The 144,179-nt window shown below is 37.0% G+C and overlaps 3 protein-coding genes across 10 annotated transcripts; 1 reads left to right on the top strand and 2 right to left on the bottom strand.

Moving 5' to 3' along the window:
* Positions 1–5,083: 5,083 nt before the first annotated feature.
* On the bottom strand, positions 5,084–62,636 carry MTTP (microsomal triglyceride transfer protein). 4 transcript variants are annotated; one of them, XM_055296187.2, is made up of 18 exons: positions 62,528–62,636; positions 47,411–47,598; positions 45,989–46,132; positions 40,153–40,260; positions 38,030–38,146; positions 37,590–37,729; positions 34,496–34,646; positions 32,146–32,303; positions 28,635–28,803; positions 27,663–27,770; positions 22,427–22,639; positions 20,412–20,623; positions 18,142–18,239; positions 17,929–18,050; positions 16,240–16,467; positions 10,290–10,414; positions 7,840–8,010; positions 5,084–6,410 (listed from the first exon to the last, which is right to left on the bottom strand). In XM_055296187.2, exons 1-18 carry the CDS (start codon positions 62,592–62,594, stop codon positions 6,239–6,241), a joined length of 2,691 nt encoding a protein of 896 aa, XP_055152162.2. In that variant the 5' UTR covers positions 62,595–62,636; the 3' UTR covers positions 5,084–6,238. The 4 variants fall into 4 exon arrangements, with proteins under 4 accessions (XP_055152162.2, XP_055152163.2, XP_055152164.2 ...); XM_055296188.2 differs by lacking the exon at positions 62,528–62,636 and adding an exon at positions 51,777–51,938; XM_055296189.2 differs by lacking the exon at positions 62,528–62,636 and adding an exon at positions 50,051–50,129.
* A 51-nt stretch (positions 62,637–62,687) lies between these two features.
* Positions 62,688–80,076, top strand: TRMT10A (tRNA methyltransferase 10A). 5 transcript variants are annotated; one of them, XM_055296925.2, is made up of 8 exons: positions 62,688–62,852; positions 67,400–67,607; positions 68,549–68,711; positions 69,347–69,418; positions 70,545–70,619; positions 72,826–72,975; positions 75,766–75,871; positions 77,426–80,076. In XM_055296925.2, exons 2-8 carry the CDS (start codon positions 67,423–67,425, stop codon positions 77,692–77,694), a joined length of 1,020 nt encoding a protein of 339 aa, XP_055152900.2. In that variant the 5' UTR covers positions 62,688–62,852; positions 67,400–67,422; the 3' UTR covers positions 77,695–80,076. The 5 variants fall into 5 exon arrangements, with proteins under 5 accessions (XP_055152900.2, XP_063466271.1, XP_055152902.2 ...); XM_063610201.1 differs by having other exon boundaries at positions 62,712–62,852; positions 72,826–72,954; XM_055296927.2 differs by having other exon boundaries at positions 62,712–62,852; positions 67,411–67,607.
* A 1,406-nt stretch (positions 80,077–81,482) lies between these two features.
* On the bottom strand, positions 81,483–117,364 carry C10H4orf17 (chromosome 10 C4orf17 homolog). The gene is made up of 9 exons (XM_055296923.2): positions 117,113–117,364; positions 115,175–115,394; positions 105,738–105,947; positions 103,861–103,925; positions 98,532–98,675; positions 86,003–86,084; positions 84,389–84,596; positions 83,305–83,348; positions 81,483–81,859 (listed from the first exon to the last, which is right to left on the bottom strand). Exons 2-9 carry the CDS (start codon positions 115,299–115,301, stop codon positions 81,660–81,662), a joined length of 1,080 nt encoding a protein of 359 aa, XP_055152898.2. The 5' UTR covers positions 115,302–115,394; positions 117,113–117,364; the 3' UTR covers positions 81,483–81,659.
* Between the last annotated feature and the right edge of the window lie 26,815 nt (positions 117,365–144,179).

A 144,179-nucleotide genomic window follows, 5' to 3' on the forward strand; every position in this document is an offset into this window, starting at 1 on the left:
CATTAACCAAATGCTACCAAGTATGTGCTGGGCGGTATGCTTTACATGCATTATCTCCATGAATCCTTAAAACAACATCGTGAAATAAAGATTATAATACCCATTTTGGAAATGGCAGATAGGTTGAGTCCCATGCCCAAGATCCAGCAGGTAGTGGAACTGGATTTCTAAGCCAGGCCTCCCTGTCCTATTGGCTTTCTCTCCCCCCTTCCTTCTGGGGGAGGAAATTGACTAAGTTGACAAGAAACACTGAAGCTTCAACCAATCTGAATCTCAAACATATTCTTAGTGCTGGTACAGGCACCTCAAGTTGTGTATCCCTTCTCTGTGCAGTCGGACATCTAGACTATCTTGAAAGTGTTTTAAACATTCAAATAAGCTTTTATTAATTTTCAAGCACAGCAGAACTTATAATACTTCATATTCATGAGTTCTCCATCTACGGATAGATTCAACTAACTGAGAATCAAAAATATACGGGAAAAAAATTTCATGAAGTTTCAAAAAGCAAAACTTGAATTTGCCCCACATTGACTACTAAGTTGAAGCCATGTGAATGAAGTGACGTTTAGACATTGTATTAGGTATTATAAGTAATCTAGAGATGCTTTAAAGTATACTCAAGCATGCGTGTAGGTTATATGCAAATACTATGCCATTTTATATAAGGGATTGAGCATCCACAGATTTTAGTATCCACAGGGGTCCTGGAACCAATCCCCCACAGATACCAAGGAACAAGTGTATATTACTTAATGAAAATAGAACTAGAGCTACTGCCAAACGATTTGGGCCTTCCTTTCACATCCCGTGGTTATTCGTGTCTGTCACTGCTGTCACCACCACCACATTTTTCACCAGCATTATCATCTTTGCTATGTCCACTCTCACCACTTCTATTCAAGATTGTGCTGGAGGTTCTTGCCAGGGCAATTAGTCAAGAAAATAAAAAAATAAAAACATTCAGATGGTAAAGAAAGAAGTAAAACTATGTTTATTCAAAAATGACATCATTTTTTACATAGAAAATTCTAAAGAATCTATTACCAAAAGATACAGAATGAATAAATGAGGTCAGCACTGTTGCAACATAATTTATTTTTTGCATGAGCAATATATTATACAAAAATAAACTATATTTTTATATACTTGCAATGAACAATCAAAAAATGAAACAAATGTGTTCAGCATAGCATCAAAAAGAATAAAACATTTGAAATCAATTTAACAAAAAAAGTGCAAAGCTTATACTCTGAAAATTACAAAACACTGTTGAAAGAAATTCATGATGTGCATAAATGAAAAGATGTTTCATGTTCATGGACCTGGAGACAATGTAATTAATTTTTGATGCACAGATTCAACACAATCTCCATTTGAATCCAAGCTGGCTTTGTGGAAATTGACAGGCTAATCCTAAAATTCATATGAAAACTTAAGGGACTCAGAATTGGCAAAACAATCTTTAAAAAGAACAAAATATGCAATTCACACTTCACAAGTATAAAACTTACTGCAGAGCAACAGTAATCAAGGCAGTGTGGTACTAGCATAAAGATGGACATAGAGATTAATGGAATAAAACTAACAGTCCAGAAATGAGCCTTCATGTTTGTGGATGCCAAAATAATTCAATGGGGACAGAGTTGTTTTTTCAACAGTCAATGATGGCACAAGTGGAAATCCATACATAAAGGAATAAATTTTGATCCTCTACTTCTTACTATATAAAAAATTAACCATGATGGACTAATTTAAGAGCTAAAATATGAAGTTCTTGAAAGAAAACATAGAGTTAAATCTTTGTGACTTTGGATTTGGCAACGGTTTCTTAGATATGACGCCAAAAGAACAAACAAACAAAAAAGAAAAAGTATAGATAAATTGTATCTCACCAAAATTACAAACTCTTGTACTTCAAAGGCCATTATCAAGAAAGTGAAGACACCAACAGAACGAGAGAAGACTTTTGCAAATTATGTATGTGATAAGGGACTTATACTGAAAATATATAAATAATTCTTACAATTCAAAAATAAAAGGAAAAATATTCAATTTTAAAAAGTGCAAGGACTTGAATCATTTTTTTTCTTTTTTGAGATAGGGTCTTGCTCTGTCATTCAGGCTAGAGTGCATTAGCACCATCATGCCTCACTGCAGCCTCAACATCCTGGGCTTGAGCAATCCCCCAACCTCAGCCTCCGAGTAGCTGGGACTACAGGCATGTGCCACCAAGCCCAGCTAATTTTTTTATTTTTATTTTTTTGTAGAGATGAGGGTCTTCCTATGTTAGTCAGGCTGGTCTCAAACTCCTGGCCTCAAGCAATCATCCCACTTTGGCCTCCCAAAGTCCTGGGATTACAGGTGTGGGCCGCCATACCCAGCCAAATACATTTTTTTATTTATTCAAAATATAGTGATAACTTCACACCCAGTAGGATGACTATAATCAAAAAGGATATTAATAAGTGTTGCTGAGAACGTGGAAATATCAGAACCCTTATACACTGCTGGTGGGAATGTAAAATGGTTCAGTCACATTGGAGAAAATTCTAGCAGTTCTCAAAAAGTTAAATATACTGTTAACATTTGAGTCACCAATTCTACTGCTAAGTATAAAGAAATGTAAACATATGCCCACCAAAAAGTTTGTACACAAATGTTCATAGTGGAATTATTCATAATATCCAGAAGGTGGAAACAAACCAAATGTCCGTTAGCTAATAAATGGATAAACACATGGCATAACTGTATAGTGCAATATTATTCGACCATAAAAAAGAATACAGTGCTCATACATGCTACGACGTGTACGAAACTTGAAAACACAATGCTAAGTGAAAGAAGCCAGTCACAAAAGACTACATAGTATATACGATTGCATTTATATGAATTGTCCAGAATGAATCTATAGGCAGGGAAAGTAGGCTAGTGATTTCCTAGGGCTGGGAGATGGGTACATTGGAAGTGATAGCTAAAGGGTACAGGTTTCTTTCTGGAATGATGGATACGTTCTACAATTGATTATGGTGGGCTTCTGATTCCATCAGAGGAGGAGACCTGAACAACCACAGAGAAAGGGCAACTACTCCGCCGGGCGCGGTGGCTTACACCTGTAATCCCAGCACTTTGGAAGGCTGAGGCGGGCGGATCACGAGGTCAGGAGATCGAGAACATCCTAGCTAACACGGTGAGACCCTGTCTCTACTAAAAATACAAAAAATTAGCCAGGCATGATGGCGGGCGCCTGTAGTCCCAGCTACTTGGGAGGCTGAGGCGGGAGAATGGCGTGAACCTGGGAGGAAGAGGTTGCGGTGAGCAGAGATTGCGCCACTGCACTCCAGCCTGGGTGACCGAGCAAGACTCTGTCGCAAAAAAAAAAAAAAAGAAAGGGCAACAACTCTTAGCTTTATTGCTGCTGTCACATGTTTCTCATTTTCATAACCTACTGTCTGTATTCGTTTAGCAGCAAATCTTTAAAACCAAAACCATGTGGGAAACATCCTATAATGGGTTCAGAGAGCAGGTTCTGAGGTGAAACTACTTATATTTGAGTCCTGGTTCTTTCACTTTCTAAGTGAGAAAGTGTCTTCTGTGGGGCAAATTAGATGTCTTGTGTGCCCAATATTGTACTATTCAATACAGCAGCTTCTAGCCACATGCATCTACTGAACGCTTGAAATATGTCTCATCCAATCTGAAATGTGCTTTATATACAAGATATATACCACATTTTGAAGACCTAATCTTCTCCACAAAAGTAAAGCTTCCCATTATTAATTTTTATATTACTTACATATTGATACGATAATACTTTGGATATTTTGGGTTAAATAAAATATATTATTACAGTTTACTTTGCCTGTTTTGGTTTACATTTTTAATGTGGCTACTAGAAATTCCAAATTACTTATGTGACTCATATTATATTTCTCTTAGTGCTGATCTATCATATGGAAATAATGCTACCTGTTAAATATAGTTTTTATGAAGATTAAATTAATGTATGGAAAATGCTTTAAAATACCTCGCATATAATAGGCACTCAGTAAGTATTAGCTTTAACACTTACTTGAGGGTGGTCAGTTTAGAGAAGCAGGGAGCAACTTGTCACAGGCAGGACTGCAACATGAGCCAGGGAATGACAATAACACTTCACAGAAGAAAAGAAGCCAGGCTAATCTTAAGGCTTGCAGGAAACATCTGACTGGACAGAGGCCTGGAGATTCACATTAGGGGGCTATACAATTCCCAAACAGATGTCTTTTCAGAAGACAAATGTGTCTGTATGCTGACTTTTGTAATGGAGAAGTAGTCAGAACTAGAGGACTGCAAATGAGGTTTGAAGTTATTTTTCTGGCTCCAATATCTTATTTCCAAATGTGGACTATCACTCTACCCCTCTTTATTTTCTATCTTGTTTATCTAAAAAAGGAGTTACTGTTTGTCCTATGCTGCTGCTTTCTTGTTTCTTTGGAGCATGTTAGAGTTGCTCAGGATCATCCATTCTCCACTGAGTGGGCAGATACTTGGCTCAGCAGCCCAGTAAACAGTTGGAAAATGGCAAAACACTAACATTCAGGTCACCACAGTCGTCACTGTTAAGTAAATGATTACATTTTGCAGAGGTGGCTGTGATTTTTTAAACCTCACAGGGCTGAAGTGCCTGAGTCCACAACATCTTCAGCTTAGTGCACCAGACCAACTCACTTTCCCTGCGACGTCAGCATCTTTACAGAGTGGTTTCCCCAAGGCTGGTGCTATCGTATACCATGTTCCACCCACCACCTTAGTTTCTGATTCCTTTCTTCCTTTTTAGTAACATGACAGTAAAGGGGCCGGTCCAGAGCTTTATGAAAACTGGGGTTATGGCATGTTTTCAAGCTCACAGGTCCTTAAGAGGTTCTGACTGCTGATATTTTCAGTGGCCCATTTTTCAAATGGGTCTGGTCTCCCATCTGGAGAACCTGGCCTGACCTATATTGCTGCAGAGGCTTAGCTGTGTATGCGTCTAGGCTCAGAAAGTGGCAGGAATGAGAAATATGGTGTTGGAAGTAATGAAAGACAAAAGGAATTCAATATGATTTCTACATATTTATTTTATCACACTTCGTTTTCAATTTACAACAAATAGTGGGCTAGCTAAACTTTCATTTCATGTGTCTGTGTTTAGTGGAAAATAAGCACCTGTCATTTGTTTTGGGTTTATCACCACATCTGTTTATTAATAAATATTTGCAAATATTCAACATGGATCTTTTAATTCATACAAATAAAGACATTTTTTCCTTATTTCATATTTCGGAAATCCAAATCCACCAGTTTCTTGAAACAATGTTCTCTTAGTCATCCTAGCTATTGTGCAGATTACAGTTAAATGAACTAGAGCTCTTACCCCCAAAAAGGTGAGATAAAATGATTAATATATGAGGATGTCCCTTAGAGGACAGTGTACCACATTACAGTCTCAAAAATACACAGCAAAAGAAAAATCAAATGGAGTTTCTGAAATTAATTTTCCTGATTCCTCTGTGCTAAGCCCAATATTTTTGCAGGGCTGGAGGTAGAGACCTGAATGTCTTTGGAACAACCTCACTAAAATGGTCAGTAGAAAGATGAGATGTTATTTCTATGTGCCTTCTACCTTAAGTCTTAAAACTAACAATAACAGAGACATAAATATTAATTCTTGAAGTTGGCTAACAAAAGTCTTTTAAAAGTCTTGTCCCTTCTCCCCCGGCCCCCAATTCCAAGAAAAGAGAAAAAAAAATGGTTTGTTTGTGTCTTACTTACTTTCTTTTTTTCGGATTAGGGAACATGTTTGGTTTTCCTGCCATGCTTAAGGAAGTCCTATCAAGGGCTTCATATACATTGATCAAAAATTGTTGAAACAAAATTGGGTTCTCCTTGTGTGGTTTTGGTTTTGTTTTTGTTTTTAACAAACACTAGCTTCCTCTTAGAGAATAACTATTCTGACTGTACCAAATGGGATTTGAGAGAGGTGTAAGTAAACTAAGAACGTTGTTGAAAGTGTCACATGATGATTCAAAATGACACTGTGGGTAGCATACTGCATATACCCAAATTTGATCAAACTGCAGTTTTTTGTAGCTTTTTACAAAAATCTTAAATACAGGTAAATATGTAAACGCTGTGCTCTCAGAGAGCAAGTACTTAGTCATGCCACACTGTGTCCCTTTCGGGGAGACAAATTCAAGTAAAATATCACAGGTCAGTTTCAAAACCATCCGCTGGAAGTACTGTCCGGCTGAGGGGCAAACACCACTCTGCACATCTCCGAGTTCTCTTGATGGAGCGGGAATTCACATCCTGCTAATACGGTTTCTTTTCTTTTCTGAGAGACATAACCTCTGCCTGTGGACAGCCTTTCGTACTTTTTCTCAAATTGCCTGTACAACAACAGCAACAATAACAGAATTACACACACAGTTAAGTCACCCTATACCTCTCCAGCCAAGTTACTGAATGTATACTTGAAGTCTCTGTTCCTAAGCAATTTGAGAAAGGATATGAGTGTCAAAGGCTACTCCATGAATGGGTGATTTTCTTCGCATTTCTTTTTATATCAACAGAAACACTTCAAATGCCTGGGATATGGGAGTCCTGCCATACGTTTTTCTAGAATGAAAGACTAAATTCATTTTAGCTTTTTGGTGATGCTGTTAAGCTTTGCAGGCCGTGCTGTGTCTCGCCCTTCATTCCAGAAGCCCCATCTTGGGAGCACTCTCCTTTTGAGTAACAGGCAAGCCCAGCTGGATTTAAGCAGAGAATGTGGACAGAGAAACATTCTAAGAGTTCTGGCCCAAGGCAAATGTGGAACCAAACCAATTAATCATGTGGATGGGTTGGTGGTCACTGCATTTCAACCATTAGAAGGTTGGGGTTTTTAAAATGCATTTGTGAGGTTTATTCTAGATATAAGTCAATGTAAGTTAGTGAAGCTTAATAGTTTAACTATAATGCACAATCTTTTATTCTGTGAGAATACAACCTACTCATGTTTACTTTTATATAATTGATGCATTTTTTAATATGAATCATGAAATGTCAGTAAAATAATGACCTACTTAAAAAAGGAGATGATGTAAGATGTGGCTTGCTGTTTTAACTGTACAAATGACCCTTATGGTTACCATAGGTCAACTATTATGAAAAGGTCTGTGCTACCTAGACCCAAGGCATTCTAGCTGTATGTGATAGTATTGTTACAAATAATGGTTACAAAATTCAAATGACACAGCATAAATGTTACATGGAAATTAGATCTTTGTATTTTAAAACACTAACAATTTTACCAAAAGCATTATTTAAAAAAATTCAGAATCCCAAACTCTGAAACTTGAGCCAAAACTTAAACAGGGTCAAGTTGCTGCTATATGGAATACTTAATAATTGCGAATTCATTTTGGCTCTTAAAGATGGTAAATGGATTGCCAGGTGTTTTATTTGAAATCTTTTGTCCAGCAGTTTATTGTGAAGATACCAGATGGTAAATGTGTATCTGATATTTTTTTATGAAACTATGTGGCAACTCCTATGGTAAATCATAGGCCTTTCTTTCCTTGATAAATTGTTTCTGGATTAGAGTATGATACTATCTCCAGAATCAAATGAACTAGTCATTAGATTTTTTTGGTATCCCAGAAACTGACTTTTTTTGGCCTTATCAATTATTCTTCTACTCATTTAAAGAAAATTCATCTTTCCCTGGGTTTCTACTGTTTCCTTTTAATTCTGAAACTGAATGTTCTAAACTGAATGCAAGTTCCTGGTGCACTGGGGATGGTCCTGGAACATGACCTGAAGGCTGCATCTTACCTGAATGGAGCTTCATCCTTGTCCATCTGCATGCAAACTAAGAACGGGTACTGAGAAAACTGCACTGTGGAGATAAACTCCAGGCCTGCTTCTGTTTCTGTACTGGTTTCCAGGCCAGCTTTCACAAAAGAGGAGTCCACTGTGATGTCAGTGGTTATTACCACCGTCACCCTAAACATTTGAGAAAAAAAGAAAAAACCTGTTCATATTATATTTAATGGAATTGGACTAACAGCTATAACTTTACAGGGTCTGAACGTATGATGCCAGTGACTGGAAGGAAACACTTAAGGGATTCAGAGGTGACCTGGATGTGCTTAGAGTTCTGCTGGTAACCAGGGCCTGGTGAGTCTCAGATATTGGGCAGGGAAGGTTTGCCCTTCCCCTGAGCTCTCCCCTGCCTTCAGTTGCAGATGTGGTGAGTGTCTGTAAGATACTACATTGTTTTGTATGGGCATAAAACAAAGACCAAAATGAAAACATTCCTGGAACCCAGTCCTCTCAGCAGGTCAGAAATACCCAAGTTATATTAAAATGGATTCTAAACTCACCAAGAAGACAAAATCAATGCTTATAGTTTTTTGTTAACTATCTCTCTGTTGGCTTCTAGGCAGCTATTTTAATTCCATTTCATTACCTTCTCCAAAGAGTCTCTAGAGGTGTGAGCCCTTGATTGCCAAGATATTTGAAAAAATATTGTGTTACAAAAAATCATTCTTACAGTGGGGCATGTACAGTAGGTCCCAGGATGAAAAATATGGCGGTTCTTTAATGATGCTCTAGATAACTGGATAAACAGATTGCATTGGCTGGGGAATGTGCCCTGGATAATAATGAAGAGGATAAATAATTTCAATAGAAGACTTACTTCTACTGTAATTGAATTGTGGACTTTAAATCAAACTGTGAGAAACCACTTTCACAATTAAATCAGAGTTCTATGCCCATATGTTTTGACAGGGATATTAATTTTTGCTGTGCAAATTAAAACCCCTGCTGCTGTTATGATCAGTGTAAAAATAGGTCAGAGGTCGTTTTAATCCCTGAATCACTTATTCTGATGTCCTATATTCAGCAAAGGTTTGAAAGATATTTTTTCAAATGAACAAGTGGAAATGGAAGACAGATTGGTTACAAAATAGATAATGGTAGATTCTTAAGGATACTGTGTACGTTTTTAAAAAATCCAAATTACTTTTTTTGTTGTTGCTGTTGTTGATTTCTCTTTGCAAAGAATTCAATTCCATTTCATTTGGAAAAACTTCTGTCTAGAAAGTACTTTGGAAAGAGGTGAAAGATGACTGATTATGTGGGAAGCCCTAAGTTATATTGTGAACCCTTTGATGACCAGTGTCATTTTTCATTCTGTGGCTCCTTTTAGTAACAATGTGGGTTACACTTCACATTAAACGTGCTACTGTTTGATTGCTCTCAGTTCCTTCAACCATAGTTCAAGATGAATCAAAAATTTGATTTTATCACATATGTCACTTTTGCCTGAATGTGTTTTTAAATATCAAAAAATTAAAATTAGTTGCATTTCTATTTCTTTTTTAAAAATTCTGTAACAAACGGAAGACTAATAATTTTCATCTTCACACTAGTTGAAAGGCATTGTTTTATGTTCAAAGTAAAACACTTTCATTAAATCTCACAGGTAGATTAGAAAAATTAAAGGAGCTTAGAGTATTTTATTTAGAAAAAGGAATGCTGATGAAAAGACTTAAGGACTCCTAACATTTAATAGTTAGTTTCTGCACAGATGAAATTATCTATTTTATTTTTCCCCACTGAAGACAACAAAAGAGGAAAGTTTACCTTAAAGTGAAATTTCTTCTCTTGGTGGAATACCAAAAGAAGATGAACCATCTGATTCACAGGGCATCCTGTCTATGTATGTCTTTAAAAGCAGGAAAATTCGGCCGGGCGCGGTGGCTCAAGCCTGTAATCCCAGCACTTTGGGAGGCCGAGGCGGGCGGATCACGAAGTCAGGAGATCGAGACCATCCTGGCTAACACGGTGAAACCCCGTCTCTACTAAAAATACAAAAAATCAGCCGGGCGCGGTGGCGGGCGCCTGTAGTCCCAGCTACTCGGAGAGGCTGAGGCAGGAGAATGGCGTGAACCTGGGAGGCAGAGCTTGCAGTGAGCCGAGATCGCGCCACTGCACTCCAGCCTGGGTGACAGAGCGAGACTCCGTCTCAAAAAAAAAAAAAAAAAAAAAAAAAAAAGCAGGAAAATTCTTGGCTGAGTCATATTAGGTACTGACCTGCTCATAAGAAGCTATGGACAGAATAATTTCCTATGATCACTTCCAACTCTATCATTTTATGATTACAGATAGAAAGCATAGATTTTGAAAAGTCAGGTTAATTCCCAAAACATATTTCTGAAGTTCTCTGCATATAGTCTTATATGTAATTCATAAATGTATAATGCATAAACACTTACCTATTTTTTACTCGGGTTTTAGACTCACGATACCACAAGCTAAACTCCATTGCACCTGAAATATCAATAGCTAGACCACCCTGGACCTCTATATTGGCTTTTAGTCCAGATTGTAACTGAAGTTCCTAGAAGAAAAAAGCATAATAATACTTATAAAAATAATAAGTACAATTTAGTTAACCCCCTTTCCAATGGCACATTTGACCTCCTGCTGTAGATAATTCCATTTGAGTTGTGTTGATGTTGGAGTCTTTCTCTAGGCTTGGAAACATGCTGTCCTAATTTTAATCACCAGAAGTAGACTCTGTTGATTTGCTAAATTAATTAGTCAATTAAAATGCCAGAGTGATGAAGTGCCAATTAAGAAGGATGTTTTCCTTCAATCATTGCTACACTTTGAAAGGAACAATAGTTCTCAAAGTGTGTTTCTGTGAACAACAGCATCAGCATTGCCTGGGAACTGCTTTGAAGTACAGATTATCAGCTCCCCTTCACATCTACTAAATTAGAAACTCTGAGGATGGGGTCTAGCAATCTATGTTTTAACAAGCCCTTGTATGATTCTGATCCACCTAAATTTGGAAACTTTTGAACTAAGGAAAATGAAGGCATCTCCATCAGAAATCTAGCTGTGGCTTTTTGTCCAGGGAAGTCAGGGGAGGAGGTTTGGATCAGGTGATCTCTCGAGGTCCTTCAGCACTTCTCTAGTTATGTGCTGTGTCAAATACAGTCAACAGCATCCTGCTAGAAAATAACAGACAATATTTAAAACTCCCGGTGGAGTGTGTTTGTCTGTTAGTATCCAAGGGGAACTGGTTATAGGACCACCTTTGCCCAGCCCTGAGTATAACAAAATCCAAGGGTGCTGAAGTCCCTTATATAAAAAGGCATAGTATTTGCATGTAACCTACACCCATCCTCCCATACACTTTAAATCATCTCTAGATTACTTATAATATCTAATACAATGTAAATGCTATGTTGCTGTTATGCTGTATTTTAAAAATTGTATGAATATATACTGTCGTTTTGCTATATTTTATTGTTTGGTGTTTTTTTTCCAAATATTTTTGATCTGAGGTTGGTTGAATTTGATGAGGAACCAGCGGTTACAGAGAGGCCAGCTGTGTACAAGTTCCAGGAATTGCTTACATCCAACTAGAAAAAGAAGGCAAAGCAATTTAACTAAGCCTAATACCCTGCTGTTTGACATTTGAAATGACACTGAGTTAACAGTCAAGTTCAACATGAACTCAATAGCATTTTTCAGAGGAACAGTAATTATTTACAAACATGGCCCATCCTGAGCAATTTTGTGATTGTCTGAAACCCATTGTTTTGTGCTGTTTGCCTGCATTTAGCTTTTAAGTCTTGCATTTTTTTCGTGTACATTAGCTGAGGTGATGTTGGCACAAAACTTTTTAGCTGGATTGGAATCAGATTGCCTGGGGACAGTGTTGGAAGTGATAATGATTTTGAGAAAAAGACGCAGTATCCTTAATTTTGATATTCCTCCAAAGATCTTAAATTCTTGGCAACCGGCAGGATGACTAACTTCTTTATGTAACTGCCCTACTCAGACAAAACAAGCCATGCATTTGCCAGCTATAACTGCCATGATTTCACTTTCTAGCAAGGATTGTGTTGATCTCCCTGAGTTCTCTTCACTTTCCAAAAAAAGGTCACAGGAAACGCCAGGGAAAGGACTTGGTTTACAACCAGGTGTACTAAAAAAGTACGGTTGTGGCATGCAGCTACTTTCAGTCTGAAGGACACTCTTTGATGGAAGCATGACAGTCTCAGTGCCATGCTCAGGACACATTAGGAGACAGCCCTAAGGATACTTAAAGAGACATTTGATATAGAACAAAATATGGCTGCATGGGATGAAGGTGTTTTCTCAGGCATTATAACTAATGTGATGGACACAAACTATCCTGAAGAAACACAATAGTCATGCCCACATTTTCACCTATGCCTGTGAACTATGGGACCAAAATATGAGAGTTCTGTATGTGTACTCCAAACATGATTGTTTCCACATGAAAGCTATGGTGTGCCTCACCTCAGAAGTATTCCTTTCTTTGCATCCTTTTCTCTCTTACTAATTTGAAAATTATAATCTTGTTCATCCACCCAGTCCAGCAGAGGCCTGTGATGTGGATCTTGGCCTTCCCACCAACCATATATTAAATGGAAGGCAAAATACACCAAGTGCCATGGAAAAGGCCATTTCATGGCTGTTAGACAACGCACCTTTTGTGGGGAGAGAGCATTTCCATTGCAAGGTGGGTTATGAGGAGTGCCTTGGATATCTGGGAAAATTCTACTTCTTTACACAAAGGGACAATAGAAGAATGCATGTGCAAAGAGGAATTTTCTTGGACCCCCTTATAAAGATAAACCACTGACCCCTGTAGAAAAACAAAGCACTCTTTCCTTTTTGAAAGGGACTAAGCCACATGATGCTAATTTTTAAGCAGTATAAAGTAAGTGGAACTAACAGGTTTTGAGCACCTACTGTGTGCCCAAAGCTCTACAAAGCTTTGGTGTCTCATTTAATCGTCATACCAATCTTCCATGGTAGGCATCATATCTTAAGACTGAAAGGAAAAATCAGGCTCAGTGGCTACACATGAAGCCAGAAAAAACACTCCAATTGTCTCTAGGGTGAAGACATTTCTTTTCTTTCTTTCTTTGAGATGGGGTCTTGCTCTGTCACCCGGGCTGGAGTGCAGTGGTGTGATCATGGGTCACAGCAGCCTCAACCTGCTGGGCTCAAGCAATCCTCTCACCCCCACCTCAGCCTCCAGAGTAGCTGGGACTACAGGCATACCCCGCTATACCCAGCTAATTTTTTTATTTTTTGTAGATCTGGGGTTTCACCATGTTGCCCAGCCTGGTCTCAAACTTCTGAGCTCAAGGGATCCACCTGCCTTGGCCACCCAAAGTGCTGGGATTACAGGCATGAGCCACTGCACCTGGCCTGGGTGAAGACTTTTCTACTAATATTCATGGCTATCACAAACTCATACCTCTCTTTTGTCTCCTGGTGTACAAGAAAGCCTGTTCTAAGAAATATTGCAAAAAAGAAAACAAAAGAGAGAGAGAGCATAGGTTTATGTCCTTGTTTGTCCCCGAGTGCATATTTATTTAGATTCTTTCCTATGAACTAGAGGAAAAAGATATTAGAACTTTGTAGCTAATGTGACCGCTTTGATCCTCTTGGTCCCATAAGTGTTTCTTATAGCTCAGATGCTGACATTTTGACAACTCATCCTGTTGCTTCCATTTAGGGAAATATGTTCTTTACTGGCTAAAGAGGATCCCCTTATTAAACTGACTTTATCAGACATCTTTCTCTGAAGAGTAATCCAATTAGCTGAAGAGAGAAAGTGTGAGCAAGCACAGAGTAATTCCATCTGCCCTGGTGGCTGTGATGGGCTACCCACTGCCAATACTTCCTTCAGTGTCAGCACTTGACCTAGAGTGGTATGTGCCGCTGAAGCTAGGATGGCATTACTAGAGTGCTCTGCAGAGCCAGGGGGCCTCAGACAGCTTAATTTGTATAATAACCTCAGATCTGCCAAATACTCCAACCTGACACACAGACATTGGGCTATGTTTAATAGCTAGGGGACAATCTTTCTCATAGAATACGCCTTGCCTTAGCTGCCCTAGCTTAGTGAATAGAAAAACTGTACAAGATAATGTAGATCAGGGATTGGCAAACTATGGCCAGCAGACAAGTCTGGCCCACTGGCTATTTTTGTACATAAAATTTTATTGGAACACAGACATACACATTTGTTAATGTATTGCTGATGGCTGTCTTCACTCTACAGTAACAGAATTGAGTGGCTGCAACAGAGACCATGTGGCCTGCAAAGCGTAAAATATTTACTTTCTACCCTTTACAGAACAAGTTTGCTGACCCAGGTCTAGATTACTCCTCATGGTTTTACACCCCGATTCAAATCCTCAGGCATTGTTTATGGGTAGCTAAGCACACACAGGTGGTGTTGAGCTGTCCTCTGTGTCTTAAAACGTGGACTACTTTTTCAGTACTTACGCTGCCTTTAGACGATTCTTTCATTAAAACTGGAATTGTGCAATGTAAAATTCTGATATAATTTGAGAACTGTTTTTTTCATGTGTGACTTGAGGATTAAGAGATACAAGACACACTGCTCTTTGTCCTTTCTACATTTGTATTGACGGAAACAATTTTGTTCAGACACCCATTGAAAAACCATGTTCAAAAGCTTCCCTCTCAGCTACAGATAGCCATGTAACACCGTTTTGGTCCAAAACCTAGATAGGGATTCCAAACAATTCTTGAAAAAGAGTCAGACTCTGTGACCTCTTATCCTTCCCTTCTTCCATCTTGGAATGAGGAAGTGGTGCTGGAAGTGGAGCAGCCATCTGATAATCACAAGGTGACAAGCATGAGGTCAAAAGTCACAAGTAAGAATGGCTGAGCTGAAGGAAGGCAGCTTGGATTCTGATGATATCTTAAGGTTTCCTATTAACCCTGGACCACCTACTTCCAAATGTTTGTTACACTATAAAAGTGAAACTATTTAGTTAAGCCACTCTAAACTGCTTTTTGTTTTTGTTATATACAGCTATCCTGAGCTGATATGAGGAACAAGAAAGATAGAAAATTAACACTGTTTAATCCCAAATAATGAGGTTTTGGAGGAGTTTTAATACAGTCTAATATCTAAGATATCTCCCAGCCCTTAAAATCTATGATTTCATAATCAGAACCTAACAAATCAGAATCCTCAAATTATCTGGCAAACAAAAAAGCTGATAAAATCTTCAGACCACCTGTTCCAGGTGCCTCACTTTACTAGTATGAAATTGTGGCTTAAGGCTATTAAGTAACTGCCCAAGAGCACATAGCAAGAAGGTAACGGAGGCAAAATTCAGACGCAGGCTATTATCCATTAATGTATTAAAACAATGAAGTAAACTTTACAAGTCAATTCAATCATCTGTAAATTTTTATTTCAATCTCCTTATATATTCTCAAGATAATAAGCATGAATTACACAGTGATCACTTTGATTCCTTATAAGATTTTATTTAGCAAATATATCATTTTTTATGTTGCTATGCTTAGTGAAGCAGAAAATAAATCAAACTATTAAAGAAAAATTTTAAGCACCAAACATTCAAACTCAAAGGTTATTCAGATTAACCCTCTTCTGTTTTTCAGAAAATCTAATTAGGCAGACCATCTCCATCCCACAGTATCTTGGCTACTTAAATCTTACTGCACCAAAGATAGTATTGTCATTTTTTGGTACAGCATCATAAGATTTTGGGCCACAAAAAGTTGAAAACCATTTTTAAGAATGTGGCTCTAGAGAATGAAAGTACTCCTATACTCTAAGAATGAAAACATCTTTCTAAGATTTTATATACATGAGAATTTTGGGCAAAGAGTCTTCGTGATTTCTTGCATGTGGCTCATGGCCGTGGTTGCTTGTGCCTCTACTAATTTGGCAGGGTCAAAATGACGCACTGTAGGCATCTTCATCATCGCTGTCATTACAAATGTCATCAGTGACTTATAAGGCCACATAGTTCAGCTCCTGCCTTCAGGATAAATATCACCTAAGCCCTCGTGCCTGAGAAAGCCAAGTGAGGAGACAGTGGTAGCTCTATTCTGTTGTGTCCTAACCTTTCTTGTTTCTGTTAGCATCAACATTTTCTCTTTGCCTCAAATTAGAGGCACTTATTAATCATCTAATAAATGAAATTATAACACATCTATAGTAAAGGAGAAAGGGGAACAATACCAAGAGGGCCAAGTGCTTGGAATATGAGCTCCAAGATGGGCACAATTTTGTCTTGTATCCTCCAAGAACTAAGCATATTTAAAACGTGCCTGGATATTTTAGGGACTCAATAAATACTCACAGACTGAATGAATTACCTGAGAATGATCTATTAGCAGAATAAGTCCTTTCACCACACTGATAGGGTCGCCAGATGCTGACAGCATTTTGGACATCAAATCACTGTATCCATTGAAAAAGGTGACAGGTCTGAGCTGAACATCAAAGAGGATGGCTGACATACCAGCATAGGAGTCAAGGTTCTCCTCCCCCTCATCAGGGGTGGCTGCGATTAAAGCTTCCAGTCCTTGGGCTTCAATAACCACCTGGATAAAATCAATATAATGTTCATGACACAAGCTCCCTGCTTGCTCTGTAAATAATGGTGAAGCTTCTGAGCTGCAGCTAGAACTTCTCAAGGGGCCAAAAACTTAAATATTTGCAACAGCTAGAAACAAAAACGAAAACAGACAAAAACCTCTATGCCTGAATATAAGGTGGGTTAGTTTTTCATTTAATCCTCACAACCACTCTTTGAAGTACATATGATATTACCCATTTTGTAGATGAGGCAAAAAAAGTCTCAAGTTTACTCAGCTAATAAATGTCAGAGGCAGGACCCATACCCCTTCTGTCTGACTATGAAGACCATGAGCTTTCTATTTTATGATGTCATCCTAGAGACTCTTAGTCTTTCCAGGACTGTGGTATACAATGCATCAGCTATCTTGCAGAGCATCTAAAATTAGATGGAAAAGTGTTGGCAGAGTCATTCTAAGGCTGCTGCTATGTGAGGACATGGTATTCTCTAAGCCATGACTCACCCCATTCCATGTGAAACTTTTCTCCCTAGCCAAAAAAACAAACAAAAAAAAACTCGATAAACACCACGAGGGGGCTAACACACTTATTTCCACAACAAATAGGAATCCTACATATTTTCTGTCCTCCATACCCAGCCCTTTAACCCCTGGGTGTTTTGCATTTCAAAGTACATATCAGAAAACAGATTGTGTTTCCTCAGGACAGAAAGGCATAGTATTCTGACTAGTAGTACCAAAAGGTATAGTAATATAAGATTGATAAAAACTCAAGTTTTTATAGCATTGGATCATTTTAAAAACTTAAATGGCTGTATTTACAAGGTTATAACTTGATGTGCATAAAAACTAAAAAGAAAGTACATGTCATTATTAGGAAGTCTTTATAGACCATCACCTCAATTTGGATAACACTACAGGGATGGAAATCAGCCAGATGTTGAATGCCTACATTTTATTCTTTTCTCTCTTAGCAGTGTTGGAGAAATATAGATTGACTCTTTAGAGCATCATATTCTATTATGAAAGGTTTTATTATGGGGAATCAATCTCTTCATAGAAACGCCCAGAAAAGGAAAATATATTCTAGAATTAAATACTTGGGGGTGAGAGGAGGCTAAGAAATATATCTGTGAATAAAAATAAAATATTATTTTTAAACGTTTATGTGAGAAATATTGGCACAATTTCAGTTTTGTGAATATGTGCACCTTTGAAAAGACAAATGGACATTTGTCAAGTTCAATGGATCAAATTACTTAGGTTTCAAGTTCAAATTTGAAACTTTCTCTGAGTGACTATAAACCATACAGCCTCTTACAGCTAAGGGAATCCTGGGCAAAATATGACAGAAGCCACCATTAACTTATACATTCTATAGCATTACCCACAGTATATGTGTTTTATTTTACCTCAGCCTAATTTCTTGCATACTTTATTAAGCAAAATCCATGAGAAGTGAGTTACCTGGCTACCGTGAAGACCAGCCTTCCCAATGTACTGAAAGATGTTCAGGTTACTTCTCCTTAGAATGCCAGAACCCGAGTAAAGAATGTCTAGGCTGTAAGTGGATGCCGAAAGGGGACTACCTGTTGACACACAATAACTGTAATTTAATAGCAGTTCCAGCAATGCTAAGTTGTGGGGTACGGAAGGAGAACCTATTTTTGGTGTACATACGTTCTATGTAGCCAGTATAGGCAGAAGAAGATCCACTCTTGGAGAAACGGTCATAATTGTGAGCGACCATGTCCTTCAGAACTCGACGGACAATTTTGCTGCAACATATGAGGAAAAAAAAAAGCTGCACATTCATTGTAGTGACTGTTTCCCAAGTCAAATTTGGAAAAAAAAAATCCTCAGTGGAAAAAAGAGGAAGCCAAATTTTCCTCATGCCTTTCCAAGAGCCAGGGCAGTGCCAGCTGGCGTGGTAGCATCAGGATTAGGGCTAGCCCCTTCATTACTCAGATATTTGAAATTTAGTTTGGTATCAAAATGACAGCAAGGCAAGGGTGTCCAGCTTTGAGGTGGCTTAAGTTGACTAGTAGACACATTTCAGGCATGGCAAAATTCTTTGATTCGTCATGGTTTTATTGTTAAATGGTGCATACACTTAAAGGAAAGTTGTGCCAAACTGGGGAGATTGCACAATATTTCTTTAAATGTTTTTCTGCATTCCCTAACAGTCTCTCTCACTAATGACATATGACAGTACATTTCCAGTATTTCTTCTATATCTGTGAAGTTTCCAATTACAGAAACAGCTCAGTAAAACCCATATAGAAATCATTGTCTCCTCTGGAGTAAGTCTTAATGCTTACCCCATTGCGTCCATCTTGTCTAAGTAATTAGTGTTAAGATGTTCATTTCTGATTACATAAAATTAATCATATCAGTAATAGCAACATTATGACAACACAGCAAAACATCAAAATAATCAACTATAGAAATCTATTCCTAGGTCTAAGGTAGAAAATAATTGAGGGGAGGCAATGGCATCCTGAGAAGTTTCCCCTCCAATATCACTAGGTTATAAGATTTTAGCCTAGAGAAGCAAAGATGAGGAGGGTCATGATAGCTATCCTCAGATATTCAAAGGGTCTTCTTGTGGATGAATGACTAGACGTACTTTGCTTTGCTCCTGAGATAAAACCAGAGCCAATAGGAAGATTTCAGGTTATACAAAGACATAATGATGAGAGTCTCTGAACAACACTGGCACAAGTTCCCTCAAAGATGGTGAGCTTCCTGTCATTGGGAGAGGGAAGCAAAGTTTGAATACCACCTGCTGGGAGACTATAGCCCTACAAGGGACAGATACCAAGCAAGGGTGCCTCTAGTGTTCCTCCCCACTCTAATGTTTTTGGTTCTGAGACTCTGACCCATAATGTTGGTGATATTTTCCTCACAATTTCTAGTCTGTTCTCTACCCCACTGTCTCCTCTTTCCGGGTCCCAGAAATGCTACAGCCATAAGACAAAGGCAGCAAGTATGCTCAGGATCTCCTTCACAGGGTCTCATAAAAGCAAACAAAGAAATGGAGAAGCTAAATGCGTTCAACTGGAAATACATGGCTGCAGAGAGACTTGGCTTCTTTTCTCACTCGCTCACCTGCTCCATTGCTCTTTCCTGAATGTCCTGCTCTTATCTCTGTCCTACTCACACCCCTGTTTCTTATGTCTTCCTTCCATCTTAGTCCTTGTTTCTCTTTCTTTCAACCTTTTAATGCTGTCTTTTTTCATTTTCTTTCTCTTTATTTTCCACCCTTCCAATCTCTGTGGTGAATGCTTAAATCTGATCTTTCCTGGGGGTAGTGTTCTGCATGTAACTCAGGAAAAATGAAACTTCCTTCTCTGACCCTCTAATTCCAGGGAGGAGGCACCTTGGGGGAGCCACTTTGCATTTGGGAGGACAGACTTGGGAACTGGAAGGAAGTTAATTCAGCAAGAATTATAGAGTGATGAACTCTACTGATTGCACTCTTTAAATTTTGAATCAGCTTAAAATGTGGGCCGTGCCTAAGATTTTTAACTTAAATGGGAAATTTATTTGATCTGTGATAAATGAGGCTTCAAAAATTCCTAACACTTGAAATGCTACAATGAAAATCATTTGGTAAGAATTTACATTGTTTTGTTGTACTTATTTTTAAAATCCTGTTGAAAATGCAGTTAGCTTTTAAAACATTTGGCAATATACACTTGCCAGACTGAACAAGACATCCCTAGTAAAAATTATACCCAGAGTTCCCATTCATGGACTCATAGTGCCAAAGTGAAGTTGTTTCATCTTGCCCCCTAAATAGCCCTATTATGGGAAATCTGGCACTCTCTGGTTTTATGCAATGTAACCCTGCATAATGACCACATCATTATTCTTAGCTACATGGGTACCCCATGAACACAAAAATAAGCTTGAATACACAGAGAGACATGTGCAATGTATTATACCTTGCAGGCATTTCAAAACGTAGGATGTCTTGAACAATGGCGAGCATGTATTTATTCATTTCTTGGGGAAGCTCCCCAATAGACAGCAGGATGTTCTTGACGTCCATGTAGGATGGATTGTTATTTAAAATTATAGCAGCTGCAGTAGTGCGCACAGTCTTTTCGTGAACTTTACGGTTTTGGTGGTATATTCTATTCAAGGTCTTCTTCACCTGTTCATAAGATGTTCAAACTTAGTGCACATCTAGATTTTTAAAATGGACATTTGAGCAGGAATAGCAGGAATAGTGAGTGTTCATAAAAATATACATGTGTTACTACATTTCCCAGATTCCTTTTTGATTTGGTGGGGGCCACGTGACTAGTTCTGGCTAATGGGCCATGGACAGAATCTATGAGGATCACTTCTAGGCTGAGGCCATTAAGAGCTGGTGGCTTTCTCCATCTCTTTCTTCCATGACTGTAGTGAACTTCAGACCACATACTTCCTTATGCACATTAGGCATAGCATGAAAAATAAACACTTTTTTTTTGAGGCGGAGTTTCGCTTTGTTGCCCAGACTGGAGTGCAGTGGCACAATCTCGGCTCACCACAACCTCCGCCTCCCAGGTTCAAGTGATTCTCCTGCCTCAGCCTCCCAAGTAGCTGTGACTAGAGGCGTGTGCCACCATGCCCAGCTGATTTTTGTATTTTTAATAGAGATGGGGTTTCACTATGTTGGCCAGTCTGGTCTTGAATTCCTGACCTCGTGATCCACCCACCTCGGCCTTCCAAAGTGTTGGGATTACAGGCATGAGCCACCACGCCTGGCTGAGAAATAAACTTTAAACAAATTGCTGAGATTTTGAGGGACATTTGTTATTGCAGCATAACCTGGTGTTACCTAACTAATATAGAATTTTAAGGATACTACATGGCAATGGGGCTCTGAGGAGAGGTAGTTATATGAAGTAATGTTTTCTTACAATGAAGTACCTCAGAATCTTCCCATCTCTCTTCTTTTTAATTAATAGACTTTTTAAAGAGCAGTTTAGGTTCACAGCAAAATTGAGTGGAAAGTACAGAGAATTCCCACACACCTTTTAACCCTACACACGCACAATCACCCCTTGTATCAACAACCTGCACCTCAGTGGTACATCTCTTACATTCAATAAACCTACCTGGCACTTCATTATTACCCAAAGTCTGTAAGTTACGTTAGGATCCTTTTGTTTTCTAAACAAAACATTAGCATCGAAGAAAACGTGCCAAAATAATTGCATTCCATAGCAACAAGTAACTTCATTGATTATTAGAACTGCCTAATGATATTCAATGTGTAAGGATCTATACTAAGCATTTATAAATATTTCTTTAATTTCATTTCCCTTTACCTTTTACTAACTCCCTCAAATCTTGGCTTTGCTCTCAAATATGTAGATGTTAAATAAGTCACCCAAGAACAAACAACCAGGGAGGGACAGAGCCAGAGTTTACATGTAAGTCTGTCTTTCTCAAAAGCCTGTGCCCCTAACCATCATGATTTTCAGCCACCAACTTCAACACAAAACTGGTGGGAAGGTGCTTAGCTACAAACTGGAAACACCATTCTCGGCAGATGGTTTATCTTGAGATTTATAGACATTCTCTGCCCTAACAAAGGTTTAATTTAGATGGCTTCCTGAAAAATGTAGTTGTAGTAACAAACAAAGTTATACTTAAGCCAGGATATTTCAGTATTGAAAAATGTAACAGCATCTTAAAACTTTATAAAAGTAAATATATTTCAAAAAAGAATTTGTTTCTTAAAATAAGACAATATGCTTCAATATTTATGCTTCAGGATATAGGACGTTACCCTGTAAGGATATTTAGAATAGCCTCAAATGCAATTTAAGAGTTATTTTTAAGCAGGAGAGAAGACTATTTGGGGAAAATATAAAGTGACTTGAGCGGAATTTGCATTTGACTCATGTTCAGCATGCTTTTTTTTTTCTTCTGTAAATGTTGCAAATATTCTTGGAGATTTTACCTCATCAGTTATGAAAGGGAGATCATATCTCTGGAGAGCAGTGGTAGCGAGGTGGCTGATGGGCCCTTCTCCTGCTTCTGCATACTTCAGAAGACTTGGGATGCCTTCTGGAAGCAGGGCATTCTTCAAAGCCAGCAGATACATCCTGGTGTCCTCTTTTTTCTCTGCTTTTTCAAGTCCTCCCAGGATTAACTTCTTAGCTTCCACTACTGCCTGAAAAATCATATACCTTAGATATATACATGACCATACATTGAAGAAGACTTGAGCAAGACTGGCTTTATTCTTGGGTTCAAGAAAGCAACCTACAGTTTTACAAAGTTTTGCATTGGTTGCTTGACTGAGGCACACAGTGGAATAAAAGCAAACAAATAAAGCCTGATAAAAGTGTTGTGCTTTTTTTAAAAAAAAAATACATATGCTAATACATTTTTCAGAAGCAACAAGTATTATCAATAATGGGCATATTTCATTTTGAACACATTTTGAATATATAAGGCCACTTTTTAATTTCATTGTGATTGGTTATTCAAAAAACTGCTCATTCACTGAATTGCTAAAGCAACAATTAGATGGAGCCTTAGTGTCACCATACACCCTTCCTTAATAAGAACTTGGGTGAGACCTCTTAGAGCTCAACTGTAAGGTCTGGCTCTAAATGTTTTAAAAGTGCTTGTTTTCACTTAATTCCAAATTTAATTAGTGCTGCAATATAGTTCAAAAATATTTCTTAAGTACCTCCTATGTGGTAGGTACTTTACTAGGTACTTTTCAAATATGTTCTATAATCAGAAAAGTCCTTTTGTCCTAGTCTGAGAAAAAGGGGTATTGAGTGTAAGTTAATAGTTTAATGGGAAAGCAAATTAGAAATAGGGACATCTGGGTTCTGGTCTTATATTTGCCACTACATATGTTTTAGAGGCTTCAGTTTCATGTTTAAAATAAAGAGTCTTTGGATGACAGAGTCTAGGCTGAAAAAAGTTTTTTAAAAAAAAGGGTTTTAAGATCTAATTCATCCACAGGATTCATAACCTCTGAAATTAGGCTACAAGCACACACAAACACACACACACATACACACACACACATACACGGGGTTGGGGAGAATGGATGATATGGGGAAGAGTGGAGAAGTATTAACAAAAGGCTCCCAATAGAAGGAAAGATGCTAAACATCACACTTAATCAGAGAAGTGACATTGCTCAACTGTCAAATTGGTGAAAAATTCAAAAGTTTGCTAACATATTTTGTAGGTGAGACTATGGGGAAATAGGCCTTTTCATAAATTGCTGATGAAAGCCAAAATGGTACAATTCCTGTGGAAGATAATGTGAGAAAAACAAACAGAACTGCTTTTTGACCAGCAACTCTATCCCTGAAGCTACATCTCAACAATAGCAAAAATCTGTGCCTGAGATTATTCACTTCAGTATTATTTGTAATAGCAAAATAGAGGAAGCCACTTACATGACCATTCATAGGAGATGTTAAATAAAACATAGTCCATAGACACGATGGAGTACTAGGCAGTTGTCAAAAGGAATGAAAAAGATCTCTATGTAGGGAATATTTTCATGATATATTGTTAAGTGAAAAATGTAAGATACAAAAAGAGTATGTATAGAATGATATATTTTGTGCAAAAAAGTATGTAAATGTGTGAACATCTGTTTAATGTTGCAAAAAGAAACATAGAAAGAAATTTTTTTTTTAATCAGTGATTTTGTTTACCTAGTGGAAGTAGGTGAGATTGAGGGAAAAGCATCGAGAAGCGATGAGACCTCTCTCTGATAGTATTTTTAAAACACAGTTTTGCCTTTTGAACCACATTACTATTTCACATGTTCAAGAAATAAAAGTAAATCAACAGGATGGAAAATTATCAAAATTCAATTTAACCAGAAACAAATGAAACTAAATGTCTATCAACTTGATAATATGACTAAACAGAAGAGAATGAAAAAGAATTAATCCAAGTAACTTTTGAGCATAGAACTTTGTGTACATGCGATGGAATATATTCTAAGGACAAAAAGAACTGTAAAAGTCTTGAACTTCGGTTAGTTTTCTGTAGTAATACCAGTGTAGCAATTCCAAAAATATATTGTGTGTGTTTTAGAATTGAGCAGGTGAATCAATATATTGGTGTTCTCGAAAACCACAGTTGTCACAGTGGGAGAAGGAAAATATAATGATGATATGAGGGAAAAAATAACCCTATAGTGTTGAATTAGAATTAGGATTAGAGATAGCAGTAGGAACTCACAATTTGGTAAACACATGTATTTTTTTCATTGTAAGAGACTAGTTGCAATGGCACTCAAGTAATAAGAAGTAAAAGTATATAGAGGTAAAATGTCAGATGTCTGCAATTTACTGTCAAATTATTCAACTAAAATAAGACAGAGAGAGATAAAGCAAAGATGAAAATACGTTAACAACTGATGAATCTAGATGAAAGATATCTGGGTGTTCATGGAATTGTACTATTCTTACAACTTTTCTGTAGGTTTAAATTTTGTCAAGTACAAATTCAGTGAAAATAAGGAATTAGGATGCCAGGAGGTCAAAACATAAGCAAAAGACAAACATAAAAAAGAAACATGTGGCATAGTACTGGTTGTGCACTTGTCTGGCTGCCATTCAGACTGTCACAGGACAGTAGCTTTTATGCTAGTAAGTTCTGAAAGGCTATAGAACTACACAGAATGGCAGGTTCCTTTTACACAGCATGCATATAGTGTGCCCAGTAGCTATCTTAAATTTGTGCTTATTTAATATAATACATAATTTTCTTTCCTTCCTTTCATATATCCTTGATTTGGGTAAAAGGTAGATGAGTGTTTCACAGCAGAAAATTCAAAAGAAAAACTGAACCTTTACTACAGTTGTTCTGTAGTAAATTCACTATGGCCAAATCTCATTATCCTCAAAGATGAAAAAAAATGTTTGCTCAAAAACATTAAGAAAATTGAATGCCAGTGATAGTAGATGGTTTGCAGCTACCTTCAAGGTAATTTTAAAGATGTGATGAAAACCAGGCTGTCCATTATCAGAAGAACTTTAAATTTGATCCTTTGCTCTGTTTCCTTATGCTACATGACTTTCCTAGGTAACCCCAGTCTCTTTCAGCCACTCTCTATTTCTGACCCTAACTTCTCTCCTGAGCTGCAGGAGAATGTGGACACCTGCCTGTTGGACAACTGAGCCTGGTGCCCCAAAGGATTTTGAACTTAACGTGGCCAAAACAAACTAATAGCTCTACTCTCCTCCCACCCCCAAACCAGGCTGTATAAACCTTACTTAAGTGGTTGGCATCACCATACACCTGGTAACCTCAACTGAAAGCTTTAGAGTCACCTGGATTCTTATCTCTTTCTCATTTTCCACATCTTATCAGTCACTAAATAAAGTGGCCCTTGAATCTATCTCCCCTCAGCCCTCTGCCCCTACATTAATTCAGACCTTTACTAATTCTTGCCTAGGTTATTGCAAATGCTTCCAGTCAGATCTCATTAACTCTAATCCAGTAAACAATCAGTCCACACAACATCTTGCTTCTTTCTTAATAAAAAATCTGAGTATGTCATTCATCTGCTTAAAGACTTCACTGTTCTCTTCTTTCTGTGGAATGAAGGCCAGACTCCTTAGCTTGTTATTAATGAAGATCCGGCTCACCTTCTATCTCTTTTCCCATCTTTCCTGTGTCTCCATTGTCACTTATCTGCCCCCAGAAACATACATATTTTATGTTCCAACCCCACATAATTTCTCACTGTTCCCAAGCATACCAGGCCTATTTTGACTTTGGGCCTTTTCATACATTATTGTATGTCTCCTAGAAGGTCCTTCATTCCATACTTTGACCTCTTCACTTAAAAATCTCTTCTAGATTAAGTGCAAAAATTGTTATTTTGGTGGAAACTTCTCGAGCACACTCAAACAGAAAACGTTCCTGCATCTTCTGTATTGTCTGAGTACTTTGTTTATATTTCAATATTATTTATTTGTTTATATTTGATAAACAGACTAGGAGTTCTTTAAGGATGGTAGAATATTTCATGTATCTTTATATTTGAGGATTAGCATCATGCCTAGCACAGAGTAGATGCTCATTAAATACTGCTGAATAGATCTTTTGATATGTGGGTTTTATCTTTAGCCAAAATATTTAATACACAAATACCTGAAGTAAATCAGCTACTCAAATAATTATGGAAATTGAAAAATATAAGAGGTCATGCTTCCCTAATATAAAAATAATAAATTTAATTTCTGCCAGAACTTAATAAGTTAATACTCAAGCCTTTTCAGTACTACTGGATTTTAGTGATCTTTTTCATACTTAATGTATATTCTAGCTTTGGCTTGCCTCTTATGGGATCATTTGGTTTCAAGAACATTTTCCCTACTATTTTTAATAGCAAGCACTTAGTAAGCAAAATGATATATAGTGCTGTCTGAGGTAGAAAAAATGCTGATGGGACACTGGCTGTATAATGTGGACAGAAAAAAATACTATGTTTTTATATATTTAGCATCTTTACTTGCATTATAGAAAGATGGGCTGTGTTAGACATTAATCTATTTTGGTTTTCCATATTTAGTTATACTTTAAAAGTATTTTTGCTTTTTGCTTTTTAATAAGAAAGATGTGAAAATTGATAGTCCACTCAGGCAAGTGGAAAAGCTTTAGGCAAATGAAATTGAAAATAAAATATAAAGTTCTCTGTGATTAGAAGTAACTAAATTCCTACTATCAAAACTTAAAACTGGAAACCACACTTACTTATAGACAAAGTTCTACTCTAGGAGACAGACTTAGAGTCTAATATTTCTCTGAAAACAAGAAGTATATCATACACACCATTTAAAACTGAGTACATAGTGGGCACTCAATAAAGTATATGGGTAGGGAGGTTATTGTACTATCCACTTTTTAGTAAGTCTTTATTAAATATTATCTATGTACCAGGAACTGGTGAGCAATTGGTGTTGAAAAAAACTGAGATCCATTTCTTCATGGAACTTACATTCTAGTGAAATGGAAATATACAATAAACATAACAAATGACTGAATTTTAATATATGTTAGATGGCAAAAACTGCTATGCAAATAAGGTAAGTAGAACAGAGTAAAGAGAATTAGGAGTGCCAATAGTAGGCAGCATGGTGAGTATCAAATAGGACGATGGTGTAGAATGATATAATACATGAGACTGGATTTGCACTTACTTTGAGTTTGCAGCCTTCGTTCTGACACAACTTTCTGACAAGTGTCCCAATGATGATCATAACAGTTTCTCTGGTGTCACTGCTCCTAATAGAACCTTTGAACTTACTCTATTAACCAAACAGGGATAAAACAGGTTACCAAGACATTTAAATATTTCCAAGGAACACTTTTAGTTAAAAAATAAATACATACTTGGGAAAGTATTTTTATGTTTCTAGATTGCAAACTCAGAATTTTGCTTTTGAGACACTTACACATTTGCTATGTAGCTTTGAATTGAAGAGTTAATCCCCTTTTCAGGGATTTTTAACCTGCGGTACAGGGAATTCTTAACCCTGGAAGTTTGTGGATTGGATTCATGGGGTCAATGAACAAAAAAAAAGCGGGGGGGAAGGGTTATAAAATTTTATGTATGAGTAAAAAGGGGCCTCATCACTTTTATCAGATTCTCAATGGGTACATTTTCCGTAAAGATTATGAACTATTCCACTAGATCATAGGTAGACAAGTGCAATTAGACAGAAAACATTCTTGGACACAAGAGAAATCTAGCTTTTGTTTTCAACATAAATCTTTAACAGCAGAAGAATTGTATCTCTTCAGTGTAGGTGTATTAAATATCATGAGAATTTTTGAAGTCAAAACAAATCTTGTAAAATTGATTACTGAAGCATAACCTAGATTTCTCCCCTCTGAAATTCTGTCCTATGCTATATAACATGATAGGTGAACACAATCTTTAAATTTCCATATAGTTTATACTATTTATTGAAATTGCGAATAAGGCACTAACTGAAATAATTTATTGTACGGCTAATAATTAGTGGATAGAAAACACCCCAATTTGAATATGAATACTCAGCAGTCTCTAGTTGATAGCCTTCATTCTGATCTAAGAAACTTTTAATTACTGTTAATATTCTTAAGAAGTTTCATAGAAGTTGAGGGTCTTTATTTTCTATTTGACTTACAACGAGGGCTCTCAGGAGTTCTTCGTTGGGATGAGAAGCAAATCCACAGGCATAGAGAAACCTCTCCTGGAGGATAATGCTACTATCACTTTTGAAATCCAAAAAGTCCAAAATGGCTTCTAATGAGTCTGAGGTCTGAGCAGAGGTGACAGCATCCACCAGCTGAGGTCTATAAAAAAAGGCATAATCATGGTTATCAATGTTTAGGAGAAGGAATACTTAAAAATCTCTACCATTCACAGAGTCTCTACTGGTTTGAGTTTTCTCAAGAAGTGATTTTTTTTTAATTTGAACAAATGAAAAAATGATTAAGACTTTCTCAAAAAGACCCCTCCCCATTTTATTTTAATTTTCTCCTTTAACGCCCCTCTCTCTCACTCAAACAATGTATACTCAGAATATACAAACTAATTTTACTATATTAATCTAAGCCAAGTATAATTTGGAGATTTGTAAGTAAAAATTATATAAATACAATTATAAATTAAGTTCAAATTCTTTCCTATGTGAGTAATACATAAAAGCTATGAGTCCCCGAATTTATTCTCTTTCTTTGATTAGCTTTGCAAATACACATATTTCAGAAGTGCCTAATTGAACTAAAGCAGTATTATTTGATGGAAAATCTTTTAACCTTAAATCCAAGGGGAAAGGTTTTCCTCTTTTTAAAAATAAAAAAAACCATCATGGTATAGTTCTATGTTTAACCACAACCAATATGTGTGAGCAGAATGGAACCCCTACAGGAAAACTCTAGTTATATATTCTAGTCATCAAAAATCTTTGGTTTTTTGAGCCTGGGACAGTAAAACTTCTAAAAGTAGTTGTCATACTAATGAACACATGTATGTAAATATTACATACTACATCTATATAAGCACACCAGACAATGTGACATGTGCTTAGTAGTTTATACTTTTAAAAAATGATGTACTATTTTGATCATAACAAAAACCTAGTGAATTAAGCTTAGATAACTAGAAGACATAATACTTATTGAATTTATATTGTGCAAGCACTGTACTAAAAATTTTATGTGTCTAATCTCTCTTTAAGTTCTTCATCTGTAAAATGAAGCTAAAGTGGTATTTACCTCAGGATTGTTGGGAGGATTAAATTATGTTATCGCTGTAAAACATTCAGAAGAGTGCTTGACATATAGTAAGTGATTGATAAATATTAGCTGTTATTAGTACTACCACCTCATTTAATCCACTGAACATCCCTGTCAGTTTAATATTAATATTCCCCTGTACATGCTAGGAAACAGACGCAGATATACCTAGTCATTTGTTCAAGGTCACATAGCTGGTAAATGGCATTGCTGGGATTGAAACCTAGGTTTTTCTGACTCTGGAGTCCACGGTTTCTTAATTACATCGATGTTTCTCAAAGTGTTTTCCATGTTAACACTAGTCTTACAAAATACTTTAAGAAAAGGGATTTTCAAGATCATGTGTTTTAGAAAATATTCAAAACTTACCAGAATATTATCTGATTAAAGATACTAAAGAATTCTGCAACAGAGAGAAATTAACAAGGTTTCATCCAGTTTTGCAAACTCAGTTGCTCACAGAATCTTTTCCTTTTTGCATACCTGTTAACTTCCTGCAAATTACAGGATACAACATATAGGCTGTTTGGGAAATGTTACATTCCACCACCCTTCCTCTCACTATCCTACAATAAATAGAAAGAATTATTATCCCTATTTTACAGATGTTGAAAGTGAGGCTCGGAGAAGCTAAATATAAAAGACTTCCTTGGCCATGTGCGGTGGCTCACGCCTGTAATCCCAGCACTTTGGGAGGCCGAGGCAGGTAGTTCACCTGAGGTTGGGAGTTTGAGACCAGCCTGGCCAACATGGAAAAACCCCATCTCTACTAAAAATACAAAATTAGCTGGGTGCGGTGGCACATGCCTGTAATCCCAGCTACTCGGGAGGCTGAGGCAGGAGAATTGCTTGAACCCTGAAGGTGGAGGTTGTGGTGAGCCGAGATTGCGCCATTGCACTCCAGCCTGGGCAACAAGAGCAAAACACCGTCTCAAAAAAAAAAAAAAGACTTCCTTGAAGGATATACTATTATTGGAGGTCAGAATTTAAACTAGATTTTCTGATTTTAGTTCATCTTAGTATCCTTTCTATTACACTACACTGCATGTGTGTTGCATGTTATATGGTTCGATATTGTGTAAATAATCTGATTTATAAAATACATCATGCAGTCCTCCAAATTATTGCTGCCTTAAGATTTTTAGGATACAGATAATGCTAATAAGGTTTAGTGTAATCTCTACTCTAAATTAATACCTAATTATTCCACTTTTATTCTCAGTAATTTCTGCCTTTAATGTTAAGACAATGCCTATGTACTTTGAGAGTGGTAAAATTTTTAAAGAATCTTAAAAATATAAAAAATAATGTTAAGACAAGTCCCTCTACCAATATATTTTAACATGCTGTAATTAAAACAGAGCCTGATAATTTATGATTTTGCTTCTTTTTCAATTTCTGGTTTATTTATTTTTGAAGAGAATAACCAACTTTGATTAGTCATTTGGAATTCCTATCAATTTTTTAATGTCCTTAAGGCAAGTAAATAAATGCAATTGAGCATAAACAGACTTTTCAGAAAAAAGCTGCAATTTTCCTCCTGTTGGGGAATTCAGTTCTTTGAACTCAGTGACTGCTACTGCTGTGTGTGTGTGTGTGTGTGTGTGTGTGTGTGTGTGTGTGTGTAACTTGGCTAATTTCCACTTTTGATTATGTTAATGACTGTTTTTCACTGTCAAATTAATTGGGCCTTGTTCTATATCATCAATTAGGATAATTGGTATCATAAGCTCAATTTGTATATATACACAAATTCTGTATTATAGACTAAAAATACATTCTATTTAGAAACAGATGCAATGTTTTGGGGAAAGAATTAAGTCAACTCTGTTTATTACACATGTAAAATGGATCGTAGTTTCACCAAATAATAAGTAATGTATGGATTTATTTTTTCCAGATTCTTTTCACTGTTCGCCTCAGTTCTCAATTTTCTACATAAAACATAGTCCAACTGGCTCTTTAGTGAAATCACATTTTCAACTGAAGAAGTCAAACCTTTTTTGTTGTTTTATTTTAAATCAACTCAAATCTGTTCAGGTGTCAATTAACAGCATGAGGGACACAATTTCAAAAACGAGGCAGCACATGCCCCACGATATCATGACAAAGCCCTGCCTTCACTTATCTATGTACCAGTCTAGTCCTGATTTAAACTCATAAACACAACAACATGTTTATTCCAAGTCCCTGCTAAAAATCTGCTATTGTATTTCTGGTCAAGTGACCATTAAATTACTGCACTGTGGCATAACTCTTTGATGAAAATGTAGTGCAAGAAAATAATTGTTTTGGAGGTGGGGCAGTTGGTTTAAAAGGGGTCTTTCTTACTTCAAAAAACCAACAATCCAGAAATGTTTCTGACAGACAACCCCACACAAAGGTTGGGGAACTTACAATACTTCCTTGTTTTCCATCTTTAGGATTTGAAGGATCTCTTCTTTCTTCGAAGTCCTGAGGTGCTGAATGAAGGCCAGGAAGTTTCTGACAGCCTCGGCCTTGGAGAGGTTGTCAGGCTGCAGGTATTTCCTGGTGGACTGCCAGTGCTCCAAGAGCTGCAAAACATAAACTGCAGGCTCATACCCCACTCATAACTGTGAACATCCACATTTACAAAGGGTGTTCTCCCTGGAATAAAATGTCCCCTGTGTCTGAAGCAAAAGCAGCTTTTCGTACCTTACCTCAATACATCTGACAGTTCCCTGCCCATATCACACCCCTGGGACTTCCATCCACTCTGTGTACCATTCCTCTGTAGGAGGACTGTTTTTGTCTATTCATATTTAGCTTGAAGATCCTAGGGCAATAATTAACTGGTTTCTGGGTATATAGGTCATTTCATGGCTACACCAAGGGAATTGTATCCGAGGCCAGGCTTTGACTACTATAGTACAATTTAAATTGTGCAGAACTTTAATTAACAGCAAAATATTTCAGAGATAAAACAATGAGAACTGCTGAAGAATTGCATCAGGTTTCTAATTTACCTGCACCTCATTGAAAATCAGCTTTTCGGTGAGCTCCCTATTCTCTCTCTTTATTTTATTATTTGTATGAAATTCAATGTTTTTTTGTTGCTAAGGTCTAAATTATTCATTTCTTATATCTATGTTTTTTAGAGTAGCATTTAGATAAAGGTAATTCTCACACATACTAAGTTATTCTATTGCGGTTTTAAAAATAGTATTAGGTTGTCACAAAAGTAATGGCAAAAACCACGATTACTTTTGCAACAACCTAATAAATAGTTGTAATTAACAGCATCTCTCGGCTTTGAAACTAACTGAAGAATTTATTTTTCATACTTTACTACTTTCCCCCCTAGTTTTATGAAATCCTATCAGTGACTTCTAACTCTCTAACTCTATAGTAATAACTTGCTGCCAGTTTTTAAATTATTCATTACTTCTAATAAGCAATGGATCCTTTTGTTTCTCTTTTTCAAGTGCCTTTTAGCTATCTAATCTTAAGAAGATATTCCAAGTGAAACTCCAGCTGCACTTAGCTAAAGATTTACTGGGTCATTTCTGAAGCAGAAAGCATATCAATATGAATTCAGGTGTTTTTATTTTTGTTTTACTTTAAAGAGCTGCAATAGAATTTACAAAAGCAAATTCCTCAATGACATAAATAAATCCTTTTCTATAATAATTAAGAAATATTATCAAAAATCTTAGATGGCTCATAATGTGTAATATCTATGGGAGAGAAATTAATAGTGCAGAGCATAAGAAAAGATTAGTTTTATTAGCTACCTTCCTAAATAATTTCCATCTCATACAGCATTAGAAAATTACATTAGATCATTAAATGACATATGGAAAAAAAACAGGTAAAAGAAGAAACAATGTTTGAAAATGATGATTTTGTGTTTTAAAATGTTTCGTTTTTCCTCTAACTCAATTTCAGAAACTAATAAGCAATTACTGTCTTGTACTTTAAGCAAATTATGGAATTACATCTTGATGATTTCACTTTTCTGATAAGCAAATTATGGAATTACATCTTGATGATTTCACTTTTCTGAACACCAGTAATATTGAAGGAAAGAGCATCTTCCTATAGTTACACACAGGGCATGAAGCCAGTGGTTTGCTCTTCTGACAAGAGATTACAGATAAGGAAATGCTGGATGGTAAGTCATTTCTCTGAATGTATATCATAACTGATTCATGCAATAAAAGGAAAATTTTCTTTGTTGCATTAAAAATGTTACAAGATGATCTACACTTTGCCCTGGGGATGAGATATCGCATTTCTGACAGGAATTGTAGGGGAGACTGGGGTAAATAAATGTTTCCTAATTTAGGCAAAGATCCTGGTATCGTTTTTCAGTCCTTGCAGCAATAATCAGAACACTGAGGCCAGTAAAGTATGTCACCTGTGGACAAATAACTATTATGTGACAGAACTTTCAAGGTTCAGCCTTTGTCCACGTTCTTGATACCATATGCTTCCCCCTAACTTCATTAAGCCCTCTATTCTCCCTGAATTCTAGATGTGACTTATTAAAGGCTGCCCTTGAGTTATAACACTTTTTAAGAGGAACGAATGGTAACTATTTGTTAATTATTGATGTGTCATGCACCATGTGAGGGGCATATTGTGAGACTGCTGTCATCACAACTCTGTGGTAGCTGGTAGTTCTTTAGAAACTGTCTTCATTGAATGAGTTGATGCTTTCACTGGAGACAAAATGAAAACAGAGTCTGATGTCATGATTATTCCCATATTTGTCTGCACTTACAGAAGGACATGCTTTACACTGGCTCTGGAAGACTTGCCCCACAATGGGAATGGCTGTGTACTTTGAATCAACTGCTTTGATTATGGCTGCAGCCTGCTTTCCAGACATCAGTCTTGGGCCTGCTTCGGTTGTCTTCAGCTCTAATTTCTGCCTGCATAATACCAAAAGGAAATGCTATATTATAATCATTCTTTTGAGTGAACAAGATACTAATTGCCATTCTTTTGGCAAACAAGATAGTAATTTATTCAAGTTGTATATAGCCATGTCTTTCAAACTGTGATATCTCCAGAGGCAACTGAAAGCTCATTATGAAGTCTTTCTGGAGCGATGATTATATTAAAAGATTTGAAAATTTAAGTTTGGATTTTCAAAATATTATGTCAACAGTATACAGGGAAGAAAAATTGCCTGGATGATGAATAAGATATGCAATGTCAGCTCTTTTGAATTTAGCCCAGCTTTCTGAAAATTATATCGTCAATACAACCGCATGTTACTTATTAATCAAGACAGCTAGAAAATCTTATTTTCCAAAAATAGTCTCAACTATATTTTTGTCTGACATGCTTTTCCAGAATCTGTCTGTCATCAAAAGGTAGGGTCTACATCCCTCTCCTTGAACCAGGGTAGGACTCTGTGACTGCCTCAACTAATAGAGGAGACTGAAAGTAACACTGTGTGATCTCTAAGGCTATGTCTTAAAAAAGAATTCCGTTTTTCTCTGGCACCAACCATACATGTGCTTCGGAGGCTTGAGCTACTACATAAGAAGTCTGACATGAAGCTGCAATGCTGAGAGGCCACAGGGAAATAAAGATAGTTGCACGAGGAGCCTCAGATGTTTGAGTCTTTCCAGCCCATGTACCAGATACATGGGGGAACAACCTTTGAATAGTTTGACTGTCTGCAACTACATAATAGATGCCTAGCAAGGCCAAGGCAAGCCTGTAAATTATGACAGAGAACAGTACAGTGATTGTTGCATTTTATACCACTAAATCTGGGGTTGTTACATAGCAATGGAAATCTCATAGGCCTGATAAGTTATTTAAAATATTTATTTTATATGAAAATATAATAAAACACTATAGATATACCAGTAGTATACGAAGTAGAACGCAAAATTCTATTCCAGATGAGACTTCTATAAAATTTCAAGCATTTTAATGAGGCATTTTTACTACTATTTTGCATCTATTTGGTGCTAATATTAGAGCTACTCCAGAGAAATTTTTTGAGAAGCAATGGCATAAGGTATAACACATTCACTGCTAGAAAACATTGTTTTCTGAATTAAAATCTGAAAATAACAGAAACTCTAAGATTTAAAATTCTAGTTCTTAATCCCGTTAGAACAATTCTGTCCAGAGAATGGTCTTCAAATGATAAACAGGCCTAAATATTTAAGTTGCATAAGTCATATCAAAAATTTTGTCGCATCTCTTTACTATGGAACTTTTTATGTTTTTTAACAACAATATTGTTTTAAAAACTCTTAAAGAGAAAAATTACAAATGCTACCACTTTTTTACCTTAACATTAAAAACATTTGACAGAGAAATCAGAAAATGAACTAGAATGAATCAAGTAGTTTGTCTTTTTAAAACTTAAAACCTGTTCAATAAATAATTGATTTTTAATACAATTTTATTTAAAAAGTAATTATTTACCATGTGCCATGAATTGTTGTAGATGATGTAAAAAATAAAGATGAACAAGATATAATCACTATTTTCAAGGAGCTCACAGTTGAAATGAGGAAGCACAATAAATACAGTCATGTGCTGCACAAGGACATTTTGGTTAATGATGGACCCATGTACGAAGGTGGTCCCACAAGATTATGAAGCTGAGACATTCCTCTTGCCTAGTGACATCGTAGCTGTCCTATCATCACAGTGCAAAGCATTACTTACCTGTTTCTGTCAATGCTGGTGGTAACACACCTACTGTGCTACTGTTATATAAAAGTATAACACATGCAGTTACGTACAATACATAATACTTGATAATGATGACAAATGACTATTACTGACTTCTGTATTTATTATACCATACATTTTATTATTATTTTAGAGTGTACTTCTTCTACTTATTAAAAAAATTAACTCTAAGACAGCCTCAGGCAGTTTCTTCAGGAGGTATTCCAGAAGAAGGCATTGTTATCAGAGGAAGTGACAGTTCCATGTATGTTATTGCACCTGAAGACCTTTCAGTGCGACAAGATTTGGAGGTTGTAGGTGCCTTCCACTGGAGGAAGACAGTGATATTGATGATCCTGACCTTGTGTAGGCCTAGGCTAATATATGTGTTTATGTCTTAATTTTTAACCAGAAATTTTTAAAAGTAAAACATAAAAATAAAAAATTTAAAAATAGAAAAAAGCTTATAGAATAAAGATTTAAAGAAAAAATATTTTTGTACATCTGTACAATGTGTTTTAAACATGTGTTATTACAGAGTAGTTCAAAAGTTAACAGAAATTAAAAAGTTTTTAACGTAAAAATGTTACAGTAAGCTAAGGTTAATTCATGATGGAGGAAAAAAGTTTTTTAGAAATTCAGTGTAGCATAAGTGTACAGTGTTTATAAAGCCTACAGTAGTGTACAGTGATGTCCTAGTCTATGACATCCACTCAGTGCTCATTTGGTGATTCATCCAGAGCAAATTTCAGCCCTGTAAATTTCATTTATGTACCTTTTATGAATAAAGGTACACATACATAGTATCTTTTATACTGTATTTTTTTGCTGACTTTTTCTATGTTTAGATACACAAAAGCTTACCATTGTGTTTAATTGTCTGCAGTATGCAGCACAGCAATATGCTATACAGGTTTGTAGCCTAGGAGCAATAGGCTATACCATATAATGTAGTGTAGGCTGTGCCATCTAGGTTTGTGTATGTATGCTCTATGATGTTTGCACAGTGATGAAATTGCCTAACAATGCATTTCTCAGAACTTATTCCCATTGTTAAGCAATGCATGACTACACACACACACACACACACACACAGATCTATTTACAAATCAAGTATAATAATATAACAAAGAATAGCAAAGAAAATAAAAATTTTAGCATTATCTTACTTTGATACTATTTTCCCCTTAATGGTTTGTAGGAAATTCAGTCCAAAAGCGTGTGTTTCTTCAGCAAGCACAGCTATAACAAAACTGTCTTCTATGGTATAGGTGGTGACAGATGTAGCTTTTGAACTGACACCCAAGACCTAAATAAATAAATAGCCATATTTATAACAAGTAATCATCGTTTAAATTATCGAATCAAGTCAAATAGCAAACTGTCTTTCAGTCTACAAACAGCTTCCCCATTATACCCATCCCTCATTACTAACACCTACAACTTATTGAAATGGGTCTATTCATTACATATGTGTGAATTTGTAGCCTAAACTAAAAATTATAAATGTTTCAAAATTCTATTTCTACTTTATTTTTCTATTACATTAAATTAATCTCTACAAAATGTAATTATTTGAATGCCTCAAAGAAAGTGACATCTATCATACCTGATTTAGGGTCGTAAATCCAGACCTCGCTATTTTGCATGAATCCAAGGCCTTAATTTTGATCACTTTGTCTTGATGAGCCTGGTAGGTCACTTTACAATTTCCAGAGATATCTACCTAAAAAGAAAGGCAAGGGCATAATGCTTGGGATTCCTTGTGGGCCATTTGAATTCTAATGAGAAGTGGCTTGAAAATTGAGGTCTCTAACAGGCCATAGGGGACTTTTTTTCTCCCCCAGGATGATAAGATACAAAGACAAGAACAAGGTTTCTGGTAGCTCGTTGATTCCCTCCCATTCTCTATGGTTGAGTCTTAATAGCGCCTACTCATTTTTTTTCACTAATGATGTGGGATTTCCTACTTCTCTCTAAATCCAATTAAAATTAGACAAATGGCCTGGTAATAATTGAAACCGGATAAATGGGTAATTCTGTGCAAGGGAGTTGATTGTCAATGCTGTATGTAGATTCTGTGTGTGTGTGGTGTATGTGTGTGTAACTTCAACTAGCTGAACATGATTAGAAATTCTTTTTTATTTATTTATTATTTTATTATTATACTTTAGGTTTTAGGGTACATGTGCACAATGTGCAGGTTTGTTACATATGTATCCATGTGCCATGTTGTTTTGCTGCACCCATTAACTCGTCATTTAGCATTAGGTATATCTCCTAATGCTGTCCCTCCCCCCTCCTCCAACCCCACAACAGTCCCCGGAGTGTGATGCTCCCCTTCCTGTGTCCATGAGTTCTCATTGTTCAATTCTCACCTATGAGTGAGAACATGTGGTGTTTGGTTTTTTGTCGTTGCCATAATTTACTGAGAATGATGTTTTCCAGTTTCATCCATGTCCCTACAAAGGACATGAACTCATCATTTTTTATGGCTGCATAGTATTCCATGGTGTATATGTGCCACATTTTCTTAATCCAGTCTATCGTTGTTGGACATTTGGGTTGGTTCCAACTCTTTGCTATTGTGAATAGTGCCACAATAAACATACTTGTGCATGTGTCTTTGTAGCAGCATGATTTATAGTCCTTTGGGTATATACCCAGTAATGGGATTCTTAAAATCCTGTGGGATTAATTAAAATCCTGTGGGATTAACTCAAATCATCATTAGCTACATCATCAGTTTGAGTTTAGGCAAATGTATCCCAATACAGACTCTGTGTGGATTCTCTGAGCTTTTTCCTGGGGCCTCTGCCAGCATCACAGAAGCAGAGGTCTCTTTTCTAGCAAGCTAACCAACATTCTTTTGGTCCAACCCTACCATCAGATTTTTCACCCACTCATGGGCTGGTTGAATTCAGTCTAAGAAACTTGGACTCCAGCCTTGACTCCGGGTATGATACTGGAAGATCCACCTAACTTCTCTAGTTTCTTCTTTTGCAAAATGAACAGTGTTGGTATAGGCCAGTGGTTCCCCACATTGACAATGCATCCAAATAATCCACAAAGACTGTTAAAATACAGATGTTTGAACAAGCACGTTGGCTCATGCTTGTAATCCCAGCACTTTGGGAGGCCAAGGCGGGAGGATCATCTGAGGTCAGGAGTTCAAGACCAGCCTGGCCAACATGGTAAAACCCTGTCACTACTAAAAATACAAGCTTGGCATGGTGGCACACACCTGTAATCCCAGCTACTTGGGAGGCTGAGGCAGGAGAATCGCTTGAACCTGGGAGGCAGAGGTTGCAGTGAGCCGAGATTGCGCCATTGCACTCCAGCCTGGGCCACAGAGTGAGACCCCATCTCAAAAACAAAGATGTTCAGGTCCTCCCCGATCTACTGAATCAGAATCTCTGGGATGAATATAGGGAGTCTATATTTGTAACAAGCCCCTCCATGGTACAGTAGTGCACAGTGATGTCTGGGAACCACTGGAATGATCTCCATGAAGCTCCTTTAGTATAAATATTTCTAATTCTCTCTACCTTGTAATTAATTAACAAAACATTGGGATAAACGGCAATTGTTTCATAGGCAAATGAGACTTCACTACACAACTCACCTTTTCTGAGCATTACCTTAGTAGTAAGTCTTCTACTGAAATTGTATAAGTAGAAATCCTTACAAACTTTATTGAGATGCTGAATCCTTAATATTATTGGTAAGTACCTCATTGGTGGTTCCAGAGCTTAACTGTGTCTGAAATAGGCTAGCCAGGCCTCTCTTGATATTTTCTATGGCCACTGCCTCATTTTGATATGAGTAGAACTCTTTGACCTGGTGGGGAGAGGGGAACAGAACAAAAATGAAGCAAAAATGCATCATTTATCAGATTTAAATAAGTGTCAGGCAAGGTCAGATTCTTACCTGTGTTAATCCTAGGAGAAAGAGATCTGACACTCCAAATCTGGAATTTCCTTTTTGTGAAAAGAAGCTATTTAAACCTCTGAGACCATCAGAATATGAAGTTTAGGGAGACTGATAGTGAAGGCTCTTGCATGATGGGCACAGCATTGGGAAGGAGCACTGATATAGGCTGGGAGCCTCATGAAAACAAGAATGGCCCAGGGAAGAGAAATGATGAACATTGTTTGAACATGTCAGCATATTCTCTACCTGTAACTGTACTAGAAACAAAAAATAACTAAGGTTTAAAATAATAGCAAACAAAAAAGTTCTTGGACAAAAATGGCAATCACTACCTTTGAGATTCCTGAGATAGTACAGCCTTTATGGGCTATTGCAAGGCCCCAGGCATGGCCATAATACCCATGGTCAACATTTCACAGGGGCAATGTTTTCCACCCTCCATATATATATATATATATATATATATATATATATATATATATATTCAGAAGGCTGGAAAATTTGAGGTTGAGATTGCTATTGCTGCATAACCTGCCCCAGGCACTGCTTTGAGGTTCCCATCAGAAGGCAGAGAAAGGAGGTTGAAATGAGGAGGGTGACTTTGATTTGGCAGGAATAGTAAGCCACTTAGCTTTGTTTTATCATCTTTGATATTTATAGGCACAGAGATGATAAGTGTCTTTTGCCATTTTGATAATTTAACTAATGTTTAAGAAACAAGGATAAAAGTACAAAGCAAATTTAATGGAAATCAGTTTTCACCCTGTAGACTTGATATGCATCACACAATTTAGAAATAGAGGATAGATACGTGTTCCCTGTAAAAATTCCCAAGTTCTATGATAATTATAGCTGAGCATTTCTACCAGGAATATCCTGAATGCCTTCCTAGTACTCTTTAAAACCAACCATAGCTTCTAAAGTAAAACATAAAGCTCAATAACTATGCAATGAATCCAAATAATACCACGCTCAGTAATTTAGTCTACATAAAAACTCTCTTGTGCCTTAGAAGAAGAGAATACTTTTCCTGAATTATGCAAACAAGTGTCTCAAATTTCTATTTTTACTTCCTACATATACTCTGCCTAGTGATGGCTTTACTAGGTACTTTATCTGGCAATCAGTTTTAGTCATTAGACTGGATTAACCTATAAATGTTGGAATAGTGTTTGTCCGACTTAGGAACTGGAATAATGACCTCAGTGTCTGAAAATTCACAGTATCATATTCTCAAACAAATCACTGGCAATATCTCAGACCCAAGCCTGAGTTTCTGAAGTTCTATTTTGTAAACTGTATCTCCTTCCTCTAATAATCACAGTGTAATTTCCTTTTCAAATATTTGGAAGTGTATCTCCAGATATCATGACTATTAGAAGTTCATAACTAGATTGCCCCAAAATAGTCAGAAGTGTTCACTCAGGGGCAATGCACACATGTCTATATGGCCCATGTCTTTTTGGTATGAACCTTAAATACTTTAGAAAGCAAGATCTCCTAAGTGGGAAAAATACCAGTATTGTCACCACTATTCACTTTCCTTCCAGGCTACAAAATGTACCTGAGCTATTTCTGAAGTTTTACCTAAAAGGTAAGGAAACCCAGTTCTTGGATTTAAATCTTTGGACTGTGCATAAGGTTCAGTGCTTATCTGTTACTGACCCACTGCAATGGATCAAGTTTTGATCTTGACCTCTGGATCCCTTAGAAAATGGTGTTAGAGCCTTTTTTCCCTCCTGGCAGGCTGAATGATAGATATAAACTGTGAGACACAAGAAAAAAGTTTTTTTCATCCTTTCTATTAGTTTTTATTGCTTCCCCAGAACTAGAAAAATGAACACATCTCTTTTTGTTTTATACGACTGCTACTTCTAGGGCCTAAATTCTGTTTCTTTAGAGTAGACTGATGAGATCCAAAGTGAAGATAGTACTGATATCCATACCAGCTAAATATCAAAACTGTTAGAATTGAGCTGCCTTGTAATCATTTAAAAAATAATAATTTGAAATCAGAATTTTGCAGTTCAAGCCACGTGGCTGTCACAGCAATAATCTTAAATTTATTATTTCACAACAGGAACTGAGTAAGTTTTATTATACTCAGGCCATAAAGTTGATTACTCCATTCAGCAATGAAATTAGTTCTGAACATCCAAGAGCACTGGGTTCTTATCTAAATTCACAGTACTCATAGCTTCCAAAGAGCAGCAGCAGGTACGACCTGGTTACAAATGAAGTCTTTAACCCAAGGAAACCACAGCTAGAGGGAGACTGGGTAAAATGGCTGGGAAGGTGGTGCAGTGCCTCTTCCAGCCAAATATGAGGGGCCAGTTTCCTCTTGAAATAGGTAGGCATCATTCATGTTGTTTTTTCCTTAGGAAGAAGATGCCTTTCTCCACACTTTCCTTTATATTTATTTTAAGAATAAGAGGAGACTAAATTCCATTAAGTGGCCAAACAATAAAAATAATAAAAAGAATCCCAGCAAACAAAGATTGGTAATTTTATCTTTGATATCTATCTAAGACAGAGCATGGCTAGAAAATGACACACTGGAGAAGAAACAAGTAAAGAAATATACAACAAATTTCAGAAGGACTTTCAAGGTGTCACATTTCTTATGGCAGTTCAGTGCATGTACAAGAGCCATGCTGATTTAGAGAGCAAATCAATGCCTGGAAACAATACAAAATAAAGGTCTGACTCAGCAGCCAAGTGGTTAATTTAATCAACACAAAGCCAAAACCAGAAATGGAAATCTGGTAATTATCCAGTTAATTGGATCAGCACTTCAGGCCAAAAAAAGAATCCATGGTATAACTTGAGGCATCTTTCACTCGCCAGCATTAATCAACTTAATCAATAACTGTCACGTTTACAACTTAATGATTTGTAGACAAAACTAGAGTCATGCCCACTTATGTAGGGAAGATGAGTGGGCATGGAAAAAAGAAGATGTGCAATGAATATGTATCTAAGTATTTTAATGGACTCTCTTTTAAAATGTAAATACGAGAGCCTCAGCTGGGAAAGGGAGACAGGGGGAGGTCTGGAAGGACAAAAATTACATGCTGACGAGCATCCTTGAAATCCCAGAAACTTCAGGGAGCACAACTTAATTTGAGCCTGTGGTAGAAAATGCTCTCTAAGAAAACAGCCTGTCCATAGCCTTACTCTGCCTGTCCATAATTTCTCTCATAGTAAACTGAAATGATAATTTAAGTAGTGATCTTTCTGACAGTGATAAGGCCAAAACCTCCTGTTGGCTTCTTAGTCCTGATTGTTAAGTTTTTTCCAACAAATATTTTATTACATACTTGAAAGATACGATGATGTACTTTAACCTGTGGTTACAGTAAATCATCACAATTCATAGCTCCTCTAGAATTGGCCCATTGCAGTTACTAAAATAATGATGTGGCAGTTCCATCCCAGCCTTTGAACAGTGAGTCCTTTCATGTGTGTAGCAGAAGACTTTGTACTCAGCTGCTACCAAAGGAGCTATAAAATGATTGGTTGTCATTAAGATTATAAATGCAAATAATATCTATGAACTCAAGTGTCTTGCCACATTGGAAGCTCAGAGAAGAAAATAACAGTATTTCATGTTGTTAACAAAGTTGAGCCATAAGAAAATCAAATAAGTCAACTGATCTCATGATGTAAATAAGGAACACTACAAGTCAACCAAAGAGGCAGGCATTTCTCCAAATACTTTCCAGCTAGAAGACAGTAGACATAGAAGTTTGAGCATAGACTCTATTTCAAATCCCAGCTCTACCGCCTGCCAGTTGTATGACCATAGGCAAATTTCCTAACTTTTCTTAACTTTGGTTCCTCATCTATCACAAGAGGTTGATAAGGCAGCCCTTACTGCTCAGGGCCATTACAAGAATAAAAGAGACAATTCATGTAATGCCTTTAGTCAGCACCTAGCACACAGTAAGTGCTTAGTTCGTTTTAGCTATTATTAAGTAAACAATAAGTAAAACATTCATCAAAGTTCGACTCAGTTGAGCCCCATATAATCTTATTTGTTTATCCTTTATTTTAGAAGCATCTATATTCAGTCTCCCCTATGAGCAAGGTGCTGAATAGACAGATACAACTCTGCCCATGAGAAACTTACTCTGAATGTGGAGAGACAAGACATAAAAAGAGAATGACAATACACTGTGATAAACGCTTTGATAGAAATAGGCCCAGGGGTTTGGAAAGATGTCAGAGAAGGCTTCATAAAATATTCAGTGCAAGGCATAATTCTGGGTGCTTTGGGGAAGGAGGGAGTGGAAGGGCATAGAGGTGAGGGGGAGAGGCTGAAATACAAAGAGGAATTGGATTTTTTTCTATCCAACACCCATAATCTGGCAATGAACACAAATGACCAAAAAGAAAGTGATAAGGGTCATGAGTGAGCTGCAAAGTGCTAAGAGTATTCTAAAGAGTGATGGTTATTTCCAGCTGGCTGGAAGGGTGTGAACTTTATGACAGAAATGGCATGTGAGCAGTCAGAAACATGGCAAGTATTTTGACAAGTGGAGAAGGAAGAGAAAGCATTCTTGAAGATAGTGATTCATATTTGGTTGTAGGCGAGGTGAAAACACAAGATTTCTTCTTGTGAGTTCCTTTTGAGAACGTCATATAAAAATGTGCATCATGATTAGCAATACACATATATGAAATGCCCAAAGTATTTGTTTTCAAATACTTCAGTTGAAAATAAATAAAGTATTACTTTATCAGTATATAAAGATCAGTTTATCTTTATTTTGAATTTAGAAAGTGAAATTTTAGAGATGTATGGAATTATAACTCTAATGTTCCCATTCTGTTTTCCTGCTTTTGTTCCTAAAATTGAGCTGTCATCTTTAGACACATTTTTATGTATGTCAACACACTATCTGTAATTTTCATAAACACACATATGTAACACCCAATAATTAACTGATCACAATTGTTTCTCAATTCCAAATTTATTAAGATCATTTTAATTGATTAGAATCAAGCCATAAGTGATGCACACTTATAGAATTTTTAAAACAGATTTTCAAATAGATATTATAAAGTGTTCAATCATTATTTTAATATATAAAATGCTTTTCCATATCAGAGTTTTAAAATAATTTCTAAAGGCTTTAAAAAAACTCTACTTTAGACTTGTCATACCCTTTTAAAAGCTTTAACCTTGTACTTTAGCCAGATATCGATAATCTCATAACAAATCAATATTACTAATCTAAGTTGGATCATTTCAGTCTCATAATTTGTCTCCTTTCCTGAAATCATCCAATCATGCTTTGATGACTTGCTTTGTTACATTATGTTTGTAATCCCTTATAATTTGATAAGAAATTTACCTTTTAATAATGCCTTTCATCAATAAATAAATACTTGATTCTACTATAAAGATTTCCAGAAAAATAGGAAACAAATTGGCTAGTAAATGTAAGGGAACCCAGGGCACTGATTTAGTTTGGAAACATTTAATTTGCAACCTCTGTTCTTTAGTTCTTGAAGAAATTCCATTTACCATAAAAGTAGTTACAGTGTGATTACCTCAAAATAATATCTACTGAAGGAAAGAAAAATATGAAGTTGGAGAAAAAGATGTGGAACCTAAACGCCCCTTTACCTTTCCATGGATTAGATGAAGGAGCATAGGTCTTTGCAGAGCTTCCAAGTTTTCCTTTCCCATGATTTTAGATGGACTTTTCCCCTTGAAGATGCTCTTCTCTCCTCTCTGCTGATTCACATTTTCAACATTTACATCCTTCATCTGGAGTAACAGAAAGAAACCTGTTATAAAAACTTCCTATGTCTGTCTTCATCAGAGTCTCTCTGAAAATAAAATGATAAAGAAACAGACAGAGTTGGCCACAATTTCTTCTGTCATTTTTCAGTTCATGATTTATAGGAACTTGCCACTCACTTTAAAAGAATGGAGAAGGCATTTAAAAAGTAGGTTTTTTAATAAGGCAAAAATAGCAATACTTAAAGAACTCTGTGACTTTAGGCTTAAAATAACTGTGACATGAATGTGGTTCTTTCCTATCATTGCCACTCTTCATTTGTTTTGTGTGGTTGCTGTCTGCCTGATCACTTCACTTCACTTTACCACTTGTTGGAAAGGACCTCTGCCCCATTCTACCTCATCTGTGTAAATAAAAATAAAGTCTAATTACTGAATAAGGAGGAATATAATGTTTTCTGGAGAATAGTTTACTGTTGTATTGAGAAATGGCTCAGAGAGATGGATGATGACGCTTTGATCTAACTTGGAAAACACAAGAGCAATTAGAGACATCCAAAGAAGCAAATATCACTTGTAAATGTATTGCTATGACCTCAATATAAAGGACATCAGCAACTACTTGTTCCAAGTACTTTGTCCTGTGTGCCTGTTTCACACCAAGATGTAGAAGAATAACTGACTTTACTCAAGGAATCTATTATCTTTAGGTTCTTGAGAAGCAAATAAGGGAATCACCATATATTACAACTGGAAAAGGCCCCAGAGACTATCTAATTTGGCCTCCCTTCTCAACACATAAATCTAAACCATTTTAACTGACCAAACACTGTTATTCAGGGGAGTACTTGGTTCCTTCTTCAGGAAGAACACAGACTAGGTTTACTCTCTCTTCAGTAATTCCACCTGTTGTATCAAGGAATTCAGGAACCTCCTAACTGATCTCCTCTTGAGTTAGAGTGGTCTAAATTGTTTTTCATACAACATGGATTATTGACCCTTCTCTCCCAGAACATTTTGAAAAGACTCTAGTATAATGTCCCTATTAACATGATCTATAGAATTGAACACCATACTCCGGTTGTTTACCAGTATATACCTTCTATTGTCTGTTTCAACAATTTGGAAAGATCAGTTCACTTTTCATCAGCAAAACCTTTAAATACATAGAACTGCTTATTTTAGTGAAAGATAAGAAACTAAATGGATGTATAACCAGGAACCCAAAACAAGTGCTGTCCAGTGGTACACTTCTCAAAAACTCTGACATCTAATCTTTGCATTTATCTGGTAGAAAATGCCTACCGTGATTTGGATCAATTGGTCATCATCACCATCAGGATTCCTCCACAGTAAGGCCACATCCACGTTGGAGGAAATGCGGTAGCCCACGCTGTCTTGCAGTTTTCCTTCGCCCCGATCAAGAAGAACTTCAGTGGAGTATGTGAGCTTGTACAGCCGGTCATTATTTAATGAGAGACCAGTTGTGTGACCTGCATAAAGATAATGACACATATCCAGTTTTCACTGTAAGGGAACATGCTGTCTCACTATCAGTGCATCTCTCTACCACAGTGGTGCTCACGAAGCTTGGTAAATATTCGCTGATTGAAACATGGTTCTACTTCTTCTGCTGAAATCATTGACTTGAAAAACATAGATAAACAAACAAATAAGCTCCCATTTCAGAGAACTTAGTTTGTATTCCTAATCAGTTATCAGACAGTGCCATGGTTGAACTATAGATATTTTGGGTTTTTTTTTTTTTGTTTAAATGACATTGTATTTCTCTTAATTATATGAACATGATTTCAAGTAGAGGACCCACCAGTAATTGGTTTATAAATTTAATATAAGCCATTTGTAATTAACGTATTATTTAAATGCAAGCAGATCAATGCCAAGGTAATTTTAGTAGTTAGAAGGAAGTTCTTTAATTTGGATATTTTTGATATTTAAGAAACATCTCTTCAGTGTAATTTACTCTATTAATGTAATTAGCAAACTTTTCGTACAAAGGTACATTTCAGGGTTGCACATATGTAACTTTAAATTAGCTGTGCCTGAATAAACTAATGTTTTACTATATGAAATCTTAGTACAGGCTTAAATTTAGCATGGGGTAATTAAAAAGATCAAATAGTATACAAATCCGTACTGTAAGCCAAGAAAACTGATGTATGAATGAGTTCACACAGTATCCAATTCAGTTTATCTAGCCCAAAGAAATGCCAAGGAGCAAGTCTTTCCCAGAGATGACTTAAAATGTATGGTCACATAAAGCTTTTTTCTTTTGTATATTTTCTATCTATGGCTCTCAGGAGATAGTTAAAAAAGACTTCAGTTTACCTTACTCCTCAATGCTAATGGGGTTGCATTGCCCAGTTTACTATAATAGGCAACCATAATCTTTTTTTCTCTCAGGAAATATACATATGGGGAGAGGTACAGAAAAGGGGTTTGGGGTGACTAGACAAGAAGCAAAGCAGCTGAGAAAGGTGATAGCAAAAATTACTTTGCAATGCCAAAAAATTAAGAAAACTCTGAAAAGGCCTTACCCACCTACACAGTAACAATCTGTTCACTGTCTCCTCTACGTACGACAGCTCGTACTTGCCCAGAAGAAATGGTGGTCAAAAATCCATCATCTGCATGTTACGTGTATTAACTTATTTAATCCTCACAAAAATCTAATGAGGTAGGCACTATTATTAGTCTCATTTTATAGATGAAGAGACTGAGGGGACACAGAAACTATATAATTTACCTAAGGTCACCCAGGTAATTCATCATAGAGACATGATTCTTTTTTTTTTTTTTTGAGACAGAGTCTCAGTCTGTTGGCCAGGCTGGAGTGCAGTGGCATGATTTTGGCTCACTGCAACCTCCATCTCCCGGGCTCAAGCAATTCTCCTGCCTCAGCCTCCTGCGTAGCTAGGAATACAGGCATGTGCCACCACACCTGGCTAATTTTTGTATTTTTAGTAGAGACGGGGTTTCACCATGTTAGCCAGGCTGGTCTCGAACTCCTGACCTCAGGTAATCCACCCAATCTCGGCCTCCCAAAGTGCTGAGATTATAGATGTGAGCCACCACGTCTGGCTGGAGACATGCTTTTAATCCAGGCTGTCTGTCTCTAAAGATGATGCTTTTATCTATACTATGTATCTCTAAAACTTTAGGTTGAATTATTTTCCATTCCTAGGCAGTGAGCTAGAAATTTATTCATTCATTCAACTAGAATATAGTGAGTACCTGTTGAATAGTAAGTACTTTTTAAGGCTCTAGGACTACACCAGTTAACAAGCAGAGAAAGGCAGAGAAAGTTTCTTCTTCTTTCTTTACTTTTTCTTTTTTTTTTTGAGACGGGGTCTCACTCTGTCACCCAGGCCGGAGTGCAGTTGTGGGATCTCGGTTCACTGCAACCTTCGTCTCCAGGCTCAAGTGATCCTCCCATCTCAGCCTTCTGAGTAGTTGGGACCACAGACTCACACCACTAAGCCCAGTTAATTTTTATATTTTTGTAGAGATAGGGTTTTGCCTTGTTGGCCAGGCTGGTCTTGAACTCCTGAGCTCAAGCAATCCACCCACCTCACCCTCCCAAAGTGCTGGGATTACAGGCATGAGCCACCACACCCGGCCTCAATTTTCTTTAGATTCTAACCTGCCCTTAACATCCACCTAGATCTGAGGATTTACCAAACGGTTGCCTTGGTAATTTAGAGATGAGTTTTGAGGCAATGAGGCATGGGATCCCCAAATTTTAAATGGACTGATTTTAAGGTAAACTCTTCACAAGTTGTTTGCTAACTAATGTCAGTTGTTACAAGAGCAAAGAATCTATAATTAAATCATGGTGCCATAATGCAAAAAGTTATTCCATCTAGGTAAAGAAGCTCTCAAGTCGTACACCTTTAATTTATGGTATCAGCATAAGCAACGTACCATAATGCTAATGAAGCTTAAGCTCTCTTGCCCAGGATCCTTCCAAAGACTCCAGAAGAGGATACTAGCAATGTATCCACATGCCATATCTTTTTCAGTAACCTTTGCAATAGTAAGATATTTTTGTAATCTTTTCTCAAAAGTGGCCCCTAAATTATATATGTTTCAAGCTTTAAAAACATAGATTTACTACTAAGCTTATACACAATAAACTGTAGCTACCTATAATATTCTAAACCACATTTTCTCATTTATGCCATTTCCCATTGTCTAGTGTATGTGTATATTTAAATCTTCTATAAGTACATTTGAAAACATGAGGTCGCCCAATTTTCTAGTTTATAAAACGGGAAAACAGGAGAAGCTCATGATAAGTACCATGTCTCAATTATTTTTCTCAAAATACTTATGGTATTAGGTTTGATATTAGGGTATTTAAATCACACGTATTTTGACTACTCAACAGTTTATTTGGCAGATGAAACAGTAGGTTCTCTATATAACACTCTCAGTCAGATATAATTTATAAATCTTTTTCTCATTAAAAAAATTCTTTTGTCCAAGTAAGAACTGTATGTTTAAATAGTAAACATTTAGAAATTGGTGAAAATATTTTCTTTAGTTCAAGAACCTACAGTGTGATTTGCTTAGGTGAACCGGTTTAAATTTAGCCCTCTATTGCTCCAATAATGAAGATTAGTTTTTATTACTCATGTGGAAATTTTCTACACAAAAAATCCTGAGGCAAACTTTACTTTAACATCAAAAGCCACATTTATCCCTAACAGGTTTTAGAAGTTTATAGGTGAATTGTTTTCTATCAATTACTTAGAGTACATGGTTTTAAAATTGGTCCCTATAATGCTAAGTTGTTATATCAACTGGTTTTAACAGTGTGTCTTCTTAAGAAACTAAAAAGTGATCATTTTACGTAATGCAGCATTTGGAAAACCGATGTTTATAATCTAGCTGATTTGAAGCAAGATTCTATATTAATACACTTCACAACAGTTTTATTAAACCATTCCTCATAAAATGTTTGTTTTTTCTCTTGCCTTTTCAATGGTATTAATTCATACGTATTTTTAAAATTAATTTCATCTTAAAATGGAAACTGTAAGCAGCAACATTATTTTTCCAAAGATAATGTCTTATTTCTTAAATTTACATCAGGAAATTTAATTTTTTAAATTCACTATGAATTCTATCATTTTTGAATTGTAACAGAATTAAATACATGTTGTGCCATTTCATTCATAATTCTTTGGCAAATCAAATGCCTTTTTCATTGGGTCTAATCGTTCTTGAGATCACATTGCTAAGCAACTAAAAGAAAATTTAAGAACTGAGCTTTTTTTAAAAAAATCCTCATTTACAATTCAAATGAAGGAGCTGCATTCAGTGTGACCAACAGCAGCAGGTAACAATAGTGGGTATCTTTTTTCCTTCTTTTAAAAACAGACCATGAATGAGAAATTGAAGCAAGAACACACCGGTCTGAAGAACTGAAACTAAAAGAATTATCTATTTTTAATGTTTGTAGGGATTTGAATTTGGTTTTCATTTCAACTCAGCCATACTTTCACAAACATTCCAAAGTTACATGGTTTTGAAGATAGTTTAGTTAGAAACTTTCACTATTCACTCACGCAAACACAAACGCACGTATCCACCTCCAACCCCAAAGATGGAGATTAAAGTTTAGCAAAAGGCAACACAAACTCACCTTTAACAGAAGCTGAATATGAGGAAATGAAGCAGAGAAAAAGCACAGCAAGAAGAATCATATTGACCAGCGACCCTCAACTGCATCCAGTGCCCAGCTAGGAATCACTGAGAAGTGGACTCTTTCAATGGCAGCCAGTGAGGGAGTGACCCTCTTCAGAACCTGCAACAATCATGTTTATCTTTGAGGAAAGGTCAGATTCCAAACTCTAAAATCAGGACCTAAGTTCACTGAAGGGCTCACTATTAATGATTAAACGTAGGTGGGCTGCAGTTTTCAGTCTCTCACTCTTTTTAAATTTTTTTTACCCAATGAGGAAACTTTAAATGTTTTCACTTTTGAGAGCTAAACCAAACCAGTCTACCATCCTATAAATGCAGAAGTACTGAGGGGCATTCAAAGAAAAATACTGGTGGTGATACTTCTTTCTGCTTAATACATAATCATCATTATGCCTGTAATAGTAACTGCCTATATTCACATTACAATACTATGTGGGAGGGTAGTAAGGATTCTCAAACTCAGCTAAACCTAACCAAATTTTAATATTTCTTGTATGGACATCTTTGAATTTTTATACTACTTGTATGCTATTATAAAAAACTCACACTGAATTTTAGGATTTAAATTTAAACTGTTAAGTCATACCACCACCAATCACTTCAAAATAATGTTAAAGTAGATAGACTTTCATGAAACACAGATGATTGTCCTTATGTGTGAAACTGTATGAGGTTGGAGCAAATCAGGATTGTCTGTCGTTAGCACACTAGCAAGCCAATCGAGTATTTCATAGTAGACCTTTATTTGTGTGTGTGACAACACACATTTGTCTGAGTCCCCAAACAGTCTGGATGCAATCCTGTCCTTTCTGAATCTCATTTCTAGGAAGAGATTAAGAGGGGGAATTCCTGATCTTAGTTCTTTTGCTACAGAATATTAATTAGAAAACTTCTGTAGAATTAAAGCAAATACCCTAGTATGGCTAAGGCCATACTAACTGAAGCAATCCTTGTCCCTGGAAACTCCCATGAGAGAGACCTGATATGAACAAAACCTACTAACCCTACTAGAGCACATAAAGCCTGCTAAACCTGCTAAACCTACTAAAATGAGGTGACTTAGGCTGCATGTGGGAATGTTTTGGCAAAGAAGGGAAAAATGTGCTAGCAAAGGGCTATTTGAATGTATTTAAAAATATTTATGGCCATATTTTAGTATAAAATGAATTCTTAAATCTACCCTGGTCATTCTCAAAACCCTTTTCTCAAACCTTAACCTTGAGCTTAAATCTTCCAGATAATCTAGGTAAAAGATAGTAGACTTGATACAGACACAATGCAATTTAAAACGTAAAAATCTACGAAGTTAAGCATATTTCCCCTTGAATTATATCTTTATATGAAGATCGAAACATGGAAACTGTTTGTTCTTATCTTCTATTGGGATTAGAATTTCATTTGCTATCGCAAATTTTGTATAAAAATATAGCTATAGTACCTAGCAAAACTAAATTGTTTGGTTGGAGAAACCGCCTTAAGTTATAAATACGAAGTTTTCCAGGAGTTAAACAGAAAAGTAACTTTGTTAAAGAAATGTAAGTTTTTATGAAGAGTAGGGATTTTGAATACAAGGCAATGTGAAAGTGCTTTGTTACTTTCCATTTGAATAGATTTCTACAGTTTTCCACAATTTCTGTAACACATACATAGGGATATAAAATCATTATAGTTACTTGAACTTTACTTACATATTAAAAGCTAGTTTGTATTGTATTTGATTGTATGAGAGCTGTCCTTATGTATTTTCATTTGAGGCTTACAGTTACAAGAATTTTAATGTTTGTGGTTAGACTATGTGGTGCATGATTCCTGTCCTTCGGGTAAAGTACTATTCGTTGTCAAGTGTTTTCCAGAGTCCAATCAATAAAAGACGTATCACTATTGCCTAACAAGCTAAATTCTATTTCATTTAAGCATTTGATTTCCACTAGAAAGCTCCTATGAGTCACTGTATTAAGTAGCGATTTCAACATAAGATGTTCAAATAAGGCTGCTTCTGCTGGTTATAAATAACATCATCCTTTTATAAAATATAAACTTATAACTTATTTTTTTACAAGGACATTTTAGAAAAGACTTCTTGAGATTGTTTCATTGCAGATGACATAAGAATGCCAAAGCCTTTCCAAATTCAGTAAACTCTGTGTATCGAAGAAGTATTCTCTTCTGTTACTGTTGATCAAGCACAGCCAACACTGGGCAAGTATGTGAGCACTACCTCCTAAAACTCCCCAGCTATTTTACATGACATGTGAAGCAGGGCAGAAGCAAAGCACAGTAAAAAAAACCAGAGCTGCCATTTATGGAACAATTACATACTTTTGTTAATCACCTTACATTTTTATAGTAATCCTTACAACAGTCATTTGACATATTAGAAAAATGAGTCTCAGATTAATTTACTGAAGTGATTTTAGGACTATAGAAAAATAAACCTTGAAACCTAGACCCAAGTATTCTTCTTTGCTTAAAAAAAATTACAGGTGGGAAGTGAGAAAAAAATTGATTTCTTACAGATGACATGCAATTGTTAATTGGGACTGTCTTCATAATAAGTCATCACAATTTTGTATGAAAACTAACAGAGCCTTTGATTTTTGTGAATTTGTGGTTAGACATTCAGGCTGAACATACAGGGGTAAAAGTTGATCTATGATAGATCAAAATCAAATGATACATTTCAAAACAATGCTATTGCAATGAAATTCCTTTGGAAGTACATGACACTGTGAAATATTTGCTATACTTCCATTTGCATTGATAAAAAAGGAGACTATGAAATAAAAGCGGATAATTAATTCCAAAGTACAGTTGTGTTTCTGTTGAGTGTCAGAGGTTGTCAGGAGTTAACGTATTTTCTTAGATTAGAAGACAAATGAACTTCACCCCACTAAAGGTTGGAAGGAAATGTATTACTCTACCAGATATAGAAAGTCAGGATGTATGAAAGCTATGTGAAAAAACAGTGTGTTTATAACATTGAAACACTTTGTTCTTAGAAAGAAGTATGACATTAATGAAAAAAAAATTTAGAAGGACACTTTAAGTTATCCCTACATGGTCATAATAGTTTAAAATCTAAAAGTATTTTCAAATCAATGAGGGAGTTAGCATTTTGAAAGAATCTTGAAAAAATTTCTTAAGTTAAAAATATTCTTAATGTGATGACATTTTTTATTTCAAGGCAAAATTATATAGGAATACATACAATATTTTGAAAGATATTGTTTTAAAATTCTCTACAAGAAAATAAAGATTCATTGAATTCCTTATCAAAAGCAAACCTGGTTTGAAACACTGGGAATCTAAGACTCCAAAAAGAACATTCATTTTTCCAAAATAGTCATTAACCAAATTTTCTACCCCCTATACATACATACGCACATACAAACTTGACAACAACCAAAAAAATCCTTTGTATCATATCAGTTACCATAAAAGGATTCTAAATTATCTTTGACCACACAAAACTGAATTGCTAGCATTTAAAGGAGAGAATTGATGGAAACTCTTTTAGTAGACTACTGTAAATACAATAAGATTTTAATTTTGATCAGAATAAATTTATTGGACATTTAAAAAAAGAAATTTCAAAACCTAAAATAAAATAATATCCAAGCATAAATGCAATTTTCCTTTTAAAGTATATACGATGCAACCAATTACATTTATGAACTAATTCTTAATATCTAGGCATAAAAATTGTGAATTTATTTGAAGTGGAACCAGAAGCCAATTGTTTTAAATAATTACCAAAATAAGAAAATAAAAAATGTTAAACAGAGGTCAAGAGATATAGAGGATAGAGTGAGTGGGACAAAGGCAATATTTGGGGAATATATTTGAAGAACTTCCAAGAACTATTGAAAGGCACTGTATCAGTTCTCCATAGCTACCATAACAAATTACCACAAAACTCAGTGGCTTAAAACAGCAAATTTATTGTCTTACACTCTTGGAGATCAGAAGTCTAACACTGGTCTCACTGGGATAAAATGAAAGTATTGGCAGGTGTATCCCTTTCTGGAGGCTTTAGGGGAGAATCTGTTTCCTTACCTTTTCTAGCTTCTAGAAGCTACCTGCATTCCTTGACTCATGGTCCCTTCCTCCATTTACAAATCCAGGAAGAGTAAGCTGAATCCTTTTTACTTCATATCACTCTGACCATCTCTTCTGTCTCCCTCTTCCGTTTTATGAATCCTTGTGATTATACTGGGCCTGCCTAAATAATCCAGGATAATCTTTTTCCCCTGAGGTCTGTGGATTGGTAACTTTGATTTCATCTACAACCTTAACTTAGAATATCACAGGTTCTGGAGATTAAAACATTTAACATCTTTGGGGAGCCATTGTCTGCCTATTACAGATACCAATCCACAGATTCACGAGGCTCAATAAGTCTTAAGCAGGATAATTTTTAAAACATACATACACACAAGTAGACACATCATAATTAAACTGCAGAATATCAAAGAGAGAGAGAAGATATTTAAAGGAACTAGATAGAGAGGACAGATTATTTTCAAGGAGAAAGAGAAGCAGACAATTACTAAATTATTAACAGTATCAATGAAAATTAGGAGACATTAGAATGTTGTCTTCAATGTGCTGAGAGCAAATACTTGTGAATTTAGTATACTATACATATTCTGTAAATATGTATTTTAAGTATAAACTTGATTTTCCAGAAAAATGAAAACTGAAAATTTACAAATAAAGGAGTCCTCCAAATGACATCTTTAAAAACCTGCTTCAGTTAGAAAAAAATTGACCCCAGATAAAATCTGAGATGCAAGAAGGGATGAAGAGCAAAGAAAGTATGGTGGAGAAACACACTGGCTCTTAATAATAGTGTCTTGTGGAGATGAGCATAAAGTGCACAAAAAAACCCATTAAAAATGGTGTCACAAGGAACTTCATGGTATAGTGAAAATTTGGATACCATGTTTGTTTGATGACAAAAATTAGTTCAATAAATTATGATGTATCAATTCGACAGAATTCCATGAAGCCATTTTAAAATAATACTATATAAGTGTGTATTTTGTATAGTTTGGTATATGTAAATATGTAAACATGTAAATATAGTATATTTACCATATCTTAGTAAGTGAAGGAAGCAGTCTGCTAAACAGCAGATGTAGATATGGTTTGAGATTCTTGTTTAAACAATATACATACATATGAGCACAGAAAAAGGATTAGAACAATATTCACTGAACACTTTAATAATTACTATCTCTGAGAGATGGAATATAGTTTGTGCTTGCATTTTCTTTTTTGCCATTATATTTTCTCACATTCTATAATGTATATGTTACTTTAAAATAGGTTTATTGTTTATAACAGTTTTAGATTTACAGAAAAATTGCTAAAATAATACAAAGGTTTCCCATATAGCCTGCACAGTTACTTCTACTGTGAATATCTACATTAGTGTAGTTGATTTATTATTAATAAACCAATATTAATATATTATTAACTAAAATTCATACTTTATTTAGGTTACTTTTGTTTTTACCTAATTCTTTTTTTCTTTTCCAATCTCCCATCCAGGGTACATTACATTTAGTTCTCAAGTATCTTTAGGCTCCCCTTGGCTGTAATAGCTCTGAGGAGAAATGGTCAGAGACTTCGCAAGATACTCCTCTAGTGAATTTTTGTGATATTTTTCTCATTTGACTGAGGTTGTAAGTTTGGAGGAGGAAGACCACAGAGGTAAAGTGCTATTTTCTTGATACCACATTACATCAGAGGTACATAATATCAACATGATTTATCTCTATTTACCTTGACTTTGATCACCTGGCTCAGCAGTGTTGTCAGATTTCTCCATTGTAAAGTTAATTGTTTTTCTTCACCCTTTTTTTCATAGTGCACTCTTTGGAAGGAAACGCTATGTACATCCCACATTTATGGAGTGAGGAGTTATGTTCTTCCTCCTTGAGGGTGGAGTAGCTACATAAATTATTTGAATTCCTCCACATGGGAAATTTGTCTTTAATTTCCCATTGATTTATTTAATCACTATATCAATAAGGACTTGTGGATATGTAATTTATACTTTGGGTTAAGGTTGAATCCTTCTTTGTTGCTACAATTGTTCTATCTTTAGCCACTGTGAGTTCCTTCAGTTGGCCTGGTGTTCCTTTGACATACCCCATAAATGTGTTTTGTTTGGGTTCTCGTTTTGGTTTTTAGCATCTCCTTATTATCTGGCACCGCAAGATGCTCCCAGCTCATCTTGTGCATTTTTAGTCCAATCTTAGAATCAGTCATTTCTCCAAGAATCTCCGGTTTCCTTTACTGAAGAACTGTACTAGAAACCAAGATCTGGACACTAGGTGTGCTCATTTTTACAGCATCAAGTCTTTCAATCTATGAACACACATCTCTCCATTTATTTAGATCTTCTTTGACTTCGTTCATCAGAGTTTTGCAACTTCTTCATGTAGATTCTGCTCAAATTTTGTTAGATTTATACCTATTTCATTTTGGAGAGGTTGTTTCTTTTTAATTTCAAGTTCCAGTTCTGCACTGCTGCTATATAGAAAGGCAATTGACTTTTGCATGTTAACCTTATATCATGTGACCTTACTATAATTGCTTATTAGTTTAGTGAGGGTCATTTTGGTATATTTTGGGGATTTTCTAGACAGACATTCAGTCATCCACAAACGGTTTTATTTCTTCCTTCCTTTTATTTTCTTTTTAAATCTTATTGCACTGGTTAGAACTTCCAGTACAATGGTGAATATATGTGTGTGCTTTCTATGTTTCTTATTATTGTCTGAGTTCTGTTATTCATCTTCAAATATTCATTTTTGAATCATTTTCATTTTTATGTGGTTCTTAAATATTTTCTATTATTTAAAACTTGCTGTTTTGAAATATTGCATTATAGTTTTCATCCACTTTTTTTTTGCTTCATATTCTCTTTTCTATTATAGCAACTTTAAATGAAATTCAACCATGATCCTTTTCCGTGGTATATTTTTAGGCTAACTAAGTTATTCTGTATTTTTAAGAGGGAGGATTGGGTAGAATATCTTTTCCAGTTTCATGGCTCTAGAGGTTCCTTTTCTAATATTTCATAAAATGACACACATGTGTCTTTATATTTTCTGAGATCTGTCTCCTCTCTACTCTCCCACTTTTATATGCATCTGCTTTTTTGTTGGCCCCTATTGCCTCTGTCCTGTTCAATTTGGATTCTACTTTCAGCAGTTTCTCCCTAGTTTTGGGCTATGTTCAAGAACAGAACTCCAGTTTGTTGGTTTCGAGAATTTACAGGCCTCACATCCCTCCAGCAGCTTCAGACCCTCCTGCTCATTCCTTTACACTTAGCTGAGTTTAGAGTCTGCTGAACAACCTGCCAGTTTTGACGCCGACCTCACATTGGTTTCCTCCGTGTTTTAGTGATTATTTGTTGGCAGTTTTGGGGCCTTCCCATTCTGAGGGTCTTCAGATGATCTGTTGTTTTCCCACCATTCCCTCCTACACAGTTGCTGATATTAAGTTGGGTTTGCTCCTTCCTGTTCATATTTTGAGGTTTTAGGGATTCCTTTTCACCCAGTTATGTTATAGCTATCTTTTGGGATTGTTGTTATTGTCTATCCTAGATGCTTTACCTGTTTTTATGAGGAGATTCAGGAAGTTCACAGACTACACTGCCTGTCTAATCACCTTCCCAGAGTCTTCAATATTCATATATTACTTGGCAGGATACGAGTAATATGTATGTATAAGTATGTAAATGTACAAATACATTTTAAACTTTTTTTTCTGTACTTTTGGAGTCAGTCAAAATACAGGTTGAAATGATTATAGATAAGTGGTCAGTTCTTCCTTGTAGCTACCTTTCAAGTCATGTTTAAAAATGGGTTTCTTTTTGGCTTTCCTAGCCTGAAATTAAAGTACTCACAAGTGTTATTCCATTTCCACATCTCCTCACTCCCAACTAGCTGAGGAGCATCCTAAGACTTAAAATCAGAATTAAGCTTAAAATAATGGAATTTGTAACGATTGCCCAATGTTTTGAAATCAAACTTATGGAGGGGTTCACAATCATAGTTATTACTGTATTTTTATGTCCTAAAGTTCTAGTTCTGTCTGTAGCCTCCTTCTTATTCTACAAACTAGGGCCCAATTTAACAAACTGGTTGCCAACTGTCTGAATATAGCCCATAGACATATTTTATTTAGTCTGCTCAGTATTTTAAAACAAACAAAATAGCTGCCAACACTTTAAAACCAGATTTCATATTTATGGCTGTTCTTAAAAAAATGAGATCTGGTGCCAATAGGCCCATATTCTCTCCTGGAACTTGTACCCTGATTAAAGAGGAAATGCACTCTCGGGTTTGTGATATTTTCCTTCTAGACGCTTCTCTCATTTGCTACCTTCCAGTCCCCATAGATATTATGCATTTGTAACCCATGGAGTAGTATCTCTTTGAGTCCAACCTCTTATATTGGCTGAAACTACAAGTATGTGCTCATTCTTTTTAAAATCTGTTTCTACTCAGATGTCCTGCAGACTCCCCAGAATCCACGTATTTTAAAACAAAACTATTTTTTCAAAACCTATTTTTCTTTCTTATTTTTTTTTCCTTTTTTTTGAGACGGAGTATCGCTCTGTCACCCAGGCTGGAGTGCAGTGGCACGATCTCGCCTCACTGCAAGCTCCGCCTCCCGGGTTCACGCCATTCTCCTGCCTCAGCCTCCCGAGTAACTGGGACTACAGGCACCTGCCACCATGCCCGGCTAATTTTTTGTATTTTTAGTAGAGACGGGGTTTCACCGTTTTAGCCAGGATGGCCTTGATCTCCTGACCTCGTGATCTGCCCGCCTCGGCCTCCCAAAGTGCTGGGATTACAGGCGTGAGCCACCACGCCCGGCCTCAAAACCTATTTTTCTTCCAGTATTCCCTACATGACCCGGTTAATGTTATTGCATTCCTACAGTTGTCCAAGTTAGAGAAGCCCTTAGGGTTATTATCTGCTCCTTCTTCCTCATTCTATCCACAGCTTTTCAGTCATGTGCAAAACTATGACACACTTAGGTCTTTGCTTTCACTGTTCCCAATATCTTAAACTTTTTTACTTTTCTGACACCTGTACAACTCCTACTTACTTTCCAAGATGAAACAAAATTATTTAATCCCCAAAACTATGTCCTCTGCCTGAAGGAGCATTTAGTTGCTTCTTTCAAAGTACAAGCATTTCAAGTACATGTTGTATGGTATTTATTTACTGCTGGCTCCCCTATTAGATTAAGGACTCCTTAAGCACAGAGAGCATGATTTAGTCATTTCTGTATCACCAATACTAACGCAAAACACATAGAACTCGATACGTGTGTCAAATAAACACATAAATTTTACAAATCAATGAAACTATTGTTTCACATGATTTCACCTTATTAAACTTTCTATATGTTTCAATTTTTTGTTAAATTGGCTTTTGCTGGTGCTCTTTTGGTGCTTACTTTGGATTAATAATAGAATCATTTTAAATTTTGCACCAAATGACTACAAAGTTAAATGTCTATGTCAAAAGAAAATTTATTGGCTTCATTATTAGAATATGAAGCTTTTTTTTTTTTTTTTTGCTTCAAAACTTTGTTTAAAATATCTAAGGATGCCAGGTATTAACTCTGAAAAAACTGTATAATTATTTATAAAACAGATCCCATAGGAGCAACTGAACAGCTGTGGAAAGACTTGGCACATCACTTTGCCAGCCTGAATTTAATGACCTACATGTGAAGGGCTACATATCCAATTACTAATCCTCCCCCAGCTACTCTTTGCCCTCATATGGAGGCAGCTGAAAAAAGATGCCCTACTAACAGATCAGAAGTGGATCCAGACTTTTTTGCTAGTGCTCAGTTAACAAAGATCTTTTAGGTTTGAGATGAGGAAGAAACAGAAGAGGGACTCACAACAGTGTTATAGCTGACACAGTGTTTCAAGTAAAATTTAAAGGCTTATGGCAAGAGTGACTTTAGTTTTGTAACTAAATTTAGGTCAAAGAAATTTCGGCTCTTTTAGAGAACCTCAAATTCTGGATTTAATTTTCTATTCACTGAAGCCTTTAAACATGTCCAAATATCTTTAAGCATCAAGGATAATTTACTTGAAAATTCTTTCTATATGAGAAGCCAGTCTTCTATTCAAAGATGCAAACCTCATTCTTATCTTCAAATTCTGCAATAATCACCTATTAGAAGTAGAGGAGAAAAAAACTAAATAGAAAACGACAATCTACGAGATTGTATTTCATTTCTCTCTCAGTTGACATGGTCTATATATAGCAAAAAGATTATATAAGGTCAAGTATTATAAACAATGAAATGTCATCTGATGTTTTGCAAAACAGCATAGGAAAAATAGCTCAAGGAATGAATAAAGAGTAAAGCTATGGCTGTTTTACTTCAGCCATAAAAAAGCCTTACAGACTCTAAATTTAAATGCAGTTTATTGTGAATCTGACTCACTTTTTGAATTTAATTTTCCACTTGAGTTATGTAAAATCATGTGATACGGTAATTTTCTGTATAAATTAAGAATAATATAGGGAAGAGATGCTTTTCTCTCATTTTCAACACAGAAAAATTAGAAGCCTTTCTTCGTTGTTTTGCATTTTTAACAGTGGGACTATCTTAATTCCTTCATCCAACCCTCACAAGAACATATGAACGAATACACGTCTGCAGGTACACACTTAATTCTTGAACGGGAAAAAACAGACATCACTGTAACTACCTCCCACTCCCAAAACCCTAACTCCAGACCCCGCCCCGCATAAACCCCTCCCCTTTCTGCCATTGCGGGTTCGAAATGGGCGCAGTTCGATGACGTAAGACGCAACGGCCGCAGCCTCCGCTGTGTAACTACCGCCCCTGCCTCTGGGAATTGAAGTTTCTGTGGAAGGAAGCGTGAGCGGTAACCAGGCCAACCCAGAAAGGCTTTCTTTCTGAGATTTCACTTCCCTATCAACTCCTCAGCTCGGTAAGTGTGCTGGCACTGGCTGGCGCTCCCCTGCACTATGGTATTCTCTGGGCGCAAAGGGGCGCGTGCCAGGCAGCCCCCGACTAGCAACAAGGGCTTCCGGGGGAGAGGGGAGCAGTGGCGTGGAAGTGGTTGCCTGCGGCCCTCTTGCTGAAGGAAATGACGTCGATGACAGGCGCCCCCCGCGGCCTACCCATCTGCTCCCTGGTTCGCCAGCGACAGCTTAATCCCGTCTCTGACATGCGTTTGCTGCCTGGGAGCCTAGAAGGGATTGTGGGCGAGGCTCCGCCCCCGTGGTGGGGCGCTTTCCGTCGGCGTGTGTTTTGGGGTTGCCATCGGCCCGTAGTATGTGAAAAGTGAGTTTGCAAAGAATCAGTGGGAAATCTGTACTCTAAGGGGCCGGAAAGCGTGTTTTGGCCCTGCCACTTCGTGGCTCTAAAGCCGTGGGCTTTACCTCTTTAAAGCTGCCTTACCTCATTTTTCCTGCAAAGCGCTGACGTCGTTGAACCCTCTGAAATGTAGAGAGCCAGAGGGGAAGTTGCTGCAGGTGCTGTGAGCTGAGGACAGTTTTAAAAAGATCGAAGTGTCACTTGATTTCACTGAAATACTTTAAATTTGGGGATTTTTCTACAGATATGAAGAGGATGGCGACACATTACTTGTCACTTTCTGAAAGAATTTCCTCTGCCCCTTCCATTCCCAACCCTCTGCCCAAAAGGCTTGACAACTGAAGTGAACAAAGGGCTTTTCACTGCTCCACGTTTAGTCCGCATGTCTTTAAAAAGGGCATTCCTGGCCGGGCGCGGTGACTCACGTCTGTAATCCCCGCACTTTGGGAGGGCAAGGCGGGTGGATCACCTGAGGTCAGGAGTTCGGGACCAGCCTGACCAGCATGGTGAAACCGCGTCTCTACTGAAAATACAAAATTAGCCGGGCGTGGTGGCGCATGCCAGTAATCCCAGCTACTGGGGGGGGGGCTGAGGCAGGAGAACTGCTTGAACCCGGAAGGCGGAGGTTGCAGTCAGCCGAGATTGCGCCATTGCACTCCAGCCTGGGCAACAAGAGCGAAACTCCGTCTCAAACAAACAAGAAAGGCCGGGCGCGGTGGCTCACGCCTGTAATCCCAGCACTTTGGGAGGCCAGGGCGGGTGGATCACGAAGTCAAGAGATGGAGACCATCCAGGCCAACGTGGTGAAACCCCGTCTCTACTAAAAATACAAAAATTAGCTGGGCGTGGTGGCGCGCACCTGTAGTCCCAGCTACTCGGGAGGCTGAGGCAGGAGAATAGCTTGAACCCGGGAGGCGGAGGTTGCAGTGAGCCGAGATTGCGCCACTGCACTCCATCCTGGGCGACCTAGTGAGACTCCCTCTCAAAAAAAAAAAAAAGACATTCCTTTGCTATCGCTGTCAAGTCATTAATTCCAATCTGCATTATTCCCACATTCGTTGAGATTTTTCTGAAAGGGAGACTCATAAATTACGACGATTATTTATTTTATCCCAATCCATAACTTAATGCAGTTTAAAAAACTTTTTTTTTCTTTTGGTGCTCATTGATGTAGGATGCATCCTTGCCTTACAAAGTGAGATAGTTTGTAAGCCCACCTGATAACCTATGTCTGCGAATGAACCCCACACATTTTTAAAATTTTATGCAAAAGTAAAATTTCACAAACACACACACACATACATAGATAATTTTTTTTTTTTTGGAGACAGAGTCTTACTCTTGCCCTAGCTGGAGTGCAGTGCTGCGATCTTGGCACACTGCAACCTCTGCCTCCCGGGTTCAAGCGATTCTTCTGCCTCAGCCTCCCTAGTAGCTGAGATTACAGGCGTCCACCACCACGCTTGGCTAATTTTTGTATTTTTAGTAGAGACGAGGTATCGCCATGTTGGTCTTGAACTCCTGACCTCAGGTGATCCGTCCACCTCGGCCTCCCAAAGTGTTGAGATTACAGGTATGAGCCACTGCGTCCGACTTCACACAAATATTTTTATAGTTACTGTAAAATACGTTCTTGAACATTTGTTGAACTTGGTTGAATGAATGAAAATGTACTGTGAGCATCACTGCATGTGAGAAAGGAACGAAAAACTCTGCCATGGAATTTTATAAATTATTGCCCAAACTAAAACAATTAGAAAGCAAGTATACCTAATAAAATGCTGTTTTGCTTAACAGGTAATCTGAACACGCTAGTACATAGTGCAGTGTAGGTATACATTATACTTTTTGTATAGTGTAGACAGTGCGAGTTGGTAGATATCTTTGTAAAGTATACTATACGGAATAATTTATAAGATATCAAGTGAGCGTCATTTTTGTTGCATTCCATTTGTCTCAGTGCACCTGGCTTATTTAAAGCCTAAAAACTTCACTTAGTACAGTTGTTTTCTTAATTAGGAATAGTTTTAAAAAAGATGATGATGATGATGATGATGATGGTAATGATGATGATGGTAATGATGATGAAGATGTTGACCATCTCATGACCTTTCCTTGTATTTGAGAGATTGAAACATTACTATACTATAACAGGTCATATTAAATTTAACTTAAGACTTCTTAGATAGGAAAGGCAAATGCTCCCCCTGGTGTACATGAGCTGTAAAACATTACATTGCTCTTTAAAAAGTCTTCACATAGGCCGGGCCTGGTGGTTCACGCCTGTAATCCCAGCACTTCGGGAGGCCAAGGCAGGCGGATCACGAGGTCAGGAGTTCGAGACCAGCCTGACCAACGTGGTGAAACCCCTTCTCTACTAAAAATACAAAAATTAGCCAGGCGTGGTGGCGCGCGCTTGTAATCCCAGTTACTCAGAAGGCTGAGGCAGTAGAATCGCCTGAACCTCGGAGGTTGCAGTGAGCGGAGATTGCGCCACTACACTCCAGCCTGGGCGACAGAGCAAGACTCTGTCTCCAAAAGAAAAAAAAAAAAAAATCTTCACATAGGGCTAATCAACACATGCCGTTTTTGAATAAAATAGAGAACTAACTGAAAATGATGCCACTGATGAACAGAAATGTGCTCTTTTGGAATATTATTATTTCATGAAGAGAGCAATTTGTTTTCTGTGAATTTTAATTGTGCTTTTAAGTTTCCTCCACTCGGTATTGTTTTGGATACCTGCATAGCTGAATTTTATTTAATGTATTGTGTATTGAAAGAAAGGAAAATAAAAGTGATCCAGGGGATCAAAATATATATTTTTAAATTTTTTTCCATCTAGCCTTTTTAGGCTTGTTCAGTTTCCCCATCTCCAGTTTCTTAAATTGAATGCTTACCTTACTTTCTAGCTTTTTTTAAAAAAAATTAATGCATTCAAGGCTATATATTTATCTCTAATTACCTTTTTTTCCTGTATCTCTCTCATTCTGTTATCCAAGTCTTTACTGCTCCTCCATGTTATTTTTCTGTTCTATTTTTGTCTGCATCCTGAGTCAGATTGTCTTCTAAGTCATCAGTTACTTCTTGGGACTCCAGGTAATCTGGAGTTTGTCTCTTCTATTGAACTTTGTATGTCTTCATTTCCTAGTTTTCATGGATTCTTTTGCACGGATTCTTTTCTTTTTCACAGATTCTTGTTTTGCTTTTTAGTAAAGCCTGCTTTTATATCACAATTTTCTGTTTTGTTCTTATACTTCTTATTCCCTTATGACCTCTCTGAAATATTTCAGCCAAATTTATTTTAAAGTCATTTTGATTGCCCTATTTTTAATTTGTATCAAGTGAATTTATTTCTTGGTTATTGATTTCAGTTTTAAAAATCAGTTCTGTCTTTTTTAGTTTCCCTCATTCTACAGCATTAAAGAAGACTATAGAAAAGATGCTTTTCATGTCTTTTTAAAATTTTTTGTTTTATTAAAAACAATGTATTTTCATTATATAACTTTAGAAAATGCAGAAAACCATGGGTAAGAATTAAACGTGTGTGTGTATACCTTTTTAAACAAGTTGGTCATAATATATATATTGTTTTCTTTGATTTTGTTTAATGTATAACCGTTTCCCCTTATCATTAAATAATTTTGGATATATAAGTTTTACAGTTAATATTCCTTGCTGCTTAATATTTCTTGCCCGTGTTATAGATTAACTGTAATTGTTTAGTTTCCTTTCACTGACATTCAGGAGGTTTCTAACTTTTCACTGTTAAAAATAACACTGCATTGCATATACTCTTGTGCACATTTTTGTGTGCATTTCTGATTTATTTACAGAAATTTAAGGAAATAAATTACTGGGTCAAAGGGTGTCTGAATAGAGATTTTAAAGCTCTTAAAACATATATATGTGTTGCCTTCTGGAAAAATTGTACCATGACCACCAGTAGTATATGAAACACCCCATTTCTTTAGACCTTTACTAGCATTGCTGAATATTTAATTGATATTAAATGGTATTTAAATGATATTTACCAATAAATGACATTTATTTGTCTAAAATTTTATTTCTATTATTTTATGGTTTAACTTTAATCATATTGATTATTTGAGTTTTTTAACTTTTTTGTGCTTGTAAATTATCTGTTCATGTCAAAAGTTGTTTTTCAGAGGCACCAAATAATGTCATCTGAAATGTTGCCAGCATTTATTGAAACTTCTAATGTTGACAAAAAGCAAGGCATAAATGAAGATCAAGAGGAGAGCCAGAAGCCAAGATTAGGTGAAGGGTGTGAACCAATATCTAAACGACAAATGAAAAAACTAATAAAACAGAAACAATGGGAAGAGCAACGGGAACTCCGCAAGTATGTGTTTCAAAATGTATATGCTGTCTTCCTATTTAGAGATATGGAATGTTAGACCTTGCATAGCCCTTTGGCATATTAAATGTAATTGTGTTACTTAAAATTCAATTACTCATTTTAGACAAAAGCGTAAAGAAAAATGCAAGAGAAAAAAATTGAAGCTAACAACATATGTTGTTAGCTAACACTGTCAACTGGCTGTTAAAACTATTTTTTAAACTTGTTGTTGGGGTTTCTTTTAGCACTGTTGATGATCTTGCACTCAACACTTTTTCTAATGCAGAACCTTATTATGAGTAGCAGCCCAATTTTTGAAACAACTGACTTAGATAAGGGATGTAATTAGTGTCCATGTGCTAGTTATGGAATAAAAACAGCCAACTCAGAAAGATCAAGTTTTGGCCTAACATTGATTTTGCCACAAGAACCATTGCAGGTTTTGGTGAAAACAGTTTGGCTATATTTGTCATTGTAATAAATGTGAAAATTTATGGAGAGAAAATAAACTGTAGTTGGTGTAAATTAGAGAAAAAGTATGTAATTTTTTAATGAACAATTTTATTTTGCTTTTTTCTATACCTTATAAATGTGGCTTAATCATATAGGTGAATTATGAAAATAAAACTCATCATAACTCAAACTCAGTATTTATAAGGTTAGGGATAGTATGATACCAATAACAAATGAAACTATTCAGATAGTATAGTTAGGATTTAGACAGAAAGCTTTAGATCATTTTTGGAAGCTCATTTCCTTCCTATCTGAAGCTTTTAGATGGATTGTATAAAACTGCTAATACTTGACCATTTTTGAATGGTCACAGAAGTGACAATTTCATATGATTTAACCTGATGATTTTTAAAAGTAATTGTTTATTTAGAAGAGTCTTGTAAATAACTGAATACGCAATAACAAAATGTTATTTCAATTACTAATTTTAGACAAAAGCGAAAAGAAAAACGCAAGAGGAAAAAATTAGAGCGACAATGTCAAATGGAATCAAACTCAGATGGAAATGACAGAAAACGTGTTCGAAGAGATGTTGTTCATAGCACCCTTCGCCTTATTATTGACTGTAGTTTTGATGACTTGATGGTATTAAAGGTATCATGAATCATTGTCAGAAAAATCTTTTAGTGAATTAGGTCGAATCATTTTTGTTTTAATATGCAATATCCCTTTTATATAAATTTGTGTATTGAAATGAATCTTAAGTTTTTCAAACCTTCTTTCCCCTAAGTTAAATTAGCTAGCAAATTGCATTGATATAATAAATATGTATATTTATATGTGTGTGTATGTGTGTGTGTCAGTATGTGTGCAGACGGGAAAGAGAGACAAACACACACTTCATAGTCTAGATGACAGAAATAAATTAACTATTTATTAATCATAAAGATCTGTGGGGTTTTACCAGTGTTGTTGGTAAAACATGAAAATAGTAATATTATGGCTCTAAAAATCTTGTTTTTGTCCCTTAAGAGAGTAGCCGTTTTCATGAACTAGCATTTTAAATACATACAAAATATGAAATAATGGGTCACTTACAGAGCATTAACTTACAGTAATTTTGTTAGTATGTAAGGAAATCAAATAACATTTATCAGAATGCATTTGTATTTAAGAAGAAAAATCGTATGTATATAGTCATCCCTTCTGCTTATTCCATTGCTTTAAGATCATAGAATGGCCATAGACAATTTTAATAACTTTGCTTTAAAAATTGAACTCTGTAATAGGACATTAAGAAACTTCATAAGCAGATTCAACGATGTTACGCAGAAAACCGACGGGCACTGCATCCTGTGCAGGTATGTCTGAAGATTTTAAAGCAGGCTCTAGTTTTCTTTTATATCTTTTGTGGCAAAAGACATAGATAATTCCTTTAGTCTTTGCAGTAGTCTTACAGGTAATCTTGTTTAATGACTGTTTGAAGAAAAAATTTTTTTGACAGAAATAAAGCAAAATATTTTAAACATCTTTTAATATGTTATCTTAGACACACTCTTTGCAGTAATCATCAGTCTTATACAAATTGGCCTTTTCATTGCCTGTAGTTGATATCTTCATTATGGGACATACATATATTTTTATACCAGTTTCTCAGTTTACAATTACTTCCAGTGTGGGAGAGAGATTGGACAGAGAGGCAGAAGCTGTGGCTGGCCACCACTTGATACATGTCGTGGTATCTGTTGTATAGGTTTTTTCTACTTAAAGGTTTTTAGTTTTCTTTTGGGTCACTGAGAGTTTTGACAGGTCTTTTTTAAGCTGAGATGAGGGAGTGATTTGGGAGGCTATTTGGCTACTGTTAAGAATAACATCTTTCTGTTGGAATTCTAGGTGACCTAAAAATTAGTACTGGCTCACTGATGTTAAGAACCAGGAACTACTAATATATTTTGGTTAGATATTTTGTTTTTACCAAGTGATAGTAATTTTATATTTTTGTATTTTGTACTTTTTGTTTTATATTCTTATATCACTTCTATGATAGTCCTTTTATCCCCATTTTTATCTGTAGTAGACCCCTTCTCACCTTTGATTCAAACTTAAATAGGTATCAGGGTTTAGAATCAAAGAAAAATTATGAAGACTTTATATTGTTTTAAAAAAAAAGAGGAGTGGAAACTTGACATGGAAGCAGGTAGTTTGCAGACAAGTGATGATTAAGGTACAGGCTTATTATAACTACTTGGGATGAAAATGTAAATGGGATACTGCAGCTACTGGGTTATGAAACATGCACACAAAACATACTATTTCTACCACAGTTTATTGTATGCTCAAAGCATGTCACAAATTTTTTTTCTAGATAAATGAGAATAAATATATTTTGTGTTTCATCGATCGTCAGATGAGTAGATGAGAGAAATCAAATATTAGACTTAAATGGTCATTTGTTCTCTTTTTCTGTACTTACAAATCTTTTATCAGTTTTACTTGACAAGCCACGGAGGCCAGCTGAAAAAGAACATGGATGAAAATGACAAAGGATGGGTCAACTGGAAGGTAATTAAAACAGATAAATTCTCACATAATTCCAAGTATTTTTATGTTTCTAAAGGTCTACATTTTGTACCTAAATTCTATTTAATGCTACTTAATACAACAATCTCCAGATGCAATCTCTGAACCTAAGTCTAAGATTACAAATCAGAGATGCTGAAGAAGGGAGTGAGACATCTGGTAGCTTGTATTTGTTCTCATTAAATCTTCCCTATTTTATGGTCAACTTTTAAAACATATTTTTAAAAAGAAATAATTTTAAGGGCCTTTATATCATTTCTCTCTAGCATACTAGCTATACATTATATGTTACCTATAAAAATGAAGTCACTCTAAATTTTGGAAGTGTGCCTGCATTTTGTTTCTTCTTACTCTGTGCTGGCCACTAATCGCATGTGGCTATTGAACTTGAAATGTGACAGTCTGAATTGTGAATTGAGATGTGCTGTGAATGTGAAATACATACTGGATTTCAAAGACTCAGTACCACAAAAGAGAAATAATGTGAATATCTCCTAGGTAATTTTTAAAATATTTATTATATGTTCAAATGATAAAATTTTGGGTATACTGTATTAATAAATTGTTAAAATTAATTTCACCTATTTTCACTTTTTAAAATTTGGATACTAGAATATTTAAAATTGCCTATGTGGCCTCACAATTTTTTCTATTGAATCAAATTGTTCTCAGTCATTGGTAAAGGTGACTAAATAGATTGGCTTTGGTACCAGTCCCTGAGGAACTTGATCCTATTTAGGGAAGTACTGGGTTATCCCTATACCTTTTTTCTTTCTCAAAGTCAGTTCTCTCAGTGACACACTTTCCCTTTCACACTCACTAATTCCATAACGAAGGCGTTTATTTTATTAATAGCCTATGATATGAAACATTTTCAAAAGCTTTTAAGTTTTTAATTACAGTATATTTACCAAATCCTGTATTTGTGCCCATTTTTCCAAGAAGTAGTGTAATAAATTAAAAGAGGCATGTTTTCAGTTATTTTGCAACTTGTTAAATTTATCATTTATACCATCACCTTTCCAGAGAGACTTGAGATTCATTGGTCTCTAATTAATCAGGTTCCTCTTGGGGACTTTATTAAATTTGTAATATAACATTTTCCAGAAAACTGGCTATTTATTAATTATACATTTTAGGAGAGAGTTCTTTTGCTTCATTCTTGGTTTCATTAAAAATTATGGATAAATGTCATCTGAGCCTGGTGATACATCTTTTATGCAATCAGTGTGGCTTACAAAATCATGACTACCAGCTATTGTTCAATTTTGTACCTGCGACCTGACAATTTTGGTGAAGAAGTTTTCAAATGTGTGTCTCTTTGCAGAAACAGATACATGGAATTAATTAAATCTATAAGCTATTTCCTTTTCCTTTTTTTTTTTTTTTTTTTTTTTTTTGAGACATAGTCTCTTGCACTGTCACCCAGGCTGGAGTGCAGTGGCATGATCTTGGCTCACTGCAACCTCTGCCTCCAGGATTCAAACAATTCTCCAGCCTCAGCCTCCCGAGTAGCTGGGATTACAGGCACCCACCACCACGCCCAGCTAATTTTTGTATTTTTAGTAGTGACAGGATTTCACCATGTTGGCCTGGATGGTCTCGAACTTCTGACCTTGTGATCCACCTGCCTCAGCCTTCCAAAGTGCTGGGATTACAGGCATGAGCCACCACATGTGGCCAGCTATTTCCCTTTCATGATTCATGTAGATGGAGACGAAGTAATTGGAGAAGGCATTCTTTGGTTGTAGAACAATGTAAGCAAATACATGGCAGTAAAAATGCGTTTGTTTTGTTGGAACGGAAATAAAGTTGGAAAAGTAGATTACTGCCATATTCAGGAAAGAGTTTTTAAATTAAGGAGTTTAGATTTTATCCCACAGAAAAAGATAAAACATTGAAAGTAGTGTTTTTAGAAAATGAGCCTGCTATCAGTGTGTGGAAGTAGGTTGGAGGGGTCTGAGGCCAACAAGGAGGAAATAAAATTAAGAGGTTATTTAAATGATCAAAGTGTGAGATATAAGAAATTAATGTAGGAAATTCAAAATAATGCATTGTAATTATATTATTTCAAACTTTGTTTCATATGTTTTTGAATGGATTTGTTTTGGGAAAAGAGAGTAATCATTTTTAGCCAACTTTTATAAGGTCTTATTAATTAGTAACCTCTTTCCCTGTTGTCTTAAAGGATATCCATATCAAACCAGAGCACTATAGTGAACTCATAAAAAAAGAAGACCTGATTTACCTTACATCAGATTCACCTAATATACTGAAGGAATTAGATGAATCAAAGGCCTATGTGATTGGAGGATTAGTAGATCACAACCATCACAAGGTACTATTAAATTTTTATTTTTGCTTTTGCTTGTTCTTAAAATTGATATATCACCATTTCCTGAAAGTAACAATAATACTAATGATAGCTTATGTTTATTGAGTGCCTACTATATGTCAGTCACCTTTTGAGCTAAGCAAAGTGTTTCACATATATTAGCTTGCTTAATCTTCACTCAACCCAGTAAGATTAGTGCTACTGTTATCTACATTCCACAAGTAAGGAATTCATGGCACAGAGAAATTAAGTCTAAAATCAACAGTAGTAGGTGACAAAGCAGCTATTTGAAACCAGGCCGATTGCAGTCCACATGCTTAAATGCTATCTATGCTTTATTGATAGAAGATTCTGCTGCTAATCAATCACTAAGCCATTGGAACTTAAACTAGTTTTTAAATATGTTATTTTCATGGGATGTTTTTTCTATTATCTTTCATTTGTACTTTTTCTCTCTTCCCATCCATACCTTTATTTGGATGAAAAATTACAGAAATGCACTTTCTAAAAGAAAATGTGATTTTGTACTTCGCCAGCTACATTGCAGCATGCAAAATTCTTCATATCTGCTTGTCCAGTATGTTATTTCTGTGGCTATTGAGCACTTGAAATGTGTACGGTATGACTGAAGAACTGAATTTTTAAAATTGTAATCAATTTAAATTTAAGTAGTCGCACATGGCTACCAATTGGACAGTTGCAGCTCTGTTGCGTCATAGGGAATTTTATCAGAATGATCTTTTAGCCTTTTTGTTTTTTTCTTAGTGGAAAAATTCTATTTTGTTATTTATATAGAGCCACATTTTTTCTCATGTTTATGTTTCTCTGAACTAAAACAATTTTGTTTTCAAAAGCACCTGCTTCAATCTATTATTATTTGCCTACCCACCCCGCCCTCCCCCGCAAGTATGCAAACCATCAGTTGAGAAATTGAGCTTTTCTTTCTCCTGTACTCTGTTTTTTGACCATTTCAGTTCTGGTTGGACATAGGCTTCAAGGTTTTTAATTTTGAGAAGAGATGAAATTCATATTCTGCATTTTTTTAATTGACAGGGAAAAATAAAACTTACAGTTATTTAAAATTTCTCAATTCATGTTTTCATTTATCTTTGCCATTTGTGCAAAGTAGTGTTACTAATTAAATTAATTAAAGAAATTCAATTTTTTTTTTACATTTATGGGAAGAATGATGGTGCTTCTATAGGAATTCAGTTTTAAGTTCAGTCGTATGTTGCTTAATGATGGGGATATGTTCTGAGAATTACATCATTAAGCGATATCAGTATTATAGAGCATACTTACAGAAACCTAGATGGTATAGCCTACTACACATAGGCTGTATGGCATAGCCTATTGCTCCTAGGCTACAAACCTATACAGAATGTTACTGTACTGAATAGTGTAGACAACTGTAACATAAAGGGCTTTGTGTTTCTAAACATATTTAAACATAGATTATATAAAAGATTTTTAAAATACAGGTATACATGGTATACATGTATAGGGCACTTACCATGAGTGGTGCTTGCACAACTGCAAGTTGCTCTAGGTGAGTCAGTAAGTGAGTGGCAAATAAATGTGAAGACCTGGATATTACTGTACGCTGCTGTAGACTTTATAAATACTGTACACTTATGCTATACTAAATTTATTTAAAATTTTTTCTTCAATAATGAATTAACCTTAGCTTACTGTAAATTTTTTACTTTATAAACTTAATTTTTTAAACTGTTGGAGTCTTTCATAATAACATTTAGCTTAAAATATAAACACATTATACAGCTGTACAAAAATATTTTCTTCATATATCCTTATTCCATAGGCTTCTTGCTATTCTTAATTTTTTAACTTTTTAAAATTAAAAAAAAATTTTCCTCTTTTCTTTTTAACTTTTTAAACTTTTTTGTTAAAAACTAAGACACAAACACACACATTAGCCTAGGCCTACATAGAGTCAGGATCATCAAAATCACTGTCTTCTACCTCTACATCTTGGTCCACTGAAAGGTCTTTAGGGGTAATGACGTGCATGGAGCTGTCATCTCCTGTGATAACAGTGCCTTCTTCTGGAATGCCTCCTGAAGGACCTGCCTGAGGCTGTTTTATATGTAATTATTATTATTTTTTTAGGAGTAGGAGGAATAAAAAGTATAGTAAATACATAACAGGTAACATATTTATTATCATTATCAGGTGTTATGTACTGTACATAATTGTATGTGCTGTACTTTTATGTGATGAGCAGAAGGTTTGTTTCTGCCAGCATCACCACAAACACATGAGTAATGCTTTGCAGTATGATGTTCCAACAGCTCCAAAGTCACTAGGTGACAGGAATGTTTTAGCTCCATTATAATCTTATGGGACTACCACTGTATATGAAATCTGTCATTGCCTCAAACTTTGTTATGCAGTTCAGGACTGTATTTTAAACTGAGATAAAGGCAGGGTAGAATGGGGAAAAGATATTTGAGTTAGGAGATACGTGAGCTAGATTTTTCTTGTGATTCTGCCACTGAGGAGCTTTGTAACTCGGCAGGAAACATAACGTCTTTGGTTTCCTCATTTGTAACTTGAGGAGCTTAAAACAAATGCTCTGCACATTGACTATACTTACTGTAAAGAGAATGTTCTCAAATGAGCAGTAAAACACACACATACCCCCCATTCAGATAATATTCTCTGAACTATAAATTCTCTGAACTATAAATCTTATCTAAAAATTATTTATACTGTTACAGAAACTTTAAATAATTTAATGTTCTTGTCGGAGTCATAGTGTCTTTGTTTTAGGGACTCACATATAAACAAGCGTCAGATTATGGAATCAATCATGCACAGCTCCCGCTTGGAAATTTTGTGAAGATGAATAGTCGAAAAGTTTTGGCAGTTAATCACGGTAAGCTGTAAGGGATAAACTGAAAATATACCTGAGCGAACATTGTGAGAAAGAATATTACATTTAGTATTTGAACAAGTAGAAAGTATTATACCTTCCTGGAGACAAAATTGTAAAAAGTAATAATTTATAATTTGTTTAAGTAACAGAAATAACGTGTATTAGAAAATTTTGAAAATGTACGAAAGTATGAAAAAATTAGCTGTGTCTTACTGCACAGAAATACTTGGTGTTAACTTTTTGGTATTGACTTCTAGTTCTTTTCCTATGTGTATATATATTATTATTTATTACATAATTGGATTTTTACTATATTACATACAATGTTATGAATCTGGGATATTTTCTCTCCTTTATTGCTTTATTTTTTCATGTCACTGAATGATTGTTAATGGTGGCCAGGCACAGTGGCTCACACCTGTAAATCCTAATCCTAGCACTTTGAAAGACCAAGGCAGACAGATCTTGTAAGCCCAGGAGTTTGAACACAGCCTGGGCTACGTGGTGAAACTTCATCTCTACAAAAAATACAAAAATTAGCTGGGCGTGACGGTGGGTGCTTGTAGTCCTAGCTCTTCAGGAGGGTGAGATGGGAGGATCACCTGAGCTCAGGAGGTGGAGGCTGCAGTGAGCCATGTTTGTGCCACTGCACTCCAGCTTGGGTGACAGAGTGAGACCTTGTCTCAAATAAATAAATAAATTAATTAATTTTAAAAATGGTTGTTAATGGCTATGTAGTAGTCCATCATTTGAATATACAATAATTTAACCATTCTACTATGGTTGAATTGTGTTTTTTTCTTTTTGCTGTTGCAAATAACATTAAAATAGACATCCTTGTACCGGTCTTTGCCTGGACTTTGCTTTAAAAAAAATTCTAAGCCGAGTTTTTAGTCAATACACAACTACTTATTAAACTTTTTATGTGCTAAATACTTTCTATATAGCAGGTTCTAGGGAGTTATAAAAATGAAATTATCGATTCAACAAATGAATTGCCTCTAAAACCTTTGATATATAGTAGAAATTACTTTTTCCACAAAGTAATTCAGGTTAGCCCTTCAGCAGTATGCTGATGTGAGAGTACCCTGGAGACAATATTGATACTCTTTACTACAACCAATGTGAAAAGAAAAACAAAAGAAAAAAAAGCAGGCAAGGAGGTCCTAGCATGAGTGGCTCTTTACAGGAAACATGAAGAAAGTTAAGTGAATGCTAACTAGGTTGTTAGCATGTAAAGGATAAAGATGTGAAGGGGCTAAAAAAGAGTAGGAGAGAAACTGAAAAGGTCCTTTATTGATTATAATTGACATGGGATACTGGTAAATTTATGAGTGCTTAAGAACTGAACTGAGAAAAAGCTAGATAGGAGGTAACAGGCTTAACTACCTTGGGCAAATTGGGCTTGACAGACAATAGAAAGAAGAGACAAGAACGGAGTAGTTATTAGGACAAACTAGCACTCTTAACACAAAGGCAATGTATTTTAAAAGACATTGTGCAGCATTGTGATGAACTTGGCTAAGAAATGTACGGAGTTTGTCTTTGTTGCAGTGTTTGAAATTATTCTGGAATACCTGGAAACAAGAGACTGGCAAGAAGCGTTTTTTACTATCTTGCCCCAGCGGAAAGGAGCTGTTCCCACAGACAAAGCCTGTGAAAGTGCTTCTCATGACAGTCAGTCTGTCAGGATGGAGGAAGGTGGATCGGACAGTGATTCCAGTGAGGAGGGATATAGCAGAAATGAACTAGATTCACCACATGAAGAAAAGCAGGATAAGGAAAATCATACTGAATCTACAGTGAACTCTCTGCCACACTAATGTTACCTGGTTTCCTTTTAGTTTAAGGAAAAATTAGGAGAAAGTGAGGTGCTATATAGAATATTGAAATTGGAAGAACATTTTATTTTCTCTTATTTCTGTTGTGATTTTTAAAAACTTTTTTTTGGACCTAAATAATAATAAAAAACGCCCTTTAAACTTTGTAAGAAAATATTTTTTGATTTTGCATAAGAAGATTTAAATATGTATGTGGTTTTTTTGTTTTTAAAGCCTCAAATAGTAGTTTCTAGATGATTTTACTATATTAGTATATTTTCATTTTCTTTCATTTTATATTCTTTAGAATGTGCCTTCTGACCTTTCAGTTTTTTAATTTTATAGTCACATCAACATCTTTATGATCTATTGCCTATGTATCTGTGAGGGCACATATTCATAAATATACTGTCAATCTATCAGAATGTTGTGTATGGTGGGTTACCCTCTATTTGCAGCTTTTATGTTTAAATTAGTTACTTGAAAGAAATGTAGTAATTTTAGGAAGAAGTATCAGTTTGATAGACTTAATAACTCATTTCTTTTGGACTATGGAGCACATATCTGTTCCTTCTTTGTGATGCCTTTTTATGGTTCTGAAGTAATTACTGAAGAGTTGAGGATCTCTTCAATGCATTTTCTTAATTCTTACAATGGTGATAAGTTACTTCAATTATAAAATTGAATTTTGCAGACTGAATTATTTTATAAAGCTGTTGCTATTGAAAGATCAATTTTGTCTTTACCTGCATTTAAAATGGAACAGCTCTTAGCAGCTGTGGTTTTTTTTCCATATATTTTTTTAAAATTTGTTGGCTCTTAAGATGAATAAAGTTTATAGGTGCATCTGCCTCCTCTCCTATAAGAATATGCATACTAATGTATGTTTCTATAAATCAAATACACATGTGATAATATGCATGTAAATATATAACTATCCTCATCATGTATGGTTCTCAGTTATTAATTGATGATAACATGATTGATTTGCCATATATCTGTATTACTTGTGTGAATGGTTGTGTTGAACACACTAAGAACAATTTGAATTTTAAGTACAAAAATCCTTAACGTTTGTATGGGAACATTGGCAAGAAAGAATAGTGTAAAAGGGAACTGTTTTAGTTTCCTATCAGTAATTGTACATGCAGTTAAATGTTTAAGGTAAAATGATTGGTCTCTGTTACAGCTGAAAGATTTCAGTAGCCTTCATTGAGTTTGGGTAAAATAAGTTGCTGTTCTTTTGTCTTCTTTTTAATATATAAAAGTTATATTTAAGAAGTACATAACATACTATATATGTTACATACTAACATATATACACACAACAGAAAGTTTATTGGATTTAGTACTGATATTTACTATTTTTGTTACTTTATTCTTAGTAATCTATTATAGTTACCTATTTTAAGGTAAGGTCTGTAGGCAAGATATGTAAGTAAAGACAATCCCTACAATTTTAAAATAACAAAGCTTATGTCTTAAGTTGTATTTTTTCAAAGGTTCATGCTTTTCTGAGTAAATGTGGTTTATTAGCATGAAATATTATGCCTTTTACTTAAATTATTTTATGTAAAATAGGGCACTGTTTATGAAAGGGGGAAAATCATTCCAAATAAAAGTTTAATTTTTATTAATTATAAAAAACTGTATTAGTTTCCTAGATGTGCTATAACAAATTACCACAAACTGGGTGGCTTTAAACAACAGAAATTTATTCTCTTAACAGTTCCAGAGACTAAATATCCAGACTCACAATGTCCCAGTGCCATGCTTCCTCCTTAGGCCCTAGGAAAGAATACTTCCTAGCCTCTTCCTGGCTTTTGGTGGTTGCCAGCAATCCCTGCTGTTCCTTAGCCTATAGTGGCTTGACTCCAATCTCAGTTTTGTTGTCAAGTGGTCTTCTACCCTGTCTTCTATGTTTGTATCCGTGTCCAAACTCTTCTTCTAAGGAGACCAGCACTGGATTAGAGTTCACCATGATCCAATATGACCTCATCTTGACTACATCTGCAAAGACCCTGTCTCCATATAAGGTCACATTTACAGGGTACCATGTGTTAGGATTTGACATATCTTTTGGGGAACACAATTCTACCCACTACAGGCCCATATCTTATCTAGGATGTTCGTGGCAAGAAGGCGAAGATTACTACCTCTTTTGATATAACTAGTTTCTGAGGTATTTAAAAATTTGGTTTTAAAAATATTATTAAGCTTTTTGCTCATTTTAATGTATACTTTTCTCTCAACATTGTTTTGGTTTATTTAGGTTCTTTGTTAAAACTTCAGTAAATATTAAAGTTACATGTATTAGAACATAATAAAAGTAGAGAATTAAACTACCTAAATAAATGCATCAAAAAATACATCTGCTGAAATACAGAATTTCCTCACATTTAATTTCTTTAATAACCTACCGTCATCATAAAGCAAGCTCATTCTTAAGAGAAGAACCAGTCTTCATTCTGATTCTCCAGATTTTGGTGCTGTTGACATTATAGCATTTGAAAATGCTCAGAATGGAAAAAAAAACGAGAAAAGAAAGTAATTCTACTGAATAAACATCTTTTGGGAGGTAAATGAACAATGATGAAATCCACCAGTGACTGGCAATTATAAAGCAAAGGGACATACTATTACACTTTATAGACAGAAAAGGTCACAGAAATGATGTAGATAAAAGGCAAGAATTGTCCATAGAGCCCTGAGAAAGTATACAGACAACAGGTGTAAAATGAGATAAAGAAAAAAAAGAGAATGGCAGAGATTTGAATTAAGGGCAGTAAAGGCATTTAGTAGTCATTAAGCTTTGATTTCAGTTAGCATGCAGGTATTTATCTCTGTTTCCCTGTCTCATTACCAGACAAATACAGTAGTCATCTAATAAATGTGAAGAAGAGAAGCAGTGACAGAATCAAAAGGTGGCATATTGACAGAATCAATGGAAACAATAGGGAATTGGACTAAGCATAAGCCTTGCCACTGCCACTGTTGGTGATGAGACTTTGGATGAGTTATTCAACCTTTGTCAGGTCTCAGTGTCTTTATATGTAAAATGGAAATGTTATTCCATTTTCTCTCTCAGGGCTTCAGCAAACAATTGTCAAGCAGTAGCTAATTACAATGCTTGTATTGGCTTTCTCATTTCTTGCCTTATTTCCCTTGTTTCTCCGTCTTTTTGACACGCCTGCCCTAAAATGGTAATAATATATAGGCTTTTGTTTCAGGCTGTACTTTCTGAGGAACCCAGGCTTAGATAAGATTTTTAAAATGTAAACTTTCTAAATTACCAAATGAACACTCACTAAACAAAACAAGGAAATTACAGATCATTCAGTGAAACATTTATAAAAGCAACAAAAACAATGCTAACATTAATATCCACCATTAGTGCTGACTGAAAACTAGTTTCTTTCTGGCTCAAGAGTTAGAAACAATATGTATATGTTTTCTTTTTGGAGGGGAGGGGAGCATTTTTTCATAATAGTTCAACAACAGTGAGACACTAGATGATAAAAATCATCTCACCTGTTAAAATTCTGTTGTTGGGTTGGTTGGTTTGTTTGTTTTTGCTGTGATGGTGGTGTTTTGTTTTTTGTTCTTTGTGTTTTTTTCCCCCTCTAACAGAGTTTGGGGTAGGTGTCAAACTGTAACTGCCTAATTCTGATTATGGATGATTTTTCTAGTATCAGGGCTCTATGCTCATGTACTGATAGTGCAAGACTGGAAACATAGTATATAAATAAACATATTTCTTTTAGACATCGTATTAACTACAAATGGAAATATCATTTCCAGTAATATTTATTTGTAGCATTACATACAGGTATTTTTAGATTTACATGTGCCACCATAAAGAGGACCACTTGATTCCTCAATACCAAAAATATTCATTTGAAAAATAATTCGGTGATGTAAATGTGAAGCTCATATTCATGAAAGAATTCACCCAGTCTAGAACTTTTCTACCTCCGGTGTGTTGAAGGATAACATGCTCTTTGGGGACAGAGGTTGTATTCTTGTATACTCCTTGCTGACACTGGTTTTGCTGATCCACTCTCCTGAGTGTTAGGCCTGGGAGGAGACTTTGGTTTGCTGAAATATTCTGCAACAGGTATTTTCATATTATTTCTTCTTATAAGTAGTGGAGGCTTGTGCTCAGCCTCTGAAATAGAGAAAAAAATCTAAATAAGACCATAATTGAGACACTGAATACACCTTCTCCATGTTTTAGTAGTAAATTATCTATAAAAAACTATATGAAGTTTAGGTGAATCAGATACACCCAAAATTCACAAAAGAATATATTCCTTTTTTTTTTCACCACATGCTCATCTTTAATGAGTTATTTGTTCTGTAACATGCAGGATATGTTCCTTCACTCTCAAAAGTAAACATGATTGTGATTGCATAGGGTTGGTTATGGGTAAGAGTGACAGTGAGAGAAAGAAGGAAGATCTATGGTCCTGATAGATGCAACAAGAGAAGAGACAAGCAGTCTAAAACAAGTTAATTGTGCTTGTAAGACCTACATAATTGCACCCAAGCAGGAGTAGGGATGTAAGGAGATGCTAAATACCAACAATGGAGAAAATGGGGCATGACTTGGGAATTCTTATACAAACAATTCCAAATATCTAAATGATAAAATATGTGTGAGCCTTACAGGTAAGACATAAAGTTGAATAATAGAAACCATCACTGTCATGATGTTATAGTCCCAGGATGAGGAGTTTGGTAGGAGAGGCCAGATACAATAGGCTGTCCTTGGAGTCTAAGTAAGGGAGTACTTTGTAATTTTTAAACTATACTTATTATTGGCTGTTAGCAGATAGTGTCTCTTTTGGGTTTGGTTGATCACACTGGAACTTGCTGGGGTCTAGGGTGACCCCAGTCAGCTCTGATTATATATCATTCCTGGTATAAAGGGAACTTGTAGAAATGACAAGACACATTTTTGTATAAAGCTTGTAGATACACTTCATAGTTGTTGCTCTGTACTCATGAATGCTGTGCTTGTTTTAAAGCTAGAGACTGCCAAACCTACAAGGATACTTTGGGCTATTTTGGACCAAGGTAGGACTTTCCACAATTCTTGATTCTCCCTGGTTCCCCTACAGACTGGAGCTGGGCTTCTGGTGGAACACAAAACTGCTCTTTTCAGTTGTATTTCAGCTGTCTTGTAGGTCACCTGCTTGTGGCTGATTGCCATTTTACTCTTCTCTCTGGTTGACTTTGTCTCCAGTGAAATTATTTAACTCCATTAAGCTGTGAAGAACCAAAACTCTGCGATCACTGTCCTTTTGTTAGGTCAATGCAGGGTTTCCCTTTTCACTGAATTGCTATAACCAAACCTATAGTTCCTGTTGTCCTGCTGTCTTGCTTCTCAAAGAGTGTCTGTCCATGATCAGGCACTTTGCCTTTCAAAACAAAGGTAAATTTATCTTTATGAGAAAGTAAGCAGATGCTCTCTCAAGAGTTGATCTGGAAATTACTATTGTATTTTTCTGTTTTTTTAAAAGCACTGATCCTTAACATCTGTTCCCTGAGTCATTAGCACTTACTGGTTTCGTTATACCAACTCAATAGTTACCAAAAACTGTACTTAACCTTTTGGTACTTCCTTGTTTTCTTCAGATCCTTGACTTGACACTCTAGATCAGTTGGAGAAAGAAAAAAGTGAATTTCACAGATACAAAAAAGTATTTTCTATAGACTACACTGTCATCAATAAGTTCAGTGTATATGTATCTTAAATATGTTACCCCAATTCTTTGTTTTTTTTAATGCATACGGTATTAAATTTACTTTCCAATGAAAAATTCTTCTTACTTTGAGTAAATATTTAACTATTGTATCATATGTTAGTCATTAAGGTAGAGATTAACTCTTACTATCTTCTAGTTTCTGATTTTATGGAAACTTTAAGATAGGGAAAATTAGTAATACAATTTTTTTGTCTTAATGCTTTTTAAAGTGACATATTTATATTTTCAAAAATGTATTTCTCCTCTAACTTTAAGCTTTAGTCAACTTTTAATCTTAAAGCAACAAGATTTTCTCTCCGAGCTTAAATAACATCCTACCACACATTCTTTCACCATGATTCTACATAAATATATATTCTTCTTCTGTTATTGAAATAACAGCATTTAAGAAAAATTTCTCCTGCAATAATTTCAATTATTTTAGTAGTTATTTTTCTCTCTAGGGGACCCCAGGAGTAAATCAGAGAAAATTAAGTGAAGCAATTTATTTTAATCTTGCGTTGTTCTACACAAAAAAGTGAAACCTGTGTGATACACATTTAACAAAATATACGATAACTGTAACAATACAATTTTGTTTTCCTTAATTGCATCTATTTTTAGTTAAACTATAAAAACCTTTATTATCTTAGATTTCTAGGTAGCCACTCTGGCTTTTCCCTTAGTGGAAAAATAATTTTTCTTAAAAAGAAAGGTTACCAGATAAGAAAGACATAGTTTCTGCCAAAATGTTCTAAACAATAGAATTGAGAACAATTCTTATATTACATATATAAAAATGAAAGCAAATATATATTGCAGTCACTTACCGAATAAAGCGGAGCTTTAGAACCTCCTGTTTAACATTTTGAAAGATAAATAACAAGAGAATTCAAAGTCTTCATGTGCCATAGGCCCTCCCTCTGGGGCCCATTATATCTAATTACCTGGTTGGTTGATGCCCTTCTGTATCTCTGGTCAGCACTTTTGATTTTGCAAGTAAATTTGGGGGCGATTTAACTGTGGGTGGTGATTTAACTGTGGGTGCTTTCTCAGTCTCTGCTGCTGGTTCCATTGAGGTGTTTCTTCTGCAATGAGTCAACAGGTTTATCTCGGCAAGCTCAGAATGAATCAAAGCTGAGACCCACTCTTTTTCTGGTTTAAAAGACAAAAAAGGGTGGGAGGAGTGAAGGTTGCAATTATCATGTTGGCTAGAAACACAAGAATATCCAGCTCCTGAGTATGAAAGATTGGTCATCTATTTTCTGGATAGTTACCTATGTGGGAGTAAAGATTTCTGCAGAAAAGTTGGTTCATTTTAACATAGTTTCTGTTGACCTGTGATACTGTAGAGTGCCCAGAGTAGTTAACTCACTGAGGCACTTGCCCCTGAATAGCAGTGGAATAGTTTTAAAATATTGAGTACAGTAGCCAGTCTTACAGGCTGCTGCCAAAGATATAAGGATACCTATACAAAAATAAGAAGGGTAATATGATTCCATTAAAATACAGACTAATAGGTAATAAACAGTTACTAGCATATCTAGGAAGATATACACCAAAGTATTCACTGAAATGATGTCTGTGGTAATTTTATTGATTATTTTTATTCTGTCTTATCTCTTTTTTTCTTTCTGGTTCATCTGTTCTTTCTCCCAACAATAAGGATTTATTACTTGTATAGTTTATTAAATGTTACATTCTTAGAAAGGAAAAATAATTGGAAGGTAACTCAAGACCCATTGCCTTTAAACACTTGTCAATTGCCTAAAAAGTAGTATTGAATTCCTGGGGCAAGGTAATATTTCCAGAATGCTTCCTACTTTAAAACATTAGACTGTTCCTCACACATTGGTACTTCCTAGCATTGATCAGTGCAGTGATTCTCAAAGAGTAGTGCTGAGACCAGCATTATCAGCATCCCCTGGGAACTTGTCAGAAACACAAATACTCAAGTCCCACTGCAGAGATTTTGCCTCAGTCAGTCTGGTGATCAACTACATTTGAGGATAGCTGCTCTCTGCCATTTATCATTGTTCTGATTGGGAATGGCATGTGTTTTCATGGAACAGGGCAGGAGGGGCCCAAAAGAGGTTAGGAGATGACTGAGTTGATGGTTTTGCTGGGCAACTGGCAGAGCTGTTACAGGTTGGATAGCTGTTCTACTGTTCTCCTTACCAAAGGAAAGAAATAAGCTCTGTGTTCAGAGTTAACAACAGGACAGAGGATTATGCTCAGGGAGGCCTCTGGGTGTGTGGACTCCGGAGGAGCATAAACCAACTCTAGCTGAGAATAATACCTCCCTTGGACACAAGTGTTTCATGTCACCCAAATGAGTTCAATTTAAGGCATACTGAATTTTGGGTTCATTGAATGACCCAAATAACATGCATGCAGCTGGATATGCAGAACAGCGATTATCCTGATACTGAAACATTGCAGAAATAATATTGCAACATTATCTCTGCAAATCCAGGGTACAAAACTTCAGATATTGGCATACTCCCAGTTTCTGACAATAAATTGAGCTCAGTGTTTTAAAATTGATATCTTAATCGCACCTTTTGAAGTTGCATGAAGCAGCCACTGTAAAACTTCCGCCAGAGAATCAGTATGCAAAATGCCACAGAGCTTTGCCAGGATCTGACAGAGAACATTAGAGTTACATATGAGCAAATAAATAGTACAAGGCTTATCAGTTTTCCTTTACCTTCTCCAAAATCCCATCTTCCCAAACATCACTTTGTATATGATGTGCAATTAAGTCAATTCGGATTTTTAACTCAGGAGCTCGATTTCAAATAGCACACAGTAGAATCTTAGTGAAAACATTTCCAGTACAATTAACAGTTCAGGGTAGGCTATGGAGTGTGTTTGTCTGAGGTATTGCTCCTCACAAGAGGGCATTAGCTGCAGGGGTCTGCCTGCAGACCCTGACCTAAACGACGGATGAATAAAACGTACACTGACACGCAGATATTCTGTTTTGCCAGTCCAGCTGAGTGTCCAACCGCCTGCCCACCAAGAGAGGTTTGTCACTGTGGCCGGCCCTGAGCAGCTCGCACTCCAGGTATTTATTTGATATACAATTAACAACAGAAGCTTTGAGTAAACACACTTGTGGATAATTAACATGGTTAAGAGGGTAGTTCTAGGAATGATTAAAGCTCAGGTACTGAGGTCTAAGGTAAATACCATTAGGGGGCAATATCCCTAGTGGACCTCCCCCCAAGAAGGCCATCTGGGTCAAAGGCTAGTTAATGGAGGTAGGGTAAGCAGACAACTGGGGAAGCCTCTATTGTCCCTAGTATTTACCCTATGATCTAATGTTCTAAGGTAAGAAAGGGCTGCCTCCAGCCTGTTCAGTTATTACAAGCTGTGTAACCTTTTGGCCTTCCAAAAGGTTCGTGGCTATTCCCTATAACTTTCCCTAATATTTCCCTTTAATATTTCTGCCACCATCCTGAGTGAATCCCAACATTAGTCTTGTTTTGTCTGTTCAGTACCAACATCTTCTAGTAGGAATATACTTTTGGTGACTTTATCCTTCCCACTGTACCACAGGGGTCTAATGAGAATCCATCAGTCACAGAACTGGCCCCATCTGCCCTGCTCCTCTACATAGTCTGAGAGAGAGGGATGTGATCTGGGCTGGAGTCATCATTGTACCTCAGTTTCTTGAACACAGCGATTGGCCCAATGGGATGGGAATATAATTCCCTGTATTTATTCAGAATGCTTCCTTGAGATTTTTTTTAAAAACTCTGGAGCTACAGGCTTAAATGTAGGTGACAGTAGAGATAGAAATATGGAATAATTCTCATAAAAATGGACTATAATAAGCATTAAAATAAAAGTACAATGTGTTAAGTAAGCACAGGTAATGAAGTTTCCAGACTGATTCTTAATTGTGTCTGCTGTTAGAATTTAGACATATCTGATACTCATATCTGTCTCCTGAACTTCAGTGCTATATGTCCATCTGCCTACCAGATATATTCACTTAGCTATACTATAGATATTTTGGGCATAAAATATATAAAACAAAATCCACATTTCTCTTCCTAAAACCTGCTCCAAACTTACTTTTCCTCCTGGTTCCCCTATCTCAATGAACAGCACCAACATACATTAAATTGTCCAAACTAGATGCTGAGATTCATCCTGGACAACCCCCTTGCCCTTTTCTAAAACATAATGTCAAACAAATTCAGTAAAGTCTACCTTGTAAATATTTCTTAAATCACTCCTTTTGTCTTCATCCCCCTTGCCTAAAGCAAGATCAAATCTGGTTTGAGCTACTGCAACATTCCTTCTCTTAGTATTTCTGCCTGAAGTCTTAAATTATTATTAATTTAACAAATATTTGTGTTAGTCATTGATCTAGATGCTGAAGATAGAGAAGCAAAATTAAAGGGCTGCAAAATCAACTGCCCTGTATTGAACTTTGTTATTATGTTAAGATTTCTGTCTTTGATAATGACATATCCTAAAGAGAAAAAGTTAGATTTGCGTCTAATTTCACAACAAATCAACAACTGTGGTGAAAATAGAAAAAAAGCCTCACGGTATTTTCTAAGCCACTCTGCCTCTATAGATTTTTCATCAATATAGTGATTGCACATCACTCCTAACTTCTTCTGTCATAGATCACTAATTGATCAACAATATGCTAGAGAATATGATTATCCTTTTAGTGAGAGGATATAGAATATGCCTTCCTGGGAAATCTCCTGCATTCTCTGTCACAGAAACCTACGCAGATGCACCATGAACACAGTAGCTTCCAATCCCTTGAGAAAAACACTTGTTTCTGCAGCTTGGGGCAGGGATGACTACACCTGTAAACCAGGCTTCCTGAGTGTCAGAGATATTATAGCTTTTCCAAAGGGTCACAAATCGAGTCTTGATCAGATCTGGAGAAATGGAAAAGTATCCACTGAGTAGATTCTCTCTGTGATTCCACCTGTGGAAGTTTATTGAACTCACTCTTTGGAATCCCTCAAAAAACTTTTCGTCAATGATCTCATGATTTCTAGGGGCAGAGAAACCTTAATTCCTCAAGGCAACCCCATGTTTCTTTTGCCATAGGAGTAACTGAAAAATTATATGCAGGGTTCTCTGTATCATCTTGATTGGCAAAAACTCAGAGCAGACTACCAGGAAGGCTTCTGGAATTGAAAACTTCTCTTCCAACTCCAGAGGATAGTTGCTCAGCATCAGAGATATCCACCATTGTCCAGCAAAGATTCTGGGGATTCTAGCCTTGGTACCTATCATAAAAGTTGTCCTGACACCCTGTCTTTGCAGGACTTTTCAGTTCTCATTCTAATAATCATATTTTCCAAAATGGTTCCTGACCTTGAGTTCTGAGTGCCTGTCCTGAACATATTTCATGAAATGGCATAATGTATATGATTCATATCTTCCCATCTTTACTGGCATTATTCAGTACTCACAAGTCTATGTGCTGTAAGGATGAGTGCAAATTTTAACACATGGGGAAATTCCTGAAACTTGAAATGGAACTTTTTCAATTACTCCCACTAGAGGGAAGCTCCCTAGTCATTGGACCTATTCAATTAGAAATCAAAGTCAAGGATCCATCCTCAGTTTTTGTGTTTGTGGCTGGAAAGGGAGTGTGCAAAGAACATGGTTCAGCATCTCTTTAACAATATATTTGCCCTCTGCAGTCATAAAAGGTCAGGTCTGGCAGGATTTAATGACTTCGAATCTCTGTAAAGAGTGGTCACAGGGGAAAAAATTGGTGGTATTAATGCACATTACCAGAAGAAACTACCCAAACCAGTCCTGGGATTAGAGATTTGAATGGCAATGAACTGGATTTCTAAGAAGCTGTCTTCTCTGGTCAAAGAAAACTGGTTTTGCCAGGTTCTGGAATAGGAGACTTCTATCCCTATGTTTGTCCAAACTTTTTTTTAAAATTGAAAACCTAGGCGTGAACTATCTGACATTGTGTATTCATATTTTTCCCTTAAAAGAGATGTTAAATTACTTGTTCACTGATTACTTAACATTTGAAATGAAGGAGTTACCATTTACTCTGCACATCTGTATTAAAATAAATAATTCTAAATATGTTCACTATCAACTCCAAACATTTAAAGAAGCTGAAACAATGGCCCTTGTTAAAAATTATTATCTAACCTATCAATCCTTGTCTTTTTCTTGGAGTTTTTAGTCTATTTGTCCTTTTGCATAGTTTTAAGTGTAACGTATTGCTATTTGTTTTTTATTTTTTCCTTCTGCTACTGTTCCCCTTATTCTTATCTCTGCCTCCTTTGGGATTAATCAAGCATATTTTAGTATTCCACTTTATCCTCTCCATTGGCCTTTTAGCTATAATTTTTTTGTTGTTCAAGGGATTAAAATATGCATCCTTAACCTAATATAGTGTTCCTTGAATTAATATTATGCCACTTAATATATAATGTAAGAACCTTATGAGTTATACTTCCATTTATCTCTCACCCGAACTTTGTGTTATTGTTTTACATTTTACCACTCTGTTTTCTTTATAACCACACTTACCTCCCTCTCACCTCTTCCTTTACTTCAGAATGACAGAACTATAAAATGTCGGCTTTTTTTTTAAATTTTAAGAGCTTTAAAGTGTCATTTCATTGTCTTATGGCTTGCATATTTCTAGTGAGAAGTCAGCTGTCATTTTTATCATTACAGTCATGCACCATATAACAATGTTTCAGTCAACAGTGGACCACATATATGATGGTGGTCCAATAAGATTATCATATTGTATTTTTACTGTATATTTTCCTGTTTAGATACACAAATACTTACCATCGTGCTACAATTTCTACAGTATTTCAGTATAGTAAAATGCTATATAGGTTTATAGCCTAGGAGCAATAGGCTATACCATATGGCCTAGGTGTGTAGTAGCTGTAACATGTAGGTTCATGTAAGTACACTCTGTGATGTTTATACAACAATGAAACTGTCTGACACATTTCTCAGAATGTATTCCTGTCTGATGCATGACTGCCTATGTAATATGTCTTTTTTCTCTTGCTGATTTCAAGATATTCTCTTTGGTTTTCTGCAACTTTATTATGATGTGCCCAGATGTAACTTCTTCTGTGTTTATCCTTCTTGGGTTTTGTAAGGTTTCATCAAATTTGGAAAAATATTAGCTATTAGCTCTTCAAATAACTCTTATGCTCTAATCTCTCTTTCCTCTTCCTCTGAGACTCCAATTGCACATATATTAGACCACCCAATATATTCTCACAGGTCAATAAGGTTTTGCTTACATTTTTTAAGTCTTTTTACTTTAATTTGGATATTTTTATTGACCTCTCTTTAACTCCACTTATATGTTTTTTTCTGCAGTGCCAAGTGTGCTGCTAATGACATCCAGCGAAATTTTGATTTCAAATATTGTACAGTCATGCATTACTTAATGACAAGAACACGTTTTGAGAAATGCATCATTAATGATCCCATCACTGTGTGAACATCATAAAGTGTGCTTACACAAACCTAGATGATACAGCCTACTACACACCTAGGCTATGTGGTATAGCCTATTGTTCCTGGGCTACAAACCTGTACAGCATGTTACTGTACTAAATACTGTAGGCAACTGTAACACATTAGTAAGTATTTGTGTATATAACCATATGTAAACATAGAAAACGTACAGTAAAGATACCATATTATATACTTATGGTACCACTGTCATACTTATGATCTGTTATTGGTAGAAACATTGTTATGCAGTGCATAGCTGTATTTCTCAATTCTAAAATTCCTTTTGGTCTCTTTTTAATTTCCATTTCTCTAGAGAGATGCCTTATCTATTCACTCAGTATGTCTTTATTTTTTTCTCAGAAATCCTTGAAAATCTTTAAAAACAATCTCTTTTACAGCCTTTTCTACTAATTTCCACATCTGTGCCATTTCTGTGTCTGTTATTATCAATTCTTTTTTTTTCTTCTGCTTATGGGTTGTAGTTTGCTATTCTTTGCATGTCTAATAACTATTATTTTAGGGACTTTATATATGCTACATTGTGGAGAGTCTATATTTTGCAACCTGTGGATCAGGAGGTGCCCTCATGAGCCCACGCCACAGGGCTCTGGGCCTGAAACACAGAGCTGTGTGAAGTCTCAGCAGAATAGTCACTCAGGCACACACAGAAACCTGAGAGTTTTACATACTCTAGCTCAGGAATCCTGGCAAGGCAGGAAATCCATCTGTACATATCCCTAGGAAGAGGACTGAATCTATGGAGCTAAGCAGCGTCATTCTGTTTGCCCCACTTACAGGGCATCTTACAAGTTAAGACCCAATGGCTTGGAATTCCAGCCAGCCAGTGGAAACAGGCTGGAGACTGCCTGTGATGGGACCAAGTTCCCAGGGGAAGGGGCAGCCAGCATATCTGTGTTTTGGTCAACTCAGCTGTTTTAGCCTGCTGGCTCCAGGAGTGCAGGCCATCTGGACAAGGAGAAGTCCCCCACAACACAGCACAGCTGCTGTGCCAGATCATGCCCAGACTGCTTCTTTAAGTGGGATCCTGATCCATTCCTCCTCACTGGGTGGGGCCTCCCCATGGGAATTTCAGCAACTCCAGCCAGGGTCATACACACAAAGCTCTGATCTTCCCCTGGGACAGAGCCCCTTGGGGGAGGGGTAGCTGTTGTCTCTGCATTTCAGTTGACTCAGCCATTCCAGCCTGCCAGCTCTGGAGAGTCCAGGTGGTCTGGACTAGGAAGAGTTCCCCCCAATGTATCATACCTGCTCTTCCCAAAAGCAGCCAGACTGCTTCTTTAAGTAGGTCCCTGATCCCATTCCTCCTGACCTGATAATACCTCCCAATAGAAGCCTCTACACACCTCCTATAGGAGCATTCGAGCCAGCAACAGGTCAGTACCCCCCTAGGATGGAGATCCCAGAGGAAGGAGCAGGCAGACACCTTTGCTGTCTTGCAGCCTTCACTGGTGATACCTCTAGGTATGAGAAAACTCAAGGCAACCAGGGTCTGGAGCAGACCCCCAGCAAACTGCAGCAGCCCTACAGAAGAGTGGCCTGACTGTTAGAAGAAAAACAAACAAACAGAAAACAACAACAACAAAGATGCCACAGAAATCCCATTTAAAGGTCAGCAACCTCAAAGATTGAAGGTAGATAAGCCCACAAAGATGAAAAAGAATCAACGCAAAAATGCTGAAAACTCAAAAAGCCAGGGTGCTTCTTCTCCTCTAAATGACTGCAACACATCTCAAGCAAGGGTACAGAACTGGGCTGAGGCTGAGATGGCTGAATGAGAGAAGTAGGCTTCAGAAGGTGGGTAATAACAAACTTTGCTAAGCTAAAGGAGCACGTTGTAACCTAATGTAAAGAAGCTAAGAATCCTGATAAAACAATACATAAGCTGATAACAAGAATAGCCAGTTTAGAGAGGAACATAACTGACCTGATGGAGCTGAAAAACACAAGAACTTCACAATGTAATTATAAGTATTAATAGCAGAAAAGACCAAGTGGAGGAAAGAATCTCAGAGCTTGAAGCATATCTTTCTGAAATAAGACAGGCAGATAAAAATAGAGAAAAAGGAATGAAAAGGAATAAGCAAAACCTCCGAGAAATGTGGGATTATGTAAAAAGACTGAACTTATGACTGATTGGAATACCTAAAAGAGATGAGGAGAATGGAATCAAGTTGGAAAACATACTTCAGGATATCATCTAGGAGAACTTCCCCAAACTAGCAAGACAGGCCAACATTCAAATTCAGGAAATCTGGAGAACCTTGGTAAGACACTCTGTGAGAAGATCCACCCTAAGATACATCATCATCAGATTCTCCAAGGTCAAAATGAAAGAAAAAACATTAAGGGCAGCCAGAGAGAAAGGCCAGGTCACCTACAAAGGGAAGTCCATCAGACTAACACCAGATCTCTCAGTGGAAACCCTACAAGCCAGAAGAAATTGGGAGCCAAGAGTCAACATTCTTAAAGAAAAGAGTTTCCAACCAAGAATATCACATCTGGCCAAACTGAGTTCCATAAGCGAAGGATAAATAAGATCCTTTTTAGACAAGCAAATGCCGAGGGAATTGTCACCACCAGGCCTGCCCTGCTCCTGAAGGAAGCACTAAATATGGAAAGGAAAAGTTTTACCAGCCACTACAAAAACACAGTTTAGTACACAGACCAGTGACACTATGAAGCAACCACATAAACAAGTCTGCAAAATAACCAGCTAGCATCGTGGCTACAGGATCAAATTCACACATAGCAATACTAACCTTAAATGTAAATGGGCTAAATGCATTAGAGAAATGCAAATCAAAAGCACAGTGAGATAGCATCTCACACCAGTCAGAATTGTGATTATTAAAAAGTCAAAAAACAATAGATGCTGGCAAGGTTGTGGATAAAAAGGAACAATTTTACACTGTTGGTGGGAGTATAAATTAGTTCAACCATTGTGGAAGACAGTATGGTGATTTCTCAATGATCTAGAGGCAGAAATACCATTTGACCCAGCAATCTCATTACTGGGTATATACCCAAAGGAATACAAATTATTTTGTTATAAAGATATATGCATGTATATGTTCACTGCAGCACTATTCACAATAGCAAAGACATGGAATCAACCTAAATGCCCATCAACGATAGACTGGATAAAGAAAATGTGATACATATACACCATGGAATACTATGCAGCCATAAAAAGGAATGAGATCATGTCTTGCAAGGACATAGATGGAGGTGGAAGCTATTATCCTAGCAACTAATGAAGGAACAGAAAACCAAACACCACATGTTCTCACTTATAAGTGGGAGCTGAACAATGAGCACACATGGACATATGGTGGGGAACAACACACACTGGGGCCTGTCGGGGGTGTTGGGGGAGAGGGAGAGCATCAGGAAGAATAGCTAATGGATGCTTGGCATAATACTTAGGTGATGGGATATCTGTGTAGCAAACCACCAGGGCATACGTTTACCTGTGTAACAAACCTGCACATCCTGCACATGTACCCCAGAACTTAAAATAAAAGTTGAGGGAAAAAATAGTGTTTTGTTCTTGAACATAATTAATATATTGGCAAGTGAACTTGATATCTTGAAATTTTATTTTAGGATTTGAGAATCTAGCCTAGAGTAGCCTCTATTGCAGGGCTATTTTTAAGGTGTAACTTTTCTGGGGTCTGAATTGAAGTCCTGGTATGTTCCGCAAGGTATCTTCACTCTGGCGAGGTCTTTTAAAGGTTTCTTAGAACTCTAGCAACTCTAAGCTCTGTGATACCTCCCATTAGCTCTCCTTGACAGGTCTCAGAATCACCCTGTACATGTGAGGCTTCATATTGGACTGAACACTTAATGGTACCCCTAAATTTCTGGAGCTCATTCTCTGCACAGATTTGTCTTCTTCAGATCTTACTTTGCAAATTCCAGCCACCTCAGCATCCCCAAATACTAAACTCTATTTTCTGTACTTAGTGAAGCTGCTGCTCTCTGTTCAGGCTCCACTTCTCTGTGCCATGATTAGGCACGTGCCCCAGGCAGAAGTCTGGGTTGAATATGAAAATAACCCCAATTGTTTCTCTTCTCTCAATGGTCCAATCTGTAGTGTCTGTTGCCAAGTACCTGAAAGTCGTTTCTGTATATATTTTGCTGAATTATATAGTTTTTTACATCAGGAGATTAAGCGTTGAGCCTAATCTATCATTTTGGAACCAGAGTCCCTTGCTTGCAACTTTGTCACCCCTTTTCTCCTCAAATTAATCTGCATATTGTATCCAGAGTGATTTTTCTAAAGTACAGTTGTAACTATGTAATTCTTATACTTACAAAGTAATTCAGTATCATTTAGTGCTTAAAATTCTTTATCGGCTTCCCACACCCCTTGGGATGAAATCTGGACACCTTGATAGGGCTTATAAAGTACTACATTATCCAGTCTCTTCCTAAGTCTCCAGCCCCATCTCTTGCCACTTTCTCCATCCACTGTCTGCATCAACCATATTAATTGTTGTTCGTTGTTTTAAATAAGCAATGCTCTCACTCCTTAGTCTTAAGATACGAAGGTCATTTGACTGGGAACGATCTCTTCCATACTTCTCTTTATCTTCTAATTATATCCTAAACATTCTTTAGTTCCCTTTCTCCTTGAAGGCTCTCCGAGCTACAAAGTCTCCTGGTACATGTTCTTATAACAGCTGCACTATTACTTCATAAGCTCTATGAATGAAGAAATTGATTGTATCCTCATACTCTAGTATTTTGTAGTTTGACATTAAATATTTACAGAATAAATAAGATGCGTTTGGTCGACTTTTCTTTTTTAATTTGAGACTCAGCAGGTACATGTGCATGTTTGTTACATGGATATATTGAATAATGCTGAGCTTTGGGCTTCAGTTGAATCCATCGTGCAAATAGTGAACAGAGTTCCTGATAGTTTTTCATTCTTTGCTTCCTTCCTTCCTCCTACCTTTTGGAGTTTCCCGTGTCTATTGTTCCCATCTTTATGTCTACATGTACCCAGTGTTTAGCTCCCCTTTACTGGTGAGAATATGAGGTATTTGGTTTTCTGTTTCTGTATTTATTGACTTAGAATAATGACCTCTAGCTGCATCCATGTTGCTGCAAAATGAATTATTCCATATTTTATGGCTGCGTAGTATTCCACGGTGTATATGTACCACCTTTTCTTTACCCAGTTCATCACTGATGGGCACTGAGGTTGATTCCATGTCTTTGCTATTGTGAATATTGCTGTGATAAACATGCCAGTGCAGGTCTTTTTATCTTTTAGAACAATTTATTTTCCTTTGGGTATATACCCAGTAATGGAACTGCTGGTTTGAATGGCAACTCTATTTATAGTTCTTTGAGAACTCTCCAAACTGCTTTCCACAGGGGCTGAACTAATTTATAGTCCCACCAACAGTTTATAAGAGTTGGGCAGATATTTTGGTGTTATGTCTATAAAGATCTTTGGAAGGAAGGCTTAAAACAAGGTGCTAATAGACATGGAATTATGTTTCTCTTTCCTTTTAAAGTAATAATCATGAAACTGCATAACCTTTCACACATACCCCTGCAAAAACATTTCCTGATTTCACAGCCCATTTAGAGTTACTCAATGGATAGTAGGAAATTAGAAAATATTCCACTTTTCTTTTGTAGGAAACATGGAAGAATAGAATGCCTCCAAGATGAGCAATATTTCTGGGGCTCTTTTATACAAGCCAAAAAAATCTTGATAAAACCTACTTTATCAATTTATTCCCTCTCTGTTCATTTATTTAGCAAATAGTCAACAACTGTTTGGCAAGATACCATTGTCTGTGTGCCAGTTAATATTTTTCAAGCGAAGTGGTGAGTGCTAAGAAATCAGTTGTGAACAAGGCAGACAAGATCCCTGCCTTCAAAGAGTTTATATTTTAGTGAGTTTTATATCAGCCAATGTCCAGCTAAGTTGATTTTTGTAAGATGGAAGATGCTTTTGAGAGGAGGGCTCTTTCATAGATGCCCAGAAAGCCAGCTCTATAGGATCATGCTGTTCTATTGATATGCTCAAGGAAGGATGACAGTCTTACTAAAACTGCATTCAGCTTATGGATTATTTGAGTTGAGAACTATGTATTTAGCTGATTTTCTACAGTTATCCTTTTGATCTTGAGTTCACTTTTCCTTTTAATTTATTTATTCAATATCCAACAAATACTTATCTAACAATTACTAGGTGTCTAGCACTCACCTAGGCACTGAAGATTAAGCAGTAGCAAAGGCAGATAAGTGTGAGATCTTACACGATTTAAATTTTAGTGGGAGTGGGGCAAGGAGAGAGATAAAATATTGAACTAAATAAATGTCTGAACATACATATATAGCATATTTATGCAAAAAAATAACAAAGGGTAATGGGATATAGAGTGACTGGTTAGCTACTTCAGATTGGATGGTTAGAGAAAGTATTTCCGAGTAAGCGATACTTAAACTGAGACCTCAATGAGCAGGTGATCACGGAGCCAATAAAGAGAAAGATAATTCTTAGAGGAAAGCTCTTAAGGTGAGAATGAGAAAATTATAGAAAGATCAAAGTGGCCAGAGTGTAGCAGGTGAAACAGTGATTCTGAAAACTCTGTATAATATAAAGTCTTTAGCCAGAATCATCAGGAAATAATGTATAAACATAAGTCAAATATGTAAATACTCTCCCTCCTATACATTTCCTTTTATTCTCCTTCTCAAGTTTAATTATCAGCATAAATTATTACACCAAGGTCACTATCATACTCTGTGCTCTACTTTTAAAACACTTCTTTGTTAGGCTTATTCAATAACCATCTCTACAACATGCTCTGTTATTTGTAATTACAGCTACAGACACTGATTACTTAAAATTCCAATTAGAGGCATCATTACAACCTTTTAACCCTTAGTTCATTGTAGTGGGACTTAACGGTGGTTCAATATGGAGATTACCAAAGAGATTGAAAGAAGGAAAAAAATGGCAGATGACAAATATCAGCTGACTGATGTATTCTTGATTTTATATCATTCTCAGAAATAACTGTGGCTGGGGAGGGCCTTTCAGAAAGCTCATATGACGTATTACTATTAATATAACTAAGTTTATAACCCCAGACAGAGAAAGTTTGAAGACATAGTTTTGCAAAGAAAAGAGGAAGAGATGAATGTTGATTGGAGGAATCTATGTTTTAAAATATGAGAAGTAAATGTGTAGATTGCAGCAAGACATTAAGAGTAGTGTCTCTCAAGTATTAGAAAGATGATAACGAAAGATGGAAAGAATAGGGCTGGGTTTGTGTGATAAACACCAAGCTTTTCATTATGTCTGAATCAAAGGTTGTGTTTATCTGAGAGTGGCAAGATTCCAAGGGAAAGTAAGACTGGAAATGAAAATAGGAGTATGCCTTGGATTTCAGGCTAAGCAGTCTTAAATCAATTCAGTTCTCAGTAAGGAATCATTTAAGAGTTTTAAGGATGCTAGTGGTATAAAATTTTTGGATATTCATGCTGTTTCCAACTTATGGATTTGATAAACCTGATACTTACTTTTATTTCCTGATCCAGATAGTTTGGTATGCAAATGGTGTTTGCTTTCACATCATTCTTGGTACTTGTCATCCCTGAAGAACAGTAGCCAGGAGTAGAGCATGCCTTTGGAGGTGATGGTGGCCTTTTGGCCTTAATTTCTTCCTAAATCAAAGGTATAATATAACCAATATACATTTGCACCCACCTATATTTTCTATGAAAATTCAATGTAAAATGAATGGGAAATATTGTGGTTAATAAGAGAGATAATGAAAGTAAAAAAAAGGTTAGTTTTATCTTAAGCTATCAAATATTTATATTTGGAGACAAAACAAGTAGTGATATCTTATTAACTTCTGATGAAATCATTTTAAACTCTTGGCTAAATAACAAGATAACAAATTTGTAATATGCAATGTATAACCTTTTATATCAGATAGCAGCCAACTCATGACACATGAGATTTGCTGTTAAGTTGGGAAGATTTCCCTTTTATGGCCAGGAAAAGACAGCTGAGAGGTTTTATGCTTTGTCTGTGAAGCCACTACATGATGCAAATTGCTACTTCCTTGCTCCAAGTAACAGCTAATAGCTGGAGAGTCAGAAACGCAAACTAAATTTCTTCCCTTGATCAGTTGGAAGGGAAATAGAAAGGTTATTTTCTCGTTCTGGGAGGTAAATATACAGTTTGCAATTTTAAAAAATTAAAAGGTTCTGGGAGCTTTAAGTCCATGAAGAGTTACAGAAGCCTTAGATCCATGTGCCTGTTCCAGGAAAGGCTTTCTACCCTTCAGAAGTGACTGATTTATAATAACACATAGAACCTAGTGCCTAAATGAGTCAACAACCTGGGATTTTGATGATTGGAATTGATAAAACAATATTTAACTTTATGTTTAGTAAAAATAAATCTACAGTATATTTGAGGCATTCTTTAAGTTTATTATACAGATTTCTTTATGGAAAAATAGTAACACAGTAAGTCCTTAATGTTGTTGATAGCTCTTAGAAACTGACTTTACGTGAGATGACGTATAACAAATCCAATTTTTTTTTTCTCATCCACTGATATGATTGGCTCTGTGCCCCTCCCAAATCTCACCTTGAATTGTGATAATCCCCACGTGTCAAGGGCAGGACCTGGTGGAGTTAATTGAATCACGGGGTCAGGTTCCCCCATACTGTTCCCATGAAAGTGAGTTCTCATGAGATCTGATGGTTTTTATAAGTGGCATCCCCCTTTACTTGGCTCTCGCTTCTCTTGCCCGCTGCCATGTAAGACATGCCAGTTTTGCCTTCTGCTATGATTGTAAGTTTCCTGACTCCTCCCTAGCCATGCAGAACTGTGAGTCAACTAAACCTCTTTTCCTTATAAATTACCCAGTCTTGGATATGTCACACAAATAAAGTCCAGCAATTGAGTCATGAGTCAAAGAAGAAATAATAATGAGAATTAGAAAATACACTGAACTCAGTGAAAATGGTATGTACAAAAATTGTGAGAGTGGCTAAAGCAATCTTCAGAGGGGAATTTATAGCTTTAAAATACATATATCAGAAAGATAAAATGAATTACAAAAAGAGCAATAAGATAAAGTATGTAATAGAAAGAGAAAACTAATAACAGCAGAAATTAATAAAATAGAAAATATACAACATAGAGAATCAAAAAATGAAAATCAATTCTTTGATATACTAATAAAATCAATAAAATTATTGAATAAACTTCTGTTGAAAATTATAAACTTCTTTTAATTGAGAAAAACAAAGACACAAATTAACACAACTAATATGTAAAAGGGTACTTCTTACACAACCAGCAGATATTTTTAGAAGAATATAAGGATATTATGCATAACTTTGCCAATAAATCTGAATTTAGATTGAATAAACAACTTTTAGAAAAGAACATATTACCAAAAACTGATTCAAGGAGAAATAGAAAATCTGAACAGTTTTATAACAAAATAGATTTTAAAGCAAAGAATAGTGTCAGGGATGAAGAGAGTAACTTCATAATGATAAAAAGGTCATTTTATCAAGAAGACATAGCAAACCTAAACAGTTTTATGCCTAATAAGAGAGCTTCAAAATACATGATTAAAAACTGGTAGAAATGGAAAGAGAAATTTAAAAATCCACAATTATAATCAGCAATTTCAACACCTCTCCCTCAATAATTGGCAGAAAAAGTAGCCAATCAGTAAGGCTATAGAACAAGGGTCCCCAAATCCCTGGACCACAACCTGCTGCACAGCAGAACGTGAGCCATGGGAGGGCAAGTGAGTATTACCGCCTGAGTTCTGCCTCCTGTCAGATCAGCAGCGGCATTAGATTCTCATAGGAGTGCAAACCCTATTGTGAACTGCACATGCAAGGAATGTAGGTTGTGTGCTCCTTATGAGAATGGAACACCTGATGATCTGAGGTGGAACAATTTCATCCTGAAACCATTCCCCCCACCCCACCATAGGTCTGTAGAAAAACAGTCTTCCAAAAAAGTTTGGGAGCTGCTGCTGTAGAAGACTTGAACAACAGTATCACCTAACTTGACCTAATTGATATTTATATTGCGCTCTACCAAACAACAGCAGAGTGAATATTTGTTTCACGGGTACAAGTCTCAATAAATTTAAAACATACAAAGTATACAAAGTGTGTTCTCTGACTACAATGGGATTAAATTGGAATTAATAACATAAAGATATCTGGAAAATCCCCCAAATATTTAGAAAGTAAATAATATGATTTTGAGTAACCCATGGGTGAAAGAAGAAATTGAAAAGGATATTAGGAAGTATTTTGAACAGAATGAAAATGAAAAGTCAACACAGTAAAATTGGGGGATGCAGCCAAAGTAATGCTTATAGGAAAAATCTAATAATAAATGCTTATATTAGAAAAAAAAGTCTCAAATCAATGACCTAAGATTTTACCTTCTATAAAGATAGGAGCCAAAGTCAATGAAATGGAAACACAAAAGCAAAACAATAGAGATACTCAATGAACTGGAATACTGATTCTTTAAAATGATCAATAAAACTCACAAACCTCTAGCTAGACACGTCAGGAAAAAAACAAGACACGAATTGCCAAAATCAGGAATGAGAGAACAAACATTAAACATTATAAAATAGTAAAAGGAATATTTCATGAAAAACTTTATATCAGTAAGTCAACAACTTAGATGAAATGGACATATTCTTTGCGAAATACAAACTACCAATGCTGGCTAAAGAAGAAATAGACAACCCAAATAGCCTATATCTATAAAAAAAAAAAAGAAATTGAATTTGTAGTTAAAAACCTTGACTCAAAGGAAATATCAAGCCTAATATTTTACTGAAGATTTCTACTAAACTTTTAAGGAAGAATTAATATCCATTCTACATAAAATCTTCCAGAATATTAAACAGGAATTCCCAACTTATTCTATAAAGCCAGCATTATGCTGATATTAAAACCAGAAAAAGACTTTATAAGAAAACTACAAACAAATATTTCTCACAGACACAAGAATGCTAAACATTTTTAATGAAATTTTAGTGTATGACAAGGATAATACATCATGACCAAGTGAAGTTTTTACTGGATATGCAAGGTTGGTTCAAATTTGAAGCTTAGCCAATGTAATTCACTATATTAACAAACTAAAAAAGAAAAATCATTTGATCATCTCAGCTAGATACTGAAACAGCATTTGGCAAAATACATCTCTCCCCATTTCTGTTAAAATTCTTAGCACACTAGGAATGGAAGGGAACTTTCTCAGCCATATAAAGGGCATCCACTAATAAAGTAAATGAACATAATATTTAATGGTGAAAGTCTGAATGCTTTCCTCCTATGATCAGGTACAAGGCAAGGATGTCTTCCCTCATCATTTCTATTCAACATTGTACTAGAGGTTCTAGCCATTGCAGTAAAGCACAATACAGAGATACACAGCATGCAGATGCGAAACTATGATGGAAAAAATTATAAATTTTGTAAAGACATCAAAAAAAGAGCAAGCCTCAGACTGGAAGAAAATATTTGCAAAAACATGCATGTAACAAAATATTTAATCTAGAATATATGAAGAACTTTTACAACATTATAATAAAAAAGTCAACAACCAATTTTTTTTTTTTTTTTTTTGAAACGGAATTTTGCTCTGTCACCAGGCTGCAGTGCAGTGGCACCATCTCGGCTCACTGCAACCTCCTCCACCTCCCAGATTCAAGCAATTCCCCTGCCTCAGCCTCCCAGTAGCTGGGACTACAGGTGCGTACCACCACGCCCGACTAATTTTTTTGTATTTTAGTAGAGACAAGGTTTCACCATGTTGGCCAGGATGGTCTCAATCTCCTGACCTCATGATCTGCCTGCCTGGGCCTCCCAAAGTGCTGGGATTGCAGGTGTGAGCCACTGCGCCTGGCCAACAACCCAATTTAAGAAGTGGACAAAAGATCTAACAATATATTTCCCATAAAAAGATATATACGTGGCAAGTAAGAATTGGAAAAAATGTCAACTTCATGAAGAAAATGCAAATTAAAATCACAATAAGATACTACTACATACCCACTAGCTTGGCTAAAAATAAAAAGACTGACCATTCTAAGCTTGGGGAAGATGTGGAGGAAAAAACTCATACACTGCTGGTGGGAATGTAAAATGGGACAATCATTTTGGAAAACAATTTGGCTATTTCTTAGAAACTTAAACATACAACTACTATAAGACACAGTTATTTCACTCATAGGAATTATCCAAGAGAAAAGAAAGTATATAACCAAACAAAGACTTGTAGACAAATGTTCATATTAGCTTTGCCAGAAATTGGGAACAACCTAAATGTCCCTCAACAGGTAAATAGATCAACACATTGTAGGATAACCATACAATTGAATACTACTCAGCAATAAAAAGGAATGAACTATTGATGCACATAAAAACATGGATGAATCTTAAAATAATCATGCTGAGTTAAAGAAACCACATTTTAGAAAGAGAACTCACCATATGACTTTATTTTTATAAAATCCAAAAAAGTCCATGCTAATGTTTAGTGACAGAAAGCAGACAAACATTTGCCTGTGGGAGGGCCAGAATCATGAGAAAACTTTTGGGAGTGATGAGGACGTGCATTCTCTTGACTGCAGTGGTAGTTTCCCAGGTGTGTATTTGTCAAGGCTCATTAAATTGTGCATTTTGAATATGTATATCTTATATTATGTTAATTAGACTTTACTAAAGCTGTAAAAATATTGTGAAACATGGTGACTTTTCGGAAAGGTATGTAAAGAAAAGGAGAGGAACTTATAGAAGTCAAACTAAATAGTGGTAAATAGCTGTTCCTTACCTTTTTAATTACTAAGGGATTCTCACTGGAAGTTTTGAAGCACTCTTTAATTTTTCTACTGGGCTCTGAAATAACATTGAGGAAAAATGTATTTAGATTAAACTGAAAAAGAATTTATATCACATGATATATGTGTCAATTGCTGAAATAGATGAGAGTATTTCTGACTTTAAGGTCCATTCAGGAATCTGTTTATAAATATTAGGAAATTTGCAGGTAAATGGCATTATAATAACATAAAGTATTTGCATTTAAAAACTAGTTCTATGCCCAAGATGATGATATAAAAACACAAGGCAAATGCTTTCTTGATCTGGTTAAACTGATTTAAAAAGTCTATATTTTAGGGAGGCCGAGGCGGGCAGATCATGAGGTCAGGAGATCGAGACCATCCTGGCTAACACGGTGAAATCCCGTCTCCACTAAAAAAATACAAAAAAATTAGCCGGGTGTGGTGGCGGGCACCCGTAGTCCCAGCTACTTGGGAGGCTGAAGCAGGAGAATGGCGTGAACCTGGGAGATGGAGCTTGCAGTGAGCGGAGATTGCACCACTGCACTCCAGGCTGGGTGACAGAACGAGACTCCGTCTCAAAAAAAAAAAAAAAAGTATATATTTTAGTATAAGACATATTTTTCTCTGTTTCCTGTCCATATAAATGTCACTTTATCTAATTAAAGAGAATTTTTTTGTTATTTGACCTTTAGAGAGAAAGATGGTTTGTGCTGAATTACAATTACATTCTTTATTTTCTTTCTTCTTTTATCAGCCTCTCAACCCTACCCATTTCATACTCAGTCATATAACTAAATCCCCCTAAGTTACCCTAAAACCACTTAAAGTTTTACTTAATTTCCCTTTACATTAATTTATAGATAAAAGAAAAAGATGACCTTTTCCCACATCTGCTATAGAAATCTTATTAGGTGGTGACACCTGATTCCCATCAAAGGCCTCTTTCTTGCAAATGCAGTTTTTAAGTTTCTTTGTTCTACAGTATGAAAAGGGACACAAGAAATAAGAGAAAATAAGTGGGCTTTGACTCTTCATTGCTAGCAGAAGGGAGGGAAGAGAAATTCTTGAAAGGATGAAATGAATTAAGTATGAAGACTTTAGAATGGTGTATGTCCACATAGTGAGTACTCTATAATTGACCACTCTTATTGCTATCTTTAGAGATATATTTTACTGCATTATGCCATAATAATTTTCATGTATCCTGACAGTTTTAGTAATAGCATGTAAATTGTATGGGGCAAGAAAAAAAGAACTGGATATAATTTCTACCATGCAGAATCCCTTTCTTCTATTTTACCTTGCTCTTTGGATTTTTCCACATTTTACTTTTGATTAATGCCTTTTTCCTTCGATTCAGTAAAAATTAATTCAATTGTTTACTAAGGACCAGGCACTGTGCTGGGACCTGGGGAGAAAGGAAGGATGGCAAAAACACAGAAAGCAATAACACAGGGCCTGACCTTAAGGAGATGACAGTCTCATGAGGACAATGTAAACATGCAATTTCATTCTTACTGCGTTTCCTGGACTCGATTTTCGTCTGACATAGTTTCCCTATCAGTGTTGGAACAACATTCATTTCTGGCATCTTTTAGCTAGTTTTGTAGGGATTAAAGACTAAGACCACACCAAATATGTCTTAGGCACTATTAATAATAATGGTAATAACATTTTTGACATCATTGTGCTACTGAAATGAGATTAGAAGAGTGAAAAAAATTATATAACAAAATTTATGCTCCTCACAGTGAGGAAACTTGATGTAAAAACCACTGCAGCTATTTTAGCATCATATAGACTCCCCACACCCTTGTTTGCAGGAGGCATAAGGAAACATTTCATCAGTTCTAACTCAACTCACCAGAATGAGGCCGTGGAGGCACTTTGGCACTGTTTGGGGCTGGCAACACTCCTCTTACAGGGCTCTCCCGGCCTGCAGTGATGGGTGAGTGACTGCACTTGGCAAATGGTATCCTGTTCTTCTCTAAGTGGTTAGACTGGCCAACTCCCCACAATGTTCCAAATGCATTCTCATCATCATTCACAGTACAGATTGGAATGTTATTCAAGCCTAGGTGAGGAAAGATTAAAAAAAGAGACAGATCAAACAACCAGATTAGATGTTTGGAAGGTTTTCTTTGAATGATCAACAATTTCCCGACCAAATATCGTTAAATGCATGTAAAATGTTGGACTTCAAATTGTATAAACCAAAAAAAAAATTGTATTATGAACCAGTGCAAGGTAGACATTCTTTAAAAGTCAGTGTAGCCAATTACATGCTTCCTTAAAATCTCCTGCCATTTTTGTCAGCCTTGAGAGATAGACCACATCATCAATCTTGTTCTGGGATTCAAGTGGAGTAGACTTTCTTCTATCCCAGACAAATCTCTCACTTCCCAAAGCTTGATAATAACTAAGAGGGTTTGTGCTAGCTGTCTTCATGAATGTCAGATTTAAATTTTTTAAAGCATCCAGAATGCCTCAATGTAACTAGATCTTCTAGAAGAGATACACTGTCTCCTCCTTTGTCCTGGCAGAAGGTAAAAAGCTGTAGGAGCTGGAAATAGGAGACAGGATAAGGTAGATTGTGACAGAAGGAGGAAGGAGAAGTTGGTATAAAAGGAACTCCTTCCTCATATGAGATTTCTGGGTTCGGTCACTCTCCTAAAAATAACTATTTGCTTTTGGCTCAAATATAGGATTTGGTTCAAATAATAAGTTATAGACAGGTTCTCTTTTCAATATCAATGCTAAGTCATGTGGAATTGGACAGCTTAGGAAATGGGGGTGTGCCGGGCATTGCTTTCTGTTAATCAATGAGTTATGACAGGTAGTAAGAGAAGGCTGCATTGTCTTCCCAGAAATTGCCAGGCAAGCTTCTGGATAATGTTTTCTACACTTGCTCATTTTTCCAAATCTCTCTCCAGTACCACTGGTTCACCTTATTCTTAATTGTCTTCTCACATAACATCAAAATCATCTTTGCTGGCAACTCTGTCTGAAATGCGCCCGATCACTGTCTGTCTCCTTATGTGCTTTTATTTTTTTCCACAGTATTTATCACATATCATAATACACCTGTTTGCACATTGCTTTTCTCAGCTGCATTAGAATGTAAGATTAAATTATTTAAGTTATAGATCTTAAATACACAATATGCAATGGCCACAAATTTAAAATCTACTTTTTTTTTTTTTTTTTTTTTTGGAGACAGAGTCTCTCCCTGTCACCCAGGCTGGAGAGCAATGGTGCAACCTCCGCTCACTGCCACCTCCCCCTCCCAGGTTCAAGCGATTATCCTGCCTCAGCCTCCTGAGTAGCTGGGATTACAGATGTGCGCCACCACGCTTGTCTAATTTTTTGTATCTTTAGTAGACATGGGGTTTTACCATGTTGGACAGGCTGGTCTCGAACTCCTGACCTTGTAATCCACCCACCTCAGCCTCCCAAAGTGCTGGGATTACAGGCGTGAGCCACCGTGCCTGGCCCCATCTACATCTGAAATACACATTTAAGCTAATGCTTATTAGCTAATTTGGAATATTAGAATATCTAACAAATTAGCTTTGGAATTACAGTTTAAAATGTTAAAATGATTTTACATTTCCGATTTTAAGTAGAACACTATGAAAATATTATTAAGTTGATAAACAGTAAAAAAAGTCTTAATCTATCTATAAGTATAATTTATTTAACTTACAGGAGTTATTTACAGCTTAGTGGGAATTTGTTAAGTATGTAAAATATTTTTAAAAATCAAGTATATTTAATGAATAAGTGCCATTTAAAGCTTTTAAAGGTATTAACGAAGTTTGTAAATGGGACCAAATGTTAATCAAAGATTCCCCCCCACCAAGAAGTGAGTGTTAAAATTTGCTAGATTTCTAAGGCAGACAAATAATGTTGGAATTGAAAATTTTCTTTCAGTTGAACATATATTACTATGAGCATGGCTTTGTGGCAGGCATTAGAGGAGAGTTGAAGCCATAAAAATTAGTCCCTTGCCTGCCAATAGTTTTATAGTATATGATAAGAAAATTTGAAGCAGAATGTGAAATAAAATATAGAAGAGGTATACATCAAGTGCTTTAAAGTATATAAAACCAGAAAAAAAAACTATTCATTTTAATACTATTTGTTTTTCATAGGAAAAAAAAAAACATTTTCAATTAAAAATTAAATGTGGGTTGGCTGGGCGTGGTGGCTCATGCCTGTAATCCCAGCACTTTGGGAGGCCGAGGTGGGCGGATCACGTGGTCAGGAGATCGAGACCACCCTGGCTAACACTGTGAAACCCCGTCTCTACTAAAAATACAGAAAAAAAAAATTAGCCAGGCATGGTGGCGGGCACCTGTAGTCCCAGCTACTCGGGAGGCTGAGGCAGGAGAATGGCATGAACCCGGGAGGCGGCGCTTGCAGTGAGCCGAGATAGCGCCACTGCAGTCTGGCCTGGGTGAAAGAGCGAGATTCCGTCTCAAAAAAAAAAAAAAAGAAAATTAAATGTGGGTTTTGAGATTTTTTCCCACATGTAGGTTGTGAAAAACTGTGCCCTCAGGTTTGGCCAAGACAATGCATTCCAAGGCCCTCTATGACTTCTTTACAGTTACATCTGTTTGCTTCCCCTTGGCCTTCATTTTCCTAATCTCCTTTAGGAATATGACTTTGCTCGTCACCTAGCCATTTTTCTTGAATTTGTTTCCCTCTGCTGGTTCTCTCTGTGCTGCTTAGCTGGACTTTCCTCACTCTACCCCAAGTTCAACCTTCTCTGCTTCTCTCTCTGCCCTGGCCTGTCCCTCATTCCTTCCCACTTTGATGACTGAATCAGTCTTCTAACTGATCTCCCAATGTCTAGTGAGGTCCTGCTCATCTTCCACTTTCTACAATGCAGCTAGAATGATTTTTTGAATGAAATCAATTAATTGCTCAGGGACACAGAACTGTGAGACTGCTGATGTAGAATATAAGTCCTATTTAAAATCTGTCAGTAACTCTACAATTTTATCCGGATGCAATTTAAACTCCTTTCCTCCCACAATAATTTATCTAGCACCTCACTTGTGGCAACTACTCCTTAACAAGTTGAAGTAAATCGTGAACAAAACAGACACACCTTCATGGAGCTCACAGATTAGTGGAGGATTTCTGAAACTATTCAAATAATGAAGAAAATAACTACTACCACACCATAAGGTGTGGTAATTGCTGTAGTACATCCACCACCTACCTAGATCATGCCTTCAGCACCTAGGCTCTCAGCTCCCCAGCTCCACATATGTCAGTTACTTATGGCTCATTCTGAGTCCCTCTCCAGGAATTGCTCTTGGCTGAAGGGAGCTCTTGTACACAGTGAGAGCTCTTGTATATAGAGACTGGTTGGTGGGAATTACAAAGGCCTGGCCCCTTACCTGGAATTGAGACACCTCTGAAGGGTTATCCCAGCTCCACTGCTCCTCGTGCGATTGGCTGAGGTCCCTATTGTATCCGCAGTTCCACTTCTCCTTCTACCCAGTTCTTCTTCCTTCACTTACTGCTTTCTTATCAATGTTTTCCCAAAAGCACTTCCTAATAAAGCTCCTTCACACAAATCTCCACCTCAGAGTCTCTCTAAGACAATTACTTTAAAGAAAAATATAGAGTACTATGAAAAAATACCATAAGAAAATCTAATTTAGATTGAGGATGTGAAGCCTGAAAAGTCTCTCTGAAATGATATTTAAACCAAAATGAGGAACCACAAATAATGAGGGGAGGTTTATAATTAGAGGGAAGAGTATGTGTGGAAATCCAGACGGAGGTGGGAAAGGGCTTGTGACATGTTCAAGCAACTTAAGACAAGTCCACTGTGGCATATGCCTAACGGCGGAGGGGATCGATATGAGATGAGGCCACATAATAGGAAACATTTTAGCCTATGTCAAAATTAACCACTTTATCCTAAATGCATGGGAAGCCTCCAAAGCATTTTCTGTAGGATAAACAGTCTCTCTCTCTCTCTCTCTCTCTCTCTCTCTCTCTCTATATATATATATATATATATATATAAAATCTTTTTTTTTTTTTAAAGAGACAGGGTCTTGCTTGTCACCCAAGCTGGAGTGCAGGGGCACAACCATGGCTCATTGCAGCCTTGAACACGGGGGCTCAAGTGATCCTCCTATCTCAGCTTCTGAGTAGCTAGAACTACAGGTGCACCACCAACTCCTCACCTCAAGCGATCCTCCCACCTTGGCTTCCCAAAGTGTTGGGATTGCAGGTGTGAGCTACTGAGCCTGGCCTAAACAGTCAAATTTACATTTTAATATGATCTTTCTGGTTGTTCTATGGCGAATAGACTGGAGAGAGGGCAAGAGTGGAAGTAAAGCTGCTATGAGGGCTACAAATTGCAAAGTAGTAGTCAAAGCAGGAGATAATAGTGGCCTAGAATGGAGCTGTGACAGTAGCCATGGAGAGAAGTGGCTTAATTTACAAAATATTTAGAAGGAAAATGACAAGGTCAAGTGAAGGTATTGGAAGGGGAAGAGAATGAGGGAGAGGAGTTAAAGAAGAACTTCAATTTTACAAACTTCAAATTTACAATACCATTTATTTGTTAGGATACACTGGTTGGGGGACCTTGCATTTGAAGGAAGATCAAGAGTTCAGTTTTGAAGAGCACAGTTCAAGGTGCCCATGAGGCATTCCGTGCCTTGCAAGTAGACAGTTGAATATACAGGTCTAAACTTTTGAAGAGGTGTCTGAGTCCGAGATACATATTTGAAAAATATTTGGTCTATAGAGGGTATTTGAAACTTGTGAATGAACATATTTGCCTAGCATCCCAGTACAGATTAAAAAGAGAAAACAGCCAAGGACTGAACTGTGAGGGACTCCAGCATTTACTGAAGAACAAAAATTAAGCTAGGAAGGAGAAGGCACAGAGGTAGAGGAAAAACAACTGAAGCATATGTTGTTACAGAATCTACATTTTTTTAAAGGTGAAGAAAGAAAGAGAGAGAGAGAAAGAGATAGAGGAAGGGAGGAGTGGTTAGCTGTGCCAAATGCAGCTAAGGGGTCAAGATGAGGATTGCAGTGTAGTGGATATCTGTCAGTTCTGCCCAGGACCTGTTTCTATCTTTCCTTAACAACAGTACCCAGGTTATTTTGCTTCATTATCCTCTCCTTATCTACCACTCTGCAGCCCCCGCAGCCCCTGCAGCCATATGTTCTGGGGAAGATTGAACCCATTCCCCTTGCTGTAGTGATTGGTTATTTGAACCATGGCCTACTAATCTGTGCATGCCACTTCCCTGTCCATGAAGATTCATTCAAGGGTAGCATGAGATCTGGTGTGTGCTGGTAAAATGAAAATGTAAAGAGAATTTGGCTGAAATCTGCTGGGAAAGAAGTCAGAGTAGCATGCAGATGTGAAACTAAGAACTGATGTAGCTATGTTGCCACTAGGAGAGGAGCAAGCCAGCTCTAGGATGAGTCTGGAATTGTGGAAGGCAGAGAGAAGAGCTTTTAAAAAGCAGGTTGTTTAAGCGAGCCATCAAATCAAACCTAGAGCCCACCTCCCTGATGGACTTTCCAGTTACTTGAGCCAATAGATCCTCTTTGCACTGGATTTGTCTAACTGAAGGATAGTGGTAACCTTAGCAAGCCCGGCCTATGCAGAATGGTGGATGAAAAGGCCAGGCTTCGGTGGGCTGAAGAGTGGCTCCAAGGAGAGGAAGTAAAAACCATGAATGTAGACATTTATTTTGATTGTGAAGAAATATAAATTCCCTAGCACGATATCCGGAGCCTGCCTAAATCTGGCCTCTTATCCACTTCTCCACCTCGACTTCCCATTATCCCTTCCCTCCTCCCCACATGCTCCATAACAGCCATATGGAGCTTCTTCTACAAAGTTTCCTAATATTCTTTTGCTGTTCTCTTGCCTTCCTTGTTTGTATACTTAACCCTGATGTAGACATTATTGTTACTAATGTCATTTTACAGAGTGGCTTGACCAGCCAGATAGTCCAGCTCCTGAGGGCAGGCTCTTGGCTATATTTTCGTTCCAAATAAATGTTTGTTGAATGAATGAATAAATGCATAGATGGCTGAATTAATAAAGAGATGATCAATATTCATGCCTTTAAATAGCATTTCTATGCTGACGACTCCCAATGTGCATCTCTACTCCTAAGTTCCCATTTGAGACTCAGACATAGATTTCTATTCTAGGTTTGGGATTGTGGGCAGCTCATTTCCATTTGGATGCCTGATGCTACTACACATGCAGTATGTATACCACCAAATTGATTTTATTGTCTGACAAGAATGTGAGCTCCATTAGGGTAGGAACATTTTTTCCTCCCTCAGAAACTTTGATCTATCTCCCACATCTAGAACCAAGTTTCTTATATATTTGAAATTGAATAAATATCTGCTGAATGAAATGACTTCACCTTCTCCCTTTCAGCTTTCCTGTTTCATCATTTTTTAGTTATAATAACTAAGGGTGGAGAAGGGTGCAAAGGGTGTGTGATTTGTTCATCTTCACCTTCTATACTAATCAGTTACCAGGACCTTTTCATTTCTTCCCTACAAACTCTCTCTAGCCTCATATTCTGCCATTGCTTGGTCCTGTTGCCAAGAGCATAGCAGGGACGTTTGTCCTCGTGTATCTGCACAGGTGCAACAGCCTCCTAATTCTCTTCTTTATCCTCAGGCTCTGCCCTTTTTTCAACAAAGCTTGGTTTATTTCTATCATGACATTTTTTTCATTTTTAATTTTTTTAATAATTAATTTTTATTTTTATTTCAATGTTTTTGGGGACACAGGTGATTTTTGGTTACATGGATAAGTTCTTTTTTTAACTTTTAAATTCAGGAGTACAACTGCAGGTTTGTTACATAGATAGGTACACTTGTGTCATTGGGGCTTGTTGTACAGATTATTTCATCATCCAGATGGTAAGTCTAGCATCCATTAGTTATTTTTCCTGACACTCTCCCTCCTCCCAGTCTCCACCCTCTGAATGGCCCCAGTGTGTGTTGTTCCCCTCTGTGTGTCCCTGTGTTCTCATCATTTAGCTCCCACTTACAAGTGAGAACCTGTGATATTTGGTTTCCTGTTCCTGCATTAGTTTGCTGAGGTTTATGGCTTCCAGCTCCATCCATATCCCTACTAAGGACATGATCTCATATTTTTATGGCTGCAGAGTATTCCTTGGTGTATATGTACCACATTTTCTTTATCCAGCCTATCATTGATGGGCATTTAGGTTGATTCCATGTCTTTGCTGCTGTGAATAGTGCCGCAGTGAACATACAGGTGCAGGTGTCTTTATAATAGAATGATTTATTACTAGCTAAGTTCTTTAGTGGTGATTTCTGAAAATTTTGGTGCACCCATCACCCCAGCAGTGTACACTGAACCCAGTATGTAGTCTTTTATCCCTCACCCCCTTTTCAACCTTCCCACTGAGTCCCTAAGTCCATTATATCATTCTTATGCCTTTGCATCCCACTTGTAAGTAAGAACATATATCTTTTGTTTTCCATTCCTGAGTTACTTCACTTAGAATAATGGACTCCAGCTCCATCCAAGTTGCTGCAAAAGACATTATTTCATTCCTTTTTACTGCTGAGTAGTGTTCCATGGTGTATATATACCACATTTTTTTTAATCCACTTGGTTAATGAGCACTTAGGTTGATTCCATATCTCTGTAATTATGAACTGTTCTGGTATAAACATGCATGCACATGTGTCTTTTTCATATAATGACTTATTTTCCTTTTAGTAGATATCCAGTAGTGGGATTGCTGGATTGAATTCCTTAGTTCTTTAAGGAATCCACTTACTGTTTTTCCATAGTGGTTGTATACTAGTTTACATTTCCACCATAAGTGTAAAAGCATTCCCTTTTCACCATATCCACGCCAACATCTATTGTTTTTTGACTTAATTATGGCCATTCTTACAGGAGTAAGGTGACATCTCATTGTTTTAATTTGCATTTCTCTGATAATTAGTGATGTTGAGCATTTTTTCATGTTTGTTGCTGTTTGTATATCTTCTTTTGAGAATGCTGTATTCATGTTGCTTGCCCACTTTTTGATGGAATTATTTGTTTTTTTCTTGCTGATTTGTTTGAGTTCCTTATAGATTCTGGATATTAGTCCTTTGTCGGATGCATAGTTTGCAAATATTTTCTCCCACTCTGCAGGTTGTCTGTTTGATGATTATTTCTTTTGCTGTGGAGAAGCTTTTTAGTTTAATTAGGTCCCATTTATTTATTTATTTTTGTTTTTGTTGCATTTGCTTTTGTGGTCTTAGTCATGAATTATTTGCCTAAGCCAAATGACATTGGTTTTTAATATCACTTTTTCTGTCACCTCAGAAATATGACACATTTCCATCTTCTGGAGCTCACTATGGCAGCATTTCTCCTGGGGATAAGAATCTCAGGGATGGGTGTGAGGGTCTATTTTGATTACACCCAATAGCCAGTGTTCATATGCTACTTTGTCGGGGGTGGCATCACACAGTCACCCCATCCTAGGTGAATTGGCTGGTTCACCCTATGAAGTCCAAACAATTCTGCTTGTTTTCCATATATTTCATAACCTTAAGAAATGTACCTCTCAAAACATCAGAACCCTTTTCTCTTTGTACCTCTCAAAACATCTCAGAATGCAAGACGTGTTTAAAAACTGTATACTTTTAAAATTCTTCAATCCAAGCTCGATTGGACTGCCTCCCTCAAAAGAGAAATACTGTTATTAATGTCTAATTTTGAGTAATTCTATTGTATAAAGTTAAAGTAAAAGGTAGGAAAAGAGAGGAAGGAAAGAGAAGAAAGGGAGGAAGGAAGGGAGTGAATGAGGGCAGGAGGCAAGGAGGGAGGGAGAAAAGACAGAAGGAAAGGAAGAAAGAGTAAAACATATGCTTCCTTAGAGATGATATTTAGCATGTAGATGCTAGCATGGATGTGTGGATTGTTAAAATACTGAAATATTTTTATATCAATTGCTCAAGGCTGCCCTGAGCTCCCTGAGTGGTCCCCATTTTCCTAGCCACTTTGGCCCCTCTCCAGGCCCCTGTCCTAACAATCAAGCAATTTAAGGGTTACTGTCCAACACAGAGAGGGACTGCAGGCCTCTGCTCTCACTCCAGTGCTGGCATCTAGTCCCAACAGTCAATGCCCATATCTCTGCAGTGGTTAATTATTTTGAATAGCAGTGTTGTGTTTACCTGCCAGAATTATCAAATAGCCCAAGTGTAGAGAATAGAGACACATACTAGGACCTTAAGTCACCTTACCTTTGATGTGGCGGACTCTTCTGGGATGAGGGGTGTGCCTGACTAGAAAGCAGCTTACATTTCTAGCCATAATATGGCTGCCTTTGCCCTCGATCTGAAGAGCAGATGTCAGGGGGTTGAGGTTCATATTTGTGGCCTGTTTATTTTCCCCTCTTCACTGTTGTCACAAAAGTTTTTGGGGTCTAACTTGATTGACCTCACTTCCAGATGTGCTCAGACCCTGAAATCACAAAATGACAAACATTCTGACAAGAGTTTCTTGTCACTTTCTTATATATAAAACATTTCTCCATCTTCTTTGCTTGAACTAAATTGTTTCTCATGTTACAGCAATGTGAGGCTATTTTGTTTTCAGACCAAATTTTTGTAAACATTGAAAAGTATAGGCATGGGTGGATCATAAAACATTTACCTAGGGGAAAATCAAAGTGTTTGATTTTGAAATATTTATATTTGTAAAAAGTATAAAGTATATTCTGTTTTTAATTTCATTTGAGCTCACTTTGTTGACTTACCAGCAAAAAAGTATTACATGATTATCAATTTTGATATAGTAAATTTAAATGATGACTTTTAAATACAATACTCACAAATGTACTTTACATTGAATTAATTTTAAGTTAAGTCCCTTCATACTGTACTTTTAAAACCCAGCATCTTAAAATGTATATCATCTTCGGAGAGAATGGTAAAGCCCAAAGAAGGAAAAAAATCCAAAAGAGTGATGTATCTGGAGATGATAAACCAGAGAACCTTTGCCATGTTGTTGTTTGCAATATTGAGTAATAGTTAACATTTCTAGACACCTACAGTGTCATAGACCTGGGAGATTAAAGATAATGTTATGTATCTTGGTGAATTCACAACCATGTGAGAAAGAACATTTCTGGATTAAGAACATGGAAAGTCGTTATTTAAACTTTCTTGAAAATAGTATACTTTTGAAATCTAAGAAGGATGATTTTCTGGTGCCTGTTGTATTTTTTCTATCTTATGCAAAAATCTTATTCATTGTAGCAGAATTGGGAAATACACATTTTATTTATAACCATGGCAGAGACTTTTTGGGTTAGAATAATTTGCAGTGTCAAAAAATGTTCATGTTCTAGAAATTGATCTCAGGATTTTGTTGGGATGGATGCTTTTAGATCGTTGACTATCTTTTTAGACCAAAGCAATCTATGTTTAAGTGTTTCATGCTATATACTTAGACTGTATGGTGTATAAATTCCCAGACTTGTTGCCACAGAACATCTGGTTTTCAGGAACTTCAGTTTGATATATATAAATGCTAAAATTATCCTAAGTTGGGTAAAATATATGTAGACATTAAATGCAGAAAATATCTATCTAGCAATAAAAAGTATATTTTCATATTGCTGTTTATGAATACCACAGTGAGGAGCTAGTTCTAACCTCTTTGTTTAAATCACACTTTAGACTTACTCATGCTTTTGGTGTGGGACCTTTTGTACAATTAAGCCAGTAAATTTGCTTTTTACCTGTATTGAGGGGAAAAGAGTACAGCAATTTGGAGAGTGAAAAAGACATTAAACTAGAAATTTAAAGATAGGATTCATGGTCCCAGATTTGCCATTAACCAGCAAAGTGACCACAGATTAATTGTTTTATTGCCTAGATTTCAGTCTGTTTATCTATAACCTGATGAAATTGACTTAAATGTTAGCTGATATTATTCAGTTATTCTATATGTGTCTGTCCCACATCAATTCTCTTAGATTAAAGGGTAGTGATACACTTTAAATTTTGAAAAAAAAAAAAAGTCAACAAGAAAACAATGTGTATTTCATTTTCTTAAAACAGACTTACTTATTTGGCTTTTACATACTCTTGAAAAAAGAATGAACTTGAGGACTATTAACTAAATCATACCTAAAATTTTAGAACATTATTCGAATGATGAATTTAAAATTATACCTGAGGACAATATTAAAAGCAGGTGATCTTGCTGACAAGAACTCAAGTCTGTTGATACCCTCCCAGCCTCGTAATATGTCTAGACTGAGTTTTTGTTGATCTCCTTAAATTTCTGCACTTAAGCTAGAAGTTTTTGGTTGGTAGAGACAGACCAATCTCGAACGCTTCCAAAAGAATACAGCTGTCTTTATCCAGTTTCTCACACTCTTACTCCAAGGAGCCTGTGTGGTTCCCTGGTTGTTAAGATATGTTACATAGCTTAGCAAGGTGGTAACATTCCTTAGAAAAATCTAAGTTCTAGAACCTCTTACCCGCTATTCTTCTCAGACCTCCAGTTACCCACATGACAAAACCATGTGGCCACAAATGGTTTTCCTCAATTTTGGACATATAATAGAGTTAAATCCAATGCAAGAGAAAGAAAAAGAAGAAAAATAAAACAAAGAGCAATATAAATCAAATTTATAATTTTTCCCACAATTCTGCTTAAAGAACAGTTATGATATAACCAAACATAGCTTAATCCAAAACCAGTGGGGAGAAGGTATACATGCTTTTAAGGAGTTTCTAATAATTGTGAATGGAATATACTGCTCTGGTAGTCAGGATGCCTGTGCTGATGACTTGTTCAACGGCCATGAAAAAATATTGAAATGTTAATTAGAAGTCATAGAGAAACACACACACGTACATGTCGTGCTTCACAAGACTTTTCAGAATACACATGATTTTGAATTTCTGAATTACAATCTCTGAGAGCAATATAGACAATTTCTGAAAGGCAAATACTAGCTTAAAACAATGCAAGGATAGAGCCTAATTTGTCTATTTTCTTGACTGGCCCAAGAATTAAAGCCTTAATTGCCTTTGCCTATAACCCATTCTTATGCCATATGCCTCCCTGTTTTACTGTAGTTTATGGGGAATTTTATGGGAGATCTAATTGACTTTCTAAGGTAATTTTTGTATTCTGAGATTTTTAGTTTTCACTTTGTATCAGTTGAGAAACTTTTTTACACAGCTAATAACAGAGAGCAGAAATAGTGTTTTAAGTAAGATAGACATGTATTTCGTCCTCACATGGAAGAGTTCAACCATCTAGGATTGGTATGGAAGCTTTATGAAGCATCATTATGGACCTTGGCTTCATCTATGTTTTAGGTCCATCTTTCTTAATATTAGGCTTCCGTTTTTGAAATTATCCCTTGTTCAAGATGGTTCCTGAAGTTCCAGTCATCCAAGATGTCTCCTATATTTGCACATATCAAATCTGTACTCCAAGCAGGAAACAAGAGGAAGGTTGGGGAGGTAAGGGCTGACAAGGGCACATGCTAGCTATCTGCTCTTTGTAAGAGCCTTCTCATGAGTCTCAGACAATAATCTAGGTTGCATTGACCATTTATAGCTACAAGGAAGGATAGAAAATGTAGTTTCTTAACAGGGCACATTGACATCCCATTCTAAAACAGGGGCTCTAACAAGAGAGGGAGAAAGTGTATATTGGGTTATAAAAAGCAATCTCAACCACAGATCCTGACATTAATACCTAACTCTGGGTAGGAGAAGTCTACGCTCTGTGTGCTGTGCTTTCCCTTAGAGAGGGCCACTAGAGATAAACATGTACTTGGCTGTGTAACTATGTTATTTTCCATTTATGAAGCCCCATGGGGAATTTTCCTGTCTCATTACTAGGAAAAAAATGATACAACTGGCTTGTTTGCATTAATTTTGTCAGAATCAAAAAGACAGAGGTTGCTCTGATGCACTGCTCAGGGTAGCATAGGTATCGTTGTTGCCTTGGATACTCTATTATTTTAGCAAAGAAAATAGATGGAAAGTTTTTTTGGAATATGTGCATATATTTATGAATGGTAATTAGTGATTTTTAAACATTGTCTAGGGTCATGATAAGCAGGAAATCCACAGGTTTTTCATTGCCCACAGATATTTTGAAAATTGTTATGGACTGAGTTGTGTCCCCCAACAAATTCGTATCTTAATCCCTAACCCCCAATGTGACTGTATTTACAGATAGGGCCCTCAAGGAGATGACTAAGGTCAAATAAGCTTATAAGGGTTGGACCCTAATCTTATAGGACTGGTGTCCTTATATGAAAAGGAAGAAACACCAGAGCCCTCTCTGTCTCCTTGCATGAGCTGGCCATGTTAGGACAAAGCAAGAAAGGGACATCTATCAGCAGAAAGTGGCCCCTCAGCAGACATTCAATCTGCCAGTGCCTTGATCTTAATCTTACCAGCTTCCATAACTGTAAGAAAAGTTTCTATTGTTTTTAAGCTGCCCAGTCTGGGGTATTTTGTTATAGCAGCCCAATTTGACTAAGACAAGGCTTCACCAAAAACTAAGCCTGCCAGTACCTTGATCTTGGACATTCAGCCTCCAGAACTTTGAACATATAAATTTCTGTTGTTAAAGTCACTCAGTCTGTTGTATTCTCTAATGGCAGCACAAGCTGACTGATACAAGTGTAAATAGGCAGGATACTCTGTAAGGTCTGTTCTCTCCATGAATAAGCAGTGTGGCCACATCTCAGAGCTGTGAACTAGTTAGGCCTATTCATTTTGATCACCTAAAATCCTCACTTTGCATTTACTATAAAAATGCCACAGGTGTCTGATTAACATATGAGAAAGCAATGTAAGTGATTTCTGAAAGGAAAAGATGCTAATTTAGCATAATGAAAGAATAAAATTTAATTTCATCTGGTGCCTTGACCACGCTATATTCTGTTCTGTCAATTTTGAAAGCATATGGTTCAGCCTCGAATTTGTAACAAATATCTACAATCACAGAAAACAGTACTTTTCACTCTGTGATCTCCAGAGCACAACAAAAATGCTGACATAAGTGTCATAGAAAGAATTCTACAATGGCCGCCAAGATTTCCTCCCCATGGTGTCCATACTCTGTGTTATCACCTTCTCTTGAGTGTGGGTAGACCTGTTAATATGATAAATATCACTCCTGCAATTCAGTTGCATTTTCTGGCAAAGATGAAGAGATTTTACAGATATAAAGTCCCTAATCGAATGACTTTGAGTTTATCAATCTCTGTTAATCAAAAGGAGATTATATTGGCCTGGCCCGAACTAATCAGATAAGCCCTTTAAAAGAAGATTTAGGCCTTCCCCACTATCAGAGATGCTCCCTTGCTTACCTTAAAGAAGCAAGGCATTATGAGTTCTAAAGCTGGGAGGAAGTGAACCTGCAAACAACCATGAGAGCTTGGGAGAAGACCTCAGAAGAAGACCCAAGCCACAGCACATACCTTGATTGCAGCCTTTTGACAGTTCTCACCCAGCCTTTTCCAAAGACTTCCTGTTAGTCATACCTTCCTCTAAGAATATGAGTAACTCAAAACTTCAAAAGAATTAAAAAGAAGCTCTTCAAAAAAGGTGAATACACCCTTAGAGTTCTCTTCATGGGGCAAAATCTGGGTTCACATTGGATAGATAGAAAATATAAAGCTTCAGGCCAGGCATGGTGGCTTATACCTGTAATCTCAGTGTTTTGGAAGACTGAGGTGGGAGGACTGTTTGAAGCCAGGAGGTCAAGACCAGCCTGAGCAACATAGCAAGACCCTGTCACTACAATAAAATTTTTAAAAAAGAAAATATAGTTTCTTGTCAGAAGAGCACTGTAGCAAAACTCCTAAGCCCAGTTGCTTACCTTGTTATTGTCCAGTCATAACCACCCCATATGATCATCTAAGAGCCTCTTTTGGCAGGCATAGGAGTCCTGTGGCTAATAACGTTCTCTTGCTGATAACATTGACTTTTCTGTTCTTCTCAGGAGTTATGTAATTAGATGAATTAAGATTATCTCTAGTGTCTCTTCTGGCACTATGATTTGATTTTGTTTTCTTCTGTGAGGTAGAAGAATATTATTTTCAGACACACAAAAAAATACAACAAAACCATCTTTGAAATTTATAATTCCTTGATATCAAAAGATGATGGAACAGGAAGTTCTAAGCCCTCATCTCCCTATAGAAACAATTAAATACTTAACAATGATAAGTTAACAATGATATGCGGAGCAAAATATCTTTGCACATATTTCAGATTTCAGTTAAGAAGTACCCCCAGACAAGCAAAAATACTGATATCAGCCACACTGAAATGAGTTGGAAGAGCAATTTTACTTTACCATCAGCCCCTCCCCCAAGTTGGCACAGCTCTGAGCTGGGAGAAATTGCCTCAGCTTGTGGATGCTCCATTCAGGTGTAAAAAGAGAGTGGAGCATATATTCATCATTCCTGGCATTTGGCACAGTGCCCAAGGGACTTCTTTCTGCCATGCCTCGCTCACAACACTGAGAGAATCAGTATAGTTTAAATTCCTAGGGGAAGTCAAGAATAAGGAAAAGAGGTGAGTAGCTCACCACAGCTGGCACAATTCTGCAAGATCGGGAAAAGATACATAACCCTTAAACATCTTCCCCAGGAGGAAAGGAGGGAAGTGAAGTATACATATCCCTAGAAAAAAAATGAGAGGCTCCCGAAATCTCTAGCTAGGCTGATTGGTGAAGGGCCTTCCATGTTGAACCCAGGCCTAACGAATGGGAGAGGTGGCTATTTCTTCAAATATACAGACACCAACACAAAGCTACAAGAAATATAATGAGTTGCAGAACTATGACACAAACAAAGAAGAAAGAAAAGCACTAGCAACTGATCTTAAGAAAAGAGAGATCTGTGAATTGCCTGACAATTCAAAATAATCATTTCATAGAAACTCAATTAGTTATATATGGCAATGCAGATAAATAACTAAATGAAATCAGAAAAATAAAACATAAACAAAATGAGAATATAAACTTAAAAACTATAAAAAAGAACCAAACAGAAATTCTAAAGATAAAGAATATAATAATTGAACTGAAAATTTTACTAGAGGGACTCAATGGCAGACTAGATCAAGCTGAAGAAAGGCTCAGTAATTTTTGAATACATGTCATTTAAAATTATCCAGTCAGGCTGGGCATGGTGGCTCATATCTGTAACCCCAGCACTTTGGAAGTTTGAGGCAGGTGGATCTCCTGAGTTCAGGAGTTTGAGATCATCCTTGGCAACATGGTAAAATCCTGTCTCTACCAAAAATACAAAAAATTAGCCAGGCATGGTGGTGCCCCTGTGATCCCAGCACCTGGGTGGGAAGGAGGTGGGAGAATTGCTTGAGCCTGAGAGGTGGAGGCTGCAGTGACCCAAGATTGTGCCACTATACTCCAGCCTGGGTAACAGAGTAAGACCCCATCTCAAAAAAAATAAAAAAAAAATTTTAAAAGTATCCAGTCATAGGAACAAAGGTAAAAAGAATGAAAAAGAGTGAAGAAAGACAAAGGGACTTACGGAACACCATCAAGCAAATTAATATATGAATTATGAATGTCCCAGAAGGAGAAGTGAAAAAGAAAGAGGCAGGAAGCTTATTTAAAGAAGAATGATTGAGCCAGGTGTGGCGGTGGATGCCTCTAGTCCCAGCTACACAGGAGGCTGAGACAGGAGAATGGCTTGAGCCCAGGGCTGTAGTGTGCTATGATTATGTCTGTGAAGAGCCACTGCACTCCAGTCTAGTCAATATAGTAAGATCTCATCAAGAAAGAAAGAAAGAAAGAAAGAAAGAAAGAAAGAAAGAAAGAAAGAAAGAGAAAGAAAGAAAAGAAAGAAAGAGAAAGAAAGAAAGAAAAGAAAGAAAGAGAGAAAGAGAAAGAGAAAAAGAAAGAAAAAAGAAAGAAAATGAGAAAGAAAAAGAGAAAAAAAGAAAAGAGAAAAAAGAAAGAGAAGGAAGGAACGAAGGGAAAGAGAGAGAAAGAAAGGGAGAGAGAAAAAAGAAAGAGAAGGAAGGAACGAAGGGAAAGAGAGAGAAAGAAAGGGAGAGAGAAAAAAGAGAGAGAAAAAGAAAGAAAGAAAGCAAGAGAAAAAGAGAGAAAGAAAGGAAAGAAGGGAGGAAGGGAGGAAGGGAGGGAGGAAGGGAGGAAGGAAGGGAGGGAGGAAGGGAGGAAGGAAGGGAGGGAGGAAGGGAGGAAGGAAGGGAGAAAACGGAATGGAGAAACAAAGTGGAAAAACAAAGAAGGAAGGTTGGTTGAAAACTTCTAAATCTGGAGAGGAAAATAGTCATCCAGATTAATGAAGCTCAAAAGATCCCAAACAGTATAAACCTAATCAAATCCACACCAAGACACAATATAATCAAATTTTCAAATGTGAAAGAGAATACTGAAGGCAGCAAAAAAAAAGTGACTCATGATGTACAATGCAGCCTCCCTAAGTCCATCAGCAGATTTTCCAGTAGAAACTTGCAGACTAGGAAGGAGTGGGATGATATATTCAAAGTGCTAGGAGAGTTTGTTATTTTTCCCCAAGAGATCAGATTGGAGGCATTGTTAGCAAGCCTCTCCCACTTGGAAAGACAAAATAGTGTGTAGAGATTCACACGTGAACTTTCTTCCAAGAAGCAAACACAGGAACGTAATAAGAAAATTGGAAGCCACAGACTATTTGAAAGAAGCATTGGGCTGTAGCTTACACTGTGAGCCAACTAGAAAACTGTAAGTCCCCAGAGTGTGAGAAGGGGATAGACTACCTCTGGAACATACACTCCCACTGGGAAACCTGGCAATCCAGGCCATGGGGGAAGGCCTTAACTCTACCCAGTGCTGGAGCTGACTTAGTGAGTGGTAGGGAGTATATGAGAAGAATTGACATTAGGACAGGCTTTTATTCATTTTCAGTCTCCAGCAGGGTGGAGGGAAGCCATTCCTGATCCTGCCTCACAGGGGACCTTGCCGAAATCTACCAGCTAACTCAGGTGGCAGTCACAGGTAGAAGGAAGCTCCCAACTGATATTCATAATATAATCTTCAGTGGAGACAAACCCCCTTGGTCAGAACTGAGGGTTGAGTGGGAAGTGTGCTGCAGCCACAGGCACAGGAGCTGGGACCCCTGCTTCACAGGCAAACCAGGAGAGGCATGGCCTGAAAGCCATGGTTGCAAAAGAGCACCAGCTGCAGTGGTAGCAGTGGGATTTGTGTTTGCCTTATGTTATCCAGAAGATGTACTCTGGTGACTCAGGAAATGGATGGGGCCACACAGAACCCACAAAAGTTTTTGTCCTTTGTTGAAGCTGTCAGGGTGGTTGGATGGGCAAAGGCAAGTGGGAGCTGGGTCAGGCAAGTCTGCACTTGGGCCCTCCACATGTGAGCAAAAGCAGTGGCCCCACTGCGTATTATAGAGCAGTTCTCTGGCTATGAGGGTAACGTTCCAGGGAAGAGCACAGTTGCCTCTGCTGTACAGAAGAGTCCACATGGAGAGTGGAGAGTAGTAGGTGGCAATAAGCTCCACCCAGCTCCCACTCACTGGGCAAGGCCAGTCTCACACTTGCAGCATTCCACTAGCAACAGCTAGCTAGGTTCCACACAGTCTGTGCTCAGAACTCAAAAGTGCCGCAGGCCATATTTCTAAGCACCATCTCCTGGCTGGAGGCCAAGTGTCACAGTTCATTACAGTCTCTACAGGCACAATAACAGTGTGCAGAATGGAGAAAATTTGTGTGTAACCTCAGCTATCACCATTGCCTGTATCATCCTGGCTAACCAAGAGGTCCTGAGTCTGTCCACATGACCAGTTCCTTACTAATACAACTGACATTTGAGAAAGCCAACGATACAGTAAGGCAACTTGTATTCAAGGAATCCCACAAACTGTATGTCACTCCCCTGCCACTCTTTTCAGAGCTGGCACTGATACCCACTGCTGGACACCTTGAATACAGATCACATCACTGGACCCCTTACAGACATTCCCCAACACCACTCTGGAGTGTGGCAGCCCCACTGGGCAGCTAGACCCAGAAGAGCAGCAACATTCATAGTAGTCTGGCTCTAAGGGACTCCTACTCCTAGGGGAAGAGGAAGTGCACCACATCAAGGGATTTTTGCAACTCTCAAGTCTAACACAAATTCATAACTTTATAAACTGCCTATGCTCCATTGGTAACTGGGCACTGTGTATGCTCAGTTGACTACCATGAATAGACAATCCCCCAAAATAAGTGACACTGAACTAATGACTGAAGGTGCTGACCATTTCTGTCGCAACAGAAATTGCCTGAAGGGCCAAGGGCTTCTCAGTCAAGAAGTTATTTTTTTTAAAAAACGCCCTTTTCAGGAAGATTGCATAAGTTAACTAGCTTTTTTTAGTGCAATAATGGAACCAAAGTGTTGTCCTCTTCTAAACAAAGGTAAGCAGGTTCGGGTTAAAGAACAATTCAGCTACTTTTGTTGCCCTTTCTCATTTTATGAGCCTTAGTCACATTTCCTACCCCTTTCAGTTATTTCAAAGGAGAATAAAGGCTGCCTTTTATATATATGTATATATATATATTAAAGGCAGCCTTATAAGGAATGACAGTTACTAAATGGATTCTATGGATGTGTACTTTATTAGAATTGTTTAGCCTAATCATTAGAATGGAATCATTTAGAATCATTACATATGTATCCTTGGTTAAAGGAGATGCAGTCAGTACAGATTTTTATGTGCATTCCTAGGAAATTCTTAGCCACATATTTCTGTTTTTGTGCATGGTGACCTCATAAGTAGACACCAAAAACTGAATCACAGTGGCTGAGTAAAATAAAAATTTTGCAGCTTCCTTCATGTAAATATAATGCCCAAAGGGAGAAAGTTACATCTACAGCTACTGCTATTCATCTGGTCTTCAACCTAAAAAAGAAAAATTGGAAACTGCTCTCCAAGTCCTTAGGGGAATCATAATTTTGACAATTCTAATACTAGTTTCTGACATTCCTATAAGAAATCGTTTCCTCTGTTGTCTAGAGATTGGTAGTACATCATATAAAGCTCTCAAGTTCCTTTCAAAGGAAAGTGTTATTTGAAAGATTTAGTAATTTAAAAAGACAAATTGACCAGAAACATCACCTCCCTTTCCCAGTGGAATGGGGTCCACTTGTTTTCTCAGCCTGCATTGCCTTTGGATGTCTGCGTCTTCTGATAATTTAGGTCAAATTCTTTCTAACTTGTGTTGTGTTTGGCCTGGGTGAAGTTGGTCTCTTTATTATTATGGGTTGCAAAGCTACTGGTGCTTCCAGGATCATTGGTATTGACATCAACAAATTGAAAAAGGCCATATCTCTGGGAGCTGCTGAATGTTATCAGTTCCAGGGATCTTGAGAAGCCTATCTGAGAGGTGCTCATCGAAATGAGTGACAACATGGTATTTGAAGTTACAGGCTTTGTTAAAACCAAGGTGTACTCCCCACTGAAATTTTTAAGATTGCAGATTTTATGGTTGGGCAACCAATATGATTTGGCTGTGTCCCCCCCACCCAAATCTCATCTTTAATTTTAGCTTCTATAATTCCATGTGTCATGGGAAAGACCCAGTGGCAGGTAATTGAATCATGGTGGCAAGTCTTTCCTGTGCTGTTCTGGTGATAGTGAATAAATGTCATGAGATCTGATGGTTTTATAAAGGGGAGTTCCCTGGCACAAGCTCTCTCTTTGCCTGGTGCCATATAAGACGTCTCTTTGCTCTTCCTTTGTCTTCCGCCGTGATGGTGAGGCCTTCCCAGCCATGTGGAACTGTGAGTCCATTAAACCTCTTTCCTTTATAAATTACCCAGTCTTTGGTATGTATTTATTAGCAGCATGAGAATGGAGTAATACAGCAACCCATCAGTTGCTGGGAATCTGGCTTTTAATAGCCTCTCAGAGTTGGGATGAGGCCTTTAAGATGATCTAATCCAGTCACTATATAAGAGCAGGGAATCCCCATCTTGCTGTTGCTACATTAACACTTCCAGTGAGGGGAAATGTCACACAAGAAAAGGCAGCCATTGCCCTTTCAGAAAAGTGGCAGTTTCTCATCTTCACCCTTTAGATAGCTCTCTCCTTCCTCAATGTATCCACAACCACAAAGATAGGTTCTTTTAGTATCCCAGAGTATAATTTGCCAGCTTTCAAACCTGCCACTTGCTATTTTACCATCATTTGACCTGTATTAGAATTTGTTTCTTAATGTTTAGTCTACCCATGATCGATCTACCAGAGTTTTCCTTATTGAAAAGATGTAATAAAAATGACCTGAGTAATTCTGCTTTCTCTATCTACTCTTTTCTCTTCCTTTTCCTAGTTTGAGACATAGCATTATAACATTAACCACATTAAAAGCCTCCTTATTTGCCCTTAACTTTTTTTAAAAAAAAGAAAGTCTCAAATCATTCTTTTGGTCTTTAGCTTTGAGACACTGTTCTTCTAGGTCCCGAGACTCGATTTTATTATCTTGGATAGCAGGGCTTTCCTTTAATTTGTTGTTCTCTTCTCTGAGAATTCTGTTTTAAGAGCTCTAGTGCAGCCATGTTGGAATGATTACATGTGTATCCCTATTCTTCTTCACAGAGATCATTTGCAGAATCCATTGTCAGAGTTTCATGCTTCAAATATTCCTCCCCTTTTAAACAACTTATTGTCTTGAGTACATAGCCATGGGCTCTAACCTATTTTTCCTAAACTTTAAAAAATTCGGCCTTTCCAAAGCTTAAATATAAGTCTTATTCTTCTTAGTGTTGCCTCCCTGATAAGTAGGAAGGAAATCATCTAAGATGACATGGTCATTTCCATCCTTCATCTTACTACCAAATAACTTTCCCTACTTGCATAGAGTTCAGTCAAGAAAAAGAGTTCTCTTCATTGCTCTTTGAGTTGGTTGGAAAATGCAGCTGTCAGCAAAGCAAAAGCAAAATGAGACTTCCAGTACATATTCAGTTAGTCTCCAGCACTGCTATTCATCACTGAGCCTTATCTCTGTGGTTTATTTTGCCTTTTGATTCTTTGTTGAAGTGCTTTCCTCTGCAGTTAAACCCAGTTATTGAAACTTCATGGGGATCTTTTAGGTGCACAGAACATTTATTTTTATTTGTAAGTAATTTTCTCACAAAAGGGGGTCATTTTAATGGACAGATTGTGATAAAAAGAGATCATTTTAACTAGTGGGAGGAGAGTGGTTTTGCCAGGGACTGCTAAGCAGGAGCAAATCTGACTCCATGTTTAAATGCTGTCTTTATATGAAAAAGTCTCTCTTTTTCATTCTCTGCCCTTAAACAAGTTGACTGCCCTGAAATCCTGCAATAAGAATTATGGAAAATGTATGATTAATGGAATAGTTCCTTTTGGAACACATTTCCTTTGATCCAATGCTGCTCTTTTTTGGAAAAATAAATAGAAAGGCTCTCTCTTTGGAGGTAAGGAGATAAGAAGACAATAATTTCTAGTATAAATATGAACATAGCCATACATAATTGATGTCTTTCCAAAACCCAGATTGCTATTTTACCTCATGAAAAGTATTTTTAAAAAGTTTAAAAAACAAAACTAACAAAACACAAAACAGTAAAATGTGAAGGAGAGATTTTAGCCACTGTGAGTACCGTTCATCTTCAAGCCTGGCTGCGCTCAGTGTCAAGAGAATTCCTCACCACCTCCCATCTCCAGGATGTGTCAACACAGTGGTTTAAGCAACCTCCACTACCACACCTCCAAGAATTAAAATAAAGGGAAATAACCCATCAGCAGTCCAAGGATGAACATAAAATCAAGGCTTAAAACATTTTGGTGGGGTGAGCTTTTTGAAAGTTAACACACAGACACACACACACACACACACACACACACACACATTTTGGCTGTCTTAAAAATAAAAGAGAAGCCAGGAGCGGTGGCTTACGCTTGTAATCCCAGCACTTTGGGAAGCCGAGGTGAGCGGATCACGAGGTCAGGAGATCGAGACCACGATGAAACCCCGTCTCTACTAAAAATACAAAAAAATTAGCCGGGCGTGGTGGCGGGCGCCTGTAGTCCCAGCTAGTCGGAGAGGCTGAGGCAGGAGAATGGCGTGAACCCGGGAGGCGGAGCTTGCAGTGAGCCGAGATCGCGCCACTGCACTACAGCCTGGGTGACAGAGCGAGACTCCGTCTCAAAAATAAATAAATAATAAATAAATAAATAAATAAATAAATAAATAAATGAGAAAAGCAAAAGTGGGTACATGTTCACACATAGTTTCCAAATCTCTTCTCATCAGAGGAGTCTCTTCTAGGCTTCATCATAATTTTCTTTCAGCCTCTAAAGGTTTTATAATCATTTTTCAATAGCCAGGACACCCAAGGGCATTTAATTATCAACAGATACAACATGTTCCTATAAATGGAAGACAGAAAACTCCTTAAAATAAAGGGTACTGTATATATTATATACCTTTTGGGAAAAGGCCTGAAAGAAAAATCTCCAAAATGTTAAATGTGTTTTTTCTGATTTATTTTCTTTCTTTTTTTTCTTTTTACTTTTTTTTTTTTTTTTTTTAGAGACAGGGTCTTGAGACCAGGCTGGTCTCAAGCTCCTGGGCTCAAGTGATCCTCCCGTCTTGGCCAACCGAAGTGCTGAGATTACAAATGTGAACCTCAGTGCCCAGCCTAAATGTGGTTTTTCTGGACATAAGGAGGACAGCTAATTTGATTGATTGATTTTAGTCTTTATTTTCTAACTTTCCTTCATGAGTATATTACTGTTTTTTAAAAATTTATTTTTAGATTGAACAGCAAAAACTTTTGTTTCTTCAATTTCTATTCCTCTCATTCATTTTTTAGTTTTAAAAGTAATATAAGAATAAATTTTCATAACAAAAATTTAAATCATATAAATGTAGAGAACATAGAAACTATAGAGGCATACTGTCCAATGAGGTAGCCACTAGCCACATGTGGCTATTAAACACTCAAGTATGGCTAGTCCAATTAACATGTGTGATATACATGTAATGGAAAATATTTGATTCATACTTTTTGATCTTAATCGCATGTTGAAATAATATTTTTGGATATACCTGGTTAGATTAAATATGTTACTGAGATTAATTTCACCTGTTTCTTTTTGCTTTTTATAATGCAATAACTAGAAAATTAAAGATTAAATATAAAATTCACTAGTAAAATTAAATATATAGTCAAATTCAGAATATGCCAATACTGTTATGGTGCTTTGTACATCTCTAGTATAAAGATTAAAAGTCAAAGCAGCCAAAAATAACTACACAGGGGGATTTATTCCTGGTATGCAAGGCTGGTTTAACATATGGAAATCAATCAATGCAATACATCACATTAACAGACTGAAGGACAAAAATCAAATGATCTTATCAAGAGATGCCGATACAGCATTTGACAAAGTTCAAGATTTTTCTTGATAAAAACTCTTAACAGTTTAGACATAAAAGGAAATTTCCTCAACTTAAAGGTCATCTATAAAAACTCCCAGCTAACATCCTCATCAATGGGGGAAAACTAATTAATTGTTCTTAATAATACTTTTAAACAAGAAGAAGAAATAAAAGGTATCCAGTTTGGAAGTGAAGAAGTAAAATTATCTCTATTTTCAGATGATATGATCCTATATGTAGAAAGGCTCCACCAGAAAACCGTTAATATAATAAATGAATTTAGTAAAGTTGCAAGATATAAAATCAGCATACAAAATTTGTGACATTCTATATACAAATAATGATCTAGCTGAAAAAAAATCCCATTTACAATAGCATCAAAAAATAAAATAAAATATTTAAAAATAAATTTAACCAAGAAGGTGAAAGACCTCTACAAGGCAAACTATAAAACAGTTAAAGAAATTGAAAAGAATACAAACAACTGTAAAGACATCCCATGTTCACAGATGAGCAGAATTAACATTGTTCAAATGACCATACTACTCAAAGCAATCTACAGATTCAATGCAATTCCTACCAAAATACCAATGATATTCTTCACAAAAATAGAAAAGAATTGTAAAATTTGTATAGAACTACAAAACCCTCAATAGCCAAAGCAATCCTGAGCAAAAGGAAGAAAGCTGCAGGTATCACATGATCTGACCTCAAAATATACTACAAAGCTATAGCAACCCAAATAGCATGACACAGGCATAAAAACAGACACATAGACCAGTAGAACAGAATATAGAGCCCAGAAATAAATAAATCTAAACATGTATGGTCAATTAATTTTCAACAAGGGCACCAAGAAAACACAATGAGGAAGGGATAGTTTCTTCAACAAATAGTGCTGAGAAACTGGATTTAGTCCCAAAAATAAATAAATGGGACTATATCAAACTGAAAGACTTCCACATAGCAAAGGAAAGAACCAACAAAATGAAAATACAATCTACAGATTGGGAAAAAAAATACTTGTAAGCCATATACCAGATAGGATGTTAATATTCAAAGTTTATAAATAGTTCATACAAACATATATAACCTGGTTTTAAAATGGGCAAATGACTTGACATAGACATTTCTACAAAAAGCATATAAAAATAGCTAACAGGTACATTAAAAGGTACTCAACATCCCTAATAATTAGAAAAATACAAATCAAGCCTGGGCACAGTGGCTCATCCCTATAATCCCAGCACTCTGGGAGGCTGAGGCGGGCAGATCACTTGAGGTCAAGGGTTCGAGAGCAGCCTGGCCAACATGGTGAAACCCTGTCTCTACTAAAAATACAAAAAATAGTTAGCTGGGCATGGTGGTGAATGCCTGTAATCCCAGCTACCTGGGAGGCTGAGGCAGGAGAATTGCTTGAACCCAGGAGATGGAGGGTGCAGTGAGACCTGATCGCGCCACTGCACTCCCGCCTGAGTGACAGGGTGAGACTCCGTCTCAAAAAAAAAAAAAAAAATCATCAAAATTACTGTGAAATACGTCTTTACACAGCTTAGGATAGCTATTATCAAAAAGAGAAACAACAGAATGTATGGGTGAGAGTGTGGAGAAAAGGGAACCCTTGTACACTGTTGATGGGAATGTAGATTGGTGCAGCCATTATGGAAAACAATAAGGAAGTTCCTAAAGAAATTACAAATCAAGCTACCATATAACCCAGCCATCCCTCTTCTCTTGGCTTGCTGGCTCACTGTATATTTCTCAACTCTGCCTCTATTTTCACATGGTCTTCCCCATCTCTCTGTGTTATCTCCTTTGTGTGTCCTAAAAGGACACAGGGTGTTGGATTTAGGGCTTACCAAGATAATACAGAGTGATCAAGAGATCCTTAACCTAATTAACATCTGTAAAAACCATTTTCCTAAATAAAGTCACATTTATACGTCCCAGAGAATTAGTATATGAATATCTTTTGGGGGGCCACCATTCAACCCAGTAGAAGGTGACTGTAGGATCATGGGTCTTTTAAACAAAGTAATGTGGAAGGGGAATTGCAACCCAAAACAACTTGAGCAAATTCCCCAGGGTCGCACAGAAGCCAGTGGCAGAACTGGTCCCATGTTTAGAAAAAATGGGAGAAATAGTGCATCATCAGCCTGAGAATGCTGACACATTCTCAAAATTCACACATATGAATGAGCTCTTTGTTTCTCATTCTTCTGCTCCCTCACCTGAATAAAAAGGACAGACAGTGGAAATGTTTCCTGAGCTCCTTTAGGGAATCTTAGGATGAATGGCATTACTTTGGATTACCAAAGTAATGCAAAGTATTATACATTTACTTTTTCCAGCCAGTGGGTCTAATTACTATCAGCTGTTATCAAGCAATATCTTCGGTTTATTTCTGTTAGAACTCAAAGTGGAGCACTTCTGAATACTTAGTTCTTCTGGCTCTGAGAAGAGATATTTCAATTCATTGAGAGAAGTGCTGTAATTTAAGTGTTGATAAAAGAAGTTTAAAGAGCATTCTCTGCCATTTGCATATCCATATTAAATATTTCACAGATATTGAATAATTAAAATGATAGTTTGTTTATGATTTTTTTAAAAAATAAGCTTTTAAGGAAAAATTACTATAGGCTGTGACAAAAGAAAAGACAGCAAAAAGAAACTGGAATGCCTACTTTTAAAAATCGCTGATTATGTACTATCTAAACTTGTCAAAAGAATATATCTATATCAGGGTGGCTTTCTGGAGTGGGAAGAGAAATTCAAGACTCTTTTCAAACCGATGTTAATCTAACTCTACCTATATATTCTCTTCTAAAATCTTGATTCCAGTCACAGGGTTTAAGTGCTATATTCACCACTAGGTGGTGGTAACACACCAGGCACAGACTGCACAGTGCCCACTCAGCTAGGGAAGAGACGAGGTGGAACACAAGATTGGAGGCAGAAAAGGTTGTGACCGTTTACCTCCCTAAACTAAAAACCTTTAGAAGGTAAAAATAAAGGCTACTGTATAGCCCTTTCAATAAGACATTATTGATAAGTTGGAACATTCTGCAATACGTTACTTCCACTAACATAATTGACATTCTGCAACCTACCTCAATAATTGACATTCTGCAACCTATCTCAATAGTCTTCCATTTTTTCTTCACTAAAGTTGAGCTATGAATACTTATAATAATACATCCTAAGATAAGCAGAATTAACAATTAAAATGATCTCTACGAAAATGCTTTACAAACTCACAAGTGCCAGAGAAATATGGATTATGCTTGGCCCTTAAATTTTTGTTCCAGGATGAGAATATTTAGAAGAGTCCTTCTCACTCTGGGAATACCAAAGGATCACTTGGGAACTTTTTGCAGAAGATTCTCCAGATATTTAGGTGGGATTTACCCTCTGTGATAGTTCAATAAATATTTACTGAGTGAATTAATGAATGAATACATAAGACAAGTGTGGAGTTGGTGAAATGAAAGGCACTGACTTAGAGATAGACTCTTATGGCTGGACAGTAGGCTGTGGGAAAGGAGGGCAAGGGAAGAGAGGGAGACACAAAGAATCTCCAGTCAGTGACAGGCACTGTCCTTCCAGAAAAGTTGGAGTTTGGGTAGTTGCAGTAACCCTGAAGCACCTGGGCGTTAACAGACCATGTGCAGAAGTCAGCAGTTTGAGAGTTTCCCTCCGAGAATACTGAGTTTGTTAATATCTGGTACCAGGCCTTTATTCCAAGTTGAAGAGGCTTCTCCTACTTCTAATCTGTGGCTGGTAACCCTGACTCAAGGATAAATATTATCCTCCTAACCCTAGGATTTTCTAAGTATTTGATTTCTCTGAAGATATGTTGGTCCTCTCTGGCTATGGACTAGAGGAAACCTACAGGGCATAGCCCAGGACCACTTCTGTCCAGGACAGTACGAATGACCCTTGGAATAAAGAGTTTTGGCTCTTAACCCAAACATCAGAAACACCTGAGGAGCTTTGCAAAATCGTGTAGGCTCTGAAGTCCAGCCAACAGTTTATGTTTTAAAAACCTTCCCTGGTGATTGATAAAGAGCCAGGGTTGAGAAAAATAACTAGAACCAGGCCTCAAAGACTTGCTCCAGGGCCAAAGGGCACTGACCGCTCCACCAATGCCCGGTCACCCTGTTCCCTGTCATGCTGGGTTTATACAATACTGAGTTTTCAGTAGCTTGACCAGTACCAGAAATGTTACAGTATTAAAGGCAAATTTGACAGCCCAGCTGTTCATTTATTGTCGGCTGGGGGGACATCCTTTTCTTTTTCCTAGCATAATAATATTAATAGCTAATTGAATGATCATAATGCTCTAGACTCCATTAAGCAATTTATATGCATTTATTCCATTTAACCCCCACAATCATCCTGCAAGGCAGGAACTTTTATTACCCATATTTTACAGGTGAGAAAATTGAGGCTTATAAAGAAGTTGTGGATGGACCACTTAGTTTGGAAGGTGGCAGAATCATGACCAGAACCAACTTGTGTTTGAAACCAAAGCTTCTGTTCCTCCAGAGCACATATTTCTGTTATCTATGGAGGCAAGCTTCATGAAATAATCTGACTGATAATATCTATAGGTTATTGAAACAAAATCCAATGCAGTTTGGAAGAAATAATAGTAGAAAATATAACAATCATTGTGTCATTTCTGGCTTTAGTAGGAAGTAAATAGGTGGTGTCATCAAGGTGAGTTATTGCAAAGAGTTTAAGAGATTATTTATAAACCTATGGATAGCATTTTGTAAAAGCAACCAGAAAGGGTCTAGGACCCTGGAGCTGGTATGTGTGGGAGCAGGGGAGGAAGCACTTGCTGGAACCTGGAGAGAGGCAGGGCTGTATGAAGAGGGCCTCAGGACAGAGATTCACTGGGTAGAGGGAGCCAGCCAAGAGGTATCTGGGGAATAAATACCCCAACCTGACTCTGCCTCATTCTGCCCCTGCAGCCTCCAACTGACACTTCCCTTGGCCAAAATGCAGCCAAGGGGCAAGAAAGCCCTTGACTAGTCCACCTGAGTCAGTTAGCCCACCCAGTTACAGAGCAGGATGGATGGGGGACCAGGGAAAGGAAGTTGGTGCTATCCAGAAGACTTATATTGACTTAAAATATATCTTTAGGGCCGGGCGCGGTGGCTCATACCTGTAATCCCAGCACTTTGGGAGGCCAAGGCAGGTGAATCACTTGAGGTCAGGTGTTCAAGACTAGCCTGGCCAACATAGTGAAACCCCGTCTTTACTAAAAATACAAAAATTAGCCAGGCATGGTGGCATGCACCTGTAATCCCAACTACTCGGGAGGCTGAGGCAGAAGAATCACTTGAACCCGGGAAATAAAGGTTGCAGTGAGCTGAGATCGAGTCACTGCACTCCAGCCTGGGTGAAAGAGTGCAACCCTGTCTCAAAAAAAAAGTGTATCTATATATTATATATATCATATCTATCATATATATACAGATATATATCAGAATATATATATCTATATATCAGAATATATATATATTATATAATATATCTATAATCTTTAGGTACTTTGGTTGAAAAATGAAAGGTATTACCCTCCAAAATAATGATTAGCTATCACAAATAAAACTATCCTAGTAAGTACCTATTACAGTGTGTACTTTAACTTCATTATGTTATTCTACATTTATAATACCTCTTTAAGACATGCCTTATTTACTGGGTCTCTGAAAAATGCAGTACCTTTTTCAAGGTACCTAGCTAGTACCTGGCCAAGCTTAGATTCTAACTCCAAAACCTGTTTTTTTTCCACCATAAAACACTGAAAATGACTAAGCAAATAATTTTATCTAGAAAGACCTAAAAGAGTAAGAAGAAAAAATATAGTTAATATTTTTTAGATAAATCATTTTTATAACATGATAATTCAAAGTATTAAAAACATTGATGTTGCTCAGTCTTCTCTCATTTTTCTCTTTAAGAGGAACTACTCCAATATAATAGTGCACTCAAAGTAAGTTAATAATTGGCCTGTCTTGCTGAATCAGTTTAGACTTACCTAATTTGTTTTGTTGACTTTCACTCCTCCACTGGGGTGGATGGAGAAAGCTACATTTACACAGGGCTATGTTTTAACATAAACTGAGGTGGGGTTCCTGAAGCTGGGCCCCCCAAAGGAACAGAATAGGCAGGATATAGTGCAACAAGGGTATGACTGCCTCAGACTGACTCGATGCCTTTCTCAAAGTCCCAATAATAGAATCAACCTTTAGCTGGCACATTTCCTAGCATGGTGCCATTTTAATCCATGAGCCCAAATTAGTTGTTCAGATGGGTTGGTGAGCTCTCTCCTTACACGGAGCAAAACAAGAACGGAAGGAAGGATATAAGTCAGGGGGGAGGATATAAGAAAGACCTGGATCTCAAAACATTTCAAGGAGGGAGCTCTACTTTTGAAACCCTGTGTTGTGTGAGGCAATCTAGTGGGCAGACAAGGCAGAAACTAAGGAAACAGGAGATTCATGACTAAACATGCATAGTTATATCTGGCACTAGCCACAGGCAAGAGTCATTCTGTCAGCTCACCTGTTCCCAAGCCCACCCCAGATTCCAGTGCTCTTGCCTCTGAATTAATACAATGCTCCTTGTTTGATTAATTAATATTAGCTGCTTATTGTCTTACCAAACTTTCATAGGACAATGTCTTATGTTTTCTGCCCTGCTGTAATGTGTCTTTTATGTTGCACATAGTACAATGTTGGGCCACTGTTAGGATAATCGGTAGCTAAATGAATGAGTGGAATGAAGGAATGATAGTTAAGAAGCTTTGCAGACTAGGGCAGAGATAAGAAGGTGTTGGGGTAGTCTGAGACGGGAATCAGGTTTCCCCTCACAGCGTTCCTTAGGAATGATTGCTCATTCAGACAGCTCCAATTTCCTGGTTTTCTTCTTTTGGTTAAAATGTGTACACCTCTTCTCTCGGAGGCTGTTCGCTGGAAGCAGCTCATCTTCCTCAGCGGCTGTCCTTTACCCCAAGGCTGTCCTCACCTCCTGTGCTCCTCGGCCATGCCAAGAGTCTTCAGGCCTCTGCTCCTTTATTTTTCCAGCTCTGGGAGGAAATTACCTGTTGTGAAAAGTAATACATAGAAACAAATAAGAAACAGTAAAATCATCTAATATATTGATTATTTCTTCTTGTGATTACTTACTGGATTAGAAAAAGAAATAGAATATTACTTTATTTCCAAGAAAAAGTTTCTGCATTTAAATATCCTAAGAATTCGAGTCCGTACAGGATTTGGAGTCCAGATTTGTGACTGTTATAGAAGAGAAGGTTACATACATGGTTTTCAAAATTGCTTTAGCCATAAAATTCTTACCTTTCTTCCCTTGTGCTGTCCCTGAGGGGAATCAATAAAGAACATTTGAAATCTGTTTCTAGATGACTGGAAAAGGTAGAACTCCAGACAATGCCAGTTAGTGGGGTGCTAAGTTAGTTGGCTATCAGGCTGAGGAGATATGAAATCACTGGCTGTTAGATTTAAGTCAGTATTACGGTACACATTGGTGGGGGATAATCTATTAATGTTTAGAAATATTGGTCTTGGCCGGGCGCGGTGGCTCACGCTTGTAATCCCAGCACTTTGGGAGGCCGAGGTGGGCGGATCACGAGGTCAGGAGATCAAGACCACGGTGAAACCCCGTCTCTACTAAAAATACAAAAAAAAAATTAGCCGGGCGTGGTGGTGGGCGCCTGTAGTCCCAGCTACTCGGAGAGGCTGAGGCAGGAGAATGGCGTGAACCCAGGAGGCGGAGCTTGCAGTGAGCCGAGATTGTGCCACTGCACTCCAGCCTGGGTGACAGAGCGAGACTCTGTCTCAAAAAAAAGAAATATTGGTCTTGATGAAGTCTGGATTCAGATTCCACTGCTGCTTAGCTGTGTGATACTGGATTAGTTACTTAACCTAGCAACCCTTCAATTTACTTATCTGTGATATGGGAATACTAATATCAAGCACTTCATAAAGTTATTTGATAAAAATGAAACAATATAATGCACGTAAAGCTCTTAGCCCTGCATCTGGCACATGGTAAACATTCAATAAATATTAGCTAACATTTGTATAATCGTATCTCTTAACAGCTTGAATTGATTTTCATTTATGCATAGTGCAGAAAGCTTATTGTCCAATACAACTCCAAACTACTTTTGATGACTTTAGTTGAAGTCCACCAGGGAGACACCTGAAATCGAAGAAAGATTTGGGTTTATTTGCTTGTTGCAACAAGAGACAACATGCCTTTGGGAAATGTAAAGTATCTCATAAGAGGATGCCAGAAAGAAGTTATTATAAGAGTTGTGCTTGTGTTAGATGAGTCTGCAAAGGGTTTAAGGAAATGGAGCTTTGCCTGGGATTGGATGCTGTCAGGAAGCAGGGGCAATTCTATGATTGGGCATTTTAATAGCATTTATCAAGAAGGCAAGAGTAATAAAGTGGAAATGAACCTGTAATTGGTAAAGAAGCAGCAGTTACTCATTTAACCAGACACTGTAGTTATCTTTTCGGTGCAGCAAATCATCCCAAAACTTAGCAGCTTAAAACAACAACCAGTTAGTTGTCTCTCACTCTAAGGATCAGATATCCAGGGAAGGATTAGCTGCGTAGTTCTGGATCAAGGCATTTCTTGAGGTCTCATTGAAGCAGTCAGCTGGAGCTGCAGTCCTAGAAGTCTGGGGCCAAAGTTGAGCTTCCAACTGTTTCAAGTGGCTGTCGACAGAAGGCTCCAGTTCCAGGGCTGCTCTGACATGGCTTACCCCATTGTGAGGAAGAAGAGAGCACAGAAGGAATAAGGTCCAATGAGTTTTATGATGGAGTCTTAGAACTACACATTGTCACCTCCACCTGATTCTATTCATTAGAATCAAGTCACTAAGTCCAGCCACCCAACAGGAGGGGAAGCTCTACCTCCTGAGGGGAGGAGGACTCAAAAACTGCAGACATTTTTCTCACACTTCCACATTAGGAAAGTATGATGTTTGGTCAATTTTGTGATTTGAACAATAATCATGTATGTGGACATATGTGTATGCATGCTCTGACATGATTACAGAGTGGCCATGTTTTTCTTAATCCATTATGGTCACACAGTAGATTTGTGTAATGTTGGTATTTGGGGAAGTTATTTATGTTTAACAAAGAACATCTGAACTTGCTGTGAGTGTCAGATCAACTCCTGGATATCAGGGACTGATTTATTTCTCCCTACTGCCCATAATAATTTCAACATTAAGGACTGTGGCCCTAGACACAATGATATGGCTCGCAGACCATTTTCCATGTATTTCTTTTCTACTTGAGTAACAGAATCCGAGCTTTATTTGGCGTACATCGCAAGACAAGTATCCCCTTCCTTGCTGCTAGTCTAGGTTTCACAGGTGACCTAGTTCTGGTGAAAAGTTGTAAAGGGACATCACCAGGACGCTTTTTAGGAAAGATTGCTTTCCATGAAAAGAAGGAGACATGTGAATGGGAATGTCCTATTTAGTACTTTTCTAGATTTTTGTGTTTGTGTGAGGATGAGATGTTTGCAACTGCAGCAGCCACCTTGCTAGCATGAGAGGAAGGACAAAAGCCACCCCAAAGTCCTGACATCACTAGGGCCCTAGACCAAGGCCAGCAATCACCAACCTCTAAACTTCTTGCTATTTTGGATTTTTTTAAACACATACACACAAACACACACACACACACACACATCCCATTTTATTTTAGAGTATTTCTGTTCCTTGGATGAAAAATTTCTAACTCTCATAAAGAATGTCCTCAAGATAAATTTGATTGTTTGCTTTAGGAATTTTGTATAAAACAATAAAAGAGAATAAAATTTGTTTATATGAAGAAAGAGGGAAGCTGCCACTTTGTACGAGGCATAGTATAACAGAATTACCTATGTACTTTGGGTGTTCTCATCATATTCCTACATAATCCCTGTATGGTATTAAAACATTCCCTTTTCACAAAAGTTTAACTGAGATCTAGACGGGGTTAGTAACTTATTATGGTCAGCTGCTAAGTATCAGAGCCAGAATTCCAACTAAAGTCTATTAGACTCCATACCCTGAATTTGCTTGTTAGCACTGGTCTGATTTAAAGCAGCATGTGATTAAAGTAATATTCTAGTTGTCTCTCTGATAAATGACATTGGCTAGTATTCCTTCATAACGTCTCTCATCTCTAGTGGAGAAATTGATAAGGAAATATGAGAAGACCAAAACTAGAGGAGCAGTTGAGCTTATAGAAATGCTAAGGGAATTCAAAGGGACTTGAAAAACAGATAAGCTTTAAAATATGAAAAATGCTACTTTTTAATCAAAAGTGACATTACAATTTTAGAGACTAAAACATGATGTTCAAGAAAATGTCTTTCATTGGAAGAATACAAAAATGTGGACTAGTAGTTCTTCAGAGAGTATGTTTTTGCTGAGAACAAATTAGCCTAGATTTTATCTTTACTCTTCTTTTTGGAAAGTAGAGTTATCTGGGGACAAAAGATTATTGATATAAAAGTTGATCAAACATTTATTATATTGTAAACTTCTTGGAACAGAAACTACATCATAACCATTTTAATATTGCCAACCTAAATAACAAACAGAAGAAAAGTCTCTCTAAAAGAAAATGATGGTTATTCAGGAATAGGGTATTGCAATAGGGAATATGTGTGCCACAGTAAACTATGTGCACATTCAGGGAGATGAAGAAAGACAAAGGTTTTGAAAGGAAAAATGAGGGGGGATGTGGCCAAGAAAGCCAACTAGAAGCAGCTAGTGTGCATGGCTTTCATGGAGAAAAAGAGAAGGGGCAAGTAAATACAACACCTTCAACTGAAACATCCGGGTACCTCCATTGGGACTAATGAAGGAAACAACTTGACCCATGAAGAATGGAGAAAAGCAAGGCAGGACAACGGCCCACCTGGGAGTAACACAGAGCCAAGGAAACCTCCCACACCCAGGGAAGCAGTGAGTGAATGTGCAACATCGAGAATGCATGATTCTCTCACAGATCTTTGCAACCCTTGGGTCAGGAGATCCCCTCATGAACGCACTCCACTGGGGCCTTCTGATACACAGAGCTGCATGGAGTCTCAGCAGAGCAACTGCTCAGGCACACACAGAGATGCAGGATCCTTAGATATTCAAGTTCTCTCGGCTTTCCAGCAAAAGTAGCTGCAACTCCAGCAAAGCGGGAGGTTAGACCTTGGTACATATCACTAGAAAAGAGGCTGAATCCAGGGGGCTGAGCAGTGACAGTCTGCAGGCCCCATTTCCATGGCACCTCACAGGATAAGACCCACTGCCTTGGAATTCCAGTCAGCCACCAGTAGCAGCACTGCACTTCCCTGTGATGGAGCTCCCAGGTGTAGGGGTGGGCTGCCATCTTTGCTCTTTGGGCAACTTAGCCATTCCAGCCTTCAGGCTTTGGAGAGTCTGCTTGCCTGGGTATGGGAGGTTTCCTTGGCTCTGTGTTACTCCCAGGTGGGCCGTTGTCCTGCCCTGCTTTTCTCCATTCTTCATGGGTCAAGTTGTTTCCTTAATTAGTCCCAATGGAGGTACCCGGATGTTTCAGTTGAAGGTGTTGTATTTACTTGCCCCTTCTCTTTTTCTCCATGAAAGCCATGCACACTAGCCGGGGACAAAGGTAGTACCCAAGCACAGCATAGCTGCTCTGTGAAAATGTGAACAAACTGCTTCTTTAAGTGAGTCCCCAATCCCATTCCTCCTCACTGGCTGGGAACTCCCAACTGAGGTCTCCAGCCACCTCCTACAAGTACATTCGGGCCAGCAACAGGTCTGTACCTCCATGGTACGGAGCTTTCAGAGGAGGGGCAGGCTGCCATCTTTGCTCTTTTGCAGCTTTCCCTGGTGATACCTCCAGGTGGTGGAAAATCCGAGGAGACTAGAAACAGGAGCAGGCCCCCAGCATACTGCAGCAGCCCTACAGAAAAGTGGCCAGACTGTCCCTTGGGTGCCTATTCCTATAGCTCCTCACTGGGCAGGTCCTCCAGGCCTGGGCCCCAGCTGACCCCTGCCAGAGCTATCAAGCCAGTAGCAATTCAACAACTCCCTGAACAGAGTCTCCAGGGCCAACTAAATGCCTTTCTACCACTGCCTCTGCAGTGGAACTGCACTTACTACCCTTGGACCAGTGAAGGAGCAAAGACCCTAAGTGCTTTAACCATACCTCCAACAAGCTGCAATTGACCCAAGGAGAGGAGGCCAGTCTGTCTCCCATGGGTCCCACACACCCAGCACTGCTTGTCACCAGGCAGGGACCCCTGGCTTGGAACCACAGCACAGACCCTCCATGCTGAGATGATTGTACTGAGTAATTGCTGACCTGCATCTCTCTAGGTTGGAGTCCCCAGGAGACAAGCAAAAGACCCTTGGCCACAACCACTACTAAGGTTCTTTACTCTGCTGCCTGCAAGCTGGGGAAGGAACATAAACACTGAGACTGTCCGAGAGCTACAGTGGCCAGCCCAGGAGTGCCAAGCCACGATCAACCACCAGCACTCAATGGGGAGAGGCACCCACACTTTCAGAGCACTGAGAGAAACATACCTGCAATTGTGAAGAAACATAGGGGAGCTGCACAGCTGAGAAAGAGTCTACCAACTAATAAGCCTAAGTGACACCTATTGGATCACACCCCAAAGCTTCAACACCAAAAATACCTTGCTAACACACCCCATTCTGAAACCAGAGACAAGAAATTAGCTTCAAATAAAGACCCTGCACAAAGGCTTGGTCTGGTGAAAACATCAAAAAAGAAGTCTACTGACTATATGCAATCTACACTGCTGTAAAGGAACATCCACATGCAGAGACGAGAAAAAAAAAAAAAGTCAAGAACTCCAGTAACTCAAATGGCCAGAGTGTTGTATATCCTCCAAATGACTGCACCAGTTCTCTGACAAAAGTTCTTAACCAGGCTGAACTGGTTGTTATGATTGAAGTAAAATTAAGAATATAGATAGGAAAGAAGATCATCAAGATTCAGGAAGACAGCAAAACCTAATCCAAGGAAAATAAGAATCACCATAAAGTGATACAGGAGCTGAAGGATAAAACAGCTGGTATAAAAAAGAGCCTGATGGGTCTAAAAGAGCTGAATAATACAATACAAGAATTTCACAATGCAATCACAAGTATTAATGCAGAATAAATCAAGCTTAGGAAAGAATCTCAGAATCTTACATGAAAATAAAGAAAAAAGAATAAAAAGGAATGAATAAAACCTCTCAGAAGTCTGGGATTATGTAAAGAGGCCAAATCCACTAATCACTGGTATCACTGAAAGGGAGGGGGAGAACACAAACAACTTGGAAAACATATCTCAGGACATTGTCCCTGAAAGCTTCCCCAACCCTGCTAGAGAGGCCAAGAGTCAAATTCAAGAAATGCAGAGAAGTGCAATATTTGACAGAGGAAGATCATCCCCAAGACACATAATCATCAGCTTTCCCAAGGCTGAAATAAAAGAAAGAACATTAAAGACAGGTAGAGAAAAAGGGCAGCTCACCTACAAAGGGAATACCATCAGGCTAACAGCAGACTTCTCAACTGAAACCCTACAAGCCAGAAGAGATTAGAGGCTTAGATTCAACATTCTTAAGACAAAAAATTCTTTAACCAAGAATTTTTATATCCAGCCAAACTAAGCTTCCTAAATGAAGGAGGAACAAGATCCTTTGCAAATAAGCAAATGTCGAGGGAGTTTGTTACTACCAGATCTGCCTTATGAGAGATCTTGAAAGG

This window comes from Symphalangus syndactylus, chromosome 10, assembly GCF_028878055.3.
Source record: "Symphalangus syndactylus isolate Jambi chromosome 10, NHGRI_mSymSyn1-v2.1_pri, whole genome shotgun sequence".
NCBI lineage: Eukaryota > Metazoa > Chordata > Mammalia > Primates > Hylobatidae > Symphalangus > Symphalangus syndactylus.

Coding starts and splice junctions, on each gene's coding strand:
- MTTP (XM_055296187.2), bottom strand. CDS start 62,594: ATGTCTGTTTTTTCCCGTTCAAGAATTAAGTGTGTACCTGCAGACGTG. Junction 22,640..27,662: donor ACGAAGGCTGCAAACTCAAA/GTAAGTGCAAAT, acceptor ATGATTTTTCAG/GCAGTAGTGGAAGCTAAGAA. Junction 18,051..18,141: donor CTATACTGGCTACATAGAAC/GTATGTACACCA, acceptor GTGTGTCAACAG/GTAGTCCCCTTTCGGCATCC.
- TRMT10A (XM_055296925.2), top strand. CDS start 67,423: ATGTCATCTGAAATGTTGCCAGCATTTATTGAAACTTCTAATGTTGAC. Junction 67,608..68,548: donor GAGCAACGGGAACTCCGCAA/GTATGTGTTTCA, acceptor TACTAATTTTAG/ACAAAAGCGAAAAGAAAAAC. Junction 72,976..75,765: donor TAGATCACAACCATCACAAG/GTACTATTAAAT, acceptor TCTTTGTTTTAG/GGACTCACATATAAACAAGC.
- C10H4orf17 (XM_055296923.2), bottom strand. CDS start 115,301: ATGAACCTCAACCCCCTGACATCTGCTCTTCAGATCGAGGGCAAAGGC. Junction 105,948..115,174: donor AAGAGTCCGCCACATCAAAG/GTAAGGTGACTT, acceptor TTCCTCACCTAG/GCTTGAATAACATTCCAATC. Junction 98,676..103,860: donor ATCCCTTAGTAATTAAAAAG/GTAAGGAACAGC, acceptor CCTTTGATTTAG/GAAGAAATTAAGGCCAAAAG.